The sequence below is a fragment of the Martes martes genome (assembly GCF_963455335.1).
Source record: "Martes martes genome assembly, chromosome: 11".
Classification (NCBI taxonomy): Eukaryota; Metazoa; Chordata; class Mammalia; order Carnivora; family Mustelidae; genus Martes; species Martes martes.
In genome coordinates, this window is record NC_137899.1 from 107,554,657 (window position 1) to 107,697,770 (window position 143,114).

Genomic DNA, 143,114 nt, shown 5'->3' on the forward strand with positions numbered 1-143,114 from the left:
ATCAATGGGGGGAACTGTGGAGCTTCCTCAAAACTCTAATGATGCCACCTCCTCCCAGAGAAGACCGGCTCCTGCTTGCGTCTGGTGGCTTGAGATCCAAAGGCCCCGACAGCCTTGTCCAAGCAGACACTAAGGTGATTCCTGGCCGGGTCTCTATTCCCACGGGACAGCTGTCCTGTCTCTGCTGAAGCTCTTCTCCCAGCGTGCGGCCCCCCGGGTCCCAACTCTCCTGGGAAGCACCCCAGGCCCCCCGGCAGCCCCTCCCCAGAACGGGCGGACACCCTTGGGTCTCAAACCACACGTCTTCACTCTGGCCCTCTTGCGTTTCCTGCTTTTTGTCCGGGCTCTCTTGTGTCCTCAGGGGCTTAATCAAACCACTCGGTCCCCCACTCCTGGACACAAACACTTATCCGGGATCTTTGGCACTGATATGGCTTTAGAATTTGTCCTTCAGCAAAGCTGAAGCGGACACCGAAATGGCAGTTTCTAAGGGAGAGTGAGAACGTGGTGTGTGTTCTTCCGCCCCCGGCCGCGGCCGCCAAGGGAAGCAAGTACGAATTTCTGTATTTTCTGAATGATGTACGTTTTAGTCCGACCCAGTAAGTAAATCTCACCCCGACACTGTCTAGGCTGAAGAACTGTCATTAACTCATTTGGAAACATTCTTAGATGGAGAATCTGAACTTTAAAGGGTTGTTCTAGAGGTTAGACTGATGCTCGATGAACAGAGGCAAGAAAATCTGAGGTTTATGGCACAGAAATGCACTTCCTGCCGTCACCTTACTTCTATAAAAACACACGACAGGAACGAACAACTGTCCTTGGTACAGATACCTCCACTGCTCGTCAACATTCCTTTGTACTTTATTAACGTCTTGTGCTGACAACCAGAGAAATGGGCTAGGGGATGAGACGGGGAATCTGTGCTCTAGAAATGCAGAAAACAGCAGCTTTCAGGAGCCTGAGTGGCTCAGTGGGTTAAGCACCTGACCTCAACTCAAGTCCTGATCTCTGGGTCCCGGGATCGAGCCTGTGTCAGGGCCCCACGCTCAGCAGGGAGCCTGCCTGTCCCTCTCCCTCTCCCCCTCCCACTCATGCACTCACTCTCAAATAAATAAATAAAATCTTTTTTAAAAAAGAAAGAAAAAAAATCAGCTTTTACTTCTCATGAGGGCAGATCCAGTTAAGAGATTTTCGGGATGAGACCACGTTACTTACGATTACAGTCAAGTTTCAGATTCACTTTTGAAAACAGTCTAGCCCTAAAGTAAACAGAAGGGACTGGAAGAATAAGCGGCCGCCCCCGACTCTAAGAAGGGCTCGCCGCACTCTCATGTCCACTCTTCCCTTGAGGACTTTCAGACCGAGGCACTGCCCGCCCCACAGCCCTCCTCGGGTTGCCTGTCGGGGTCCTTCTGGGAGGCTGTGCAACCTCGACATCGAAGATCCGAACCTCCTCACCGAATATTTATAAATTGCTGCAACCAGACCGGGGAAACTCTTCCAGCTCTGTAAGTCTGTGACTGGTTTATTTATTCAGCAAAAATCACGGAGTGTGTGTGTTGGGATACACCCCCACGTCCACTCACGACAAACCCTATCTGATACACGGGTCCTAAGCTGCCCAGACACCCCTACGGAGGAGTTTTCATACCTGCAACTATATCTTAATGACTAGTCAATAATTACTTCAATGATTATTAATCTCTCATTCTTTTAGGGTTGTTTTTTAACTTGACTTACAATAAGCATTAGTTCAACACAGCACACGCATAACTTGTGAATAAGCGTGTGTGTGTGGACACAGACAGACCGGGTTGGAGGGCATCCCTGCAGCCCCCCTGGGGAGAGCTTGTGCCCGGGGGACGGGTGTGAAGTGGAGGGCGTGGCCTCCTCCGCGGCGTCTGGGGAGGTTTCCGATGGAAGCACCACGGGGTCAGATCTTCGTGGTGGTCACCGCCTGAACCGGAGAAGGGCTTGGGGGAGGCGAGACGTGTTCTACATTTCGTCCTGCCACATTTTAGCCAAGCTCTCCCTCGGCCACCCAGGAGCACGGGGCCAGCAGCTGCGTCCTCTCTGCCTTCACATCAGGTCTTCGGGCGTGGCGTGGCCGCCAGCAGCTCTGTGGGGTGGGGGCGTCTCAGCGGCCTCCCTGCGTCCGCGCTGGGGGGAAGGCCCAGGAGCATACCTCCCACCCCCGCTGGGTGAACCAGAAGACCGTGGAGACCACAGTGGGAGCCACTGGGTTCCAGGAAGGACCCGACCCCCTGCTTCTCCAGGCCGCACGTTCCAACAACCGTCTGTCTTTCCTGCGAGACTGCGTTCTTCCTTCCGCTGCTCGTGTATCCCACACGGCAAAGCGGCATCTTTCGATATTCTGGAGGAAATACTACAGTAGGACACAGACCCGGTAGAATCTTTCAAAACAAGGTTTTGATTTTAGTTAGTACCCACTTAATTACCATCTTCGTGAGATGTGTTATTTTATGTAAGATCACCTCTACAGTCTGGAACATTCTTTTTTCCATATTGCTTGACTAAATTTACCCTGGATATCTGGTGTTTTCCAGAATCCCTGTGAAAAACATTTAATCATTAAACAAATACTATATGTTCTTCAACAGCATTTAGACCAAATATATCAACTTTTTAGCATCACTAATAGGTTTCTTCATTAATGAACTGACATGGTCCTAAAGTGGGTTTAACATCTATATTTCAATCCCTCGAAACCTTTGAAAAATAAGAACAGGCATATCTATATAAATATCCAAATTTTCAGCTTGATTGCACATTTTTATCTTCTCAGAATAGCACTAAATCAAGATGCTCTTTCAGAACTACATCTTACTTCCCCGAGAGACAAAATACATACGACCAAGCAAAATCGCGTTTCGTCGCTAACATTCGGTCTTTTTGTGCCTCATGAACTGCTCCTGCTTTTCTTTTTTTTTTTTTTTAGATTTATTTATTTATTTATTTGACAGATCACAAGTCGGCAGAGAGGCAGGCGGGGTGGGGTGGGGAAGCAGGCTCCCTGCTGAGCAGAGAGCCCTATGCGGGGCTCGATCCCAGGACCTCCAGACCATGACCCGAGCCGAAGGGAGAGGTTTAACCCACTGAGCCCCCCAGGCGCCCCAATGCTTTTCTCTAGTAATTCCTCATCCCCGGACTATTCTGACGTTGCCTTGGCCCTCCCGGACACTGGCTTTCCCTGCGTGAGTCCCACAAGATGGTTTTAGCAACCAGCACCGCAGTTTACACCTGTCCGGCTACCTGACCCGCACGGACGCGCCCATCCTCTGGGACCACAGTAAATTAAAACCAAGGCTCAGGGTACGTAAGGAAGAAGCGATTATGAGAAATTGTCATGGGGGGGGCGCCTGGATGGCTCCGTGGGTTAAGCCTCTGCCTTCAGCTCGGGTCATGATCTCGGGGTCTTGGGATCGAGCCCCGCATCGGACTCTCTGCTCAGCGGGGAGCCTGCTTCCCCCTCTCTCGGCCTGCCTCTCTGCCTGCTTGTGATCTCTGTCTGTAAATAAATAAAATCTTTAAAAAAAATTTTTTTAAATAAATGAATAAAAAGGTTTCTTGGCATGCCTGGGTGGCACAGTCAGGGGAGGGCCTGACTCGGTCAGGGCTGAGGTCTGATCTCCGGCTTGTGAGAGCGAGCCAGGCCCTACACTCAGGGCAAATCAGCTGAGGCTCTTCCTCTCCCTCTGCTCCTCCCGCTCACGCGCACGCGATCTCTCTCTTTCTCTCTCTCTAAAATAAATAAATAAATCTTTTAAAAAAAATGAAAAGGTTTCTTTATTCAACCGTCAAAATGCTTAGGCTCCCAGCAATTAAAAATTCATGTGCGTTTTCTCTGGGTCTGGAACGCCCACACCTAACACGGCCTCTCGAAGCACTCGCTTCTCGCCGCAGACGACGCGAAGGCGAACGGGAGCCCCACGGCCCGGTGCGGCCACGCCCAAGGAGACCGGCTCTGGGACCGGGTGGAGAACCGGCGGGCGGGGCACCGCCTGGGCACAGCGCCACGGTGCCCGAGCACGCGGCCAGGCTCCTGCCGGAAGAGGCCCTTCGCCCAGACCCAGCTCGGCAAGAAATGACCGTCGGCCCAGTCGCTTCTGACGTCGGAGTCTCTGTTCCAGCTGGCTGCGGCCACAGGGCCTCTGGGCAGGCGCATCCCAGGCCGCAGGAACAGGAAGGGATCCTGACAGTCACGGGGGCTCGGAACGGGGGGCTCCTTCCCGGGCACGCCCCACGCGCGCCCCCCACGCGCAAGGGCTTCAAGTGGGGACGCCCCGCCCCCGCCTGCCACCCCACATGGCACCCACCAGCACCTCTGCCCACTTCACCCCACGGGCATCTCCGCGGGGTTTTCTCGGGGGAGTCGGGTGCTGCGGACGCGGCCGCACACGACGGAAGTTCGCCACCAGGCACCAAACACAAGGGCACCATCCCTGACACGCGGGCGTAGAAGCCGACCGTCGTGACAGACACAGGGTCGGGCCAAGGTGGAAGGCGCACGGGGCTCAGCTCCTACCCCTCCCGCCACCCCAGAAACAGTCCGGGCGCCTGCAGAACCAGGGAGCCCCACGGCCTCCGGAAGAGCACCGGGCCCGCAAGAACCCCCCGGCCAGCTGCAGCTCAGACGCAGGCCACAGAGCACGGGACCAGGCTTCGGCAGAGCGCACGAGCGGCCCACAGACAAGCAGAAAGGGACAAAGAGTGGACTGCTGGACACCAACAAGGCAGGGTCTAGAGCTCAGGGCCCCCCCTCAGAGCGGCACACAACGTGGTGGACTTAGGGGCCGGAGACTCGCTCAGCCCTCACTCTGCTCACATAGAGGCCTCAGGGTGCAGGGAGGCTGCCTGTGTCACGCCCTCACTGTGGTGTGCTGTCCCCGCGTGAGGCTGTGGAAGGCGGGCGGGCAGGGCTCCGTGGGACCCTCGGTGCAGCCCTCGCTCTGTGGGACCCTCGCTGCTCTCACAAGAGTCTGTCCATCCTCCGGGCTCCAGCATCGGACAGCTGTCATGCCTCAGTGACAAGAGAGGACAGCAGACACCTGAGAACAGTGCAGCCTAGACTTGTCAAATGTACTAAAAAAGGTTCTGATTTTTGCATTCATCAAACATTATATAATATTTTAAAAGAAAACGTTTAGAGTACCTGAAAAGAGTATGTATCTTTCTTATACTTTCACTCAAACACGTAAGAAACATATATGACTATGACTTAAGCCCAATTTCACTTACTCAAGGGCTTTACGCTCTTTGAAGGGATGATGTGAAATAGATTCCAGATGATGCTTATCAGCACGAGTCATTCTCGCTACGACATAATTAGGTTTCCATCCTAACTGTGTGTAACTATTTTTTTAAATATGTTTATCAAAAAACGTAAGTGACGTTACTATTTAAAATGCCACGGTGGGACGCCCGGGGGCTCAGTCGGTTAAGCGTCCCACTCTCGACTTCTGCGCAGGTGGCGTGAGATCGAGCCCCGAGTCCGGAGCGGGGGGCCTGCTCCAGATTCTGTCCCTCTCCCTCTGCCTCTCCCCGCCCTTCGCCCCATGTGCACACGCACACACATTCTCTGTCTCTAAAATAAAGAAATAAATCTTTTTTAAAAGATAAAACGTGGGGCGCCTGGGTGGCTCAGTGGGTTGAGCGTCTGCCTTCGGCTCAGGTCATGATCTCAGGGTCCTGGGATCGAGCCCCGCATCGGGCTCTCTGCTCAGTGGGGAGCCTGTTTCCTCCTCTCTCTCTGCCTGCCTCTCTGCCTACTTGTGATCTGTCTGTCAAATAAATAAATAAAATTTTAAAAAAAAGATAAAACGTACTGGTAATGCTTTAAAAACCTCAGTAGTCAGTCAGCTGAAACCTGGACTCACCAAAGAACTAGTATTTTCGACGATAACAAGATCCCGCCCTGTCTGGCCACCAAACTCCAACATGAACTGGAATAAAATGGAGTTTCCAGGAACTGCAACATCTAGGACGGCCGGTACCAAGCACTCTGCACCCCCTCATATAATCCTCTCAAAAAAAGGAAGAATTTGGTACTTTGCTCGTGGTATGAGTTCAGAGAAACTACACGAAGTCCTCTCACGGCCTCTGACTCCCCCTTGACTTCTAATGTAAGTGCGAACCGCGAAGGGTTCCAGATGGGGGAGACCGGCGACGTCTCAGCGTGCCGACGTGCTACGCGCAAACACCGCATTCTGTCGTTTAACTTGTGTTCTGGACCCATACCCACCCATCCCCCACCACGTTTTCAGAACGCCCTCGGAGCATTGGTTTCTTTTCGTGTTGTTTATTTCGTGGACTCAAGGACCAGAACGCGTCGGTGAAGCAGGCTGAGAACCCGGGCAGACTTGGTCACAAGGACGGGCCGCCGTCCCTCGGGACGGACGCTGCCGTCCGCACGTGGGCTCATGATCACATCTGTGCGCTGCTCCCGGAACACTTCCGTCAGGGGCGGGACTAGGGACCGAACCGAGACCTCGACTCGGGCAGGAGCAGAGGAAGAGATTGAAGAAGTCCTGAGCGGTATTTTGGTAAAAGCAGATGTGCCTTTGCGGACAGAACACGCCTCGAGGCGACAAGGCGGGCGGACGGACGGTGGCCCGAGCCGCTTCCTCACCCGCTTCCCATTCCCCGCCCGCCGCTGAGAAGTGAGCGCTCGCCGGTCTGCCTCGCCTGCCGCCATTAGAACAGCAGCCAGTTCGGAGGACGTGCGAATCACCGGATTGGCTTCAAGCCCGACCACAGGTTAATGACTGCTTTAAACTGGATTAAAGCCACGGGCCCAAACGGAAAAAACATCCGCCTCCCACGGCCCGTGTTATTGGCTGCTCTGTCCGTTTACAAGTTGACCATATTTCACTGCTGGAATCAGAACTGACTTGCACCATTAATACAAAGTCCTTTGCCTGGGATGCCTGGGGGCTCAGTCGGTTAAGGGTCTGCCTTAGGGTCAAGTCCTGATCTCAGGGTCCAGGATCGAGCCCAAGGTCAGGCTCCCCGCTCAGCAGGGCATCTGATTCTCCCTCTCCCTCTGTCCCTCTGTTTGTTCATGCTCTCTCTCTCTCTCTCTCAAATAAATAAATAAAACCTTTAAATTAATTAATTCATTCATTAAAGTCCTTTTCCCTTTGGAAACCAGGTCAGCTTTTCTCCTGAAAATTCCTCCCACCAAAGCAACCATTCCCAAATATCTTTTGTACTGTATGTAGGACCCTGAATCAGACCCCAAACCGCACCTTCAGAACACGCAGCCACACAGACCGCCCCTGTCACGGGAGGGAAAGTTTCATTCTTTCCTCAACCAGACGCCTCGGGAAACAGTGAGAGAGTAAAAGAGCCAACCCTTTGCCCGTTCGCCGTTCGAAACGTCAACTCTAGACGGGATCTCCTCTTAAGATCTGCTCAGGAGAAGAGCCCTCCTTCGCCCTCCCTGACCCTGGAGCAGTGTTCCCGGCACGGCTGCCGCGAGCGCTGGTCCTCGAGGTCTGCAGCCCCGCATTCCAGGAGCCGGAGGGAGGCACCGGGCATTCTGGACCGTGGTGAGCGGCACAGTAAGCCGTGAACCCTACGGTGTCACTTGCACCTGCCATGAGGAAAGGCTCGAAGTGTCCAAAAACACGTCATCCATTTCCAAACATGAAGATTCACTCAGTGAGGCTAACCAGATCACTGACTCCGACACCGAGAACAAAACCCAGGGCAGAAAACCAACACCCCCCGCCCCCCCCAGACAAAGGGCATTTTCCAATTCTCTCCCAAACAGGCCCTGCGAGCCTAGTGGTTCGGTTCGGAAGCTCCTTAGGGAAAGGCAATCAGACAAGTGAAAATCCCCTCTGTCCCTGTCATAGTAAGAGGCAGATACCCCTGTTCTTGAGAATTCCAGAGACAAGATCTAAGACTGCAGATACCTTCTGCTGGGACCTGCGTCCTAAGGAGCTACCCCCGGGCCTCATCCTAGGGTCGCCCGCTGGAGAGAAAAGGAAACCTGAAGGTCAGAGAACTAGGACCCAATCCCAGCACCAAGTATCTTACTGTACTCTTCCTAACCCCTCTAAGCCTCAGTCTTTCCATCTGTGAGATGGGAGCTGCACAGGCTCGCCTACCAAGGAGTAGGCGAGTTTCTGGGGAGTACATGTAACTGCACGTAGCGGGTGCCCGAGGTTGCCAGGGGCTCAAAGTAGGCTGTCGGTACAAAGGGGCAGCACAGGGCAGTGTTGGGGGGAAGGAACTGTTCTGTGGGCTGTCATCAGAATCCATACCTAGAATGATACAGCAAAACAAAAACCCCATTTCACTGTATGATCTTTTTTTTTTTAAAGATTTTTATTTATTTGACAGATAGAGATCACAAGTAGGCAGAGAGAGAGAGAGGAGGAAGCAGGCTCCCCGCTGAGCAGAGAGCCCCATGCGGGGCTCGATCCCAGGACCCTGAGATCATGACCTGAGCCGAAGGCAGAGGTTTTAACCCACTGAGCCACCCAGGCGCCCCTTGCTGTATGATCATTTTTAATTAAATTAGAAAAGAGAAAGTGCCCCAATCTGTTTTATAAACATTCCCCTCCTGCCCGTTCAGCTACCCGCGCGGAAACCAATACTAGTCCCATGCGGAGAGGGAGAACCCTTGCATTTTCTGAACCATAATCATAGGACCGAGGGAACAGATGAAAATGAGAGAAATAAAACGCCCAGTTAACATGTGCCCCCGCACTGGAGAGCCAGCCCCAAGTGAACGTCACGAGACCGTGACCACACACACGGAGACCACTCGAAAGACAGACCGACCGTGACCTTTCACACACCCGCACCTCTGTCCACCGTGCAGGGCCTCACACCTACAGGGGAGTCACCCGCTACCAGCTGCAGAAGCCAGGGAACAAACAAAGGAGTCATTTAACATGGGAACAGGGGTGTTTCCACGAGAACCGCACCCCTTTTCACTTCCTGCCTCAAATATTTAAATAGTGCTTGTGGCAGACTTGTTGGAGATAATGCGAATTAAAAGAAAAACTTCCTTCTTCCTTCAACAAACTGTTTCCAGCCAGCAGAAAAGTGCACTGATTATTTTCTGCTTCTTGGGTTTTCTGTCCTCCTACCAACCAAGACTAAAAAGTAAGTCCAGCTGGGTCCATATTCATGAAGGTCAGTTTAGACTAATGTGGAAACAGCTGCCGGGTGCTTTTCTGTGGAGCCGAGAGGTACCTGCCGCGGATTCAGCTGTTTGCTTTCTCAGGAAATGGAACATGTTGTCAGTGGAGATAAGACAGGCTCTTGGTTAACTGAGCCTCCCTGGGCCTGCGTCTACGGGGACACGTCTGGATTCAAATGCTTTCTGCCCAATTCTTAAGGTTTTTTGTTCTGTTTTCTGCCTCTCCACAGATAGACTCTTAAAGCAGCAGCAGTTACACAAACCCAGGCATATCTCAAATATATGCCACCCAAAGCCAAAAGCTTTTTTTTTTTTAAGATTTTATTTATTTATTTGACAGACAGATCACAAGTAGGCAGAGAGGCAGGCAGAGAGAAAGGGGGAAGCAGGCTCCCCGCTGAGAAGAGAGCCGGATGCGGGGCTCGATCCCAGGACCCTGGGACCAGGACCTGAGCCGAAGGCAGAGGCTTTAACCCACTGAGCCACCCAGGCGCCCGGCCAAAGGCTTATTTTTAGTGTGAGTCACACTGAGTTACGTTTAGTTACAAACACCATTTCATAGGGAATCTTTAAGTTCTAAAGTAAGTCTCCAAGAGATCACGGTGACAGAAACCTTTCTGAGTAACAGCACGGACGAGGACGGCTCAGCTACTGCCAGGCCTCTTTCAAACTTCTCCTCTTCAGCCCTGTTCCTAACTTTTAAAAATAAAAAGGGTGAGTAACTGCATTCACAAATTGGGTAATATTGCCTGCCTGGGGCAGGGGGCCGAGAACATGACAAACTCAGGGTGCAGCCGTTATTATCACGTAAAAGGGGAAACAGCTGCTCTAGGGCTCACCAGAACGTCACCCCGGGTGACCACCTGGCCCCGCGTCTCCACTTAACTGCGGATGTCCCGCTCTGCTCGCGCCCTTCTGCGGGGAAAGCCAGGGACTCCGCAAGTCTGCACACTTCGTGGCCCACAGAAATGCCTGCACGCGGGCCACGATGGGACCCAGCACCGCCACGGAGCAAAGCAGAAGCCGACTGCGGAAAACCGAGCGCCTCCCACACCGACGCGGTGGGCGCTACCCAGGACGATCTTGGTAACCAGGTACAAAACCAGATCGGCTTTCCAGAGAAGAGCCGCGAGTCGCAGAGACGCACCGCGAAGCTTAGCGCTGAGAGGAAGCCGCCTCAAAACCTCTTTCGCTCCGCACACGTTCCTGCCGCGTCTGACACATTTAACCGCCGTCTCTGGCCACGGGAGACGGCAGCATCCCGGTTCCACCCGGCGCACCTGGTTCCGCGGGTGAGCCCGCTGTGTGCCACCGCCCTTCCGCAGAAGCCCCGGGGCCTCCACGCGGCCAGTCGGTCTGCACGGGGCCACGGGCGCCCGGCGCTGGGAGGGCCGGAGCGGAGGGAGGAGGCAGCAAAGCCTCAGGCTGAGAGAAAGGCGGGAGCAGGCTTTGTGCTGTAGGGGAGAAGCGCGCTGCTCCTCACCGCACATCCCGCAAAACCAACGGCTCCGGACACCAAGAAGCGAAGAAGGATGTGCGCTTCTGTGGCGGAAAGGATGTTTTGATTAAAAATAAACAATCGGGCTATTGAGGTGACGAAGCAGGCCGGCTCCCGCCCCCGGCTGCTCTCTCCTCGGCTCCGAGCGGGCTCCCTGGTGAACGAAGGGTACGTGTAGGCAAAGCAGAAGATGAAAACAAGGGAGAAGGAGAGACACTCACCCATCTCAAAGCTAGAGGCAGAGCCTAGCTTTGACTCTGGATTCTCCCAGGAACATTTTCATGAGAGGTTGACTGTGTGCTTTGGAAAATGAGATTTTTATTTCTTTAGCAAGAGAAGGTCCTTTTACAGGATTGCTCTTAAATGTGGGGGCTGTTCGAGCAGGTTCACAAGCTGGCTTCCCTATAACTACAAAATGGCTTAAAGACAAACGCCTTTCATTCACACCAGACCTCGGTGGCGTCACCTGAACAAAAGGGGGTCCCGAAATCACAGAGAAAGGCAGAGGGAGGAAGCAAAGGGACACCCAAAGGTGGAACCACATGGAAGAGAGCCAGATCGCTCAACTACCAGGGACAAGGCTGCCCGATGCACCAACGGTACTTTGACTCGACGCAAAGCTGAATCGTATCATGGGTGGCGGTGCCATTATTCCCACCCTGCTCGGCTCTGATAATAGTGTCAAAGAGAATGGAAAACTATGTGTCATGAAAAAGCTTTTTGCGACAAAAAGACACGGACACAAAGGTGGTGCCAGGGCACGAAGCGCAAGTGATCAAGTGGGAAGGGGTGCCGGTGAAGAAAGGGAAAAGGTGAGACACCCACTGCCACTGGGATCCCGCCAAGAGCTGTTGTGGAAATACGGTAGCATCATAGAATGTGGCTCAGAACCAGGAGAATAAATGCAGATTTTAGTACTTTTGTTGACTCTGGTTTTCATTAAGCACTCCCTCACTGTCTCAATCTGAAGAGAACTGTGGCTCAAATCACGGCAGCCTGTAAAGAAAGACCTGGTCTTGGGTCTTAACTGGGAAAAAGGAGACTCCTCATTCTACCCGACAATTTTATGATGCCAGCAAGGAGCAAAGTCTCGGATTTCCTTGAGCTGTGTGTGTCCTTTAGGTGTCAACCTGAGCTAAACAAATAAAAAGAGAACAAGTGACAAGGCTGGGCCACAACTAAGGTCTCCAGGGGACCTTCGCTGTGCGTTGCATCATTATTTGGAACAAGGTACTTAGTTGACCAAGCCCAAACAGGATCCGGACGACGGAGAAAGAGAAACATGGTAGCATACACCTTTCAGAGGTGACTGTGGTTCTCCCCGAGCTTTCTCAAGACTGGGGATATGAATTTTGAGAACCTGGCAGCAGCATTTTCGGTGAGGACGTCGGGGATAGAAGGTGAGTGGACACGACAGAGGGACCTCGCACAGGCAGACAAAGCTACGTGTTACCCAAAATGAGAAGACCACACTTACATTTCATTATCTGTGCACACCGCCACGCAATTTCCAATCCCGTGGGGAATGGTGCAGGTTAACCCTCCCACCTGGAGTCCTTGAGACAGTGTGAATGATGTCTGGACCCCCAATGTCCCACATAAAGATGGTCCCCAGGAGACTCCACGGAAGCACACAGGAAGCAAAGGAAAAATAAGGCACCTTTTTTTAATACGATTCCACTTTGCCTGCAGCCAAAATACCACTGCTTTGTCAGACAATGTTGTCCACGACAGTGTAGCGATTCTCTTCTCTTCCTATCTTCCCAGTTTCGGGTTTTCCTTCCCCCCCTCCCTCGACCACCCCCCTTCCCTTCTCTGTGATTGAAGCAGGATGCTATGAACTGGGAATTCTAACGGAAAAAGAGTAGCCAAGGACCAATGTCGGTAGAAACTGCCTTCCCTAGAACACCGCCCCGGAGCCGGGTCTCCCTGACGGGGGGGGGGGGGGGGGGGGGGGGGCTCGGGCCGGCGGAGCCAACGGCTGTCACTGAGGCGTCGACGACAGATGCACAGTCGGCTCTCGGAGGCCCTGGAGACCCAAGCACAGGGAGCCGGGCCCCCGACCTCGCTGAGCCAGGCTCCCCTGACCAAGACGCTCTGCGCGTGGCCCTCAGCCCCCGGAATGTGGGGGGTGGGACACAGCCCTCCACCCCAGCGGGCCTCCCACCAGCTCTCCCCCTAACTGGGCCGCGCTGCCCACCAGGCCGCAGGCGCATGCGAGGAAGAAATTCGGGGCCACTGGTCTGCGTGAGCCAGGAATCCGGGGGTCGCAGCTCTCCTCGCGGTCTCTTTGTTTGGGACCACGGAGCCCCGGGGGGGGGGCAGCCCGGGCTGGGAGGAGGCCGGGGCCCCGCGCCGCCCCTCTCCACGACCCGGGCCGCCCGCGGCCCTCACTGTCCACCCCGGGTCACCACCGTTGTTCCAACGCATCTGCTCCGCAATTCCGGCCTCCGAGCGAGGCGCCGCAGAGAGCCCGGCCCTGCCCGCGGCCCGGCGCAAACGGCCTGCAAGGGGCGGGTTCCGGGCTCGGCCCCGCGTCCCTCCACCTCAGTCGCGGAAGGAAAATGTCCGTCTGCGGGCGAGGCCGGGGGTGGCGGAGGCCACGGGCGGGAGCGAGGGGGGAGCCACGGCCGCCGCGTCCCTCCAGTCGCCGCCGACCAGGTCGGGCGCCCCCGGGACCCTGCCCCGCGGCCACACGCACGCGCGGGCCGCGCCCTCCCGGGCCGCCGGGCCGACCCGGGCGGAAGTCCTCGCGGGGAGGGGCGCCGGGGAGGAAACTGAGGCAGGGCGCGGCGGTGAGGTCGCGGCGGCGCCCGGGGCAGGGCAGAGACCCCGCGAAGCCCCCCGCTGCCCCAGCGAGCGCCTCCCACCGCGCCCCGACCCCCGCCCCCTCACGCACCCGGGCGCCCCACCCCCCCGCGCGCCCAGGACCCTCCTCCCCGCCCCCGCCCGCCTCTTCCCCTCCCCCAATGAGAAGCCCCCTCCCCCCCGCCGAGGGAGCCCCCCTCCCTCCCCCGCTAAGAAGCCCCCACCCGGCCCCTCACTCACCAGAAAGCCTCCTCCCCCACCCCCTCATTCGCCAAGAAGCCCCCTCCCCCCGCCCCTCGCTCGCCGAGCAGCCCCCTCCCCCGCCTCCTCGCCCACCAGGCCCCCTCCCCAGACACCCCCAGTCGCCGGCAAGCCCCTTTCCCCGGAACCCCACCGCGAGGAGCCCCTCCCCCGCCCCCCCCGGGACAAGCCCCCTCCCCCCGCCCCGTGACTCGCCGAGCAGCCCCCACCCTCGCCCCCACCTCAGGCGCCTCCTCCCCCACTCCCCACCCCCTCCCTCGCCGAGACGCCCCTTCCCCCGCCCTCGCAGCTCCCCCCGACGCCCCGCGCCCCCTCCCCCCCGGCCCCCCCACTCACCGAGAAGCCCCGGAAGCGGCCGGGCGCGGGGCGCGGGCGCGGCGCGCGGCGGCAGCAGCAGCAGCAGCAGCAGGAGCGCGGGCAGCGGCCCCATGTCGGCGGCCGGGCGGGCGGGCGGCCGGGGGACGGCCGGGCGGGGGGCGGGCGGGCGGCGCTCAGTCCATGGCGGCGCGGCGGGGGCGGCGGGACCGACTCGCGAGCACCGCTCCTCCCCGCGCAGCCCGCGCCGCCGCCGCTTCAGCACCGGACAGCGCCGCCGGCCCCGCCCCCGCCAGGCCCCGCCCCCGCCAGGCCCCGCCCCGGCCCCGCCCCGCCCCGCCGAGCGCCCGCCGGCCCCGCCCCCGGCGCCCCGCCCCCGGCTCGGCGCGCCCCGCCCGCGGCCGCGCCGGCCTCCCCCGCGCACCCCGCGCCCTCCACCTCCACCCCTGCGGGACGCGAGGCGGAGGGGCCGGCGGGACGCGCCGCGTGAAGCCGCACGCGCGGCCGGGGAAGGGCAGGCCCAGCCCCGCTCAGCTCGGGCCGTGGGCGGGTGCCCGCCCGCGCGTCCCCCGCGGCGTCGCGAGCGCGCGGGGCCTGGACGTGGGGCCGCGCCGCGGGGCCGGACGCCGCTTCTCGGGCGGCCGGAGGGGCTGTCGCGCGCCGCAGGCCGTGCCGCGGGCCCAGGGAAAAGCGGCCCGGAGCGGGGTCTGGGGGTGTGGGGTCCCCACCCTCAGGAGGGGACGGTGGGGCTCGGGCCAGGGGGTCCGTCCCTCCCGAGCTCTGGGCTCCGCTCGGCGAGATCCGGGTCCACAGCAGGGCCGCGGCCCCGGGGGTCCGCATGGAGCCCCTCCCTGGCACGTCCGGGGGCCCTCGAGGGGCGCTGGGGACCTTGCGGACCTCGGGGGGACCTCTGCTCCCCAGAGACCCGGCAGGCTCCAGGGGTCCTGGGAGGGGGCGCTTGAGGCACCAGAGGGGCTGCGCGCGGAGCGAGACCGCGAGTGCCCGGTGCTGAGTGTGTCCGAGAAGCGGGGTGTGAGCGACGCGTGCGGTGAGTGTGGCCGCCCTGTGCCCGCGTGGTTTGCGCGCGGATCGCCTCCCTCACCACCGGCCTCCCGTGCGCCCCTGCCCGGAGGCCGCAGTCCCCACCTGCTTTCTTCAGCACTGGGCAGTGGCCTGGACCCCCATCCCCGCCCCTATGGGTCCACTGGCCTAGGTCAGCTCTCCTTCCTGCTGCGTGCGCCTCGGAGGCTTCTCTCTGCTGCCCTCATCAGCCGGCCTTCCCATGTCCTCTCCCTCCTTGCCCGTCCTCATCCCCGTAAGGCGGGCCTGTGCAGACTTTGGGGTGGGGTGGCTGGTGAGGGGCTTCCGCTCAACCCAGGCCATCTACAGTTGGGACTAAATATTGGCCCTGAGGCCTCAGCGTCCACCTCCTTGCGGACGCCTGTCCTCCCCACCAGGTCCCTCCCTCGTCCCATCCTGCTCATCGTTCTGTCCCTGTGCCCAGGAAAGCGGTTCCTCCTTCTCTGTCTCTGTCTGCTGTGGCTCAAAGGCCCAGGGACCTGTCCGGCCTGTGGGGACAGAGCAGGAGCAACCATCATCCTCCTGCTCCGTGTCTGCCACAGACCTGCGGATCTGTGGGGACCCTGTTGGGGACAACGATGGTGAGCGGGCTTTTCAGTGGACTGGGGTGGCTTTGCTCTTGGTGTATGCGGAGCACTTAGGACTTGAGGACTCTGGGCTGGCACAGTGCTCCCACCTCAGAGCAAGCGAGCCTCCTCCAGTAGAATTCACCAGTGAGTTCACTCATCCACCGACTCTCTGGGGAAGGCTAGAAGACACTCGTCCCTCAGCTCCGTCGCAGCACCCTGCTAACCCCGGGGTGCACGCAGGGCGTACCTCGAACCTGGGCTCCCAGGTGTGAGCGGTCCCGACACTCCCAGAGGGAGACTGCTCCGGGGGTGTGCTCCCAGGGGGGCGGCCCTGCACCAGGAAGAGAGGGCTGGCGATAAAACGAGGAAATGGGATCTAGTTGGGCTACGAGATAAAGCTTGTTCACGACAGGCCCACAAGGTGGCCCAGAAGCGGGAGGGCATCACAGGTAATTGGTCAGGGACGACCCTGTGGGACGCCCAGGACCTGTCACCAGACGTCTAACTCCATTTCTGCGTTGTAGATGAGGGTCACTGCACTCTGGACGCCGAGGGAGCCGGCTGCCTGAGGACAGGACGTGCAGGTCACTGGGACACTCCCTGTGGGCAAGGTCCCTCGGGAAGGACCTGCAGGAGTTTTGAACCCCTCCTGACCGGCATCCCGGAGGACTGTTTCGTTTGGGGTTGTGAGACAGGGGTCCCAGGAAGGGCGTGGGTTGTTCTTGTTCTGTGGCTCCTGGCTGCGGGGTCCTGAGCCCTGGGCCTGCTTCACCCCAAGGGCTCTAGCCTCAGGGCTCTGGCAGAGGCACAGGGAAACTGGAGGTAAAATGCCCCAAGAAAGGGGAGTGGAAAACTGCCCTGAGAAAAGGGAAACGGAAATTCCCATGCCAGAAATACTGAGGGGTGCCTGGGTGGCTTAGTGTCTGACTTCTGATTTTGGCTCAGCTCGTGACCTCGGGGCCAGAAGATCCAGCCGCAAGGCGGGCTCCACGGTCCGTGGAGAGACCTTCCAGATTCTGTCTCCCCATCCCTCCAGCCCTCCCCCACACTGGCACGCACCCAAGCTCTCTATATAAAATGCTGGGAAGAAGCGCAAAACCCACAAGGATGCAGACGGCGTCACCATGCCGGACTCCGGTCCTACGCCGTGAGACCTCGGCTCTGCTGGAGCGACAGGAGCCTCTAGAGGCAGAGGAGAGGGACACACGGAAGGGACGGAGGAGAGGGACACACGGAAGGGACGGAGGAAGGCAGCAAGGTTTGGTTTAGGAAGAGCAGGGCCAGGTTCCAGGGCTCAGTGTGAGGTGACCCAGCTTCCTGATCTCCAAGAAGGCTGCGCGTGGCTCTGTCTGGCGCTCGGGCCAGGCAGCCAGGAATCCCCAGGGCATGACCCAGACGCACAAGGAGGCATGCACGTGTGTGTCCTTGTGTTTGTCCGGGTGCGACTGCACGTGTGTGGACGCGTGCACTTGTGTATGCTGTGTGTGCGTGAGCCTGTGTGTGGGGGCGGGGGTACGTCTGAATGCTGTGCGCGGCACCTGTATGCACCCGTCTGCCGCGGGTACAGCATCTAACATTCCAACGTGCGCTTTTTCCCTGAGTCCTTTAGACGGTGGGTGTCCCTCTGTGGCTTTGCTGTGAAATCACTTAAGTTGTTGCCGTCACACTTCTCAACGGCATGCGCCCCTCGCGTGCTCAGGCGGGCTCTGTACGCGATGCAGCCTTACAGTTCACGTAAGAACATGTTTGCCTTCATAGGTCAAGCTCATCCAGGGAGACTTTCAAGGTCAGATGCAGCCCTCCATCCTCGTCTTCCTCCAAGAACGTCCCATCAGGCTGAGGAGGGGAGTGGGGTGCAGGTCCCGGGGAGGACGCGGGGCTCAGTTCCGACGCAGCACGTGCCACTCCATGGCCTTGAATGTCGCCGAGCAGTGACAGATCAAACTATCGACCGACCTGATAGTTCCGACGCACTGGCCAGTGCTCTGGGAAATGTCAGAGTTGACACGGCAGAAGAGCTGTGACACCTGACTAGGACGGGGAAGTACCACAGGGAGGTGGCCTGCCGCGGGGGAGTCGGGATGGCGAGCGCCAGAGGACGCGGCTCGGTCACCAGTCCCCAGGGCCTGCAAGTCCCTTGCCCAGCCTGGCCCCGTCCTTCAGGGGAAGCCCGGTGTTCAGTGGGCCAGGCTGGGAATGCCCACGGGTGCCCACTTGATGAGGGATCGCTTTCTCAGGGAGGAGAGATGTGCGGTGAGATTCAGGGTGAGCACAGACAGCTTTTGCACATTCTTTGTGAACAGAGGCACATGGCTGTGTCACGAGCGTCCTCAAGTGACTAGACAAGCAGTGTGGCCCCCGCTGAGTGTCGTGGTAGTGTGGTAGGCTGCGATGGAATTGGAAGTATCGACTCGAACGCCAAAACTGCCAGGTCGGCCACTTTCAACTGGCCCGTCGTCGTCCTTTAAACACAGCTCACTGCCTGGGTGTCTATTCGGGTGTGAGTCGTCCGCTGGTCCGGTCGCCCCCGAAGGGGAGAGCCGCTGCCAGGCCCCCGAGCGGAGGCTCTGTGGGCCGGCAGTGAGCCATGGCCACCCCCACTGCAGATGAGGCACCCGCAGCCTTCAGTCACCAAGAAGCCACCTGCCCCTGCTGAGGTCCTGTCCCGAGGACACCTGCGTCCTCTCATGTCCGCAGCACGGCTCTCTGGCCCCAAACAGGGACAGCCCCAGGGCAGGAAGAGGGACGCTGCATCCCCCGTGTTGCTCCTAGACCCCCGAACGGGGAAGAATTAGGCTGAGCCTGCTGGGCGCCGTGCTGTTGGCCTTTCGCCAGTCAGCAGAGACCAAGGGCTCGGGCGGTACAGCGGACCCCGCGTGGGGGGGGCCGGGGGTGTCCGCAGGCTCCGCTTCCCTGTGGCCAGCAGCCCTCCCGTCCGTCTTCGTGGCCTTCTCCCAGCAAACACGTGTCTGTCAAGATGGGCCACCAGTGTGTCCTCGGCTTGAACGAGCCCAGGCAAGTGCTCTGTCCTGGACTGCGGGCCGTCGGAGTGCCGTAGGCCGGACGTGGTCAGCGCTGGCCCCTGGAGACTGCGTGGTGTTCCTCAAGGCCCAGGCCACCCCTGGCCTGCATCTGTCTTCCCGGCTCCGCAGGTCCCGGCCTCCCGTGCGGCTCTCGGGTCCTCTGCTTACAGGCTTGCAACTGTGGCCTCAGGTTCTTTATCACTCAGAAGCAGTCACGAGTGTTAATAACGAGAGAAACGTCCAACTTTATAAGGCTCCGGCAAGGGCGGGGGCCGCTGGGGTCGCCCCCATTGTAGGGACCAAGCTGAGGGGATTCGAATCATCTTCCCAAGATCCTACAGCCAGCTCGAGCGGCACGATCGGAGTTAAAAGCCACGGCATCTCGTGTAGTCCAACACCCCGCCTCAGCCCTTCCTGGTTCGCCATCGGACGGTTTGCTGGGGAAGGTCTGGAAGCCGGCCCTTGCGACAGCACCCCGGCCTCTCCGGAGCAAGGCTCAGCCTGCCCCACGGGACACTGACTGGGCACCGCGTAGGGCGGTGGTGCGGAGACACTCGGCATCACGAGGGGCTCCATGTTTAAGTCAGTGTTGTTTCTTCCACTTTGAGTCAGAAGGAAAGACGTGCCTTCAGCCAACTTGACCAAAAGTTAAGCTTTGTAGAAAGTCACATTCTCCCCACAGGCTGGCTCATCCGTCCACTTCTGGAAGACACCCATAGCCTATGGTGCTTTCCCAGAGTGTCCCAGAGGGACAAGTGACACAAGGACCCGGCCGGAAGTCTCCTAGTAAAGCAGCAGAAGATGAAGCTGGCCTTGGGCACCGCCTCACCTCTGGGAGACCTTCTCCCACCACCTGCTTTCCCCAGGTTACCAGCCAGCGCTCAGGGCCCTGGACCCACAGGGACCACTGCGCCAAAGAGAAGGTCTAGCCTGCCCAGAACCAAGTCCTTCAGACCAGGGCCACAGGCAGCCTGGGCGTCCTGTCAGTTCTCCGGCCAGCTCCGCTCCGGGCCGGGCTGGAAGCCAAGCGTCTGCAATGCGCTATGTCTTCAATGTGCCCACTCGAGGGTCGTCGGGCCACTTTCAATTAGAGTGACTCTGAGTGGTGCCCTTTGGATTTCAGAACTCGGGTTCCCACAAAGCAAGATCCCATTGGTTCATCTGCAACGAGAGAGCCTCCTCATTTACACTGTGTGTTTCGGTCTGAAGATGATAGAAGACGCTCCGCGCCTCGGCTAATGAGTCTGCAGTCTCTGACGGGGATGAGGTTGGACCGCATGGGCTGACGGGTCAGTCCCAAACCAGAATTCAAATGACGTTCACTGGCAGAGCCAAACCGACACAGCCTTCCGTCGGATTCAGACTCTGGGTCCCAACAGGTAACATCTGAAGACCATGTAGCTCTGGGGACGAGGTAGACAGGAAACCCAGTGAACGCCATGCCCTCACGCAACACTTGAGGACGTTAACAGTGCCCTCCAGAGCACCGCCGTAGTGGCCTCACCATGTGTAAATCTCAGTGGGTTAGCCTCATTACCAGCTACAAACTGTGCAGCACGGAGGATTGTCAAGAAACGTACTCTGAAAGAAGAAAAGGGGACATATTTCCGAAACGTTTCACTGATGTGAGGTGAGCGTTACCGTCCATATCGTAGAGATAAAGTGAGGCTCAGAGAGTTTCGTAACTTACCCAAGCCTCACAAATATTAAGAGGCTAACCCACAATGTAAAGCCAGATTTAATCTCAAAGCCACATCAGAATGGCCCGAAGGGTGTCTCACGGAAGTCCAGAACTGAGATGCTACTGTGTGGAAACTTGTAAAGGAGGCCGAGCCTTGTCAAAAGGGCACAAAAACAAGCTAGTAAAGAGCTCCTACTGGCCAAATTCAGCAGACTTACAGGAATGCGCTGTTGATAAGGATACCAAGAATGTGTTAATAACCTTCAGGAGCTGCCAGGTTACCAATTCATTCTTCTAAAAATTGGAAAATAAAGAAACCAAAGCATTTGGCCTGATTTCTCTGCATGAATAACATTTCAGGGTAGCTAAATGATTTTTGGAGTAAAATTTTGGAGTAAAATTCTTAAATATATATATATATATATTTTTTTTTTTTGAGAGAGAGTATGAGTGAGGAGAAGGTCAGAGAGAGAAGCAGACTCCCCGTGGAGCTGGGAGCCTGATGCGGGACTCGATCCTGGGACTCCAGGATCATGACCTGAGCTGAAGGCAGTCGCTTAACCAACTGAGCCACCCAGGCGCCCTGGAGTAAAATTCTTTTCAGAAAAACAAGGTGACCAGTACAAAAGAATGACATATTTAGAAAATCACCATTTGCAACTCCTAGTGAAATAATGGATGAAGATAACAATAACCAGATGTTGGTAACTAAAAGCGGGGCACGACAGGACGGGTCTGACAGATCCGTTCACAGACGTCCATCCTAAAACACAGAACACACATTCTTTCCAAGTGCACACGGACCCCCTCTAGAACAGACCACATATTAGGCCACAAAACAAGTGTCAACAAATCCAAAGAGACCAAATTCCTACCACACATCTTTTCTGACCAGACCACCATGAAAGTGAAATCAACCACAAGACAAAATCTGGAAAGACCACAAGTCCATGGAGGTTAAATAATACCTACTAAAGAGGGAACGGGCCAACCAAGAAATCAAGTAGAAAATGAAAATATACATGGAGACGAATGAAAACACAACGGTCCAAAATCTCCGCGATGCAGCACAGGTCGTTCTGAGAGGAAAGTGTAGAGCAACGCAGGCCCGCCTCAAGAAGCAAGAAAAATTTCAAGTAAACAACCTAACTTTACACCCAAAGGAGCTACAGGAAGAATAAACGAAAACCAAACCCAGCAGAAGGAAAGAAATAGTGAAGATGAAGTAAAACATGAAACTACAAAACAGTAGAACACATCAATGGAACCAAGAACTGGTCCTTTGAGAAGATCAAGAAAATTAATAAACCCCTAGCCAGACTCAGAGAGAGAGAGAGAGGGAACTCAAGTACACAAAATCACAAATGGAAAAGGGGAACTAACAACCAACACCACAGAGAAACAAACCACGGTAAGATTATCGTGAAAACCACACGCCGACATACTGCACCACCTAGGAGAAATGGATGAATCCCTAGAAACACAACCTGCCAAAATTGAAGCAGGAAGAAATAAAAACTGGGACAGACAGGATTACCAGCAATGAAATTCAATCAGCAAGCAAAAAACTCCCAGCAAGTACAGGTCCAAGACCAGATGGTTTCACGGGCAAATTCTATCAGACATTTGTTTTTATTTTTTCAGATTTTTTGTGCATTCCTTGTCTGAGAGAGAGACGGAACACAAGCAGGGGAGTCCAGGGAGAGGGATAGGCAGACTTGCCACTGAGTGGAACCCTAACATGGGGGTCAATCAAGGACCCCAGGATCGTGACCCACACTGAAGTCAGATGCCCGACTGACTGAGCCACCCAGGTGCCCCAGAATTCTACCCAACGTTTAAAGAATGAGTATGTATTCTTCTCAGACTATTCCAAAAGTTATAAGAGGAATGAAAACTTAAAAAAATCATTCTATGAGATGAGCATTATCCTGACAACAAAACCAGATAAAAACACCACAGAAAAAGAGACCAGTATCTCTGATGAACATAGATGCAAAAATCTTTAACAAAATACTAGCGAACCAAATCCAGCAATAAGTTAAAAAAAAAAATCATTCACCAAAATCAACTGGAGTTTATTCTCTGGAGGCGAGGAAGACTCGACGCTCGTTAATCAGTCGGTGTGGCAACACCACCGCAACGAGAGGAAGGACAAAAGTCACGTGATCATTTTTTAAAAAATTGTATTTATTTGTCAGAGAGAGAAAGAGAAAGCACACGAGCAGGGGGCGGCAGGTGGAGGGAGACCCGGGCTCCCCACGGAGCAGGGGGCCCGTCATAGGACTCGACCCCCGGACCCCGGTATCATGACCTGAGCCGAAGGCAGACACTCAGTCGACTGAGCCCCCCAAGTGTCCCCATATGATCATTAAAATAGATGCAGAACAAGCATTTGACAAAGTACATCTATTCATCATTAAAAACAAACAAACAAACAAAACCCTTAATGACGCAGGTCCAGAGGGAACACACCTCAGCATCACACAGGCCATCCGTGACAAACCCAGAGCCAACGTCAGCCTCGATGGGGAAAACTGAGAACTTTCCCCCTGCGGTCAGGAACAAGACGAGGGTGTCCACTCTCCCCTGTTTTATTCAACACAGCGCTGGACCTCCTGGCCACAGCAATCACACAACAAAAAGAAACAAAAGGCATCCAAACTGGCAAGGAAGAAGTAAAGCTTTCACTATTTGCAGATGACGTGGTCCTATACTAGAAAACCCTAAAGAGGGGCGTCTGGGGGGCTCAGTCATGAAGCATCTGCCTCCAGCTCAGGTCATGATGCCGGGGTCCTGGGATCGAGTCCCTCACCCGCTGAGCAGGAAGCCTGCTTCTCCCCCTGCCTGCCACTCTCCCTGCTTGCGCGCACGCTCTCTCTCTCTCTCTGACAAATAAATAAATCAAATCTTAAAAAAAAGAAAAGAAGAAAGGAAACCCTAAAGATTCTACCAAGAAAACCTACTAGGAGTGATAAGTGAATTCTGAAAGTCACAAGATACAAAATCAACACACAGAAATCTGTTGCATTTCCAACCACTAATAATACAACAGAAGAAAGATTAATTTAAAAACAACCCCATCTACAATTGCATCAAAAATAATAAAAATATCCAGAAATAAACTTGAACAAGGAGGGGAAAGACCTGTACCCTGAAAACCAGAGAACACGGATGAGAGAAACCGAAGGTGACACGAACGGAAAGACATCCCATGCTCGCGGGTTGGAAGAACAAATGTTAACGTGTCTCAACCACCCAGAACGGTCTACGGATGTAATGCAACCACCATCAAACCCCAACATCATTCTCACAGAACTGGAACAATCCTAAGATGTGCAGGGACCACAAGAGACCGTGCATAGCTAAAGCAATCTTGAAAAAGAAAAAACTGAAGGGAGGTATCATAATTCCGACTTCAAGTTACGTTACAAAGTGTAGTGAGGGGTGCCTGGGGGGCTCCGTGGGTTAAAGCGTCTGCCTTCGGCTCAGGTCATGATCCCAGAGTCCTGGGATCGAGCCCCGCATCGGGCTCTCTGCTCAGCGGGGAGCCTGCTTCCCCCTCTCTCTCTGCCTGCCTCTCTGCCTGCTTGTGATAATACAAAGCTGTAGTGATAAAAAACAATATGGTACTGGCACAAAAACAGATACATAGATCAAAGGAACAGAATTGAAAAGCTGGAAATAAACCCCCAATCACACGGTCAATTAATCTTTGACAAAGGAGGCAAGAAAATAAATGGGAAAAAGACCATCTCTTCAAAAATGGTGTTGGGAAAACTGGACAGCTACGTGCAGGAGAATGAAACTGGCCCACCTTCTCTCACCCTGCACGAGAATAACCTCAAAATGGATTCCAGACCTGAATGTAGGCCTGAAACCATAAACGTCCTAGAAGAGAGCACCAGCAGTGATTTCTCTGACATCCGCTGGAGCAACGCTCTCCTAGAGAGGTCTCCTGCGGCGAGGGAAACAAAAGCAAAAATAAACTACTGGGACGTCATCAAGAAAAAGAGCTTCTGCACGGTGTAGAAAATAGTGCACAGAACTGAAAGGCAACCTACAGAATTAGAGAAGGTATTTGTAAACGACGTGTCTGATAAAGGGTTAATATCCAAAATATATAAATCTGATACAGCTTGGGGCACCCGGGTGGCTCAGTGGGTTAGGCAACTGCCTTTGGCTTAGGATGTGATCCCAGGGTCCTGGATCAAGCCCTGCATTGGGCCCTCTGCTCAGTGGGGAGCCTGCCTCTCCCCCTCCTTCTGCCACTCCCCCTGCTTGTGCTCTCTCTCTCTGTCAAATAAATAAAATCTTTTTTTAAAAATCTGATACAACTCAACACCCAAAAAACAAATAATCCAATTTAAAAATGGGCAGAAGACATGAACAGACATTTCTCTAAAGAATAAGACATCCAGGGGCGCCTGGGTGGCTCCGTCATTAAGGGTCTGCCTTCGGCTCGGGTCATGATCTCAGGGTTCTGGGATCGAGCCCCGCATCGGGCTCTCTGCTCGGCAGGGAGCCTGCTTCCCCCTCTCTCTCTGCCCGCCTCTCTGCCTGCTTGTGATCTCTAAATAAATAAAATCTTTAAAAAAAAAAAAAAAGAATAAGACATCCAGATGGCCAAGAGACCCATGAAAAGATGCTCAACGTCACATCATCAGCGAAACGCAGATCAAAACCACAGCGCGGCCCCCCTCACACCCGTGGGAACGGCTAAAATCGACACCACGAGACAGCAGGTGTCGGGAGGACGAGGGAGAAACGCTCTGTCGCGTGCCGCTGGCGGGACGAGCTGGCGGACACCGTGGAAAACAGCGCGGAGGGTCTCGGAAAGGGAGACGTCGAGCCGCCCTAAGAGCCAGGGACCGCGCCACGGGCCGTTCACCCGGAACGCGGCCGAAGCGGGACCGAGGACGCGCCCCCCGGTGCTCGCTGCGGCGGTTTGCGGTGCTCAGATGACGGCAGCGGCTCGAGTGCCCGTCGGGAGCGGATGGGTCGAGACGACGGGGTCGTCCGCACCGTGGGATGTTCCTCAGCCATAAAAAGGATGAGATCTTGCCGTTTGCGGCCCGTGGATGGAGCTGGAGAGTGTCGCGCGGAGCGAGGTCGGTCAGACAGACAGAGGCCGTGTGAGCTCACTCGCATGTGGCGTTTCAGAAGCAAAACAAAGGAACAAAGGGAAAAAGAGAGGGGGCAGACCAGAAACGGACCCTTACCTAGGAGCACGCCGATGGTGACGGGGGGGGGGGGGGTGACACAGGGGCCAGGACTAAAACGCGCGCCCTTGAGAATGAGCACGAGGTAAAGGGTACAATTGTCGAGTCAGTCCCTGGGCCTCACTGGAAACCAAGCCACCGGCAGTATGTCGACCACCCTGCAGTTAAAGTAAAACACCTCAGAACCGCGGGACGGGACTCATCAACACGGCGGAAGAAGAGTCTTCTAGGACCCAACCCTGGAGAAACCCGGCTTTGAGCATCGGCCACAGGAGCGACAGCCTTTATGGAAGTCCGGGGTCCCCGGAGAAGTCAGCGCGTCGTCGGAGCGCGAGGCGAGAGCACCAGCGAGGACCTTCCCACCCGCGGTCGGATGCGCGGCGGAGAAGACGGTTTTGTGTCCGCCTCCCCCAAGGCAGCACCTCTCAGGGCAAGAGAGTCCTTCTGGGCCCCTCACTTCTCCTGCAGGGTCGGGGCAGAGAGAGCGTGAGCCTCGGGCTTCCGCAGGGGTGCGGAATGCCACCGAAGGAACACACTCCCCTCTCGCCGCCGTAGAAGTCTGCGAAAAGCTGCGTGGCCTGGGGCAGGTGGGGAGGACAGAGGAGCCCCTGGAGGCCTGCCAGTGCCTGGGAACCCCCCCCATGGCCCACAGGCACCCCACGGGCCCCAAGTGTCCCCCACACACTGCCCGACCCCGTGACCAGCTCCCTGTGCGCGCCTCGCGGGAGGGCGTGAGCTGCAGACGGGACCGCGGGACCAGGGGGACCCACACACACTTGAGAGAACGCGACAGGCAGGCTGTCGGCGCTCGGCCTCGCTTGGCCACGCAACGCTCCGGTGTCTTCTCCGGAGAGCGCCCGCGCGGCCACATGCGCAGGGACGACCTGCGGAAGCCGGACGCCCTCGCAGGCCTTGTGGCTCCCAGCCGGCCCCAGGGAAGCTAGAACCAAACTAGACAGGCGGCTTACCGCATTCTTACTTGGTTTATTTAAGCAAAATACCTCTAAGTCCAGCAAAAGAAGGTGACTCGGAACTTCGCAATGTCGTCAAGGCCTCTCCCCCAGGCCCAGGGCATCACCAGACTCTCAGAGCCTGGAGCTGTGGGCTCGCGTTCCGAACTTTCCCTCCTCCTTCCCAGAACCGTGGCTGTCACCGGTCCTGGGCCGGGGACCACAGGGCAGTGGCGGTGGGCTGACGCACACCCTTGACAAGCCGGGATGTCGCTCTGGCCTGCCCCGTGGGCCCCCCAACACACCCCGTGCCATTCCCCTGGGACTGAGCGTCGCCCCGGGGTGTCAGCCTCAGCCGCGGGAGCTACGGGGTACCCCCGGCCGTGGAACGAGGAGGTGCCGACGTGCGGGAGCGCAGAGCGGGTCTGAGCACCCCGCGGGGTGTTCACACCAGCGCCACGGACGCGCCACGTGGCACACTGGTAAGACTGACACCACCACCACCGAGGCATGAACCACAGGGACACGCGAGCGTGGGAGGCGCCCGGCACAGACGAGCATTTCACGAAGCTCGACAGCTGGCCACACCCCCCGGGGGATCGGAGCAGAGGCTGCTTCTCGGGGGTGAGGGCAGGAGGGAGCTTTCTGGGGGATAGGAATGTCCTCGTCTTGACTGGCACACGGGTTATGTGCTTGAATATACTTTTTACGACTCATCAAACTGTAAACTTACGACGGGTGAGGTTTACATGGAAGTTTTCAGTTTTTAAAAAAGTAATGGCAATTTCTCCAGAAGGCCCGAGATCTGTACTCGGGTCAAAGGTTTGAACGATGCCAGGTGGTGGCCCTCATCACACGACTTTCGCCCCAGCACGGCCTGCGTGGGAAGGCAGAAGCATCTCAGAATCTCGGAGAACGTCCTCGTGACCACGGCACAAACGCGAGAGGACGCCAGGCCTGGGCTTGAACTCAGCAACTCCCGCCTCATACGGCAGGTGGCGCACAGCACGGGGCCAGCCAAGGAAGCAGGCGAGCGTGACCCCAACGTGGGAGGGCCCTGTGTGTGCGCGCTAAGCTCTGTGGGCACAGGGGAGCTGGCACAGTCCCACCACTAAGGAAGAACCGGCCTCGAGAACTCTCCAGACTGATAGGTGCACATTCTTACCGTTTCCTGGATACACCTAAAAGCTGCCAATTTTGCGAAACCCCAGTCGAAAGGTTTTCCAACAGCCGGCCAAACTGCTTTGCCATTTGCCTTAAACCAAGCGGAAGGTTTCCGTGCAGATGGGGCCCATGTGCTGCCACAGAGCAGGGTGGCACGAGGACGGCAGTGCGAGCTCCTGGGCTTCGTAGCGCCAGCAGGCACTCGAGTCATTATTTTCCTCTGGAGGGAAAGGTCTTGGCTTGCTGTGGGCCCTCAGAAATGAATAGTTGGGTTACCCAGCAGGAGACCCTCACCAAACCTTCAGGAGAATGTGGAATGGGTGGCAAGACGGGGTGTCACAGAGCCCCAGCCCCCAAAGAATAGCAGTCCCAGGCCTCTTCCCCTCACGTGCCTTTCCTGTCTCTGTCGTGTGCATTTTACCTTCCTCATTCTGTCACCTGCTACTGAACACGGGTTATGCTATTTAATGACATGAGAGCCCCTGGGCCTGCGGGTCGCTGATGGCATCCAGGCAGGCCTAGCGGAGGACCAGAAACTCCCTCCAGAAGCGTCTGCCCGCTGGGAATGGCAGCTCGGGTGCAGGACCGCCTCCCCGTGTTGGCCAGGAGGCCCTCCTAGGTTCCAGGTGTGCCGAACAGAAAAGGCAAGAACTCGGAGCACCAGGACGGACGTGGGATCCTTTGGGGATAAGTTGCCCAACATCTGAATTTCCTACCTGCGTGTGAGTTTCGGTGGGAGGTGGGGTCAGTGTGAGTTTCCTGTGGCTGCTTTGACAAATTTCGACAAACTCTGGGGCTTGCAACAACGCAAATGCCTTCTCTCGCAGTCCCAGAGGCCGGCAGTGCACGGTCTCGCCGGCCCGCATCGAGGTCTCGTGGGGCCGCGCTGCCTCGGAAGCCCTGGTGGGAGGCTCCATGTGCCTTTGCCAGCTTCTGGCGGCTCCCTGCCACCCTTGGCTTGTGGCCACATTCCTCCAGTCCCCACCTCTGTGGTCACTGTACCATCTGTGCATGGGACAAGTCTGCCCGGGCTCCCCCGTAAGGACCTCCAGGAGGTCAGGGCCCACCGGGTAAACCAGGATAGCCTCCCCCAACTCAAGACCCTAAACTTCATCACATCTGCAAAACCTACTTTGCCGTGTAAGGTAACACGGACAGGTTGTGGGATTATAATCAATATTTGGGGAGCCATTGCGCAGACCCCACCACAGGGCCGCTCAGTGAGCGTGAATCCACATGCTGCGTGTATCCCAGAAATCCACTTGCATTTTGTAAAACGGTCTGCCCTACAGACTTACCAACAACGGTCTTCCAGCAAGACAGAGGAGATGCGCCTGCACGGGAGCTTTTCCTCCTGAAAACTCTTCTGTTCTACAAGGAAAGCAAGACCCACCACTTACGGAGGGTTAGCCCACACGGAGGTGGTCAGCGCGGGCCGTGGTGCAGGTAAGTGGGTTTGGTGCACGATCATCAACCTGCAGCCAGATGAGACCAGACCCCGTCTGCCAGATTCAGGACGGGGCCAAACTGGCGTTGCCACAACAGACCACGGAACTAGAGGACACTCCTCACGCTGTGGGTTCCATCCAAGGAGTGGGAGGGCTGGCTGAGGGGAGAGTTACGGAGGTTCTTTCTGGCGGCCGTCACACATGGGGTCAGCACGCCGTGGGGTCTCTGATACTCAGTAGGGGCGACCGTGGAGCTGGGGTACAGACTGCCTTAGCTGAGCACGGGGAGGTCACGGTGCAAGAGCCCATTCTACTGTGCGAGCTGAGGTACCAGCCTGACTCGCGTCTGCCCTTGGTACACGCTTTCCCCGTCTGTGTGCGAGGCAGGAGATCCACAGCCCTTGTGAGACTGGTCACCGTGAGCATCTCAGACACACTCGGGCTGCCGATTCCCGTTTGCTCTGTTCGCTATCACCAGTGGGAGGAGCTTCTTGTGCCGTGAGTGACAGAGGCTGAACAGATGTCCCCGAGGGGCACGGGACTCCCTGCTGGGTGCTGCTGCCAGGAATCTAGAGAAATGTGAATCAGGAAATTTCCCCTTCCGGGAAAAAAAAACACCAAAAAACCGCTGCCATATAAGACACCTCTGCTGAAATGAACCCTCCAGAAAAGTCCTTTATTTTAGAAAAAGTGTGGTTCAGTCATGAGTTAGCTACGAAAGACGCCAGCACGTCCATGAGAACGTGGACCTGAGTGGGACGGCCACGGAGCCGCCGGCAAGCGTGTGCTCCCGGACACTTCCTTGAACACACCCTCCATGTCCAGTACAGAGTCCAGCGTGAGGCTTGAACTCGCAGCCCTGAGATCGAGATCTGAGCTGAGATCAACATTCGTACGCTCCGCCGACCGAGCCGCCGGGCGCCCTGCCCCTGGACACCCGTGCCGGCGTGCTCAGCCCAGCCCTCCCAGCGCTCTGCTCCAGGAGCACGGGGAATGAGGCCTTCCCCGGCTGACACCCAGCGCGACCCACTGTCCAGGTCTGGGCCATGCGCACGGTCACCAGCTCTTTTTCAAAGGACAAAGACTCGACAGGTAGACATCAGTGGTCCTAAGAGTGGCATCGCCATATTTTACGTAGAATAATTTCGAAACAAGCGAGGTGCTACAGCTCCGTCTTCCTAGTCTGCGCGCTCTCCCGTTCTGAGGGTCACCTCGAGAAACCGTTCTCACCTCGGGAACGGCTGGCAGTGGAAACGTTGCGTCTGGGCAGTTTTTAGAGAACAGTCACCTTTCCTCGTGGATCTGCATCAGCAAAGGCCTGACTAGTCTGCCGAGAGCCAGTCCCACAACCAGGGACCCTAACAAGGGCCGCTGGGCGGCGCGGCACAGGCCTCGCGGAGGGGGAGCCCCCGCCCCGCCCTGCAGCTGGTTTGCGCGCCACCAAGCGAGTCCTGGGTGTCTGATGGGGGCGGGCCCCCCGCCCGTGTTGGTCAGGACCGTCGTTTGCTGCCTCACTCTGGAGGCTGCTTTGCTCCTGCGCTGTGGTGCGCAGCCTTCCCGCTGTGTGTGGAGGGCGGCACAGGGCTTCTGCCGGCGGCCAACACGTGGCACTGCCACTTCCGCCCCCTCCTGCTGCCTCTGCTGCCAGGCGCCTCTCCGTGCGTTTCTTAATATAAAGTAAACACCAGCAAGGACAAAAAAAGAAAAATTACATTTGCCAACACCGAATACATCTCAGCAGAGATGTCTAAAAGGTCCTGTTCAAAATTAGCTAAAAGAACAACCCCCACCTCCCATTTCTGAGATGGCTCAGAAAAACTTGAGCCTAACTGCGCCTGTGGTAAACAGTCCATTTCGGTACCTTCTTAGAGAAACAGTGAAACTGGTGTTTCTTTACCGCTTTGCTGGGTCCGAGGTCAGAATGAGCGTGTCCCATCGGTCACAGGCGGCCGCTCTGCCACGACGCAGGGCCTGTGGCTGACAGGGACACGCAGACCTGGTCACCTACAGCAGACAGGCCGGGGTCTTGGACGACGCAGCGAGGAAGCCCGGGGCTGGCCCTCCACTGGCACCGGGTCAGCTCTCAGAAAGAAAAGATGAAATCGCAGAGACTCACCTTCCGGCTGAAGGACTCAGCTCTGCCACTCATACTTAGAGCCACCAGACCCATCTTGACACCCAGTCAAGCAGCAGCAAGACCAGGAGAGGAGGCCACGAGAGCACCCCGCACACCGCTCCCCTCCCTGCACCTGGCACGGCCCCTCCCTCTGCCTTAGCACCTTCCACTCGGCAGAGTTCAACCCTTGTCTCTAGAGGGGAGGACTCACACAAACATGCTGTCATCGCTTTTATTACTCAGAGTTTAAGCAACATTTTATACATATACATACATATATATAAAGTCATTTTTAAAACAACCACGTTTGCTAGAAAAGTGTCTTTTTTCCCTTTGCACCACTGATACCTAGAGTCCTTTACAGTAAATATGCAGGCACCAGGCAAAAGCTTAAGAACCTTTGAGTTCCCTACTTGTAACTCCCCAAATAAATCCCACCCCTATGACACCGGTTATTAACATTAAAAACACTAGGAAAATACACATTCATTTCACTTTCACTGAGTCCTTTTCCTCTGTTTTCACGTGACCGAAGACGCTGGCTTGGTTATGAATTCAAAAGTGCTCCCAGAGTCCTCGATGATGATTCATAGAGAAACCTGAGACGTAAAGAAAGATGATTAAAACAGAAATCAGCGACCAAAACACCCAGGTGTCCATTTTCACAAAATAACCCTAGGCCAGTTGTGCAGCTGAACACACCCTCGGAAAGCTGACGTCAGCCGTAACCACTCCCACCGCTGGGCGACCGCACCTGCACCGGCCGGTCGTGACGGCCCCGCGGCCAGCGGCGGTTCGCGGAGTCCCCAGCGCGCTCCCCACACAGGCAGAACAGCAGGCCAGGTTTCCTACGGGTGCGCTCGTATTTACTCAGAAGGACCCTCCTTTGTGAGCATCTGAACCAGGGCTCGGACACAGGTCAGACTCATAAACATGACAAGTAGATTTCACAGTCATGGGCTTCATTTCTCTCCCCAAAAACCTCAGATAAATGAAAACTATTTACCCCAAGACACACTATTACGACGACACTTACTTCAGTCACTTCCGGACTCACCTCACCTCCCTCGGTCCTCCTCTACGCACCTGTCCGGGGACAGCCTGGATCCTCCCTGCCCCACGGAGTCAGGTTCGGGCTGAGCCGCTCCAGACGCGCCCCCAAACCTCCTCACACGTGCACCTACGAGCGTGCGCCCCCTTCCTCTTTCCCCGCCTGCACACCCCAGCACCGCCCCCGAGGGCTGTGGGCCCCAGACTCAAACACCAGTCTCCGTCCCGGTGACGGCCAGTGAGTGTCGGGCCGCACCCCGCTCCTCGGGGAGACTCAGCCGCCTTGCGGCCTCTGACAGCCCCGTCTCGTATCAGGACAGACGGGCACGGAAGTAAACTCCCCACCAGCCTCATTAAAGGAGACGACAAGAATACGAGGAGGTTCTCCCCATACATTCTATTCCACTCGGTACCCCCAAACCGCGGCCGACGTGGCCGGCGTTGAGGGGCCCCGGCGCGCCCCGCAGACTCTCTTCCGCACTTCCCTTCCGCGTGGTCTTGCAGACCCGGCGCACGCCTAGCGCTGAGCCGCAGCTCGGCCGGACTCACCACGCTTCACGGGCTCAGTGTCCACATGTGACAAAGCGGCCACTGAAGCGGCAGGAAAGAGCCAGAAAGATTTTGAGATTTTTCTCTTTACCCCTGGAATTCCATAATTTTATCCACAAACTTACTTAGGTGTGATTTCTTTGCGATTAATTCCACCCAGAATTTAGTGAAAGAGACAAAGAATCTTTAGAAGTGCGCATTTCTTCAGTTCTGGGAAGTTTTCTCCTCTTACGTGTTAGGCGACGGCTTCTCTCGGGCCCATTTCCCATCTGTCCGTACCCGGTGAGCCCTCGTCACACAGCCTCTGAGGTCCTCCCCCAACGTGACCTCTCAGACCACCTGGAACCTGACGCTCAAGACTGACATCTCTCCAGTGCCTCACGGACATTTTAACTTAGAGTTTCTCATTCTACATCACCTTTTGGGGGGCATAACTGATTTTTCTTTGAAGACACTTACTACTGGTTGTCTGACCGGCCCACCACTGTTACTCGAGCAACGGCTGTTCTGCGCTAGCTGCCAGGCTCCTGGCACGTATGGCTCTTGTGTCTGCGCCCGACAGGCCCCTCAGACAGAGGTGGGACGGTGAGTGGTGGGAGACACAGGCCTGTTGGGGCCACCACCACGGCAGGGAGCTGGAAGAGACGTGGCAGACCTCAGCCCGGTTACCTCCCTGGGCCAGGGTTCTTGAGTGTGGCTTGGTTTGAACCAAGTGAGGTGCTCACCCACCGGAGCTCTCAAAGCCTTTAAATAACAGTCAGAAGCTGAGTCTTCATCCCGTCCACCACCAGGCCCCGCTGCCTGCAGCAGGCTGTGTCCACGTGCTGAAGACCGTGCCACATGCCCACAGCCACGGGAGGGGCAGACAAAATCAATTTTCCAGGGAAAACATTAATAAGATAAACAATGCCTGTTTTTATTTACATCTAGTTTTAATTCATCTACACCAAGGTCCACTGGCATTGATGATGATAGAAGCAAGCTTCCAAATGAGCTATAAAAATCATCCAGTCCCAAAATCATTTTAAAAAGACGATTAAAATTTCATGCAGCAGAATAAAATGGTATTATTCGTCCATGCTTGATAACCAAAAAGAGGTGATTCTGTCAGGGAGAAGTCCTTTCCTTCAAGGTCTAATAGCAAGGTTAATCCTGGGGGCTGCATAGGACACCATCAAAGTTGCCTACACGTAGGCATAATTAGTATTGGCAAGTAATTTGCTTATGATTAGAATCCATTTACTCAGTGGGAAAAATTCATGATATAACCTGAACCATGAGAAATATTTACACTGCTAAAATTTCTCATTATGAATTTATTGCTATTTTCATACTGTTTATGAAAGTTAACAAATATAACATATTTGGCATTTTAATGCACCAGGGCGCCGGCAAATGTATGCCATCCCCCCTGGGAAAACAGCTCCAATCTACGGCGCGCTGTCCCGGGGAGGCGGGGAAAGAGCAGTGAGAAGCATTTTTATTTCGCACCCAACAGACCAGCTAACGGAATACTAACACCGCTGGACAGAGAAGTAGAGTGTTCGCTAAGAAAACGTTCACTTCTGAATTAATGCCCCACTGCCTAAATGTTAACTGGATTAAAAGGTTCCCAGAGTCTTAAAGATACTAACTTGTCTTAATGTCTCTACCCCAACGTCAAATCAGTAATATTTTCGAATTTAGTCTTAAATCTCGTCTACTTTCCATTAGGCTGATTTTGTTTTAGATGCTGGTTTTCTTGCACATTTAGGGAGCGTGAGTTTCATGATCCAGTCCTAGGCTCTTAAGATGTTTCCTCCTTAAACGGAAGAACTCTTTGTGCCGTCTGTGTATCAGCTATTAATACCGCACGGAGCCAGACACGGGGCTTGATCCCACAACCCTGAGACTGTGACCTGAGCCAAAATCAAGAGTCGAACGCTTAACCTACCTCGCCACCCAAGGGCCCCTGATTTTGAACTCCTAAGGCCTTTTCTCCCTCTCAATATAACTAACACGATTCACGTACTCACCTTAAAACTCTGTGCAAATGGGAATAAAAGAAATTTCTAAGAAGGAGCAAACGTCCCCATTCCCTTACAACTTCACATTAGTACATGCATAGCATTCTACGCCCAAAAAACTTATCCTTGCAAATGTTCTTTCTAAGAACAAAGAAATCCTGTTAAAATGCTTGGACTTCTGGGGCACCTGGCTGGCTCCGTCCAACTCCTGACAGCTCGGGTCATGGTCTCAGGGTCACGGGATCAAGCCCCACCTTGGGTCCCTGGCTGGGCATGCAGTCTGCTCAGGATTCTCCGTCGGCCTCTGCCCCTCCCCCAGCTCACCCTCTCTAAACAAACAAAAAAATAAATAAATACAATTTTTAAAAAATGCCGGGACTTCTGAGGCTGTTACATCTTGTGAAATAACGTATTACTCGTACAGGTGGTAACTCGGACGTGCCTGGTGGAAATACGCGCACCGCCCTGTGCCTTCTGAACTGCAAACACTCATTTCCTCCAACTCAGACGATCCCCGCTCTCTTCCCCACAAGCATCTAGACACGAACGAGCTCATACAGCCCAAGAGTCTGCCGGTCGCTCCGTCACACGCACAGCTGCAAAACCAGCTTCATTAAAGCCGCCCGGTAAGCGCTCCACCGTTCCTCGGCTGAGGCGTGTAACCGAGCGCACTCCCTTGGCCGAGGTCACGCAAACCCCGACCTACTCCAGCGCCCGAGTCGATGCCCTGGTCCGTGGGGGCTCTCCCCTCCCGCTTCTGACCGCTGCAGAGACCGCAGGCTTTGTGGGGCAGGTTCCCACCAGCCCAGCCTTCCCCGGGAGCCGCCGACAGTAAAAGCAGCAGCTCAGGCCACAGTCCCCACCGAGCCCCCCGGGGCGGCCGTCCAGCCGGCAGCTCCCTGACCGGAACAGCACGCGGAAGCTCACAGGAATGGCGGGGGGCTCCGGCAGCTCCCCCCGCACCTCCCCTGCCTCCTGGACACCGGATAGCCAGCGACGCCCGTCAGAAGGCCTCAGGACCGCTCTGTCCGCGGAACGGTCTCAGCCCGGGGGCGCGCGTTCTCCCGAGGGGCAGGGCTGTTCCTCGCATCTGCCTGGCGGCTCTCCTGGAGTCCGCTGTAACCCTCACAGGCCGACACTCGTTACCCCAGCGCCCGGATGAGAACGTTCTGACACTGTGATTTTCCTGTCCTGGTCACTGCGTGGTTTCTGCCTTCTGACCGGAATGCCAAGCACACCCAGGAAACACCTGCTGAAGGAGGCCGTACAGTTGTCTTAATACCGACGAACGGACTTACAAGAGTTAGAGAGAGATCCTTTGTAAAAATAAAAGGGTCAATGCACCCAGAAGATAGAGGAACCCTAAATTCAGACGCACCTGATACCAAGGCCACAAAAGACGCAGCCAGACCCTCTTATCAGACATGCACACACCCAGCAGGCAGAGGATCATTAAGAACACAGCTGGACCCAACAGCACCATCCGCGGGCTGCCCGCAATTACTAACAGCGCACGAAATGTCTACCACGAGCGGCTGGGTTTCTTCAGGTATGTGAAGTGTAACCCATCCCACCAACAGACTGGACAGGAAACAGCATATGATCACATCAGTAGATGCAGAAAAACCCTTCGACGGAATCCAACATCCATTCATGATAAAAAGTCTCGGCGAACGAGGAATAGAAGGGGACTCCTCCAACTTGACCGAGAACCTGCACAAGATACAGGCAGCTCACGTCATAGTTAGCGGTGAGAAACCAGAATTTTCCCACTAAGATCGGGAACAAGGCAAGGATGTCGGTGCGGCACCGGCAGCCCCAGCCAGAGCAGTGACAAAAGGAAAAGAAAAGGTAAACAGGGACAAGAGAAAACAGTCTTTGTTTGTTAATTAGCAACTTGGGGTTTTCAAGGCCTTTCTGCAAAGGAGAAAGTAGCTAAGGAAAGCGGCTACTTTCCCAGGCGTACACGAAACTGTCACTAGTTCAGAGCTCTGTAACACTCGGCCTTATGAAGTTCACAAAACAGCAAGAGAAACAGGTTTTGCTCTTGACCTGAGAATCGAACAGCGGACAACGGAGTCTGCCGGAAGCGGCACAGCGTGTGACACGCGAAACCTAACCACGGAGGCGCTCGGTCGGAGCCCGGCAAACGCCCTCCTCAGAGCAGTCCCAGTGGGGGCGACTGGCCGCCAGGAAGCCAGACATGACCGGCGTTTCTCCCGAAGTCTGGAGGAACGTCTCCCATCCTCGTTGTGGACGCCTGGGGACTGGGCAATTATGTCTTAGAAATTTGAAGCCTATGGTTTCAAAAACAGCAAACCACTCAAAATAATCTGCCTAGTTTTAAAACCATATAAGTAAGTTTGTATGCCTTTACTTTTCTGGTGTAGAACTTACCAGATGACAATCTTGTTTTTGTTTTTGAAGACAAATTAGGGAGTAAATTAAACATAAGCTCGAGGTGTTTTCCACCAGAGACGTCTCTGTGCTCACCGCCTGGCTGCGCGTGGCGGCGGCGGGAACGGGCTCCAACGGGCACCTTCGGAGCAGGGAAGCCCAAGCAGAGCACGTCCAGCGCTTACCTCTCTGTGCTGTCCTCTTCCAGGGTGATCTCCATGAACGTCTTCAGTTTTCTCTGAACGCTGGCCGCGACATCCTTCACTTTTGAGCTCCTCTGTTTGCCTGCGGGGAATCAGAGTGAAGAGGAGGAAAGATTTCACCACGACTGCGGCCCTCAGGCAAGCATACTCTGTTCTCAGCGCGGGTTCAAGTTCAGGAAGGCCGAGCCTCCTCATCCTGCCAGTCAACCTACCCACTGACCTGTGCCGCCATAAGCGGGCCCTGACCAGGTGGGACAAGATGAAGCAGACGTTTTCGGAGGCACCTCATGAGCCCTAAGGGACGGCTCTGGACAGGATCCCAGCTGAGTCTGTGTAAGAGACCCGCTCCTCAGCTGTCCCTCCGTCACAGACAACAACGACCACGTCTCGGCGGCATCGCCACGTGGCACAAGCTGAGGTCCCTGGTAAGTGCCAGGAGCTCGTCAGCTCCCGACCTCTCACCCTCACCCCTCATTCTCCACACCTCCGCTCAGGGGACAATCCCTTAGAGAAGTCTTTTCCGATGTCCGACCTAACACCAGTCACAAAGTGTTACCCTAAACCTGCAGACACGCCACGCGTCAGGGCGTACGGGGAGAGCTTGTCTCACTGGGCGCACTCTTGGTCTATAATACGTTACATCTTAGAAAACAATTTCAACGTTTGCAAAACTGAGTAAAAAACATAGAAACTTAACAGTAATACACAGGGGAATGACTGCATTTTATACGGAGGTGAGCATTTTATAGATATCTCCAACTATTTTCCCAGTACTATTTCAACTGGGTGGGATAGTCAAAACACGCAAGTAGAAGGCTGAAGTGGAAAAGCAGATACATTAAGTATTAACACCAAAAGCATATCATCATTAGCAAAAATAAATTCAGATTTTTAAGCACAAGTAACACATGACAAATCAACAGAAATTCAGTTCTGAGGCCCAGACAGGGACACGTAATGGGTCCAGTGGGGGAAGGCAACAGGTGGACAGGACTGGTTTCCAGGCCAGTGCAGGGTCCGTGGAGCAGAGGGCGCCCAGCAGACGGCGTGCGCTCAGAGAACGGGACAGCGGCTATGAGAGCTAGGGGAGTCGCAGTGTGGAACTGGGTTCCCGAACATCCCATAACAGTTCTGCGTGAGATCACACCCAGCAAGGTCCCAGACCGTAGAAGAGAAAGTTCAACCAACCTTTATTAATAACCAAAATAATATGCGTAACAGCTGTGAGACACACAATGCCTTCGATATCATCAGATGTAACACACGCCTTTAGTTCATCTAAAAATGACCTGCAAGAAAGAGTAACCAACATCCGGCATTATTCTACAGTGCACGTCCTGAGACTTTACAGAAAGACTAAGGAACCAAGATCACCCACCGCCGTGAATTCTAGCTTTCGGGTAACGGGAAACAGATTAAACTCTTCTCACGTTTCACTGTAAGCCTAATCACATACTAACGTCGGTGAGATATTAGCACCAGACGCCGCTGCTAGAAGGGCAGGGACGTTCTGGTAATTGAGAACAGCTACTCTGCATACCCACAATGCACATAAAAAAGGTTTCATGTAACTGAAAGATAACTCGTGGCTGCCAAATATGATGGTTTTAACGCCTTCATCAACTGTACCTGCTACCGCGGTTCCTCAGGTTATCAGACAACTGCGAAATCTCTCCCTCTCTACTCCACCAGTCCTCGTGTGCCACGACCAACCCCGGGCTTCAGCCAAGGATAAGGGACGGCAGCATGCCCCAAAAAACCACACTGGCATTGAACCCAGGCAGGTGTTGGGAGTAGACCTCGTGAAAAGTGTCCCACTACACAGTGACATTTTAAATGTTTCCCTCTAGCTCTATTTTAGTTATGAGCTGTATAACCAGGGACTTTTCAGATGGATGTATTTGACAGAAAGTCAGAATTTCTCTTTGTAGAAGTATAACGCAAAATTTTAAAGTCATGCAACTATTTTTAATTGCTAATGAGAGCAAATTCTGTGAAACATTTTTCTCATGGAAAAAAAGGCACTTTTGAGAAATTTCGAGAGCTGAACACAGGAAAATCTACCATGAGCTTCCAGCCACAAGGAGAAGGTCAGGACAGTCAGGAGAACACGGTTACCTGGTCACATCCGGAGACTTCATTATTATTCCTACTAAACACCTTGAAAACGGTGGGAGGTCTGCAAGAACCTCGGGGGGAGTGAGCTCTTCCGTATTAGAAACCTAAAAAGAAGTTCCAAATCAGTATTTTCTAAAGGGAGACTGAGCTAGGGCTAATAACTTGTTTTATACTGCTGTGGGTTTTCAACCACAAACTCAAAAGAACAGTTCCTATTAGCTGCTGAAATGTCTACAACGATTATGATTATTACTGAAGACAGAAGTGAAAAGACACACACACTCAACAAACCTCTGTCAGATCGCCTTTACCGCGGTAGCACTTTCTGTAAACAGCGTGTTTTTATGCCCGTCCAACCGCCTGTTCCTAGTCATCCAGGACTGGGCTCTCAGTCTCAGCAGGACCAACGTCCCGGACTGAGTAACTCCTTGCTACGGGCCATCCTCGGCACTGCGGGGTGGCGAGCAGCACCCTTGGCCTCCACCCAGCGGATCCCAGGAGCGCCCCCTCCCCAGCGCTGCCAGTGTCCTCTGGAGAACCACCCACAGTGCAGTAACACTGGTCGGCACTCACATAAGGGGCTCCGCCTGGATTTACGCCCTCATCACCGACCTTACAGCGCTACAGTCAGCCATTCGAGGCGAAGAACTCCACAGGCAAATGGCTCCTTGGAAAATCTAAATTCAGAACCCGGCTCTGGAAGGGGTGGGGCCTGGGGGCGGGGCCGGTTATGCCTTTCTGTCCTGATCCCACCGCCCATCTCCTCCCCACCCCATCCCACCTTCATACACCCCACACCGTCTGGCCAACTTCTAGGCCGTCAGGGGACTCGACTCAGGTCCTACGGCACAGTACTCCCAGACGGCCGTTCCTCATGCCCTCTGGAGGATTCATAATACTAATGTGGATATTAAAGTCCAGTTGTCATTATGTTTGAAATAGCTCTGTTTCTCATTAAAGTGCTTTACCTCTTGAATGTTATGAATGCATTTCTGCTATAGACAAATGATTATTGACTGGTTAAAATAAAAATGTATCTTGGGGTGCCTGGGTGGCTCCATCAGTTAAGTGTCTGACTGTTGGCTTCATCTCAGGTCCTGATCTCACGGTCGTCGATCCAGCCCCACGTTAGCTCTGAGCTCAGGAGGAGACTGCTTCAGATTCTCTCTCTCCCTCCTGCTTATTCTCTCTCAAATGAATACAAAATCTTTTAAAAAATGCATCTTGAGATTTTCAGCATGTGCCGCAGTGAAGATACAGAGCAGCAGGGAGTAGGGGAATGTGAATCAGAAGAGTGTTGTCTGAAGGCTCTTCGGATGCACAGGCACATGGCGATTTCTTAGGGAGACTGATGAGCTAAATACACACACTAAAATCTCCAGAGAAACCACTAAATGATCACACAGGGGACAATATGAAGTTAATGGAGAAGATAAAATGCAACAGTACAAACACCTGATTCATCAAGAAATGGCAGGAGAAGAAAAATAGGGGGTCTAATAGAAAACAAACATCAATACGGTCAAATTAAACCCAAACATATCAATGATTTCATTAAAATCCAATAGGTTAAACACCCTGGGTAAAAGGCAGAGACTCTAAGACTAGACTCTCCCCCACCAAAAAAGGCCTGCCCACGTGGTGATTATAAAAAACACTTTGAACACGTAGAAAAACATGTTGAAAGTAAAAGCCGTCTCTTGGACGATCGGACAGCCAATGCCTCAGAAAGACAGAGCAGTCCTGAGTGCACGACCTAACAACAGAAGTCACACGCACACGAACCAACAGAGAGAGACAAGCCCCCCGTGGCGCTCAGCTCTCATTAAAGGAACAAGCAGACAAATCAGTAAGGAGACAGAAGAGAGGTCAGCAAACGTGTTCTATAAAGTAGTAAAATATATCAACTCTAGGGGCAAAACAGTCTCTGTGAGGTCAACTCAACTCTGCAGCCGCAGAGAGCGTGTGAACCGTCAGTGTGCCTGTGCCCAACAGAAGTTCCTTTACAAAAACAGACCGTGAGTCAGGTTTGCCCCGCAGGCCGCTAACTGACTATTTATAGTTCTTAGCTACAAAGCTCACTGGAGTAAATTCTAGGTCTTATTCTATGTACAATCTAGTTGCTAGTTTCCTAACCCAAGCTTAAGCTTTAAGGAGGGCCTTAAATTCTGTTAGGGTTTTAGGAGTTTAGTTGGCTGTTGTCTATATTCCTGGTCTTACAGTACAGAGTCGATGTGACGCAATGCCACTGACTGTCAGACTCCGAGTTCTCGTCCCAAGAGAACCAGTCAGCACCTTTCTATCCTCTGAGTCACCGCTCCAGACTGCATCCTCCCCCCATGCCTCAAGGACCTCACTGCAGAAACAGATTTCTGTTCAGACCTGAATCACCGCCCTGGTTATGTCCATCCTTACCCAGGTAGGCTAACTGTAAAAACTGTGCATTGGGGCACCTGGGGGGCTCAGTGGGTTAAAGCCTCTGCCTTCAGCTCAGGTCATGATACCAGGGTCCTGGGATTGAGCTCTGCATCGGGCTCTCTGCTCAGCCGGGAGCCTGCTTCCTCCTCCCTCTCTGCCTACTTGTGATGGCTGTCAAATAAATAAATAAAAATATTAAAAAAAAAAAACAAACTATGCATGTCCTTTACAGAGTAGGAGTGAACACGCTGTTTAAACTGTATCTGAAGGTCAAATTCCTTATGCTTAGACCTACAAGAGAAACACGAGGCCTCCAGCAAGGCCGTCAGATGCCAGTAGCCCCAGGTGCACAGCCTGCCCCACCTGCGCCCTGTTCCCCGCTGACCACGGCTACTTTCGCCTCGTCAGAAGAGGAAAAATATCAACTCATGCAGATATCTACGACGCAAGAAGGAAAAAAAAGTTCACGATGGAAGGACTTGCTGGGCCTTAATCAAAATGGCAACACCCTTAACGAAATCCGCCCGTGGTCAGGACTCGAGTCACAGCCACCTACAAACTCTGAGGGGCAACGGCTGGAGAAGCAGATACCTACTAAACTGAGTCCTTAAAAAATACTTAGGACAACATGACAACGAGCTACTAGTGGAGAAGAGTGTGTTGGACTGTCAAAAGCAGACACAGTGGTTTCAGGAGGGACACACTTCACCTTCCGTAGCTGGTGACCGATCTCCACCACAGACGCAGCGATGACGGTGGAGAGCACGCCCCGGTGCACAGGTGTGTCCAGGTGCCAAGACTGAACCGTCATTAGCAGTTCGTGGAGAGAACTCTGGACAGAATACAGAAGCTACAAGAAAACACAGTCATTTTTTAGTGGTTATAAAAAGACACGTTTCGGGAGAAGGATTCCTACTGTCCTCCCCAGGGTTTCAGGAATCCCAGTCTTATCTGCCCTTTATCAAAGCCCAATCCTTCCCTTCCCACTGCTGACTCCAATCTCTCAGGTACCACAGCTACAAAAGGACAGACAGGACCGAAGCCCACTGGAACTACTTTCACGACAGTCTCGATACTATAAATAAAGAAAAGACAAAGAAATACCACTGATAGTAAAAGACCAAGAGGTCGTGTGTTTTGAAAGAATTCACACAGGGGCGCCTGGGTGGCTCAGTGGGTTAAGCCTCTGCCTTCGGCTCAGGTCATGATCTCAGGGTCCTGGGATCGAGCCCCGCATGGGGCTCTCTGCTCAGCAGGGAGCCTGCTTCCCCCTCTCTCTCTGCCTGCCTCTCTGCCTACTTGTGATCTCTGTCAAATAAATAAATAAAATCTTTAAAAAAGAAAGAAAGAAAGAAAGTCACACAGCCAATGGTAAAAGATTTGGTGAGAAAATAGAAGATTCTGGCACAAACTGAACTATATAAACGGATCACACACTGGAACCAATTCATCAAAAACAGAAACATTTCAGATGAACCCTGAGATGAACCGGTGAGCTAGGGAAAGCACAGCCAACAGCCTTCGATCGCCTTCTATCAACTAAGAACAGGAAAAAACAAGTCTTCAGGGTTTCATAAACATCTCCCACTTAAGCATTTTTTCAAGCTTTATTTTAAAAAAATAGCTAATCTGTATTTTTTAAACCACTACCTAGGAAAAAAAAGAGCGGCCCCCTCTGATGACAGTAGGATTCTCGGAGCGGAGCCCGTGCGGCCCATGGGTTCTTCGCACACGAACCGGCTACGCCGGGTCCCGCTTCACAAGAGCTTTTGCCAAACGGGGAACCACAGCCCCTCCAGCTCCGCGACTCTCACTCCCAGCGAGGGGGACGCTGACATGTGCCAAGAGGGTAGCCTCGGGTGGAAATTATTACCTCCCCTTATCATCTAGAAATCATCAGAACCCGCACTCTCAGAAGTGTGCTCCAGGAGGAAAGGCTGCCACACAACCACCGGGCACCACCAGCCAGCCGCGTCGGTTACGCGCTCCCGGGCCTGCTGCGGCCGGCTGACCCGGGCTCCTTAGAACCCGCTCCAAGGCTAAGTGCCAAGGGGGGGCTCTCGGGCCCCCCGTGCCAGGTGCAGACAGCACCACCTCTCTGACCGCCCACGCTCTGAAGGTCAGCGCAGGACGTGTAGGACGGCACGTGGCAACTGTCTCCCACACAGAGGTGCACCCACCCAGGGGCACAAGCGAGCACGAGCGGAGCCCGCGCGGGAGGCGATGCCGCCCCCAGAACCCCTGTCTGCGGGACCCACCGCCCGTCCTGGGGAGGTGTGAGTACCTGCAGGCCGCCTTCAGGCTGCTTCCCAAAGCTCCGGGCCATACATTCCAACAGTTTCTGAAATACTTTCTGGACCATATCAAACAGCGTTGCAACGTCTTCGTCTGAGTCTGGTCTCTGCATCAAGGAATTTCCGGTCACCTCTTTCAGAATGCCCAGAAGTAATGACACGTAAAAGAAGCCCTTCACTGGAAAGAACATTAGAAAAAGTTATCTAACCACAAAATTTGGCTGAAATTATTACATTTTTCACACAACACATGTATATTATGGGAACTGGGAAGAAACTGTTACTGGCAAGCCAATACCAGGTTGATGAGATTAATCTGAATTTTAACACACATAAGTTTTAAAATAAATAAGATTGAAAAACTTGCTCCTTTTAAATGTAACACAAGGAGCTTCAACAGTAACAGTGTATTTAACTTGGTCACTGAGAACTGGGCTCACTACACACGCCAACAGGGTGACCCCTTGAATATGCCTATCAGAGAACACGTATCATTTTCTCGTGTGATGGCAACATTAGCACCAGCTCTACTGTCACAAGTCTGAGAAGGATGGCCCAAAAGCTTTCAAAATGTGATTTACAAATGTCACAGGCCAACTCTGCTAAATTTCCAACATTTTATAGTGTACCACTGTCTTTCTCTTCTGAATCACTCCCTTTACAGTGTTGCACCAATTTGGTGAGTGTTGGGGCGCCTGGGGGGCTCGGATGGTTAAGCATCCGCCTTCGGCTCAGGTCATGATTTCCAGGTCCTGGGACCGAGCCTCATGCTGGGCTCCCGGCCCTGCAAGAAGCCTGCCTCTCCCTCTGCCTGCCTCTCCCCTGTTCAGGCTCTGTGTATCTTTCTGTCTCAAACGAATAAATAAAATCTTTTAAAAAACAATAATTTGTTAAAGCATTTTCTACATGTGAGCCTAACCCTACAGTTTATTCTAGAGATCTTGAATTTTCATTTCAGTTTTTATCCTATCTGGATTTTAAGTTGAGTTGTAAGAATAGACCCGGGGAGGGGTGAGTATGTGCGGGGCACCTGGGTGGCTCAGTCGGGTAGCATCTGACTTTTAATTTAGGCTCAGGTCATGATCTCAGTGTCATGACATCAAGTCCCACGTCAGGCTCCATGCTGGGGGTGTGAAGCCTGCTTGGGATTCCCTCTCTGTGCCCCCTCCTCTTCCCCTCTGCTCACACACTCTCTCCCTCAAATAAATACATAACTCTTAAAACAAAAACAAACCAAAACCCCAGAGCCAGGGGTCTCACCCCCTGGGAAGCTTCTCAAGCGTCCTGTCTCTCACTTCTCTCTGGACCTCATGACGCCTGACACTCACTGCCTGGCCTTTCTGAGGTCTGTGTGCGTGAGCACCTCCCCATTTAGACCACACGCTCTCCCGGGGCAGGAGTCATGCTGCACGACTCTTTCTTGTCTACGTAACAAGTATATGCTACATAAACATACAAACTACATACTACATACGTAAACATGTATATAAACTACATAAACTGTGCACCTGTATTTTTAAAACTTGTCATGAAAGCACAGAAATAATGTTTCTCATTAACAGACTACTATCCAGGTGACAAAGAGGTCTGACCTCTTTGACTTACATAGGAATCATGACTTCCCACAGGAAATGGACCTGGGCATAGCCTGCAAGGAACCTCCGTTTAGAAAACAAATTAATAAGATACAGTAAGCTCAGCTTGAGACAGAGATAAGAAACTAAGCCCAAACCCAAATTTACCTGCTAGCGTAAGCAGAATCACTGGTCATGCGCCAGTCGCGTTGACCCCTCAAAAGGCCTATGGTACTACAGAACCAACAGTTTCTAAAATCACTGCAAACATAATAGAAACTTTCAACAAACGAGTCTCTCTTATTTAAAAGGCAGAGGGACACACGCTCTCCACACATGTGAGTCACTTCCGTAAACGGGCAGTAAAGAAAGCTGGGCTCTGAGACCAAGTACAGACAGCTGAGGGGAGGCCGATGTTCCGAAGGGCAAATGCCCAGCAAACGAGGGAGCCGCCCTTTTTCATCCATCCTCAAGGTCACAGGGGCATGGGGGGGGTCACACATTTAAATGGTATCTTTAATTCTGACAAAAATCAGAAAAGCTATAAAAACTAATTCAAAGCTATTTCATTATATTCAAGCAGTATGTGTCTTATAACCAAATACATAGACAGTGGTTAAGTAAAATACAACACATTATTAAAGGTAAGTCAGAATTCACAGCTACACGGAACAGATGACCCCGACTCTGGAAGTCCTTGCTTCTCTGGAGGAAACTGGTCCAAAGCGACTGCTGGGAGTGACGTCAGTCCGCCACTGCAGGCGTCGTCGAAGAAGCAGAAGCTCACTACCCACCCCGTGGCAGCAGACGCAGCATGGCGGTCCGTGGACCCCGTCCTCCCCTGGCTCTGGCTCAGCCTGGCATGTGTTCCTCCCCAGAAGCCCCTCTGGCCCAGCCCCCCAGGCTCTGTGAATGTGGCCATCCACCTTTCAACTCTGACAAATCCCTAGGGTTAACAGTACTTATTTCTTTATTTTTTTTTTAATTTATTTTTAAAGATTTTATTTATTTAGTTGACAGGCAGAGATCACAAGTAGGCAGTGGCAGGCAGAGAGAGAGGGGGAAGCAGGCTCCCCGCTGAGCAGAGAGCCCGATGCGGGGCTCGATCCCAGGACCCCGAGATCACGACCCGAGCCGAAGGCAGAGGCCTAACCTGAGCCACCTGGGTGCCCTTGTACTTACACTTTCTTTACTAGAAATGTTAATCCCCCTTTCTAAATGGGCTGATTACTTTCTGGAGGATCACCATCTCCTTAGTGGCCCAGCACACAGCACTATCTTAATCACCTGCCCCAGACTGTCTTTTCCCACAGGCCCTGTTACTTTTTGTCCCAGATTTTGCAGAACACGTGGTCTTTTTTCAAAACGTACACACGGCACTATAGCTGAAACACCTGCACTTGTGTGAGCTTAGATTTTTATATTTGGGGTTTTTTTTAAGTAATTAAAAAAAAAAAAATTTTTATTTATTTATTTATTTAACAGAGATCACAAGTAGGCAGAGGCAGGCAGAGAGAGAGGAGGAAGCAGGCTCCCTGTGGATCAGAGAGCCCGATGCGGGGCTCGACCCCAGGCCCCTGAGATCATGACCTGAGCCGAAGGCAAAGGCTTTAACCCACGGAGCCACCCAGGCGCCCCTATATTAGTATAGGGCCTAGTAAAGAAAGTGTAAGTTACGTGTGGGGACTCAGCTCTACTAAGGAGACCTCCTCTAGCATGTGCACCTCAGCATGGAGAAAGCCATATTATAACATTAGTAACATAAATGTGATTGCGTTTATAATTAGAAAGTTTTATTAGAACTCTTTCAAGTAGAGCAAAAAGCCCCGTGAACAAAAGACTCTGGGTATACCTTGCTAACTTGCTAAGCACAATCCTATTTGTGACAGGATTATAAAGGATGGCCACAGTTGATTCTCCCCTGTGAGCCTCTAATTGTTGGAATATATAAATGCAAAGATCATTTCAGTTTGGTTCAGGTAAAGTCAGCAGCTTAAGGCCTTATTTTTGGAGAACAGATACCTCCGTGTCATGAAACTAGGGACATCAGAGATCTAAAATTCCAGTTAACTCCTTGGAAATGGAAATTTCATAAATACTAAAAGTAGAGATGGTCCTTAGGAGAAAAAATTCCTAAATGATAAATGAAGTTTTAAAAAATACAAATCATTTTTCCTTGTTTCAATCATTAAACTTAAGTTAAGAATGTTTTCACACCAGAAAGTAAAAGTGATAAACAATTTAACAAAGAAAAGCCAGATTCTGAAATAAATTGTATTTGTTCGAGTCAACGTTCAGTCGTTACTGTGGGTATTTAAAACAGCTCCCACACAACCTAACGGATAGCACAGGTTACTTTCAAGAAGCACACACTGGAAAGGCAGAGCAGGGTGGCTGGCCCTGAGCCCTGACCTCTGACCCCGCAGGCGGACCCGAGTCGGCCCGCGCGACAACATTCAGTGCCACCAGGGACCAATGGCAAACTGAACTAGGGACTCCCTGACTCTATGTCCAAATCTTAACATTGAATCTACAAATGATAAAGTCATTTTCAATGTCTTCTGGCAGATATATAGGCTTAAAGAAATTTAAATACTGAATTTTCAAGTTTCTAATATAGATCGGGGAAACAACCAGATGTAGCGTCAGGATACACAGCGGGAGCAGTTCAGAAACAGTTCTGCACCCAGTGGGTGGTGGGCGAGGGGGGAGGGGGTCAGAGGCCAGCAGCACCTGCCATGAGAGGCAGCAGAGAAAGCCTGGATCACTCCCCCACTCCTCACGCCGTCTCGGCTGTGAGAATCTGGCCCTGGGGCCCCCGGTCAGGCCACTCCAGGTAATCGCACAGCCCAGCTCTCCCCAGACCACCTGGAAGGAGGCCGACCTCGCGCTCACTCACTAAACACACTCAACACAGTACCCAGTACGCAGCAAGCACAGACCCCACGGTCTTAGTTACTGCGGGTTCCACGGTCACCCTGTCCTCGGGGTAAAAGCAACTTCCCAGCGGTCCTGAGGGGAGTTTAAACAACCCTCCTTGCACTTCCCATGCGGTGAGCAGACAGGCCCGGGGCTGCCACGACACGAGCCCACCACACGGCAAAGTCACCTGACAACCAGGCAAACCACTGGGAGAATCCGCAAAAGAAACTGTGGGCTCAGGCACGTTGGACACCAGAACCACCTCTGAGCGGCCCAGTTGCACAGCCCCTGAATCCCTGTTTCGGTGTGAGCCAGGCTGTGTTACACATCTGTCCCCTGAAAGCAAGAGTCCCAATCAGCAACGCGAGAGAGGGTGAGAGGGACTGGTTTGGTCATCCATTGCTCTAAACGAGTCCTTTCATAGATGCGGCGTACCTGTTTGCATGATTCGGAGACTCCACTGTAGAAGCTGTATCTGAAACTTATCATCACCAAGGCCAACCATCACGACGTCCTTACAGACTGTCAGGTAGGTCTGCAAGAGACAGAGACGCGCTGGTGTGACTTACCAAGAAACTGAGAGCCACAAAAGGGGAATAAATCCAGCCTGGTAAAGCGTCTAACATCTGGCTGGACTACGAGTTATCTCCTACAGCAAGTATTTATAAAGGTGTTTTACAAGGGAATTTTCATAAAGTTACATTGGTTCTCATTTCTATTTCATAAGAAATCCGGAAACCCGTTTTACGTCATTCCACAAACGTTAACGAAAACCTATTACATGCTGTAGAACTCCGTGAGAATTACGTGGTGTACGTGCTGGGAAAGGACAGACTCTGGACGCTGAACTGACACCACACCGCGGAAGAGCGACACCACGTCCAAAGTCACAGCTTTGAAACAGAGAATATGGAAGCACACACTTGGGGAAGAGAAGGTTTCCATGTTGTAGGACTTCTGACCTGGATGATCTGCTGATAAACGACCCTGTGAAGCTTGAGATATTCTTCTTCTTGATCTTGGATAAAAGACAGAACTTTGTTTTCTAACCAAAACCCAGTGTCTTCCAAAACGGACAGGTAAACCTTCCCTTCGGAGCAGAACTGTCCAACAACAGAAAGACAAATCAGTAACGGGACCGGCTTTGCCAGCGGGCTCCGCGATCGTCGCGCAGCCGGGGCCAGACTCACCTGGTGCTGCAGGTGGACGCTGAGCCGGCAGTACAGGCTGAAAGCCCGCAGGGCCACCGCTTCGCTGAGGCCGGGAGGCTTCCCACCCGGCAACTGTAAAATGGATTCCAGATCCGCCTGCAAAGTACAAGAGTCTGTGGCCGTGTGCCAGCTTCTCAGTCACCACCCACGTGTGGCCGCCACACCGTGAGCACAACCTGTAGAGGCTGCCGTACAGCGACCGCTGGAAGGTAACACTGGGACGGTGGAGGGGCTTTAGTGACACCACACAACCGTCCGAGAGACATAGTTCTCCCCTACTCTCCCCCACAGATGCTCCGTTCTATGCTATTCACGCAATTTACTATTTTTAGTTTTTAATTTTATTTAATTTTAATTTTCATTTTCATTTAAATTCTAGTTAGCTAACATATAGCGTAATATTTGTTCAGGAGCAGATCCTCCCTTCTGAAGGACAAGATAAAAACTCCCCACAGTTACTGCTCAAGGAACTATCAGATCAAGAACGCAAAGCATTTGCCCCTGGAGCAAACTGTGACCTGCTCCCAGCCGGGGGCTATGAGCACAGACGGTCCCAGGAAGGAGCAAGGCGGGGCCGTTCCACCCAGTAACAAGGCTCTCACCGCCCGGGCAGGGCAGGGCAGAGCCCCAGCCTGCCCACAGTTCCCTAACCCCGTACCCTAAAAGGAGTCCCTTTGTGTTGGGAAACGGCTGGGAGCCTGTGTCCGGCCGTCACGTGGAGAGGGAGGAGGTCCCATCAGCATTAGTCGGTGGGGCTATCATCTGTGCCCCTACTAGGAAAGTCCGAAGGGGAAGGCACCCGCCCATCTTTCCCAGAGCCCACAGGTAGCCCTACGTGGGACAGCAGCACAGCCAGTGCCCCGCGCTAGTTAGTCCAGCGGCAAAATCCCGGCACCTCCTATCCAGGCCGGGCCCGCTTCCTCCCCTGGACAGCTGGCGCCTCCTCCTCCTCCTTCAGACCTCTCCCTCCCCTTCCCGATCTGACCCGGCAGCGAAGCGCTGGCAGCTCTGGCCCTGGCGTGACCCACCCCAGCGACGGTCACCGAGGCGGTCTCTTGAGGGCTGGCCCTGGAGAGAGCCAGAGAGCCAGGAAGGAAAAAGGAAATACCGAATTCACAGGGACACCCTCCAAAGATTCCTAGAAACGCCTGCCAAGGACTGTGAGGGGAAGCCCGTGTTCCCCTCTCCACGTGAGAGAAGTGTGGGGAGAAGTCGTCCTACAGACGGGTGCGCTCTGAGAAGGAGGGCTGCCCACGGGCCCGGAAGCCGCAACCGGCGCCCCTCCCGCCCCGCCAGTGAGCCACCTGCGTGTCCTGTCCTGGTCTGCAAAGAGGAAGTGTGTTAGATGGCTCTCAACGCCTTTCCAGCGGGAAAGACTTTATACTCCGAGTATGAAAAACCGAAATCTTCCTTTGTCTCTCGCACAAGTTACTTACACGGACTCACGTGCATGGTGTCCGTGTCTGCTCTTAAGTTACCTTGGACAGTGCGAGCGCTCTCAGAAGGTGGTTGAGCTTCTTCTGGGGAGCAGAGAGCAGGCACTGTCGGTTCTTCGGGTGCGTCAGCAAGTACTCTAGGTAAACCAGGGCCAGCTCCGGTTTTACCGGGCGTGTGTCATGGATTTGCACTTTCCGTTTAGATGCTGAGTTACTCTGAAAGAACAGAGCCATAAACTGACAATTGAAACACATGCTCTGGGCGCCCGGGTGGCTCAGTCGTTAAGCGTCTGCCTTCGGCTCAGGCCGAGATCCCAGTGTCCCAGGATCGAGCCCTACATCGGGCTCCCTGCTCAGCGGGGAGCCTGCTTCTCCCTCTGCCCTTCACCCCACTTACTCTCTCTCGGTCTCGCAAATGAATAAATAAAATCTTAACAACAACAACAACGTGTTCTCAGGAAAGCATACCATCTCTCACACACACATATCATCATTCAGCAATTTTAAAGAAACGTGACAGAAATACACCTTGCTCTGGGGCTGTTCCTCCGGCAGCCAGTCACAGATGAGTTCCAGAATGTGTCCCACGTGTCCCCAGGAGCAGAGACAGTCCAGCAAAGTATTATAGCGCTTGTCCGCTTCTCCTTCCTCTTGGTTTCTTAATGTGGAAATCACACCACAACTGAAAATGTCAAATACATAAAATGAGATCTATCATTTCAGTAACAGCGTCCCATTCCTCAAAAAGTTGAAAAAAATAAGGAAGCTAAACACTGAGGGTACATAAGGCCTTCTTATCGTAGGAACTCTTGGACACTCCCCAGCGCAGGAACACACATTTTCCCGCGATGACCACACAGGGTAAGTTCCAACACAAAGCACTGAGCCTGCCCGCAGCCTGAGAACACGGAAGTCACGGCAGCCTGATGCGAGTTATTAAGTTACCAAGGACACGCCAGGTCCGTAAACCCCCTGGCTTTTCTGTTCTCTGTCATCGCCATCGGACTCTAGAGCAAAGATGCCTAGCTTTTTGGAAATAATTTTTGCTCAGCCTCAAAACATTAATTTTTTTCATAAATATGAATAAAAACGAGTCTTCTTTACTGAGATAATAACCAACACTCTAGAACACCACCATGCAGTGAAAAATACAACATGAGCACAAAAGCAAGCTACTTAGGTCATTTAAAATTTTCTAGTAGTTACCTTTAAAAAGGGAAAGGAAAACAGGTACAATTTATTTCAATATTATGTCTTATTCAACCGTTGTCCCCACAGTGTTGTCTGCAGGTAGCACGGCAGAAAACCACCAGCTCTTCACGCGCCTCCCTCCATGCCGGGCTCGCGCCCACTCTGCACCCTCCAAGGGCACCCTGCACCCTCAGCACGTCTCAGCCCAGGAGGCCCCGTGCCAGGCACGCGTGGGCAGCATGACTCCGAAGTCCCTTCACGCTGGCCTGGACAAACACCCCAGATTTTAAAGGGGCAAATTTTAGCTCACGTAGGCTCTTCCTATATTCCTTAGCACCTCCGGCGCCCACTGGGAACCGCATCCTGCCGCATCCCCGCCACCACCGCCACTTCTTAAAGCGGAAGCGTGACAGTCTGCCGAAAGTCACGTTAGTAACTGAGCACGACGGGCGGGTTCCCACTCACGACCCCTCTGAGAGAGAGAGGATACCTGAATGCGGGCACAGCGGAGGCTGGCATAAAGGACATGAGCATGAACAAAGGGACCTTGCAGCGATCATCCTAAAAGCACAAAAAGAGGGAAAAAGGGGTATTTAAACGCAATGACATTTTGAAAGGCTGTCCACACAGCTTCCTAATAACCCATCTTCAGAGCTGCTCAGTGGGAACTAGAGCACTCCTTTCAGTGTTCAATGGGAACCTTAAACCTACCGGTGAGCCTCATATTTGAGAAGCAGTTTCAAAGTTTTAAATGACATTTTACCACTTTGTGCGATGCATTAATTTGTGCAAATATTTATTAAGCACCTACTGTGTATGAATTGCCAAGCTAGATCCTGGGGGGTGCATCAGTATGCAGAGTGGACAGTAAATCCTCGGCTTTCAAGGCACTGACTTCTATTTTACAAACAATACTGAGGGGCACCTGGGGGACTCAGTGGTCCCGGGGTCCTGGAATCGAGTCCCACATCGGGCTCCTTACTGAGCACGGAACCTGCATCTCTCTCTCCCTCTGCCTGCCACTCCTCCGGCTTGTGCGCTCACTCTCTCTCTGACAAATAAATAAATATTTTTTAAATTAAAAAATATATATACTGATTAAAGGAGAAAAAAGTTAACTCTGTACACTTGGTATCCTAAACAAATGTCAAGAGAATGAACTAGTCAAAGAAAAATTTTTCCATAAATAATAAGAAAATCTTTGGAAAGACAATAGAGTTTATGGAAAATGTACAGGCTTAGGAGCCACCAAGCCAAATCTAGGTCCAACCAGACTCCACAGTTTTACCAGCTGGGTCAGCAGAGAGCAAGGAGGCAGGACAGAGGTCCGTTTCCTCCTCTGCAGGAGGGGAGGGCACCGTTGGAAGGACCGCATGAGGCACGCGACAGCACCCCGTCCGCGGTAGCACTGAAGGAGCCAGAGCCACACCACAACACAAAAAGTAGACCAGGCTCAACCAAAAACACTTAGTAGAAAATATCCTTGGTTGCCTGGGAGAATAAGAGATGGTGGACTCTAACAGAAAAAAATTAACAATTTCCCCCAAAACATACATGAGACAGAACCAGGGACAACATCGAAATTTGATCTGTACTTACTCCGCGTTCAGTCGGAGTGGGCCCACCCCTCCCCCAACTCCCAACACAAAAATTGTGCTCTTAATGTTACAAAAGTAGACTGATAATTACCACTAATTCCGCCCTATCTGGATTACAGACTGTTCATTCATTTATAGAGAAGACCACAATGTTCTCAGAGCAACTGAGTACAGAGAAGCTCTCTTGCCAGATCGTTTGAAATTAACTGAATTAATTAACTGCCTTCCTTGGGTCCCCAGACACCTGCAGGCCACACTGCTCATCTCTCTTCTCATCCAGTATTCCATGGGCTTCTGTGTTGTTGTCTGAGAATTTTGAGATAACGCTGGCTTCTCAGTCCAGTGTAACTATTTGAGCTTTGAAATGCACTAATGACTTTGGCAAGTTAGATTATTTACCTTCCTGAACAGGTCACAGTTGCATTTCAGGAACACAGTGAAGCTCAGAGACTTGACAGTCACGGAAATGTGGCTCAAACAGCTCAGGGATCAAGGTCATACAAGCAGGTTTGGAAGAGCCCAGAAGTACAATTCATTGAGAAGGACGGTTCACGAAACCTAAGACCAATCTGTATTCAAACCACGCTTTGCTTCCTCTGTAATTGGGAGTACATTTTCATCTCTAGCTCAGTCTTACTTCTACTTGCTTTGGAAAAATGAACTTCCCTCTGAAGTAAAAAGTCAAGAAACAGGTTTCCTTCACCCAGTTAGAAGTTCTATGCATGGTTCTGCCCGCAGACACACCTCACACCCTTCAGAAACCCATGTGCGTGCGGTGCGCCGTCAAATGACTCAGAGCGTCCACAACACCCAGCCGCTGTGGTGGTGTGTTCGCTCACTCTTCCTTCTCAATTCCCAGCTGATCGAACTAAATTCTCAAATGGTGTCACAGACCACGAAGACAGAAAAACCGAGCACTTACCCGCACATTTCCCTGAGTGCTGGCGATATGAGGCGGGAAGACATGGTCTCCACCCTCTGGAAAGGCTGGAGGCTACTCCCTCTGCCAGGTGAGCACTGGCTTAGCACCCCCCGCCCCGGCCTTACGGAGGACCAAGCAGGTCCTGCCAGACGAGCATGTGGGGCACCTCGGCTAATTTTGCACAAAAGCAATCTTACGCGGCGTGCAATGGCGAGCATCTCACCGTGAAGACTTTCAGGTACTCAGGGAGCGCGGAAGCAAACTTGTTGACGGTGTAGACTCTGGCCTCCTTATTGTTCTCCATGCTTCTGTGAATACTCTTCCAGAGAATCACGACGATCTCTAACAAACCCGCCATAGACGCAACGTCACTTACAGAGAGGGTTTTGTCCAGAACCTGAGAGATGAACAATTGTGAAAGAATCAAGTCACAACAACTACTGTAACAACCCTAACTTTAAAAGAAGTGCATTTCAGAATTCCCAATCTGCAGCAGAAACGTAAAGCGTATCAAGTCTATTTTCATTTCGTGAAAATGATTTTATCTTCTATTTGAAAGTCTCTAGTAGAGGTAAATGCCTTTAAAAGCCCACTCCAGAAATAAATGCTAAATGAGCCCTATATGCTTTCAATCAACACTTTATATGAATTAAAAACCATCTAAAAATCAAAATGTATAAACTATTGTCTTTAGGGACATAATATGCAAGTAAAGAGTATATTTCTACTCTACCTTCTGAATTGTTGCAAGATGTCACTTTTTTAATTATTTTTATTAACATATAATGTATTATTAGTCCCAGGGGTACAGGTCTGTGAATCATCAGGCTTACACATTTCACAGCATTCACCATAGCACATACCCTCCCCAATGTGATAACCCAGCCACCCTATCCCTCCCCCCACAGCTCCCAGCAACCCTCAGTTTGTTTCAGGAGATTAAGAGTTTCATGTTTGTCTCCCTCCCGATCCCATCTTGTTTCATTTTTTCCTTCCCTACCCCCGAAACCCCGCACTCTGCCTCTCAAATTCCTCACATCAGGGAGATTGTATGATAATTATCTTTCACCAATAGACTTATTTCACTCAGCGTAATACTCTCTAGTTCCATCCACATCATTGCAAATGGCAAGATTTGGGAGGGTTTTGATGGCTGCATAGTATTCCATTGTATATATATACCACATCTTCTTTATCCATTCATCTGTTGATGGACATCTAGGTTCTTTCCATAGTTTGGCTATTGTGGACGTTGCTGCTATGAACATTCGGGTGCACGTGCCCCTTTGGATCACTACGTTTGTATCTTTAGGGTAAATACCCAGTAGTGCGATTGCTGGGCCGTAGGGTAGCTCCATTTTCAACTTTTTGAGGAACCTCCTGCTGTTTTCCAGAGTAGTTGCACCAGCTTGCATTCCCACCAACAGTGCAGGAGGGTTCCCCTTTCTCCACATCCTTGCCAAGCAAGATGTCACTTCTTGCCATAAACTCTGATGTAAACAGACTGGGGGCGAGGAGGGAGGGATTTACCTAGATGCGATCGCTACTGAAACTCAGCTACAAACTCAGCCCATCAGACCACCCCAGGCTGTCCGCCAGCCTCTCCACCTGCAGGCCTGGTAAGGGCCGACGATGACCGACTCCCACTCAATCACTGGCTTCCTTAGTTTGTTCTAAAATAACACATCGTGCACATCTTCTGAGCTTCTGCTGGCCGTGAGCAATGTTTGCTGCTGTGTTCTGAGTGCTCCACCGAAGCCACAAATGCCCTCCGGCAAGTCTTCTGCACAGAACACAACCAGCTCACGCCCACAATGATGGCGTCTGCTAGCCAGCCCTACGACGGGACTGTACCAAAGGCAGTCTGAACCTGCAAAGAGCCACTACAGACAATTTCCTGAAAAGCGACTTCGTTGAGATGCAAAAGATTCATTTCGGGCACCGGTACTGTTACGCTATCTACTCAAACACAATGGAAAAAGATAGTTTAAAAGAAAACAAACTTGGGGCTCCCAGATGGCTGTCAGTAAAGCATGTGAGTAGTGATCTCGGGGTTGTGAGTCCAAGCCCCACGTTGGCTACAGAGTTTACCTAAATAAATAAATAAACTTTTAAAAAAAATAAAAGAAATTTAAGGAATACACAGAAAAGCAAAGGTACTTTCTACATAAAGCTAGATTTTTCTTTTCTTTTTAAGATTTTATTTATTTATTTGACAGAGAGAGATCATAAGTAGGCAGAGAGGCAGGCAGAGAGAGAGGGGGAACCAGGTTCCCCGCCAAGCAGAGAGCCCGATGCGGGGCTCGATCCCAGGACCCTGAGATCATGACCTGAGCCGAAGGCAGAGGCTTTAACCCACTGAGCCCCCCAGGCGCCCCAAAGCTAGATTTTTCATTATGCACTTAATACTCTGAATGAGCTATGGACACATTTAAAAAGAAATAAAACTACTAAAGGCTTAGAAACTACTGAAAGAATGATACAAGTAACAGATTGACAAAATTCCATTCTGCAATTAATTTTACTTTTTCCCATTCCAATGTTTAGCAGAGCAGCCTTATCATTAAAGTCTCATGAAAAAGCTACCACTACTTCCTTACAAAAATGTGCTAAGTTTCTAAGCTGGAAGCCAACTTTTTACTTTAGCAGAGAACATCTTTGATTTCTAATAGTTAGCAATTAGAAAAAGTAAAAGAACAACTTTAAAAATTTTGCTTTTAGCCATATAAACATTCTTGGAATGAGAATATCCACATGACAAAGTGTATTTCTTATCTGGCAGAAACTATAATGGACCTACATATTTCTAAACTCTTGTGTTTTCAAGTGGTACAGAAACTAACCCAAGGTGTTATAAGATGCAAGCGTTCTCAATAATACCTAAGTTTTTAATAATAGGGGTGGAGGATTCCTTCAAAATTTACAAAATGTAACAGCCTCTCAACGAGTACCTCACAAACTATGTCTCTGCTCTTCTGCAAAACCGTTCTCACCGTCACTCTGAGTTCACAGTGGTGGCCCTGAGAGAAGCTGTGCTCACTCCTGCGTTTCACTCCCACCATCTCCCACACCGAGACCGCACACTCCAGAACCATGGAGTGAGGCCGCCATGCCGGCGTCTCCATCGGAGGTTTCTGAAGATATAGGGCACTGCGGTCACCTTCCTGAAAAACTCTGCCCATATAATCTGCATACTGAGGGGAAAACCCTGAAAAGAGGAACTTAAATTCCACCCAAAATAAAAGCAGAACCAACTCCAAATGCCCTGGGTGGAAGGCTTTCCAAATCCAGGCCAAGGTCTGTGAGTGGTTGCAACTACTAGCCGCGGTCCACGGTCAGGATGAAACCCAGTTCCACTCTTTCTGTGCATTTTTCTCCTTAATTCCACACCTGTGTCGCTGACTGGGATAGAGACGAGGACTTGTTTTAACAGGGTCTAGGCTGGTGGAGTGGTGGCCTTCCAGCTGTGAGCCCACGGGCACAGGTGTCCCTGGGATGTGTGCAGGAGCCGTGAGGCCAGCGTGAGACCTGTGAGCCAACCAGGCAGTCTCTCCTAGAAAAAGCCTGTGTCAGAGGCGGTGGGACGCAGGCTGGGACTGAGGCAGGGTCAGACTGATGAAAGGACCTCACCTTGGGGCCCACGTGCAGGACTAGGTCGCAGCAAAAGGACAGACTGCCTCTTGCACCTTCTTTTAAAGGCTGGTTACCTAATCTATTTGTGTACTACAAAACTACCCCCAAGTTTTAGTTTAGATGTACATGAGCATGAGAGCTTGTTTAAAAGCTTAAGATACCGCTTATAAATAATGTGTCTGAGTCTTCAATTTCTTGTAAGTGGTCCCTCTGGATTCTGAAGAAATAACAGCTAACCAGTCCCTTTAACTCCTTTTTAAAAAATTTTCAATTTTTTTTTAAAGACTTACCTATTTGAGAGAGAGTGTATGTGCATGCACACACCCAGGCAGGAGAAGGGGCAGTAGGAGAGGGAGAGAGAGAATCTCAAACAGACCTCCCAGCTGAGAGCAGAGCGGACTCACGTTCAGCCCCACGACCAAGGTCATCACCTGAGCCGGAATCAGAAGTCAGAGGCTCAACCAGACTGAGCCACCCAGGTGCCCCAATTTAATTACTTTTTAAGAGATAATTCTAGGTGCCCTTGGGTGGCTCAGTTGGTTAAGTGCCTTTTGCTCAGGTCATGATCCTGGGGTCCTGGGATCGAGCCCCACATCGGGCTCCCTGCTCTTCAGGGAGTCTGCTTCTGCCTCCCCCTGCCTCCCCCCGCCACTCCCCCTGCCTCTCCTCCTGCTTGTGCTCTCTCTTTCTGAAAGAAAAGGAAGACAAGGAAGGACGGAGGGAAGGACGGAGGTAGGGAGGGAGAAAAGACAATTCTAAATAAACCTCATTCCTAGAAATTCAACCCCCAGATGTTTCTAGTAGAATCTCACAGCAGTGGCTATGAGTAAATCCTTAACACTAACACCCATTAATTACAAAATATGGTAACATCCAGAATCCAATCCAGGTGTACGCGACACCCAGGCCGAACTGAAACATAGAGAGAAGCCTAAGGCCGAGAAAATTCGGGACAGGGTGTTACCAACAATAAATTTTCCTCTGTATGAAATCCTACCCAAACTCCACAATGAACTACAAAGGATATAGAGCAATTCTTTCAAAAACATTATTTATGATCCCCTACAATAATCCACTGAATTATCTATCAATACTGAAGAAATAAACGGGAAATCAAAATATTGCCAATGTAACAGTCTATGGAAATGCCAGTGCTCTGCCCTTCTCTAGCCACGGGGCACGGGGGCCTTTCTGCCTCGAGGTAACAGGGCCGCAGGCGCAGCTCAGCCAGGGCAAGCCTGACCACACTCACGTTCTCCTTCTCCCTCTCCTCGTGGCCCTCGTGGCCCTCACGCACAGCCCTCCGGATGCAGGCATTTAAGCAATGGCGAATCACATGAATCAGCTTTGCTAAAACGTTAAAACAAATCGGTAATTAATATACATGTTTCTTTAACAGAAATATCTAATAGTAAAATCATAGTCCCAAACAATTAAAAGTATTATTTTAAAGGAAATCATTAAGAAATGCACTAAAAGCGTGAAGCTTATTAATACGAGCCACACTGAGGACACGTGACATTAATTATGCGTTGGGGAGACGACATGACGAGCTCTGAGCCGCAGGCGTCCCGCACCTATGTTCGTGCAGGCGGTGTGCTCGTGGGCGTGCTGGTAGAACTTCCTGGCCGCCGCGTGGTTCATCTGCACCAGCGCGACGCAGCGCTCACACCACACCTCCTCGGGCTGGTTCACAGGCAGGAAAGAGTTGAAGATGAGGCTCACCAGGCGCCGAGACACAGGCCGGGAATCTGATTCCAGACGAACCAAAATGTGCTCCATGGGGCATATTTTCCAAAACTGTGTACAGCATACACACAGGAAATAGTCAATTGTCTCTATAATCTTGAAAATACTTTAAGCAAAATTTCCTGAGAAAAATCAAAAAGGAACTCATCTTTATATTCAAGAAAACTCATTTTAAATGACTGTACCAGAAACCGTGACTCTTCTGTAGAGAAATTAGAATAAATCCATATTTTAAAAAGCACTGACATTATAAGGAAACAAAGTATAACACTGTTGGGAGGGTTAATTACAACTAATTAGTATCATGCTTAGTGTAAACTCTCAAATGATAACTATGATTACCAGTCTCATAATTTAAAAACTTCCTAAAACACTATAAATTTTGGTGCATTCATGTGAAAAGTGAAGAGAAAAATTTACAACAGTTTTGACCCAGAAAGCTAACGTGGATACGCCATTCCCTATGTCGGAGACACAGAGACATCACTCCTGAACCCCGGGAGCACCTGACCTGGCCCACGGCCCATAGCAGGCAGCCCCCTCGGGCGCATCGCTGCCTCCCCTCCCCGGGGCCAGCTTGCCTAGACGACCACGCCGGCCTCCTCCTGCCCACCTCACAGCTGCTGTGCGACCACAGCTGTCCCAGAGTCCCTCTGCTCAAGAGCCTCAAAGCTGTCTACCGCCTGCAGGAGAGGGCCGGGCTTCCAAGCAAGACATTCCAGACAAGAGAATCGTGGTAGCAGAAAGAAAGCTGATTCCAGGGGTGAAGCGTTCCAGTCCTGTCCTAGTCCCTTCTCCGCTGGCGATCCTGTGCAAACACCTACACGCGGCAGTCCCCTGCTCTGCACAATGAGGGAAATACCACCGCGTTCTCCTCAAGGACCTGGCTCTAACAATCTGCCCCCTTCCCGGTATTTTCAACGGCATGTTTGTCATCAGCACTTAAGTATTTTCAAGTCTTTCCAACTCGTAAAACAAAAGCCTCCCCCACAAAACTCTGCTTGAGTTTTCTGTCTCCTTGCACCCTCCCGCCTGCCCGGACCTGTCTCTGCCCCCACCTCCACTTCCTCACCCCACAGCAGCACGGCTTCCACTCCCACTGAAATGGTTCATGCCAAGGTCATAACGACCTTCTATTGAAAATCCCGAAGAACACGTCCACACCTCCCCTTGCAGGAAATCCCTGAGCATCTGGCGCGACGGATCACTTCCCCAGAAACCTCCTGGGACACTTCCACTTAGACACCTCTTGGTATTTCTGAAAAAGTCACAGGAACAAAGACACCAAACACTTCTACTCACAGTGGTACTGGGGAGGCAAAGGACACCCCGTGCTGCCAGCCGAGAGTCAGGCAGACAGGACGGTATGGTGGCCCAGCTCTCAGCTCTTGCCCCACCAGAGGCGGGTGGCTTCAGCGGAGAGAGCCCACCGCCAGCTAAGTACAAACTAAGTGAGCTGGCAGGGAGGCGACGGGAGACCCCTACTCAGGGGTGAGAGGCGGTACTTGCAAGGTTCAGGAGAAGGCAGTGTTGAGGGTGATCCGTCCGGCGGCTCTAACGACGTCCCTCTTCCCTCACCTCCCCTGCTCCCTTCCTGTCAGCTCTGATGGGCTACTGGTTGTGTGGCTGTGGATGTGGGTGCCCTAAGGTATAATCCTGAACACCACACCTGTGGCTAACGACAAAGCCAGCAGATAACACTTGCCAAAACACTCAAGCACACCTAGCTTCGCCGTGAGATTTCACAACCACTGCAAAAACAGATTCAACCCAAGATCAAAGTGGCCAACGAATGGGCTCGCCATTCACCTGCTGCACTGTGCTGCCTGCAACATCACAGAAAGATGGGTGACAACGGTGTGCGGCCGTGCGCTGACGCGGAACGGAGGCAGACAGCTCCACAGCGTTGAGCCCCTCTGGCCGACAGCGCTCTCGACAGGAGCATCACACCGTCTCCACGCGAGGACTCAGGGGTCAGTTCTGCCGTTAGTAAATGCCAACTTCAGAACACGCACAGCAAAGGAAGGAAAAATCCCAGAGAAAAGGGAAAGCCTCCACTTGAGAACTCAGGGAAGCAAGTGTCTTCAAGACTCAAGACCTCAGAGCTCCAACCTGGCTGCAGGAGAGAACCAAGAAACATCCCAGGTCCCAGCACGACAGCCCCAGCCACAGAGCCAGCCTGAGAGGCTCTCCACGGTCTGTCCCCAGTCACAGTGAGCCTTCATGGAGACTACACCATCTCGAATGCGAACTAGCCATCGGCACTATTACCAAATGCCAAGGTTCCGGGGTGATTCTTACAACTAACATTTCCTGCACATCTTCCTTTCCAGAAACTCCCCATATTAGCTTGTTTTTCTTTGATTCACTTTTCTTAAACAACGCAGAACAATTCTATTGGCGCGGGATTCTGTCATTTGTTTCAATTACCCGAGGTTTTACTTCACCCAAACATATCACCAGCAGGTTGGTTTCTCCGACAGACAAGACCACAGCAAATCGGTAACTGGTCTTTGGCTCCAATGTTAAGTGTGTGCATTACTAACACAAACAGGAGCGGCGTCTGACGGTGCAGCGGGGGACCCCAGTCATCCCGACACGGGGGACGATCAGCCGCCCCCACTTCTGGTGAGCCGCCTCTCAACCTTCCCCGAGATCTCACAGCTAAATCACTCTGGGCCTGGCTTTTAAACAGGTGAGACTGAAGCGGAAAGAAGCGCCCCAGTAAAACATTGTGCTTTCTTTCTTGCTACTCTCCTACAATCCAAACTTCCTGGTCAAAGAACTTCTGTCCTCATCTTACCTGGCCTCCCCCAATTGTCTTGAGTAGACCCACAAGTAAAGAGAAAACGCTCCTCTCTCCGTTCATCAGTCATCGCAACAGTCCTCTGCAAACAAACCTGCACTGCAAACACCACACTAAGCCAAAAGTTCCGTCTCAGATTCAGAACAACTCAGTTTTCATTAGGTGTGAACAGCAAATGGGAAAAAAATTGCAGCTGGCTTTTTTTGTAAAATGGACACGCTGATTCTAAAATATGTAAGGAGATGCAGAAGACCTAGAGCAGCCCAACAGCTCTGCAGGAAGAATGAAGCTGGAGCACGCGCGCTCCGGGACTTCATGGGGGCCTGAGGACCCGCAAACACGCGGATCGGCCACAGCGGAGCCCAGAGACAGACCGCACGCGGTCCAACGACTGCCAACAAAGTGACCACGGACGGGCACTTGGATGTGACTTGGGGCATGTGTGCTGTGGAGGTCATGTAACACAGTCTCTGGTTTGTAGTTTTTAATAAAAACTCACAGTTCAAAATTCATAAAAACCATAAAAAAACAAAAAATATGTATCCTGGACTCCCCAGTCCCCCATCCCTAGACATCCAGTCCCCCTCACCTCAAGCAACTGTTACTAATTTCTCATTTCCTTCTAGGAGTATTTTACACCATCCGAGCAAATGTATACATATGTAGTGGTGGCCCACTATACACACATTTACCCCCGCTTTTACTCTTATCCCCGTGGAATTTCCGCACGAGCTCCTTCCTTTTCACAGCCACACGGCATTCTTCCGTTGCATGAACACACCTCAGGTCTGTGTGGCTAACCCTACACGAACGGATATGTCAGGTCGCTCCCAAATTCTATGCTGGGACAAACCAGCGTTTTAAAGTAAATTTCAGAAAATTACAGCACGGAAGAAGACAAGACAGTGTTATCAAGTGAAGTTAAAAACCTCCTACTAACATGCTTTGCCCAAAACTGATAGGACTCAAGCTAAAAGAGTAGACCCTCACTTTAACACCACGTTAAAATGTCCATCATAACACAATTATCTCCTTGCTTTCTTCTGTAAAAGGTGAAGGGTGTTCTCCCAGTAATATTTAAGTAGTTACTGAGTGCCAAGTATTACAATATTTGAATAAAAGCTTTCACAGACATGATAAAAATATAATTTAAGGTGGGGGCTGCTTACATTGTCTTTCAAAAAGAAAACACACATTGATGAGATTTCTAGAAACTTCAATGAAAATCACAAAATAAAATTTTATGATACAATAAATTGGCAGAATATACCAGACAACGACTAGTTTAAGTGTGATTACTAAGACTCTTGAATTAAAATTACTTTGTCTTCTTCAGTGATAAAGTCCTGCCTGCCCTACCTTAGCAGCCCGCACGGCCTTGACTTTCAGCAGCATGTCAACAAAAGCCACTCTCACTTTCTCCGAGTTGTCGTGGAGACTGTATTTCAGCGCGGGCAGAAGCTGCTCTAGTAATGGGTGGCTTAATTTGTTATCCAAAATTATTGGCAGACACTACCAAAAAGGAGAAATATAAACAATTCAAATTTAGAACATAAACAATAAATTCCGTTTCATCCTTATTAGTGAACTATTAGTGAAACAAATAAATATACCTACAGAAAGTAACACTTTTCTAAAAGGTTCACATAAAAAGCCTACTTTTAATGAATTAGTAAAGTTTCAACACTGATAATCAGTTCATCCATTGTTCTGTCCAAACAAAATTAAAGCAGTTATAAAATAATCCTGCAATGCTTTCTCTTAGCCAAATTTTAAACGATTTTTAGAGATGAAAGACAGAACAACTACTGGTGGAGAGAGCTCCAAAGCCAATTTGTGTCGGATCCAACAATCCCTTCACGTCTTTTCGGTAGCCCATGAATTCTCTCATTTCTTGACTCCATCCTGCATGAAAGTCAGAGGGCACAGAGCCTCCCTATCGTGGGGACACAGCCACACGCACCTCAGACAGGTGGTCGTGTGACCGGCCCGTGCTCAGACCAGTCACCAGCTGGAAGATCTGATACACTCCACCTTTGCTTTCCATTTATTAGGAAAAAGCGTTTTTTAAAGAGACCCCTTTTTTATAGGAATTACAGTGGACTCATAATGTGGCACTCATTTCAGATGCACAGCAGGGCGGCTCAACAATTCTGTACGTCATGCTGTGTTCATGATGGTAAGTGTCGTCACCACCTGCCACCACACAACATTACTATGATATTATTATCATTAAATAGGACAAGACCTTATATTTTAACCATCATACTGAATTATTTATAGACGAGCTGATACAGTTCTGAAGTAATCAATAGTGGGAGACCATGGACTGGCTAAAGATGAAGCCAGACCAGATGTGTCCCTGATAACCGCTGACACTGGATGATGGGAGAAAGGACAGTTCCGTAGGTTCTTGTTAAAAGTACGTATGGTATACCAAAACAGTCAATTTTACTGTATGACTTTAAAAATTTTAAGTACTACACACAACAAAACACTGTGCACCACCCACCCAGGCCATACACCAAAAACTGGTATGATTCAAGTAGGCCTTTTTCGTAGCCCACACTTTCAGTTTGGTTTCTAAAACTGTTACTTTGGATGTACAACAAAAATGTCCATAGTAGCGTACCTATAGAGTAGAATCACAGGTAATTTAAAAATTGCTCTTTCTCTGTATTTTCTAATTATTCTACGATAAATAAATACTGCTTATGTAATTTTAAACACTACCTTAAAGACAGAACAGCGCACGTCAGCTGAGCTTGTGTCAAATGCCAGTTCCCCAGTTACTTTCTTGAGGAGATCAATAAGAATGGTTGGAGGCATCATTTCCCAGTATTTGGAAGTTATTTTACAAACACCAAGGATCCCTGTAGAACGGACCATTGGATAAGGATCTTCTAACAGGCTCTGTAAGTTGGAGGGGGAAAAGACTTAAAAATCTTAAATCAGCTCCCTTTATATCAGTATTTGCTCTACACGTTAGTACTCTATGCATTTACAATGTAGCAGACATTTCAAGTCATAGGAACACGGGTCCTAGTCAGACTCACATTTCTCTTATTATTGACCATCTCTATAGCTGAGCACTTAAAGAGGAGAATCCGGACACATGTGGGACCTTATCTGTCAATTCCATCTACGGGACTTTGCCAACAGCAGAGTCTCAAATACCATCCCCACGTTCAGTGAGGTATGCAGACGACGATCCTACAGACACAGCCTATGTAAACCACTTTCATGAATTTCTAAAATGCTGTAATGCACTAAGCCCAGAATAAGGTAATTCTACTTAACGAATTAAACCAGGAAATGGTGATCAGTGGTTGCTAACAATACAAAAAGATGGGACGCCTCGGGGGCTCAGTGGGTTAGGGCTCTGCCTTCGGCTCAGGTCATGATCTCATCAGCTCTCTGCTCGGCGGGGAGCCTGCTTCCCTTCCTCTCTCTGCCTACTTGTGATCTCTCCCTCTCTCTGTCAAATAAATAAATAAAGTCTTAAAAAAATTATTAAAAAAGAAAAAGAGAGAGAGGGCACCTGGGTAGCTCGGTCGATTAAGTGTCTGTTTCTTATTTCAGCTCAGGTCATGATCTCAGGGTTGTGAGATCAAGCCCCATGTCAGGCTCCACACTGGGTGCGGAGCCAGCTTAAGATTCTCTCTCTGCCCACCCTCCCCTCCCGCCCTTTCCTCCTCCTCCCTTCCACCCTCTTTAAAAATACAACAAGAAACAAGATATTGTAGATCTCGGGGCGCCTGGGGGGCTCCGTGGGTTAAAGCCTCTGCCTTTGGCTCAGGTCGTGGTCCCGGGGTCCTGGGATCGAGCCCCACATCGGGCTCTCTGCTCAGCAGGGAGCCTGCTTCCCCCTCTCTCTGCCTGCCTCTCTGCCTACTTGGGATCTCTGTCTGTCAAATAAATAAAATATTTTAAAAAAAGAAAGACAGTGTATCTCTCTGGATGGAAGTACACAACAGCTCCATGAAGAATCTGACACAACAAACAAAATCCCCACAAAAATAACTGATCAACTCTACAGCTACTGATATTCAGGAAAAGACAAAAGGCAGAAGACCGTCATAACAACACCACAGGGATATGCTCCAGAATGCGGGGTGCCTGGGGGGTTCAGTCAGGTGAGCCTCTGCCTTTGGCTCAGGTCATGATCCTGGAGTCCTGGGATCGAGTCCCACATTGGGCTCCCTGGTCAGCAAGGAGCTGCTTCTCCCTCTGCCTCCCTGCCCCCTGCTCTCTCGCTCACATTCATGCTCTCTCTTAAGTAAATAAATAATTTTTAAAAATGCAAGAAACGGGGCGCCTGGGTGGCTCAGTGGGTTAAGCCTCTGCCTTCGGCTCAGGTCATGATCTCAGGGTTCTGGGATCGAGCCCCGCATCGGGCTCCCTGCTCAGCGGGGAGCCTGCTTCCCCCTCTCTCTCTGCCTGCTTGTGATCTCTGTCTGTCAAGTAAATAAATAAAATCTTAAAAGAAAACAAATTTTTTTAAAAAATGCAAGAAACAAAATAATAATTTGGCTTCTTCAACAACAAAAATAGTAAGCCAAAGAGAGAGAGAGAGATTGAGGCTACTGGACTTTCCAGTACTGGGTCTTATCAATATACTGACTGATCACCTGCACGGTTCTTACTTAGACACAGACTCAAACAAGACGGGGAGAAGTGTCATTGAAGTATCACTCAAAAGCAATGACACAGGGATGCCTGGCTGGCTCAGCCAGGGGACCATGGACTCTTGATCTCAGGGTCATGAGTTCAAACCCCATGTGGTGTAGAATTTACTTAAAGTAAGAATTAAAATTTTTTGTGTTTAAAAAAAAAATAAACGTCCAATATTTGACAGCATTAAGGAATTCTTTTTCATCTTTCTTTAGTTGTAATGATGGTACGATTATGCTTTTTTAAAAAGCCCCATGTTGGGGCACCTAAGTGGCTGAGTGGGTTAAGCCTCCGCCTTCGGCTCAGGTCATGATCTCAGGGTCCTGGGATCGAGCCCCGCATCGGGCTCTCTCCTCAGTGGGGAGTCTGCTTCCCCCCTCCCCCGCCTGCCTCTCTGCTGCCTGTGATCTCTGTCTGTCAAATAAATAAATAAACTCTTTAAAAAAATAAAAAATAAAAAGCCACATGTTTTAGCGACTCCTATGAAGCATTTAGAGTTAAAATGATGACACCTCAGATCTGCTTCGAAATAAGAATAGGTAAGGCTCGGGTCAGTAAACACGGACACTGAAACAGTCAATACTGAAACTGCACGTGGGTACACAGGGATTCATTACACTAGACTATTATCACGTGCACACTTTTCTATTACAAAAGTTTAAAAGCACAAATAATTCTTACTCTGTAATGAGGGGGAAATAAAGTCTTCAAGTTAGGATAAGCACTTACTTCCTCTCCCCCAAATCTGACCAAAATGACAAGGTTGTAGAAATAGCAACACTGGAAATGAGGGATTGTTTTTTAATATTTTGTTCATTTATTTAAAAGAGAGAGAGAGCAGAGAGGGAGAGCGCGAGGCAGACTCCCCGCTGAGCAGAGAGCTTGACACGGGGCACCATCCCAGGACCGAGATCATGACCTGCGACGAAGACAGAGGCTCAACCCACTGAGCCACCCAGACGCCCCTACAATGAGGGATTTCTACAAGGAGGAAAGTAAAACCAGATTTCACGGAAGGAAGAGCAGAAACGGTTGAGACCCAGGCATTCCTACGCTCTTCCAAAGCTCAGACTTGCCCAAACCTGGTGTCCTAAACACAGACGGTGCAGGGGCTCCCGAGAGCAAGCTCACTGCATTTGCTCCCACCGTAAACCACCTCCCAGGGAAGAGCTCTCAAAAAAGGCCTTAGGGAAACAGAGGAGCTCAGAAAAGCCAGCAATAACTCAAATATCTCCACAGAGGAAAGAAGAAAGGAGAGAAAGCCACCAGGAGGGGAGTCCCCTCCCTATCCGGTCACCTTGGGGCCACCGGCCTGCCTGTCCCTCAGCCACAGAACCCGAGGGGAACCCCATCTGCTGAGAAGCCCTGTCCCCCTGTGCAGAACCACAACCCACTTACCAGTCCTAACATGGTCTATTCCTTAGACTCTGACAAAGACTCAGCACCTCTTTTAGGTGTTTTCTCTAAGAAGGATTTTCCACTCCTAGGTACGTTTTATTTTCACAGTAAAACATTTAATAGGTCCTGCCTCTTAAACTTATTAACATGCACATATTACACATTTGCTAAAATTACATCAGCCTTCGTAACACGGAAACATTTTTACTCGTACAATACTTTTACCAACTATGATGTCCTGATAGTAAGATTTCTACAATTTACGATACCAGTGATTTTTAATGGAATAGAAAGAAACACAGTTGCACCATTCATTAGCCAATATTCTAATATCCAAGCCGCCAAGCATTTGACAGTATCTACATCTCGAAGAGACCACCAGCTCCCTACACACCTTTCGTCTACCACATCAGATCAGACTCATCTCTAGAACTTCATCTCCAGAACTTGGTTTCTAGTAAAAGAGACACAGGATTCACCAATATGTTCCTCATGTTCTATTACATAATCACATCACTTTACATATTTTTAATGTTCCTATGGACAGTAATAACCATTGTCATTTTTTTTACATAATATTTTTTATTTTAATTCCAGTGTAGTTAACATAGTGTTGCATTTACTTCAGGAGTACGATATAGTGATTCAACAATTCTACGTATTACTCATTACTTATTTTTTTTCTTTTTAAGATTTTATGTATTTGACAGAGAGAGACACAGCGAAAGAGGAACACAAGCAGGGGGAGCGGAACAGGGAGAAGCAGGCCTCCCGTGGAGCAGGAAGCCTGATGTGGGACTTGATCCCAGGGTCCTGGGATCATGACCTGAGCCAAAGTTAGACACTCAACCGACTGAGACACCCACGTGCCCCATTAGTCAGTACTTACGAAGACAAGTGCACTCGTAATCCCCTTCACCTATAACCACTGTCATCTTAATGTTAGGGACTGAGCTAAATGTTTTATATATAACTTTTCATTGAGACCTTATCACAATCCAACAGAATATTATTTCCAGGTTTAAAGAAGAAACTGTGGGGGCACCTGGGGGGCTCAGTGGGTTAAGCCTCTGCCTTCAGCTCAGGTCATGATCCCAGGGTGCTGGGATCGAGCCCCACATCGGGCTCTCTGCTCAGCGGGGAGCCTGCTTCCTCCTCTCTCTCTGCCCCTCTGCCTACTTGTGATCTCTGTCAAGTAAATAAATAAAATCTTTAAAAATAATAATAATAAAAAAAATAAAGAAGAAACTGTGGGGAGCGGGCTACAAAACAAGATGTGCGACCCTATGCTCTCAGTCACTCTGTGTGCTGCTGCCCAGCACAAGGGCTCAGGAGCCCCGGCTGGACGCCCACGGAGGACTGCTCGTGTGCTCCACTCAGAGGCAGGAGGGCCTCCGCACACACCCTGTGAGTCTGAGAAACGGCAGGTCCGACGTAGGACCCACGCGCCGGCTGGACAGGCGGCACACACTCTGTCACCACACCCCAGGCAGACACTTAGACCTTTGAAAACATCAGCGTCATGGATTTGGACACCTGGGTTAAAAAGAGCAAACACTGGGGCACCTGGGTGGCTCAGTCGGTGAAGTGTCTGACTTTGGATCAGGTCGTGCGCGATCTAAGGGTCCTGGGATCAAACCCCAAGTCAGGCTTCCTGCTCAGCAGGGGGTCTGCTTCTCCTTCTCCCTCTGCCCCTCCCCCAGCTCATGCTCTCTCTCTCTCTCTCAAATAAATAAATAAAATCTTTATTTTAAAAGAAAAGAGAGAAAAAGAAAATAGAGGAAACGTTTTTCATCGTTTTTTGGCTAAAAACTATCAAAATTTAGTTTTGATTTGCCCACCAACATTAGCCCCACAAAATTAATGATTCTCAAGGGGAATTCTAAGTAAATATGCATGCAGCTAAGGCACTTATAGCAAAACACTAATGACTGTCATTCGAGGTGCACATGCATCTATAGGCAGGTGTGTGGGTATGTACGTGCACTGTGTGCATGTGCGTGCACATATGTATGTACGTGCGAAGGGCTCAGTCTACACATACTAGTTACGCTATTACTTCAACTTGCTGCGTGCATGAGATTTTTCATTCAACAAACAAACAAACAAACAGGGGCACTGGGGTGGCTCAGTCCGTAAAGTGTCTGACTTTGGCTTGGATCGTGATCTCAGGGTCCTAGAGCTGAGCCCTGCACTGGGCTCCGCACTCAGCAGGGAGTCTGCTTCTCTGCGCTTTCTCTCAAAAAAAAAATCTGAAACTTAAAACAAACAAACAAACAAACAAGCAAAAGGAAGTGCTATAGGAATGTCATGGATAACCAACTTTATCATGGCATTTTTGTTACCACTTCCTAAAATTTTATTCTACTAATTACAACAATAGATAGTATATTTTAGCTTACGTTGGGAAGCCCCAAAAATGTAAGGGAACGTAGGAAAACAAGCAGAGGCTAGCACTTTCCAGCTGGGGGGAGCCCCCACAGCACCCTTGGGAGCAACTGCGGCACCCTAACGTTCTCACGTCTCATTTGACGAGTTACTGCGACAGGCGCTCGCAGGCTTGCCTGAAGACACCACAGTGTGTTTACCCACACTGCTCCACGGGCAACACCAACGTCACCGAAGCGCAGAGAGAGACCCAGAAAAGTGAGCGACTTGCCCAAAGTTACACAACTATCAAGAAGTGGAATCGAACCTGCGTGGGACCTACCGTAACCACAGGTCACACTGCCGACCTGTGCCGGGAGGTAAGAATACGCGTAAACATTTAAAACCGTACAGAGTAATAAATAATGAGATGTTCCAAGGGGACAAAGAGAAAAAGAATAAAACACTGTTGGGTCCACGCTCTCACAGGAGGCGCCGGGAGGACGTGGATTTCTGTGAAGAACGTCACGATCCAGAAAGCCTGCCGTCCGACAGCAGCACACAGGTAGTTACGGGGGAAGCCAGCATCCACACCAGGCCCAGAGGGAGGGGACATCACAGCGGATCAGCCACATGCAATACGTACATAGAGCTCTTCGAACTGTTTCTGAATTTCACTGTCCATTTCGACAGCACTGAAATTTGGATCTCTAACAGGAAACGCTTCAACGAACAGCAGAGCAGCATTCGCCCGGACTTCCGAGTTTCGGGCCTGGAACAAGGAAGGAGTGTTTCAGGGTCGAAGGAGCAAATATTCAGAGGCTTCCAGGCACATTTTCTAAATAATGCTTCTAAAGTATCTCAATACAGACTTACAAATTAAAGACAACCACAATCTTTTAACTGACCAACTTTAAGGTCCAACTTAGACCTTCCATGAACTAAACCAAACTCTTGGCTCGGTAATGACAGATATTCCAAGACCCAGGGGCACCCGAGTGGCTCAGCTGGTTAGCATGTGACTCTTGATCTCAGCTCAGGCCTGGATCTCAGGGTCTTTAGTTCAAGCCCCACACTGGGCTCCATACGTGAAGCCTACTTAAAATAGAGAGAGAGAGAGAGTACAAACCATGGGTTTTGGGGGCACCTGCGGGCACAGCTGGTGAAGCTTCCGACTCCTGCTTTCAGCTGAGGCCATGAGCTCATGGGTCATGAGAAGGAGCCCACACCGGGCTCCCCAGTCAGTGGGGTGTCCGCTTGAGATTCTCTCCCCTGCCCCTTCCCCCACATATTCTCTCTCTAAAACACATAAATCTTTAAAAAAAAAAAAAAAAAAAGACCTAATTCCTCGCCTCAAAGTCCACCTTCTGTCACTAAGAAATAGTGACTCTCTCTCCCAACACTAGATTTACCATGGTGAAAATGACTCATGTTCACTCCAGCACCCCCTGGAAGGCTGTCATCCTGTGTGCCAGTCGTCAGCAGAAGGTCCTGAGGGCCAGGATGGCCCACCCCAACTGCGCAGACCCCCAACGTTTCCACCGCTTTGCGTGGCATGACAGACCCCCTTCCCACCGTTGAGGCCGTGGAGTCAGCCAAAACCAGTTCAGAGGCCCAGTCTAACAGGCCTAAAAATGTTTTTTAAAGAAAAGACATTTATCCCCAAATTTCACAAAGCCCCCAGCTTCCAGTCTTATTTATACTGCCTTATCACAATTCTGAATTAGAGCACAATAAATCCAAAACCATAGTCAGCACGCTCTTAACACGGATGGATTTCGAATAGCTGTACCTTTAGTCCTCTCCAGAGGATGGGTTTGTACAATCTGTAAAGCATCTCTTCCACTCCCTGACGAACTTTCTTTTGATGATGAAAATAACTCAGCACCTAAGAGCAAAGAGAAGAAAAGAAAGGTAATGTTGTTTTGGGGCACGTGGGGGGCTCAGCCGTTAAGCGTCTGCCTTCCGCTCAGGTCGCGGTGCCAGGGTCCTGGGGTCGAGCCCCGCGTCGGGCTCTCTGCTCGGCGGGGGGCCTGCTTCTCCCTCTGCCCACTGCTTCCCCTGCTTGTGTTCCTTCTCTCGCTGTGTCTCTCTCTGTCAAATAAATAAATAAAATTTTAAAGAAAAAAAAGGAAAAAAGAAAGGGAATGTTGTTAAAGACAGCATTTAAGATCCAAGATCAATGACCTTGGGTTATAAAAGGTTTGGGTTGTAGTTTCTACTCTTCTACCAACAAATAACCTCAAAACAAGCTCACTGAGACTTCTAGCGCTCAGGGTGAAGTAGAGGAGGAGTGTGTGTAAAGGACACACCCTGAATGGTCTCTATGGCCCCTTCTGGCTCCAAAATGAGCAGCTCTAAGTCTCTTCGGCTCCAAGAACCTACGACGAGCACGTGAGGCAGGCCTATGTCTCCGATGGGGTGTCACTGCTCAGTGGCCCCTCACGGCACCAGCTTCACCCCAACCTTGTGAGTAACTGGAGAACAGGCTGTGCGCTCAGCCTCCAGCCCTCCGCCTGCCCCAGCCGGAATCTTCCCGCAACTCGTCCGACTCTCGTCATCGGCAACAGTCAGTTTTGCCTTACTTCCTTAATTCACCACTCCTGAACTAAAATTCCGTGAGTGAAAAGTGGAAAATAAAAACGAAACAGGTTATCCAACAATACTCTAAGTGAACCTGAACCAACTTTACCCTAAAAGGACTACAGTCTGGGGATTATTTCTTCTGATTGAGAATTCTTTATTGGGGAGTTTTTACTGATGGTGATAAGTGACATTAGACTAGTACTTCTGTGTGTTACATTATCAGGATTTAGTATCGGTGGTACACTCGCTTTACAGAAAGGTTTTTTTTTTTAAGATTTTATTTATTTGAGTGAAAGCAAGACAGCACAAGCAGGGGGAGCGGCAGACGGAGGAGAAGCAGGCTCCCCGTCGAGCAGGGAGCCCAGTGCGGGCTTCATTCCAGATTCCTGGAATCACGACCTGAGCCGAAGGCAGACGCTTAACCGACTGAGTCTCCCAAGTACCCCAGGAAGATTTTATTTTTATTTACTTATTTATTTATAAGTAGGCTCCACACCCAACATGGTGCTTGAACCCACGACCCTGAGATCAAGAGTTAAGACCAAGTCAGACTGAGCCATGGAGGCGCTTCTTCACAGAAAGACTTTCAAACTGCTTTATCGAGTTATAAATCCCGTACCATAAAAGCCGGCTTTTTGAAGTGTACAACTCAGTGGGCTTCACTATATTCACAGGGTTGGGCAAGCATTACGAGTACCTGATATTAGTAGATTTTCATCGATAGTATAGGGATCTTTCCTTTCAAATTAACATGTGAAGTGTTTCATAAAGCTTCCTTCAACAGATCAGTAATTTATCATAGAAATTTGATGTTTACCAAAAAAAGGGATTTGAGGAAGAAGTTACAGTGTGTTATAATTAATGATAAGAATTAGAGTCCAGGAATATAATGCATTCAAAAACTGAAATTTAGGGGCACCTGGGTGGCTCGGTGGGTTAAAGCCTCTGCCTTCGGCTCAGGTCATGATCTCAGGGTCCTGGGATCGAGCCCCGCAACGGGCTCTCTGCTCAGCGGGGAGCCTGCTTCCCTCTCTGTCTCTGCCTGCCTCTCTGCCTACTTGTGACCTCTGTCTCTGTCAAATATATCTTAAAAAAAAAACAAAAAAAAACAACAACTGAAATTCAATATTCTTTCTTTTAATTCTTTGTATTTCTCATAGTTTTACCAAACAGTGATAATCTACACTTACAATATTTTATAATATTTTCACTACTACCAGAGCAGAAAACCAAATGTGAAAAAAAAGTCTTGGGGGAAAAAGAAGTCTTCACTTATTTGGTAACAAGAAGGAAGCAATTGGGGCAGCTGGGTGGCTCAGTGGGTTAAAGCCTCTGCCTTCGGCTCAGGTCATGATCCCAGGGTCCTGGGATCGAGCCCCGCATTGGGCTCTCTGCTCAGCAGGGAGCCTGCTTCCTTCTCTCTCTCTGTCTGCCTCTCTGCCTACTTGTGATCTCCTTCTCTCTCAAATAAATAAATAAAATCTTAAAAAAAAAAAAAGAAGGAAGCAATTATGTCACAAATTTATCCAGTTGAATATGCTGCCATTCTTTACAACTAAATAGAATCTGAAACAACAAATAAGTGACCCAAGCTGACCTACAACTTAATGAAGCCACACTAGGATTTTGTGGTGTTGTGGGTGGGGGGCAGGCAGCAACTGGATGTATTAATCTCTGTGTTTCTTCTATTTGGATGACTCAAACTAAAGTACCAATAATGTAAAGAAATGTTTTCTTATCTGTTCAAGCTTAATATAATTAGTATATTTACATTCTACAAATAATAATTTTACTATATAAGAAAGTAAAGAGGGTGCCTGGGTGGCTCAGTGGGTTAAGCCTCTGCCTTCGGCTCAGGTCATGATCCCGGGGTCCTGGGATCGAGCCCTGCATCGGGCTCTCTGCTCAGCGGGGAGGCTGCTTCCCCCTCACTCTCTCTGCCTACTTGTGATCTCTCTCTCTCTCTCAAATTTAAAAAAAAAAAAAAAAAAAGTCTTTAAAAAATTAAAAAAAAAAAAGTAAAGAGACAGTCTTTGTTCATTTAGCTTCTTAAAATACAGTTGCCAAAATCAACAGCCAACACACAAGGCACCACTCCTGGTTTAGGACACTGATCTTGTGTCCTGAACAGACCATATTTTCCAATTCCTACTGCCAAGGTCATTACGATTATCAAACACCTAACAGCGTCTTTATGACACGGATAGTAAAGCCTTATTTAGTCAGATCATTTACAACAGAAGTATAAAATTCATATCTAAATTTTGAGAGTAACTTTTAAAAAATTTTTAATTTAAGTAAATTCTGTGCCGCATGTGCGGCTCAGTCTCAGTTCCCTGCCATCAAGAGTCACGCGCTCTACTGACTGGTATCCCTGAGATTAGCTTTATTAAAAGAAACTACCCAAACATTTATTCCATTTGGTTTATAGAATATCAAAATGAAAATCTGATTATGAAAGCAAGTAATAAAAATAATCTCAATATTCTTTTTTGAAAAACTGGTAGTGGCAGTTAGTAATGATTCTGGCCATTTTTATGTCAAAGAATTTAAAGATTATTTGAATAAAGTTCTGACTCTCTTAACAACACACTTTTCTTCTAGTTAAAACTGCCAGCCACCAAATATCAAGATTCTGAGAAATACCTTTTAAGCTGATGCCTGTGGGGGGTTAAATTAATTTTTAAAATTAACATAAACAATAATCTAAAAACAGAGAAGATGAGACATTATCTAAAAAACGCAAGACCGGTGGGGCAAGTGCTTGGCTCACCTCGCGCACTCGGGAGTGCACCGGAGACCGGCGTGGAAGGTGGACGCCGTGGTGCATGAAGTCCTGGATGCAGCTGCTCTCGATGGTCTGCAAGGGCAGGCACAGCGTTAGCTCCAACAGATGACAGGACGGGGGCGCAGCCACTGAGTCGGCTCTGCTCATCCTTGATTCCAGGAGGAAAGCGCCAGAATCCGCTGCTCAGAGCTCTCCTGTTTTAAATCTATCCCTCTTAGAACCCCTTTACCTTTGATACTCCTTTAGCTTCCTCTACCTTTGACGAAACATCCAGTCTGTGCTAGAGAGCAGGCAAGCTTCCCCCTACCCCTTGAGGCTCATTCAAGCCAGACGGCCTAGGGACTCAGTGTGGCCTGAGGGCCTCTCCTGGAACTCATGCTGACCTAGAAGACCTCAGAGACTGGATCTGTCCAAGAGCCTCCCCAGGGCTGATGCTGAACTACCTTTTAGGTGGGGGCCAGGACTTCAAGTGACTGAAACAAGCTCTTTCAGGGCCTCCTTGGGGAGGGGCAGGGCTGAGGGGTGGGTGTGGGTCGCTCTTCGGTTAGACCACAACACCTACATACTTCCAGAGCTGGGCAAGGAGGCAGAGCCAACTGCTGGGAGCAGCCCAGTGGACCTTCTGGTCTGTTACCGTACACTCTGCCCCACTCCTGGGGTCCCATGGCTTTAGGGGAGGACGCAAGGAAAGCCTGCTACTACTACCAGCCTCCTTCATTATCTCTGAAATAGTCCCTTCACCCGAAGATAATAATAAACCTCAGCATCACCACACACGGGGAACCACGCTGACTTGTGACAAAGCGGGGTGTGCGGCACGACCTGTTGAGTGTTTGTGCCACAGAAGTTGAACCTTTAGAGTTACCTCCCAGAATACAGACGTTCTACAGGACAACTGACCCAGTTACTTCAACATACCCATGAATGGCACAAGTTTTGTTTTTTTTTTTCTTTTTTTAAATTTTTTTTTAAAGATTTGTATTTATTTATTTGACAGAGAGAGATCACAAGTAGGCAGAGAGGCAGACAGAGAGAGGAGGAAGCAGGGTCCCTGCTGAGCAGAGAGCCCGATGTGGGGCTCGATCCCAGGACCCTGAGATCATGACCCGAGCGGAAGGCAGAGGCATTAACCCACTGAGCCACCCAGGCGCCCCTGGCACAAGTTTTAAAAACAGAACACAAGGGGGGAGGAATGCTCTGAGAGAGTTAAACGACATAACAAGCAAATGCCATAGGAGACTTATGGGATCCTCATGCCCAAAAAAAAAAACAAAAAAAAGACACCTTTGAAACAAAGCAGAAAAATTTAAATATTTTCAAAAATACCCAGAAATTATTAATTTTAAGTATGTTAACGGCATTGTATAACCATATTCCTTAGAGATGCAGACTGAAGTACACAGATATGCAATTTCATATTTGGAACTTCCTTTAAAAATCTGAAGGGAGGGAGGAAGAGAGAGAGAGCCTGAGAAGTACAAAGAGCTGGCACTAATTTGGTACAGACTCAAACAGTTGTTTTTAACGACTAACACCCATTATTTTTAAAAATTGAGCTTTATTTATTTTTAGTGATTTCTATACCCTAAGTGGAGTTCAAACCCCAGACATCACAAGTTGCACACACCACCGACAGAGCCAGCCAGGCACCCCTACAAATATCTATTTTTAAAACCACTATTGGAGGGCGCCTGGGTGGCTCAGTGGGCTAAGCCGCTGCCTTTGGCTCAGGTCATGATCTCAGGGTCCTGGGATCGAGTCCTGCATCAGACTCTCTGCCTGCAAAAGCAGGCAGGGAGCCTGCTTCCCCCCTCTCTCTGCCTGACTCTCTGCCTACTTGTGATCTCTGTCAAGTAAATAAATAAAATCTTAAAAATAAATAAATAAATAAAACCACTATTGGAGAAAAGGGGGACAAATATTCTTTCCCATAAACAAGTATCATGCAATAATAAAACAATGAAGAAACGTACAGCAATGTCCTGGTTTTGCCCTTTCCTCTAAAATATTTCACACTGCAAAATGATCGTAGATATTGTCAGCAGGGATACGAGCGATCAAGTTTTATCTTTAGAAGTGGAAGTCATAAACCAAGTGATAAACCAAGCTTGAGCTGCACAGGAGCAGAATGGACAGAAGGGAACCCCCGACAGCAGGCAAGCCCTCTCCGGCCCACCAGGTCAGCACCTGCTCCCTGACGAGCAAAGACTCCTCTCTGACTTAGAGTAAAAATTTTACTCTTGGAGAGAAAATACGTTTGAGAATGTAGTATGAGAAAAACAGAAAGGTTATTAGACAAAAACACTTTCTTCTGATATTTTTCCAAAAGGGCCTTTGAGTCTTACTGCGACTGTGAATTACACAGCCACATCTTCATAACGCAGATACTACAGGCCGTTCAACATCAGCCATATTCAAGACGAATGTCTTTATAGTCTCAAAAACAATGTAACTAAAACATAAGGGGTAGTTTGAGGTTCCAGAGCAGCGCAGCCCAACAGAAACAGAATCCTAACCGCAAACGCAATTTTAAATTTTCTAATAGCAACATTAAGAAAAATAAGAAACAGGTAAAATTATTTTAGTAATATATCGTGTTCAGCCCAATATAGCCAAAACATTATCATTTCAACATGCAAGTGATATTTTAAAAACACATTCATAGATATTTTACATTCTTCTCTCTCCACTGCATCTTCATAATCTGGTGTATTTCTCATACAGCACATCTCAGCGCACACTGGACACATTCCCAGGGCACAGCCGGACAGCACAGGTCTAATAAAGCTACCAAAATGACAAGGGACATCTCAAGGAGTGGCAGGAATCCTGGGTCTGTGACTGAGCATGAAAATATATGGGAATGACAGTGAAATCTCAGTCCCCTGGAGCCTCATTATCTGGCTTTATTTTCACAAAAAGCATCAACACAGATTTTTAAATTTTTTTTAAGGTTTTCTTTTTTCCTTTAAGTAATCTCTGTACCCACCGTGGGGCCCAAACTCACAACCCTGAGATCGAGAGTCGCACGCTCTTTCCACTGAGCCCGCCAGGCGCCCCTCAACACAGATTTTAAATGACAATCCGTGATGACTTATTTAGTAACTAGAATACAACAAAAATAAACGTTAACATTTAATAGAATGAAAAGAAAATACCTCCAATATTTTCCCTGAGGCCTTTTTCCAAGCTCTGAAATAAACTTCGGCGATGTGTACCATCAAAGATCTATGGGGGGAGAAAAAGTTAATGCAAGTTCAAACCATTAGACTTTTAAAGTTTATATATTTTTAGTAATCTCTGCACCCAAGATGGGACTCAGACTCATGATCCCAAGATCAGGAGGGCACACTCTTCCAAGTGAGCCAGCCAGGGACCGCGAACGATCATACTCTTAATGTATGTCAGTCCAGGCTCCCTCCTTCCCCAAAGAAGGAGAAATGCCGCTACAGACTCGTGGTCTGCCAAGTACCTACAGAGGCAGGTTATCTACCTGTAGCAGGAAGGGAAGAGGGAAGAAATTGTGAGAAACTGAAGTATCAAACGATCTTCTCCCTTCTCAGCCAAGGCTTCCCCCGAACTTTACTATTCTCTGTGAAATTCTGAGAACATTATGAGAGCCAAATTCTTCAGTCAAAAAAATGTTTAATTTTATAAATACAATTTTGACTTGGGAGTCAATTTTTGACTTCCCAGACGACTGATTCCCTAAAATACCAGAGTTGATTTTTCAATCAGTTTAGAAATCAACTGTTTCAACCCAAATACTTTGCCGGTGAGGAAGTGGGAGGAAGCGCTCCAGCGAACAGGGCAGCTGTGCCGCGGGGATTGGGAACCGCGCTCGGCTCTGCGGGACGCACAGCCCCACCGGCCTCCCGACGGAGAAACCCCGCGACCAAGCGCACCTCCAGAGCAGAGGGCTCCCCCGCAAACCTGCACTGAGCGCTGCACCCGCCGAGCAGCACTCACTGGCCCTGCCGGCTCCGGCCGTGGGGGCTTCCCGAGGCTGGGGGCTCAGGCCGGCGAGCGCACCCCTAGACTCCTGCCCTGTGGGACTCTTCCCGCCACCCCACAGCGCTCCGTCCACGGGGCACTGGAAAGTGTACGTTATCATTCACATGGTATCGGAAGTGCTGGTGACGCGGAATTTACAGCGACCGAGGCTAAGGTTTGACTGGTGAATAATTTGACTATTTAAAGAATGGTCACAGGGGCGCCTGGGGGGCTCCGTGGGTTAAGGCCTCTGTGTTCGGCTCGCGTCATGATCCTGGGGTCCTGGGATCGAGCCCCGCGTCGGGCTCTCTGCTCAGCGGGGAGCCTGCTTCTCCCCCCGCCACCTGCCTCTCTGCCTGTGATCTCTGTCTGTCAAATAAATAAATAAATAAAGTCTTTAAAAAAAAAAAATAAAGAATGATCACAAATTAACAATCTCAATTTCAGTGTCATTACTGAGAAAGAATGATTTCTGAAAGCAGGGAAAAACGCTCTCCCGCGACATAACAGTACATGATAAATACATAGTAAAAACGACAGCACACAATAAACAGTACATAACAAATAATATAATCTTAAGAGATAATTTTTAAAGCTTCCAACACATTAATATAGTTTTAAAAAGTCAGGTCAAATAGAATATTTCATAATCAGATTTAGACAGCACAAAATATTTAATTGCCTTTAATACTTACTTTTGTAACCCCTGTAACTGGTTTTTAATGGTCTCATGGATCATTTTAATAAAATTTATATTCCAATTGAAGAGAGAACTAAGAAATCTTCTTCCCTATAAATTAAAAAAAATGAAAGATATAATGTTGAAATTGCAACCAAATAAAAAGTTCCTGATAACTAAAAAACAAACAATTCTTTGGATGTTCAATAACACGAAAGTCTGTTATTCCCAGTGAACGGAGCACACATAATTGTAACTCGGGACGGCCATCTGGGCCTTGGAGTGACAGAGGGGGGCAGCAGGGCGATGGCAAGAAGACCCCCCCCCGGGGAGGCCCAGCAGCAGACACCCCTGACCTCCTCCCGTGCCCGACCGCAGGGATACACAGACATGCACCGGGCTGCCCAGCAGCTCAATTAAACAGTCCACGAACATTTCATTCCGGCTCTATCTACATAACCTAAAATCAAAGAATGCTTAAAACTTAGCATTTTGGGGTGGAACGGAACCGAACGTCCCTTGACTTCCTCTTTCATAGATGAGAAAACAGGATTTGTGAAGAGGCTCAGCGTCTGCCAAACCAGAACGTTCAAGTAAACACACTCCCCATGTTAGTCCACATGCGTGCCGGCAGATGGCACGTGACCGAGAAGCAGTACCACCTGCCGACACTCCCAACAGCACATAAAACACGTCTACCAAGAAGTGGCTCGCCGGCAACCCCATCACGTGCTCACTGCTCACCCGTCCAGCGCTACTGTCCGCGATCTACAGAAGCGGAGCACACTCTGGTACAGACAGCAGGGCACCCAGGCCTGCAACAGGCCAGTTCAAAGCAAGTATTTATTGCAAGAAACTCGCCGTTACGGCACAAGGTGTTTGTCCTTTACCAGAATAACAGGAAACCACATCAACGACCGTAAAGCCTCATTAGGAAACTCAGTTTAAATGCCGTAAATTCAAAAGACACCAATCCAAAAAAAGGGCAGGGGGTGCTAACACAGATATACATTTACACCTTTACGATGAATCGCGCTTACACAGTGATGTGCAGGTCACCATGCACTATGGACAAGTCACTATAGACAGCTAACTTGTCTGAACTCCCTTTCGGCTACTTTGCTCTCCTTATACTCAACCACAGTCCTGGAGACGCCGAGGGCACAGGCCTCAGGTGCGGCCTCTTTTCCAACAACGACGATGCAGTTAGAGCACCTCCCACATGCCCAGTCCCTGCCAGCCACTGTGCTAAACATTCTACACATGTCACCTCGTGTGCTCCTCGGGAGTCCTAAGAAAGATGCACCGTGGTTCCTATCTTACAGAAGGAAACATGAGGCTCAAAGTAGTCTGATCAAAGCTACCAGTAAGTGAACAAACAGAGATCTAAAAACAGCCTTTCTGGCCTGGGAGCTGAAGGCTTTGGTCACCATGGTCAGTACCCATATTCGGCTGGAGACGGTGCACGGGAGTGGGAAAAGCATGACGTCTTCGCCCCTGACCAGCCACAGGACCCTGAACAAATTTCATTTATGGGCCTCCAAACCAGTACTCCTCCTCCTCCTCTGAGAAGTCTTTCCCCACCTACTTCGGGGAGGAGTGACGACTTCCTCCTTTGGCCTCATATGTATCTGTGATGCCACAAACAATCAGAAAGAAAGGCTCTTTTCTGTAATACAAACAATGACCTTCTCTGCATCCCTAGCATGGGAATACAGTCCGTGTTCAGTAAAGGACCGCGTAAGAATCCCACGAGAACAATTCAGTGTCCAAGAGAACTATGCAAGCTACTCTGTATTTTGTTTTCTAAAAACCACGTTAATAGAAGTAAAAAAGATTAAGTCAATCTTAATAATACATTTATGTAAGACAACGTATCTAAAATATCACTGAAATATGTATTAAGGATATAAGAATTGGTAGTGAATATTTTACATTCTCTTTTCACAGTGAGTTTTGAATCCATGTACTTTAGGTGAAGGCCACAACTCGACTGGCCATAGTCCACGTGCTCAGTAGCTACACGTGGGAACGACCACCCCAATGGACAGTGCAGCAGTACCCAGAAGCTTCTCTCTGGATTGACGAGATCGCAGGCACAGAAGTCAAGAATGCTGTGTGATGATGGTTCTGAGTAAATGCCACTTAGCCTCGAATTAGGGCAGAGGGTCAGGTCTGATCTACTGGGAAATGCTTTCTCAACCTTATTTTTAATTATTCTTTTTTTTTCTTTCATTGAAGAAATGAATTTTTTTTTTAAATTTTGTTAGTGAACATAGAGTGTAATGTTGGTTTCTGGAGGAGAGTTTAGTGATCCATCACTTACCTATGACACCCCGTGCTCATTACACCATGTGCCCTCCTTAATGTCCAGCCCCCAGGTAGCCCACCCCCCACCCAATTATTCTCAAAGTGCAATCACAGGTCCCCCGGATTCACAGCCACTCCTTATCATCTGATTTAATGATGAAATACGTTTGCAAATTCACTATTTGTAAAATGTGTGAATACCGCTAAGTGGCAAAAATGTGCAATAAATGTAACAACTCTTGACAGCGAGGCTGCCTCACTGAAACGCTGCGCGCGGCACAAGAGCAACTACAGTAACTCGGGAAAAACGTCCATTAAAAAGCAGCACACAAAAATACCAAAACAGAAAAACCAGTTACCTCTTCTTTCTTTATGTATTTCACACTCATGAAACACTCAAGTAGCATATCTTTAATGTCTTTACTCTCCTCTAAGTCATAATCAAAGCAATATAAAGCCTGGTGGATACGCCAGAGCCGACATACGTCTGCGCCCTAGAAATGACACAAAAAGGGAAGATGTTAGTTGTTTAATAAATAATTAAGGTCACATTTCAAATTTACGATCAGAATGCTTTATATAGTAAATAATTACAACTCTGGATCATTCATCAAAAAGGAAGAAACCACGCAAAGGCACACAGAAGCACCCACAGGCAGCACAGTCTGGTTTCCGCATGGGGAGCCCGAGTCTGCACCGCCCAGTGCGGCAGCCACCAGCCCGTCAGGCTACAGAGCACGGAAGTGTGACCGGTGCACGAGGAACCCCGCACTCAGCAGTCTTCACTAGAAGTGAAACGCAGGGGTGCCTGGGTGGCTCAGTGGGTTAAAGCCTCTGCTTTCGGCCCGGGTCGTGATCCCAGGGTCCTGGGATCGAGCCCCACGTCGGACTCTCTGCTCAGCAGGGAGCCTGCTTCCTCCTCTCTCTGCGCCTGCCTCTCTGCCTGCTTGTGATCTCTGTCAAATAAATAAAGAAATAAGTCTTTAAAAAAAAAAAAGAAGTGAAACGTAAATAGCCCCATGCTGCTAGGGGTGCCTGTACACCGACGGCACAGGTGTAAAACACTAGAGACATTGAATAAAGTCTGGATTTAAAAGTTAAACAAAAAGGCAGAGAAAATGGATTTTTTTTTTTAAACAGAGTTTAAAAAGATAAACCAACAATGGCTTCAGGATAAATCCTGACAATCCCAGGGCGAGTGAGGAAGTAGCAGTCTTTTCTGTCATCAAACCGCCGGTTCCTTGGAGGCTACGGTGAGGCAGACCCAGACGGTTGGGGGCGTGCTGAAGGCCAAGCCTGCTAGAAAGTTCTGGCAATGTGTATCAGGAGCTCCAAATGCGCACCAAGCTCAAACCCACTGGCCTAAGAAGTTCACTGCTAGGAATCTGTCCTAAGGAAGTTAGGGTATGAGGGGAGAAGACAAAGAGAAGCTCCGAAACATCCCTAAGTTAGGAATGGTCACCTTGGGTAGTGGAGTTACAGAGAGTTTCTATCTTCCTCGTTTTCCCTTTTCTTCATTTGCCCAATTTTCTTTTCTTTTTTTTTTTTTAAGATTTTATTTATTTATTTGACAGAGATCACAAGTAGGCGGAGAGAGAGAGAGGAAGGGAAGCAGGCTCCCTGCTGAGCAGAGAGCCCGATGCGGGGCTCGATCTCAGGAGCCTGGGATCATGACCTGAGCCGAAGGCAGAGGCCTTAACCCACTGAGCCACCCAGCACCCCATCATTTGCCCAATTTTCTAAGATGAACCTAAGTATCTGTTGTTCTCTTCATCAGAGGATAAAACTGTTCTTTTTTTGGAATTTTTTCTTTTTAAAGATTTTATTTGTTTATTTGACAGAGAGACACAGTGAGAGCAGGAACACAAGCAGGGGGAGTGGGAGAGGGAAAGCAGGCCTCCCGCTGAGCAGGGAGCCTGATGGGGGGCACGCTCCCAGGACACTGGGATCACGACCTGAGCCGAAGGCAGACACTTAATGACTGAGCCCTCCAGGCGCCCCCTTTTTCTGAAATTCTTAACTAGACACCAAAGATGAAAGGCTGAGAAACAGACCAAGTTAAATCCAATCCTCAAATCTGCTCTCCAAAACTTCATTAGGCCCAGACTGCCGTCTGACACAACCCCACCTCCTACAGGTGTAGCCCCTGCACGTGGACCTGAGGCCTTCCCTACACTCCTGCCCCCTTTCACCCTCGACCGCACATGTCCACTCCCGTGCAGTCCAAGGTGGGGTCTGCCTCTCAGAGGACCACTCTAACACAGGCAGCGACTCCCACTTACCTGCCTCAGTGAGCCCAGCCCTTCTTCGCCACTAATACCCACTTTTGCTAACAGTGGCAATGTGTCCCTTTAAAAACCGCATCTGCAGCAAACAGATGGGGCCATGCAACCCGGTTCTGGATGATGGACACATGTTGAGAATGTCTGAGGTCTGGCACCTGCTGGAACTCCGCACAAGGGAAGGTGGAGCGGCTCCCCGTACGGGAAGTGACAAGAGGGAGGACAAGGACCACACACCCCAGAAGACAGAGGAGAAAACCCGCATCAGACTGCAATGTGGACGGGACGCTAGGGGGCTCAGTCGGTTAAGTGTCTCCCTTTGGCTCAGGTCATGATCCCAGGGTCCTGGGATTTGGTCCCGCTTCGGGCTCCCTGCTCAGCAGGGAGTTTGTTTCTCTGTCTGCCCTCCTTGTATCCCTCTCTCTGACAAATAAATAAAATCTTAAAAAAAAAATTAAAAAGACCGCAATGTGGAGTCAGCACCCACTGTCCACCCCTGGAAATCTTGGGTTAAAAAGACCCTAACTGGGGAAGCCGCTGCAGTCAGGCCACTTATGAGCGAACATAATTCCTAACTGGTGTGAACAGGTGCGCTATCAAAGGAAGGTATGTATTTTAAAGAGTAAACATACTGTTTTAGTCTCTAGACTCTTCCTTAATAGCATGATAAAAGCAGTCTTTCCCATATCTTCCTTGGCAGGCAGGCCTTTCTCCCACCACAGGACACATAAATCCTGAATGGAACTCTGCAGCTTTCTCTCGGACTCCGGTAATGCATATAAAATACCTGAAACAGAGCACAGTAATTGTCCTGTTAGTAAAGTAAACCAATATTTAATGGTGTAAAGTACTACGACTCATAAAGGTTTGCTAAGCAAACATCAGTTTATGTTTAACTTGCCAGAAAGTTATATACATTATTTATAGAATATAAACGATGTCCCTAGAAAAAAAAAAAAAACCGTTAACTACTGTTATAAAAGCAGACCCAGCAGAATACAGAATTTTAGGACTAGAAGACTCAGAGGGGTCACACTGCCCCGACCCCTCATTTAAGAGAGGCAGGGATTCAAACTATCCAGACATAAGTACACCAACAGGTATCACTGAACCCCCACCCAGGACAGGTGTGGCAAGCACTAATCCCCTGCACCTGTCCTTCCCAGGCTGGCCTCAAATCCCAGCGCACCAGGGACAAACAGTAAAAGCAGTAATTATAATGAATACAAAAACTACAGTGCTTTTATTAACAGAAAAGTTCAAGAAATGAAATGAAAATACTGGTAAGATGCTCATAACTGTAATCCATAGACTTCCGTATGCCACTACATGCACGTTAAGTTCCTGAGTCGATGGGAAATAAGGAACGACTACAAGGCTGGCACTAATCGTTTTACAAAACGGTGTTTGGAGACTGTGAGACCAAACTGCGGTGACGTTCACAAAGCATTGGGAACTATTTATATACTTCTTAATAAGACATAACTTCTTAGTAAGACATGGTATTTCAATACACGAACTCTGAATAAAACAGATACATAAATCCAAGTGGCACCAAGAATGAGGAGTCTGACAGGAGAGCTTGTCACACGGAACTAATTAGTTCATAGGGTGAAGGTGAGGACACCTAGATGATTTTTCTTAAAACTCATTAATGGGGCGCCTGGGTGGCTCAGTGGGTTAAAGCCTCTGCCTTCGGCTCAGGTCATGATCTCAGGGTCCTGGGATCGAACCCCGAATCGGACTCTCTGCTCAGCAGGGAGCCTTCTTCCCTTCCTTTCTCTCTGCCTGCCTCTCTGCCTACTTGTGATCTCTGTCTGTCAAATAAATAAAATCTTAAAAAAAAAACAAAAAAACCTCATTAAAACTTCTTTTGCATCTTTTTTACCTATAAAATAGTTTTATGTAAACATTTTGTAATCAGAGATTCTCACTAATTCATAGTGTTCCTCCTCAATTAATAACTACAGTTTCACAACTCAGTTAAAACCTGAAAAGCACCATGAGATAAGTTTCAATAGTAAAGCTCCCCTAAGAGTCAATAATTATTCCTCAGGTCATGTTCATAACACATTTCAAGAAAAAAAAATGCAATGTCACAAATGCTTGGTTGAGCCGAAACTTTCTGGCAGTAATCACCAGTTGAGGAATTCATAGTCAGACCATTTTCCCTTAATAAGCTCTTTTTTTTTTTTTTAAGATTTTTGTTTATTTATTTATTTGACAGACAGAGATCACAAGTAGGCAGAGAGGCAGGCAGAGAGAGAGAGAGAGGAGGAAGCAGGCTCCCTGCTGAGCAGAGAGCCCAACGCGGGGCTCGATCCCAGGACCTTGGGATCATGACCTGAGCCGAAAGCAGAGGCTTTAACCCACTGAGCCACCCAGGCGCCCCTTCCCTTAATAAGCTCTTACCACTTAAGAGCTACAGGGTCCTACAGGTCAAATGAGACATTCTGGAAAATCTGAAAACAACGAGCAGTCGTTATTCAGTAATGCACAATTTTCAGCACCTGAAACAGTTCTACATGGCTTAAATTAAACGAGTTCATCAGGACTGTTCCTAAAAGACTGTTTCTTTGCTCCTTTTCTAGTTGAAGTAAAAGAGCTTATATGCACAGTCATGCCTTACTCCTTCCACTTCTACGTGACGACTGTTTCCTTGACAGAGAATCGCCGGCTGCCCGCTTCTGAACTTGTCACGTCATCACAAACTCAACTCACCATTCAACATGACCGCACATTCCAGTAAGTCTTCATAGTTCTCACTCTCATTTATTACGGGTACAGAAGCAAGAACCACAGATGTAACTGCATGAATTATTTCTATGTTTTCTTTCTACAAATGAAAAAAAAATCAAAGTTCAAGTGATTTAAGATCAACTTAAAAGACAATTTTTAAAAGAAATGTGAACGTTACTAAATTTATTAAATCAACCCACACTTCTAGCTTATTCTAAAAAGTGAATTAAAATTTGAATACAGGTCATTTGTGCACAAAGAACAGCAACACTGAACAGAAGACTAATCACGGCAGGATTGGGAAAAGTAAAACTATAATAGATTTCTGATATTCTTAACTTCCAGCTTTAAGTTTCTTCTTAACTTAAAATTCAATTATATACCTTAACTAATCTTTAACACAGAAAAGGTAACAAGTTTTACATCTGAAGGACTACTCCTACCATTTTTGCATCATGCTCTGTTTCCATATCGTCTTCATCCTGGACTTCCACCCTCTGCCACCCAGCCACCGGGCTTTCTAACAACACATCTGTTAACAAATTCTTGAGCCTCTGCCATAGCTCTTCTTTCTGTTTCCTTGATAATTCATCCAGTAATTCATTTAGGCTGAAAGGGTCAGAAGCATCTTTCTGCAAAGTATATAGCAATTGTTACATTTTATTTTATTTTTTTTTAAAGATTTTATTTATTTATTTGACAGAGAGAGATCACAAGTAGGCAGAGAGGCAGGCAGAGAAAGAGGGGGAAGCAGGTTCCCTGCTGAGCAGAGAGCCCGATGCGGGGCTCGATCCCAGGACCCTGGGATCATGACCTGAGCCGAAGGCAGAGACTCAACCCACTGAGCCACCCAGGCGCCCAGCAATTGTTATATTTTAGATACAAAAATTAGTTCTACCCCTTTTTTAATGGCATCAAAAGTCTAAGTGCTAAGTTAATTATCATCTCAAGAGCTGAATTGTAGTTTTGAAATACTTTTCCTACAGGGAAAAGTACAGGAATTACAAGACAGAAAGCAGATCCCAGGACGCCTGCGTGGCTACATTGGTTACATGTCCACCTTCGGCTCAGGTCGTGATCCCGGGGCGCTGAGATCCAGCCCACACTGGGCTCCCTGCTTAGCAGGGAGTCTGTTTCTCCCTCTCCCTCTGACCCCTCTGCCAGCTTGTGTGCTCTCTCTCAAATAAATAAATTTTAAAAATAAGATTAGGATAAAATAATAAAACAGAGAGTAGCAGCTCCCTCCTCTACCGAGTCAGCAATAGTAACCTGGTCTTTGGAGTTTAAAATTTCACCCGCTTAAAAAGACACTCTCTACAATCAGTCCATCCAGACGTCTACCATCTCCACGCCTGTAATGAGGGCACGAAGGTGTGCTGGAGCTACACAACTGGCACTGTATAGCTCCAGCTCCCAACACAGCAAAGCCAACTGAGTATTTGCAGTTTTTGATCTCCTGCCCAAAGTGGGCCCTCAATACCCACCTCTCCCTCGTCGTCCCTAGACATCATTCTCTCCCATTAGCCAACGAGACCACATCAGACCCTCTCAACTACCCTTACAACCCCTGAGATAAGCATTTCCTCTCACTCTGAGCGGATGACCTCACTTATTCTGACACAGCAAACAGAAACCGTTATCGAAAGGGTAGAGGGTCCATTACAAAGGGAACACCAGCAGCTAATGTGAGCACCAAAACAGTATCATGACCCAGCAAGTAAAGTAAGAACCAGTGAAACTATACTGATAGTAAGTAAATAACAAATAACAGACAGCATCGCCATGCTACAGAACACCGATGAGTAAACATGGAAGGAACATGCGGTTGGAAAATCACAATTTCAGAGCCATTATGGTAATAACTGATTCAGGCAAGAATCATCAGGTGATATGAAAACTCGTGGGTAGAAGCTGGATGAGGAGCAGGGTGCTTACCTGATCTCAACGTGCTTCCCCAGTGAAGACTACGCCTTCCTTATGGAAGTGGAAACGAGTAGCTTCACAGGGAAGAACTCTGCTGGACCGCCACCCTAAGGTGACGGATTAAAACTAACCTCACCAGTAACGGGACAAACGGACATCATTGTCTCCACTGAGGAAAACAAAACACCACTTACGCAGCTCCTGCCAAAGTGCATAAAATAAATTTAATCAAATCATAAGTAGGTGCAAACTGAAGGGCGTGCCACAGACCGCTGCCTATACCCTTCACACGTGTCCCTGTAATGAAAAATGAAGCAGGGCCGAGAAACGCTCTGGGCTAGAGAAGATAACAAGTCAGACAACACAAGGCGACGCGCGATACCGAGCGGGGCCCTGGACCAGGGAAAAACATGACCAAGTATGCAGACGGTAGTACCCTTGTGCCAATGTCAACTTCCCTGACTTTCAGAATTTTTATTGTGATTACGTAAGAGAAAATCTCTGTTTAGGCAACTACACACCGAAACGTTTGGGGATCAGACAAATGCCTGCAAGAGACCTTCCAAATGACTCAGAAAGAACAAGTAAACGCAGGGAATGAACAAGAAAACACGGCAGACGGTAACGGGCACATCTGAGTGCAGGGGATTCAGAACCCTTCTGCAACTTTCCTTTAACTCTGCAGTTCTTCCAGTAGCAAAGGGGAGGGCAGGTAGCGTCTCCAGGGCCCTCCAAGGCTACCTCCCCACCCTCACTCCTACCATCTGCCCTCCTCTCCCAGGGAGCCCCACCTGAGCTGTCCGGGTGTGCACCTGCCTTGGGGTCTTCCCCTCCCCATCCCTCTCGTCCAGAATTCTCCTCCCTCAGTCTCCAGAGGGCCCGTTCACATCTCTGACAAAACCACACTGTGCTCCCATCCTGTGCCTCTCGAACCTCTCCCCTGCCCTCTAGAACCTAAGCTCTCTCTGGGCAGAAACTTGGTATATGCTGTACCCCAAGCCCCAGAGCAGAGCCTGGCATCCAGACAGCACTCAGGACAAGCTCCTTAAAAGGCACTTATCCTGGGTCCTGATCCTCCTACTCTCAACACGAATCCTTGATTCTCAGAGAACCACTGAGGACAAAGTCAGTGCTGCTCTACAAAACTTGTTCTGAAATGTAAATTTGTTTTAATGAGAACAACACATAAGGGAACAATTTCAGCAAAAGGCAATTTCTGGTTTACTTTGGTGGGATTTCACCAGTAGGTGAATGCAGAAAACTACATGCACTGAGCGGAGCCTCGGAGGCACAAAAAACACACACCCCAGACACCTGCCAGCTCCTGGGACCCCACATGTGCTGCAGGCCACACCATCCACACCTCGGGTCCATCCTACCTTCAAGACCCACCTTGAGGCAACCCTCTGACCAGTACTATCTCTTCAATGCTCCCTGTCCCCCCAGCCTGGTCTTTTTCTTCTCTTCTCTTCCTGTCACACAAAGGTTTGGCAGGCTAGCCCCTGGGAGCCCGGGCACCCACTTCCAACTGCAAACTTAGGATCTTTTTCAAGATAAATGTCATGTTTACAGGGCGCCTGGGTGGCTCAGTGGGTTAAAGCCTCTGCCTTTGGCTCGGGTCATGGTCTCAGGGTCCTGGGATTGAGCCCCGCATCGGGCTCTCTGCTCAGCAGGGAGCCTGCTTCCCCCCCCCCACCGCCTGCCTCTGCCTACCTATGATCTCTGTCAAATAAATAAATAAAATATTTTTTTTAAAAAAAGTCATGTTTACTATGGTATTTATGTACTTCTTAGAGAGTTAACTTGTATAAAACTACTTCTCATTAGGTCACCATCTTTTTTTAATGTGTCACTGGGGAGGTTTTTGAGTGTCATGCCCTTAAACCCTTGTCCCATAAACCTCCTGGTTTTCATTGCTGTTCTGCAGAGTATAGTGATTTTTGGCAATTTCCGGCATTGCCTATGTTGCCTTGTAGCAGAACCGACTGCATGTAGGCAGGCCCACTTAGTAGGCCTTAAACTGACTTCGTTATCTGGCTGACCACGTAAAACTGCCATTATTCAACTACCTGACCTACAGAATGGCATTTCATATCTTCCAACTCAAGGAAAACAAGTGCTGCACAATTCTACATCTTCTCGTTTTCGTGTTAATTAAGAGCTACACAGTGATTGAGATACTAAATTACCAAGTGTTAATAAGGCTTGGCACTCATGAACTAAAACGAATGCCCATGAATACGAGGACGAGCTCAGCATCCTCCCCAGACGTCCGTTGCCGAGCAACCATCCGAGGCTCTGGAGCGTGTGACCCGGGAAGTCCGCGGCAAGCACCTCACAGGGCGCTCCGTCACCACAGCAGCAGTGTGATCTTGCCAGGACTGTGCCAACCAAACGCTGCTACTTTGGCCTTCTGATTTTAAACTAATATTACCTCCGCTTCACCACCATCAGTTCAGCCTGTGGTACTGATGCTGTGACACCGGTCTGCAACGGCAAGCTTACAGGCTCCAAACCACATGTGCATCGCACATCTAATACAATGCGAATCAGAGACACTCCTCCTCCAACAGGCGTCAGGTAGCATCTAGACAGTCCGCTCCGACAGACACTTCTGCGATGTGCTGATGTGCATTCATGCCGGTCATTTTCAAGTTTACAGAAAACGAATTTACAACACAAAATCGTACTAGAAGCTCATTTCCTCTTAAAAAGAAAAATGACTTCATAAATGTTGCTAGCAACAAATTTCCTATTAGGATACCCTCTACCTCTTAATTACTACTAACTTAATTTCCAGTGCATGAGCAGAACAAGTGAGGTGTGCGTCTCCTGCCCCAAAGTCGCAGTGCTTTAGAGCTGGCTCCTTAGGGTCAGGGCTCCTCAGAGTTCTGTCCTAGGCTTCGCTTCTCTTATTGCACTACAGTTGATCCCGTGTGTTCCCATGACTGGAGCTCCCCAGTGCTCCTGAGGACACCCAAATCTGTCTCTCCCCAGGCCTCTTTCCTGGGCCTCAGATACAGCTACCCACGCACCCAGTGGACATCACCTTGCGCACGTCCCCTGGCAATCATCCAGAACACCCCACACTGAGCCTGCCTTGCCCCCACGTCCATGATCTCACTGAAAGGCACAAATCAGACCCTAGAATCTGCCTCAGCCCTGTCCCTGGCCTGAGTCCAGTCAACAGCACCACCACCTCACCACCGGGCAGCTCACAAAGGCACCCACATCTCCCAGGCCCATCCGCTAATGTGGCCACCATCACGCAGGGCACGGCCAGCTCACGCCTCTCCGGGTTCTCGTGTTGCCCTCTTCAGTGTGTGCACGTACAACCCCCACAGCTCTCAGGATTAAGTCTCAGCTCACTCAAGTGGCAGGAAGGACAGACGTCATCTGAATCTCAGCCCCTGCCTCTTTCTGACCTGGCATTTCTACACCCAACCCCACCGAATGTCCTCAAGTTCAAACAGCATCTGCCTTCTCTGGTCTTCAAAGCCATCCCCTCTACTTAGAGGTCCTTCCCTACACCCATCTTTGACTGGCTGACTTGTCTCCTCTTTGTATCAAAGCTTCCACACCCTTCCCACGGGGACAGGGCACAGTCTGTGGCTGGATTTGGGTCCCTCCCATACCCTTGCCCTAGCTTAGTCTTTTTACCCTGGTGGATTTTCACACCTGCATCTACCACAGCGCTGTGAACGACCTGAGGACCAAAAGAGCACATCTTCCTCACTATGCCTCGCACAAACAAGGGATCGGTGACTATTTAAGTAACTAGAAGCACACGGTGTGACATCGCTTGGCACTCTTACACTCCCGTAAAAGGAAGCAGGAAATGCAATTTGTGAATCGTTGCTCATTAGCAGGTGTATTTGAGAATAGTTTTGTGTGTTTTTTTTTTTAAATAAACCCTAGTCTCTGAAGATTCACTCAGATAAGTGTGTTTCATTTGTGGATGTAATTAACAGTCAAATCTTAACAAAGCTAAATATAAAACTTACATCAAGTTGAACAAACTGCAAAAATTCTCCAGTCAGCTCCTTAGACACGGCCTGTACGAATGTCTCTCGTTTCTCCATGACCGATGAAACTGTTCTGCACACGGCATTTATTCTGTAACCCCAGCAGAAAACACAGTCCTCCTGAAACTTGAATTTGCAAATATATCTTTTCCTACAAGATATAATTTGGTACTAACATCTGGAGTTGCAGCAAACAAAAAACCAAAAAACCAGACATTTTTTAACACTGTTCTGATATTCAACAAGCTATAACATCTAAAAAATAATTCTCTCACTTTCTTTACCAAGGTCAGTCGCAACACAACATGACGTTCCGATCGACTGTTGCTGAAGTCAGCACCACGGAAGAAAGAGAAATCCAGACGGTTGCGGGAGGCTCACCTCTAGGCAGGTCAGCGCGGGTCAACAGAAGCCGGCCGGTTCCACCACAAACCGGGCGGAGGGGTCTCGGCGGCGCCCGGAGAAAGCGCTGAAAGAAAAGAGCAAACGGAGGGAGAGCAGGCTGCCGGCAGCGGCCAAGTCCCGCAGACCGCCCTTCTCCGGGCCGCTCCGCTACCACAGCAGCGGAGACGGGGCCTGCGGTGCAGCGCGCCCGGGCCACCCGGGAGCTCGTTAGCGGGCGCAGGTGCGGGAGGCGCGCGCGGCCACGGCTGCTACAGTCCCGCGGGAGCCGGAGCTCGGGGACCGCGCGCGACGCCCCCGCCCGGCCTGGGCCTCCCACTCCGCACCCGGGGCTGGCGGGGCTCAGACGTCCAGCCCCCGACGGAGGCACAGCCGGAGGGCGGAGCGGACGCGCGGCCAGGCCGCTCCCGCCAAGCCCCGCGAAGCCCCCCGCGCCGTCCCCGTCAGAGGGAGCCGAGCGGAACCTCCCCGGCCCCGGCGGGAACACACAGCCCCAGGCCGTCTGCGGGGCTACGGACGCGCGACCCGCGGCCGGCCGGGCGGCAGGGAGGGGCCAGCCGCAAGCGCGATGACTAATTCCGGCCGCTGTCCGCGCCCGGAGCCCTCGGCACCCCGCGCCTCCGACGCGCGTCCGGAACTCTCCCCCGGGGCCGCCCGCGCCGGGCCCCCGCCCGCAGGCTCGGTCGGAGCACGGCCTCCCCGCCCTCGGACCGGGCCACCAGCTCTCGGCCTCGCGCCCTGGCCGTGTCCCCGCGGCCCGTCTGCGGACTACGGGCGCCCCGGCCCTCGGCGTGCAGCCCGACGCGGGGCTCCGGCTGGGGCGTCGTGTCAGCTCGCAGGGACCGGCCGCGGGGCGCACGGGGTCCCGCACGGCGGGGACGCGAGCGCGGGCCGGGGACGCCCGGCGCCGGGCAGCTCCTGTGGACGGGGCGGCAGCGCCCCCGGAGCCGGCCGTGCTCGGGACGACGACCGCCGCGAGGGGCGGGGGCCCGGGCGGCGGGGGGGGCCCAGCGCGGGGGCTGCGGAGGGGGCGCGTCCCCTCGGGGGCCGGGGCCGCGGTCCCCCCGGGCTCAGCCGCGGGCGCCGGCGCGCCAGGCCCCGGGGCCGCCCCCAGCCGCCGGCGTCGCTGCGGGACGGCGGGCCCTCCCCGCCCGACCCCCGCCGCGTCCCGACCCTCGCCCCCGCCCGGAGCCCCGCCCGCCGCCCCGCACCGCGGCGCTCACCTCGTCCCGCAAGCCCGCCGCTTCCCGCGCTGGGACCAGATTCAAACCCGCCCGCGCGCGCGACGCGACGCGCCCCGCCGCCCGGGCGTCATCACGCGCCGCTCTCGCGAGAGCCGAGCGCGCCTGGGCGGGGTCCGCCGGAGGGCGCGCTCCAGGCCCCGCCCCGCGCCTCGGCCGCGCTCTGCGCCCCGGCCCCGCCCCGCCAGGCCCCGCCCCGCCAGGCCCCGCCCCGCCAGGCCCCGCCCCGCCAGGCCCCGCCCCGGCCCCGCCCCGCGGCCCCGCCGGCCACGCCTCTCCCGCGCCGCGCAGAGACGCCGTGGGGTCGTGCGGGGCGTTTCGGCGGCCTGCGCGGGGCGACCCCGGCGTGACTGTGGAGACGGACTGTGGAAGCCGCCGGCCGCTGCGGGCCTCGGGCGCGACCCGGCTGCGGGCGGCTGCGGGCGGCTGCGGGGCGGCTGCGGGCGGCTGGGGGCGGCCGGCGAGCGGTCGGGTCCCCCTCGCCCCCCGGTCCGGGCCCCCGCACACGGCCCCCGCCGCGCCGGTTCCGCACGCCGTGTCGCGCGAGACGGGCTCGTGGGGCGTCGTCGCCGCCGGGACGCGGGGCCGCCGGTCGGGGTGGACGGGCGCGCGGTGCTGCGGCCGCGCCTGTCCTCGGAGTCGGCGCCCGCGGGAGGGAACGAAGACGCGCGCCCTGCGGACCCCCCCCGACGGGCCCGCCTCCGCCGCGCTGACGGCCGGTCCCTGCGGAAGGACGCGGCGGCCGCCCCCGGGGCGCAGGTCCCCGTGGAGGCGCCGGGGACCCCGGGGGGCCACGCCCTTCCTCGCCCGGTGGCCGACGCGCGTCCGCGTCCGCTGCCGTCCCGGAGCCGCCCCGGGGTCCGCGCCACGCGCAGTCGGCCGCCGCCCTCCCGTCCACCCGCGCCCTCCTGTCCACCCGCGCCCTCCTGTCCACCCGCGCCCTCCTGTCCACCCGCGCCCTCCTGTCCACCCGCGCCCTCCTGTCCACCGCCGCCCTCCCGTCCACCCGCGCCCTCCTGTCCACCCGCGCCCTCCTGTTCACCCGCGCCCTCCTGTCCACCCGCGCCCTCCTGTCCACCGCCGCCCTCCTGTCCACCCGCGCCCTCCTGGCCGCCGCCGCCCTCTTGTCCACCCGCGCCCTCCTGTCCGCCGCCGCCCTCCTGTCCACCCGCGCCCTCCTGTCCACCCAGGCCCTCCTGTCCACCGCCACCCTCTTGTCCACCGCCACCCTCTTGTCCACCCGCGCCACGCTCAGTCGGCCGCCGCCCTCCTGTCCGCCGCCGCCCTCCTGTCCACCGCCGCCCGCCGGCCCCACGGCCCACTCTCCCACAGCTCTGATCTGCCCTGCGCGGACCGGAGCCCGCCATCCGTTCTTTTCATGTAATCTGTGTCCACTGACAACCGCACTGACTTTCCACAAGTTGGAAACGCCCCGAGTTTCACAAGGTGTTTTATCCCGTGGCTTGGGCTCGTTCGCTGTCTCAGCTCCTCGGACCTTTACCGAAACCCTCTGCCCAGAGGCGCTGGATTACTATGAACTACTGTACACTGTTTCCTCTTTCATTTAAGGCACTTTCGTCGATGCCATTTTTTAATAAAATAAAAGTTTGGGGGAGCTTGATGGCCTGGTGGGTGAAGCGTTGGCCTTGGCTCAGGTCGTGATCTCCGAGTCCTGGGGTGGAGCCGCGGCCGCTCCCAGCTCAGCGAGGACCCTGCTCTCCCTCCCTCCCTTGCTTGTGCTCTTTCTCTCTCTCTGAAATAAATAAATATTTTTTTAAAAATGAAAAAATGGTAAAAGCTTCTGTCTCTGCATTTGCATGTGCTTTTCCCACACCTTGGGGTGCTGTAGGTTCTACTCCGTGAATACATGGCGAGCGTCTTCCCCACAGTCCAAACGGTAAGGCAGGCCTCCCTGCCTGAACCGTCGGGGCGTCTGGAGGAGCCTGTAGTGCACAGCTCGCCTGAGATCTGGGCCCGCGGGCCGCTCAGAACAAAAGCCCTGTCCGGGCTCCTCCGTCCCCGCTGCTGGAGTCAGGCTCTGGAAAGGCTGTCGCACAGGAGTCCCGCAGGAACCAGCGCACCAGGCTGTGGGCCCGTCTCATCACACGAGGGCTTTCTTCACGCGGGGGATGGGCAGCCCCAGAAACCCGCATCCCTGTCTGTCTCGGCAGCGCGCCCGTGCCCTGTCCGTGCGGGCAGCGTACGCCGCTCATCCCTGTACTCTAGACCCCACCGGGCTCTGCCACATCCCCTTTCTCCCCTTCTCCCAGGCCCCTGCTCTCTGGAAACCCTCCCACCGTGCTCAGGAAACCACAGGTCCCGGCAGCCACCCCTGCTGTCCACTCAACGGGCCTCCCTGCGTGAGGACACGGCCCCTGCAGCCAGAGGCCCTCGTGCGGGAATGTCCAGAGTGGACTCTGCTCTCCCGACGGCTCCCAAGCCGACTGGAAGTCGCTTGGAGGCAGAGCGTCGCTGCCGTCCTGACCCGGTGCTGTCTGGCGGAAACCCCACATGAGCCACACGGACCTCTAGTTTCCACACTAGAAAGAATAAACATAGTGAAGCGGATTTTAATCGTGTGCTTTTTTAAACCCAATAAATCAAAAACATTATCACTGCAGCAAGCAATATAAAATTATAGCCTATGGGGGGCAGGGTACGGATGTGTTGTTAGGAAGTAGTGGCTACAAGAGGCGAGCCGAGGGGGCCCCATGACAGCTTGGGAAAGTTCCATAGACCCTCCTCCCCGTGTCATCCTGGGGCCCCAACTCCTCTGCCCGCTGCTCCCGCTGCATGACACCACCCCACTTGGCCTCCGTCGCTCTGGACTCCTTCCTGAGTGCTGTGACCCCATCCCCGGCCCTCTCCCAGCTCTGGGCACATGCCGCGGCTACCCGCCCACACTTCCAGAGCTGAAACCCAGCTGCCCCTCCCGTCCTCCAAACGCTATCCTGTCCTTACTCTGTCCCCGTTACCGTTCTGTGTCACCTGACACAACAGGGTGGGTCTGGATCCACGCCGTCTGGGCGCTGGGCTCTGCCACTCGCCAGCCATCTGTATGACATGGGACAGGCCAGGCAGTGACTGCGTCTCAGCTTCCTCATCCCAGCCCCGAGGGGCAGGACCTCTCCCAGCCACTGAAGCCAGCCCCTCCAGGCTCGAACAAGGCTTCCCTCAAGAACGACCCCCAGGCCTCCTCAAAATCCTGCATAAGTGCAGTGTGTCTTCAACCCTGCCCTGTGACGCAGCCTCTGAGCACATCCCTCCTCAGCCCTACCTGTGCCTCCGTGTCAACACTGTGCCCTACCCAGCCCCACAGCCTCCCTGTAAGTCTGGCCCATTTCCCTCCCTCCCTCCCTCCCTCCCTCCCTCCCTCCCTTCCTTCCTTACCCAAAAAGTAAGCTCCATGCCCAACGTGGGGATTGAACTCACGACCCCAAGACTAGGCGTCTCACGATCTGCTGGACCCAGCCAGACTCCCCCCCGCCAACGTGTTAGATGCTTGAAGAAAGTGTTTTCTGAAGAGATGAATGAATGAGGTTTGAGGTGATCTCTCTTCTTAGAACCTTACCATGGGGTAATGAGAAAAGGTTGATAGAATTAAAAGTGGACCCCATGGCAGGCGGTATTAAGGCAGAGGGGTGCGGGACAGCTAAAACAAAAGACGCTAAAATAGTGTCTTTGAAAAAGGACCAACTGTAAAACTCGGGTTTTTAAAAAAATGTATTTTGTGTTGGGCAAATAACACAAATCACATTGCTCAAATTCAAAGGAAAACACTGTTCCCAGTTTCCTGACACAAAACTGTCATTTCATCTTAATATTTATAACTGGGAAAATTAGTTAAAGAAGAGGAGCTCACCGGCTGGGAAATTTAACATGGTGCTGAGGGCTGGGAGCATTTGCAGGAGGACAGGGTGGGCAGAGCACAGGGCTGGGGGTCGGCAGGGACCAGGACGCCACCCAGCGCCTGAGTCACCAGTTCCGAGAAAGAGGGAGGGCCGGTGACTCATCGAGAGGCTGCGGCGGAAACTCTCCTTCCTTCTTGTGGTTTTTATTGTAGCATCTCTAAAAGGAAAAGTGGAACTTGGGAAACGTGGATGTGGATGTATTCGAACAATTAAAGGAAAAGCAGAACTAATTGGAAGCTCAAGGCCCACCCTTGCCCTCTGCCCTCTGGGAACCGGGCCCACAGGCCACGCAGGACACCTGCCAGTGCCAGACTGAGTGAGGCCTTGGGAAGCACAGGGTGTGGAGAGGGGAAGTGGCAGCGGGGGCGGGGAGCTGGTGCGCTGTGCTTTGTCTGCCCACATCTCAGCTGCTGTGCGCACCTGCTGAGATCTCCTGGGTGCACATACGGAAAAAAAGCAGGAACCCCTACCTCACGCCATTCAGAAAAATTAACTCAAAGTGGATCAGAGACCATCATTAAATCTAAAACCATAAAAAGTCTATAAATGTCTTCTCTCTTCCTTCTCCTTTTCAACGATGTCCCTGGAAGGGTTTGCTCCTCCAGAGAACCTGACCGTCACCCAACTTTGCTTAGCTTTTGGAGCTCTCTCCTTGCCTTAGGATGAATACCAGGGTGCCCAGCCCTGTCTAGCTCCGCAGGCTCGGCTGCACCCCTCCCAAGCTCCCTCCCTCTGTGCCTTCACTCCACCTACCTGAACCCTCTCCTCCTGCCTCAGCACGTACACCTCCCCCACCCTCCGGAGCTCAGCTCCAGTATAAGTCCCTTCTAGGTGCTGGATCCCCAGACGCAGAGCTCCTGCCCCCCACCCCACCCCCGCCAAGAGCGCCCTGGATCCCGTCAAGCACTTTGACTAGATTCCTGATGATTGATGAGTCTGTGGTCCTGTTTGATTGTTGAGCATCTCCTCCCGGGGCTGGCGCCTGCACAAGCGGTCCCCGCGGTCCCCACGGCATGCAGCGCACACAAGGCTCTCACTGCATCAAGAATGAGTGTGCCCTGGGCTTGGCTATGATCCTAGTGAGTGTCCCCGTGGGGCTGAAGGAGGAAGCAGACAGGCAGGGTGTGTGGCTCGCAGGAGGAAAGGTGCTGCCGGGAGCACCCTTCCGAGCGGCCCCGGGTTGCCATGTACACTTGTCTGATCTCCCAGCGACGTCTGTTAAACATGCGTGCCCTGGCCCCTCGGTCGGGAGTCAATGCCTTTCCAGACGTGCAGCTTACACAGAAGTGAGACTTGCCTTTCCTCACCTTTCCGGGAGCACGAATTTTCCGAGCACTTATATGAGGCTCAGAGATTAATCTGGTTTTATCCAAATAAATGCGAGCTTGTTAAATCAGTTGATGTCATATTTTCTGTCCTAGATTCTTTTGGAAAATTTCCTGTAAGTCCGTCTGTGAGCTAGAAAAGAAACTGTAATCTTACTGGCTGTTCCTGAATAATTAAATTCAAAGGATGGTCCGAAGATTCCCGTGATAGTAGGACGGTTTAGTAAAATAGTAACAGAAGGAAAGGGCTGTCAGCATGTTTCATCTTAGTAAGAATGATTTATTTATTTCTTTGAAAGACTTATTTGTCCATTATTTCAGAGAGAGAGAGTGCGCTCATGGGGGGAGGGGCAGACTCTGCCCCTCCCCCACCCAAACGCAGAGCCTGACCAGGGCTTGATCCCAGGACCCTGAGGTCATGACCTGAGCTGAAGCCAGACGCGGAAGGGACGCCACCCAGGGCCCCTTAAGAAGAATGATTTAAAAGCAATTATTCTGCTGTGCTTAGATGTAGCCGTGCGGGTAGAAACGTCCTGCGTGATTTCGTCGTCCTGCATCGGCATCTGTGAGCACGCGGGGGCTTGCCTGTACTCTGGCCACATTGGCCTCATGGCCAGCCCTGAGACCTCGGGCACATCCCTGATTCAAGGGCTGGAGCTCTTCTCACGGGCACGAGAAGCAGAGCTCATATGGCTGGCAGGTCCCACCGACCCTAAAATTTGTAAGATGAATGAAACGGTGTGACATCAAACCTTTAAAGCCTCTTGGAAGTGTGTGGCAGTGACCACAGTGCCGCCTGGTGGGCCGAGGCCCCAGAGGGGGGACAAGGCATCAGCCCACCTGCTGTCTCACATGCAGACACACACGGAAAGGCCACTTTACGTTACGGTGTGTAGGGAGCGCATGGTTCCACTCCCTTCCTCTGCCCCAAACAGCTGTAAAAGGTGAGACGGAAGGGAAGAAAACAAAAATGCGGGCTGTGCCCCCACGGAACAGGAACACGGAGCGCAGGTCCTGAGGTCAGTGGTTTGCTGGCAGCGGACGGGCAGGTGAGTGAGTCCTGAATGCAGAAGGGCTGCACGGGCGCCATCCAGAACAGAAACCAGGTCCGCGCTCACTGCTTGCCGCCAAGGGTCGGAGGGACTGTGTGCCCAGGGAAAGAAGCTGAAAACTCGTGAACCCAGTGCCCACGGCCCAGTTCATAGGGAGCCACAGGCCAAGACATAACCTGAAGTCCTTTCTCACCTGGATGTAGGAGCTGTTGTCTCAAAAACCTCCAATATCACCGAGGAATGGGGGCTCAGGTGTCCTTAAGACCTCTTCTTGGCGCCTCGGTGGCTCTGTTGGTTAACCGTCCAACTCTTGATCTCAGCTCGGGTCTTGATCTCAGGGTCTCGAGTTCAGGCTCCGTGCTGGGCTCCACGCTGGGCTCCACGCTGGGCATGGAGCCTGCTTTAAGAAAGACCTGCTCTGGAGGATGGAGAGGCAGGTGCTCGGAGGACAGAGACTGGGGAGGAAGTAGGATGAGCTCAATTTCCCCCACGAGAAACAATGTTCTGTAGACCATCCTCTCTGACCTCAGGGCATTTAAATCAGTGACCAACATAGGAAATGTAGGGGAAAACAGTCTTTGACACTGAAAAATGTCCTGAGTAACCCATGGAGTAAAGAGTACGGCCCAAGGGGGATTTGGACATACTTAGGTCTGGACGGCAGTGAAAGTACTTACCCAAACCTGCGAGGTGAGGCCAACACAGAGTGTAGCATAAAATGTGTAGCCATGAATAAATTTAATTTCGTTTAAAGATTTTATTTACTTGAGAGAGAGACCAAGAGAGGAGATACAGAGAGCGAGAGTGAGAGAGAGAGTGGGAGAGAGAGCTCAAGCCAGGGGAAGAGGCAGAGGGAGAGGGAGAAGCAGGCTCTCCACTGAGCAAGAAGCCCAATGTGGGTCCGTCCCAGGACCTTGGGGTTATGACTGAGCTAAGGGCAGACCCTTAACCAACTGAGACACACTGGTGCCCCAGTAATTTTAGTTTTTTTAAAAGAAATAGTGGGAACGCCTGGGGGGCTCCGTGGGTTAAGCCTCTGCCTTCTGCTCGGGTCATGATCTCAGGGTCCTGGGATCGAGCCCCGCGTTGGGCTCTCTGCTCAGTGGGGAGCCTGCTTCTCCCTCTCTGTCTGCCCCTCTGCCTACTGGTGATCTCTGTCTGTCAAATAAATTAAAAAAAAAAAAATAGAGGTGCCTGCGTGGCTCAGTTGTTAAGGGTCTGCCTTTGGGTCAGGTCATGATCCCAGGGTCCTGGGATTGAGTCCCACGCTGGGTACCCCGCTCCTTGGGAAGCCTGCTTCTCCCTCTCCCACTCCCTCTGCTTGTGTTCCCTCTCTCGCTGTGTCTCTCTCTGTCAAGTTAATAAATAAAATCTTTTAAAAAATCTTAAAAAATAAAATAAAATAAAAAGTCAAAGTTTTTACAAAGTCAATGAAACAAACTTCTAGGAGAATTCCATAGTCAAGAAAAAGAATACAGGATAAAAATAACCAATATTAGGAAATTAAACAAAGATGCAACTATAAATGTAATAGGAATACTAAATTCATAAGAAATATTTTTCCAGGGACACCTGGGTGTCTCAGTGGGTTAAGCCTCTGCCTTCGGCCCAGGTCATGATCTCAGGGTCCTGGGATCGAGCCCTATATCGGGCTCTCTGCTGGGCAGGGAGCCTGCCTCCCCCCCCCGCCTGCCTCTCTGTCTACTTGTGATCTCTCCCTGTCAAATAAATAAACAAAATCTTAAAAAAAATTTTTTTTCCAATAAATTTGAAAGCATAAAATGGATAATCTTCAAAGTTGATGAGAAATTGAAGACACATAAATTAATACAAAATTTTAATAAAACAAACGGGTTATTGAGATCTCCCTATTCAAAAGATAATGGCTCAGTAAACTTTATAGGCAAGTTCCACCAGATTTTCAAGAAACAGATGATCATCTTATACAAATTGTTTCAGAGAATGAAAGAGGAAAAACACTCCCCTCTTAGGACCGTATTCCCAAATAAACCACATGCACGTAATCCTTGCCTCAGACTCTGCTCTCAGTGGAACCTGAGCTCAGACTCACCTTGAGAAGATGATCCTGGAAGAGCCGAACGTGTGCACACACGCATATCCACACACGGGTGCAAACACATGTACACACAGGCACACAGCAAGCACATACAAACATCCATGTCGGCACCGCACGTGCATGCACACACACATATCCACTCACAATCACACACATACAGGTACAGCCACTCGTGTGCATAAGTGTGTACACAACACACACACATATACACTCATGCATCTGCACACATGTGGATGCACACACATGTTGTCATACCTGTGTGCACTCACACGCACAAGTACTATACACACTTGCATACACAACACACATGCATGCACCCACATGCCCATGCGTTCACAACGCACAGCTGCGTCACACACTTTGCCTATGCACACACACACTAGCGCACACACGTGCACACGCGCACACACATACATACACGTTTGGTCCCTGGAGACAGATGCTGCCCACCCCCCCTGCACACTACCTTGTACATAGCGCGTGTGTGGTTTGAACGTCACTGAACGGGCGGCACTCCCAGGCTTTGGTTTTCAGTTTGTAGTTTGAGAAAGTCAACGAGATGCTTCATAGGTTTACGTTTCCAAAGAAGAGGAATATGTGAGTGTGTAACGAACCTTCCCCAAAGCCACGTCGTACCCTTGACCAGGAAGAATGGACAGGCTTCCTCGCTGTTCTGCCCCGAAAGCTGCTTTGCCAGGCCAGACCCTCATGCTCAGGGTGTAGAACCACACTAAGATGGGGTCACTCACGTCAGGGACGAAGTGGAGATGGTCAACACACCCACAGAAAGGAAACTTGCCCTTACAGCACTTTGCAGCTCTTAGAAATCAGCAGAAGGCACCAGCCGGTTCTCACCGTGTCTGGGCTTCCTCGCCCCCCGGCTCAGCTTCCCCGATACACGTAAAAACGAAGACCACTAGGCTACGGGGCTGCTGAAAAAGCCGCCTCTTGCGCGCGTTCACCTGGTGAAAACCCCGCGGTCTGAGCAGCGCTGAACCCACCGCTCCCGCAGCCGCGGGGGCTCCGGCCCGCAGCCCGAAAGCCCGGCAGGAGCGCTTCTTCCCGCTCGTTCTCCCCCGTGCGCGGAGCTGGGTGTTGACGGCAGCACCGACGCGCAGGGGGCGCGAGACGGAGGCTCTCGCCACCCTCTCTGGGCGAGGTGCTGGAAGGACTGTTGCGTTAAAAAAAGACCCAAGAAACTTCCGGCGTTGTGTTTCATGGACGTGGGAGCTTGGGCTCTCAGCTGCGAGAGGCGGCGGCTTGCAAACCGTGGGCAGGTAACAGGGACTCTTGGCCAAGACAGAGAGGGGATTTGATATTAAGTATTAGTAAGAAAGGGAAAAGAGAATTCAACGAGAGGACCGAGTCTCTATCAAATGGAGATGAGGTCACACAAGGAACGGGGCGCTGCAGCTTTAGAACCGTTTTAGTGAGAAAACCGCCGAAAACAGCCTTTCACGATGGAGATGAATCCAACTTGGGCAGGTCGAGGCAGTGAAGTGACCCAAAACACGAGAGGCTCGACCTTCCCTATTTTATCCAGTCGGCTGTGGGTTCTAGGAAAGTGTGTGCTGCCTGTCGTGACCTCACAAGACTGGAAACTGAGGCCAGCCCGCGGTCTGCCCCCGCCCCCGTCACCGCGTCGGAGGAGAACGTCGCCTGGGCGGGCCACGGCGTCCCCTGGCCGGTCTGCGTGTCTTCACACAGTCCTTTCCCGCACAACCTGGCAGGCTCTGGGGGCGAGCGCGGCGGCTCTCGGAAGGAGGGCTCTTTGGTCCTAGGAGCGCCTCCCTCCGTGCTGCAGGCCTGGACCCTCAGGACGCCCCTGTGGCAGGCTGTGGCCCGGCTCCCTGCTGACCACGGGTTAGCGCCCCGTGTGTGTGGGGCTCTCGGGTCCCCAAGGCTCCCCCAGACCATCCCTCGCAAACAGAAGCCCGAGGGGAAGAAGCCAGACACCAGCTCGCACCCGCGGAACGACTCGGCTTGGCCCAGCTCGGGGTCCGCCGGGCCGGTCACCGCCGGGCCGGTCACCGCCGGGCTTCGGGCTGGGAGCGGCCCCGTACGAGGCCGGCCCGAGGGGCGCACGCACTCTTCGCGCGAGTGCTGGTCACACGCGGCGCTCGGGAATGTTTGGGAACGTTCTGGGCGGAACAGCTAGGCTCTGTCCACATTTCTGTGTGTTTCATACCCCAGCGGACAAAGCTGGCGGCAAACCCAGCGCACCGTGGAGGAGAAAGGAGGCCGCGCCTCCTCGCCACGGCCGGGAGGAGCCCGCTGGAAGCCGCCCGCACAGGAAGGCCTGACAGACACGGGAGTGCGGAGGCCACGGCCAAGGCGTGTGGGGAAGGTGTGGGCTCCTGCTCTTGGACGGAGACACGGCGCGCCGGAAACCGAAGGCCGGGGAGGACGGGGCAGGGGGCGGCGGGGCCCCGGAAGGCGGGCGGTAGGTGTCCTGCGCGCCGGAGCCGCACAAGGCTGGGGCGGGCCTGACCTGGGGGCGACGCCCGGAGGGGCCGCCCCGTCCTGGCTGGAAGGGGGTAAGGGTAAGGCTCGGGGCAGCATGTCAGGCGGCCTGCCAGGCGCTGGCCTGCGCGCTCGGCGCGTGCGCTCTCACGCTCTCCTCTGGACCGCCTCGCACCCGAGTCCTAAGACGCCCACGGGAGGCCGGAGGCTCAGAGACGGTCTGCGACTTGCTCTCGGTCACACGGCCCCGGGGTGGGGTCTGAACACGGCAGGCGGACTCAGAGCCGTGCTCTTAATCCCTGGCCACACTCCCTCCCAGACTCCAGCACCCCAGGTACCGAGAGATACGTGAGATTGCAGAGAAATCGTGAGGAAACGTAAGCAAACACCAAACAGTGACGTTAACTCCTTTAGTGTTCCTTGGAGGCAGGTGGGCTTGTGAGGTGTTTTTTTTTTTTTTTAATCTGGGAATGGCTGTTTCTCCACCATTTTTGTTGGACACAGGACGTTTGGCTGACAGTCTTTCTTCCAGCGTCTGAACCGGTCACCCTCCGGCTTCGGGGGAGAGGCAGCGGCTGCCTTACCCAGGAGCCCAGGGTGAGACGGTCTCGCTTGCGGCTTTCGGACGGTCCTTGACTCCCACCGGCTCAAGCACGATGTGCCTGGGGCAGACTCCCGGTGTGGTCCCTCCCTGGCATGCGCTGGGCTGTCCCCTGTCCTTTCGGGCCCTGCGCCCGCCTCCCTCCAGGGCTCCGTCCGTGAGCGTGGCCGTCGCGCTCTGTTCCCGACGCCGCGCGGACCTGCCCCAGGCTGCTCTTTCTTCCGGCGGCTCAGATCTGTCGCCGCCGGGAGGTCTTGCATTTCGCGCACCGCGGACTCCACAAGTGCTAGTTCCTCCTTCCGGCCGTGTCTCCTCACGGATGCCGTCACTCTCACACTCGCCGTGAGCTCTTCACGTGTGTGAACGTGGCGCAACGGCGGGCTCGAGGCCTCTGCGCGCGCGCCCAGCACCCGGGGCTTCTCAGGGACACGTTCCGCCGCGGAGCCCCTTCACTGCTGCTTTGCACGTCTTACGGCTTTTTGTTGAGAACCGGACACCGACAGTAATAGACGGCGACTGCGAGTCCTTGCCCCTGGATTTTGCTGTTTCTGGCTTAGCGACTCTCTCGGGCTCGTTCTCTAAGAGCTGCCCGCTTTGTCCCGTGCTCCCTCTGAAGCCTCCGCTCGGCCGGCTGCTCCGGCCAGCCAAGGGCTGGACAGGTTTCCTCGCACGAGGACGGCCAGCGGCCGGTCGTCAGCACCCAGCCTGCTCCAGCCACGCAGGCTCTGCCCTGCGACCCCCGTCCTAAAGCTCCGGAACGCCAGCCTCAACGGGCATCTGTTTCCCAGACTTCCCTTCGAGCCGTTTCGGGCAGCCTCGTTTGCCCCGGCCGGTCTCACTGCCCGAGCAGCCGCCATGTGGCACATGGCACCCGGAGCCAGACGGGTCACACGGTGACGGCTCCCTGATGACGGGGCCTCTGCGGGAGCTCTACAGCCATTCTGCACGCTCTCCTGCTCGGCTGCCGTCACTGCTATCAGAGTCGCAAGGCTACTGCATGACTTCCCCGGTATATTTTCTTTTTCCTAATCTCTACACCCAACGTGGGGCTCGAACTCACACCCCCAGATCAGGAGTCGCACACTCTACCAACTAAGCGAGGCAGGTGCCCCCCCCATTATATTTTCTAATAGCTAGTAACAGTATATGAGACACAGAGATTTGTACGTTTTTATAACTGGCCCCTTGTTAAACACTTGTTAGTAAGTTTTCAGATTACTTTCTTAGTTTTTTTTTAGGATTTTATTCGAGGAAAGAGCGAGTAAGCACACACACAAGCAGGGGGAGGGGCCGAGGGAGAGAGGGAAGCGGGCCTGCCCTGAGCAGAGCCCAATGCGGCACTCGATCCCAGGAGCCCAGGATCATGACCCGAGCCGAAGGCGGATGTTTCACCGACGGAGCCCCCCAGGCGCCCCACTGTCTTAGGTTTTACAGGTAGACAATCTCACATCTTAAAACTGATGTCTCCCATACAAAACTTACCATCGTTTTTCTTTTCATATCGTATTGCCCAGGGTTTCCAGAATAACACCAAATAAAGGCAGACTTCCTGCCTCCTTTCCCACATTTGTGCTCCGTTTCTCAGATAATTACACTGTTGGCTTTTCGTTGCAATGGCGTCGTTAGGTCCATTAGCACCTTTCTCTTTTAGACTTTACGGAGAATGGTCGATAGGTGTCTTTCTTCCGACAGAAACTTGAGTAACGTTAGGGTCTGCCCCGCTGGAGACGTAACTCAGCCAGCACTTACCCGCTCACCGCGTGCCCAGAGCAGGAGAGGAGCCCAGAGCCGCGGGAAGGAGATCTGAACAGCTGCGTGGTCTCTACCCTTGGGAGTGTCCAGCGCAGCTGGGAGGCGACGGGGAGTGCTGGTCCGGGGCGGCTGAGGAAATGCACTCGGTGGAGAAGCCAAGGGCGGTGGGGTAGCCAGCCCAGTGTCAGCGGAAGAGCAGGTTGGGGCACTGAGGTGGGAAGGAGCGGTGGGGAAGTTTCCCGAACGGATGAGCGGCACCGCGGAAGGAAATTCGCTTGCAAGGGTCTCCCAGCTTAATGTGCTCTTGGTTTCTCTTCCAAGAGCACGGACAGCAGGAGAGTTAGAGGTGGTTTTCCAAGACCCCTTGGGCCGTTTCAGAGAAGGCAGGTGCAGGAGGCCAAGGCACCAACAGGTTGCTGACAGGCAGCGGCTTGGCCTTGAGACAACAGCCCAGCAGATGTATTCCGGGGTAGAACTAAGGGACCTGTACCTGCACGGGAGGGGGGCGAGGCAGACGGAAGCAGAGGGACCGCCGAGGTCTCCATCTCAAGTTCCTTGGCAGACGGGCAGAAGCCTGTCAGGAGGGCTAACGAGGAGGCACTGGGTTACCGGGCCTTCAGCCCAGCAGCAGTCTGTACTGCAGATACAGACTGGGAAACTATGGCGAGTCACTGGTATCGAGCAGAAGGCAGAGTAAATATTACAACAGGCACTGGCCCTAAGACCCGTGCCCGTCCCCATTCTCAGTCTTCGGTAAAGGTGCCTGATGAGTGGCCGGCAGCACGGAAGGGCCGGGTGTCAGGAGCGGCCACGGGCACTGGCAGGGCCCGGCCTAGAGCTTCCCCACCTGGTCCAGCCAGCCTCTGCGTCATCGCTTCTCAAGGGCTCCGAGAAGACCCTCAAAGACTATTTTTCCTACTTGTGACTGTCCTTCGTAAGAGCTGTTGTTAAAACCCTAAGTCTAAGGCAGGCAGAGGAGAGTCAAATTAAGATGGGAACAAGAGAGGGGCGCCTGGCCGGCCCGGCTGGTGGGGCATCTGACTTTCGATCTCAGCGTCGTGGGTTTGAGCCCCACCTTGGTCATGAAGATGGAACAAGAGGCCCAGTATCAGTGACCTGTTCTTCTGGAAATGAAGGAATTCAAACACAGAACGTATACATAATGTACTGTGTCTACTTTTCAAAATATTTGATCCCACACTGAAAACTTCACTTCAAAAGACAAAAGAAAAACAAATCACAAGTAACATAAAAGTTTATTGAATAAATACATGCATTGTCACGTAAAATTAGTTGATCAAAAAGGACATTGTATAATAATAATTAAAAAACACCCTCTGTTTCCCACTTGCAACGGGCAGCGACCAGAGTATAAACACACACACGCTGGTCCGCACGGTTCCTGAAGGGCTGACCTCCTGCTGAAGCGTATCAGCGACGCGAACTCCCCGAGGGCAGAACGTATTTTCCGGCGAGTACAGCTGTGATCTGAAACCTGAAAGCGCCACTGCCACACTTCCGTATTTTAAGGCACTGGATAAGCAACTCACAGGGACAAACTAACAGAATTCAAAGCCACTTAATTTTCCTCCCATTGGTTTGGCTCAATATAGAAAAGATAACGTTCCCTTTTCCTGCACGAACCGATTATTAAGGAGCAGTGATGAACATCTGGAGGACTCAAGTGTTCTCCATCGCCAGGACCCTGGAGTGCCGAGGCTGGCCTCATGGGTCATTCTCACCCCTCCCCACGGGACAGCAGAGCTTCTCAGTAAATGCTCACGTTGCCACAGGACGGAATCACCTCGGGAAGCGTTTTACGTCTTTAGAGTTGTCCCTTTCCTTTCTTCCTTTCCTTTCAAGCAGAACAGAACAAAGTCCACTGCCAGAGGCCTCCGGACCTGCAGAAGGTCTGTCTCCAGGCTCCCCGGTCCCTGGGTCACAAGGCCCGTGTCATGCTGCTAACTGGCTTTCTACCTTTCCTTGTATTTATTTTGTCTCATTTGTTAAATAAAGCATTCCATAAGGTAAATATGTACCAAACAGGTGAGCACATGACTGCAAAACCCCCATGGTTAGGGTGTTGGTAAAAATGATTGGTATGAAGCGTTTCAGTGAGCAGTTCTCTTTTTATAGATTATGCCAGAAGCCCTTCAACAGACTGAATTGAAGAAAACAAATCTAATACATGGGCAGGCAACGAGATTTAGTAAGTAGTTCCCTGCCTGCACCAGGCTACTAAACCACCACAGCTTATTTGTGTGCACCTAGTTTGTGTGTGCATCGAAACATTAATAAACTCCCTCCTGTACATGAACACTGGACACGGCTGACAGTGAGGTTTCACTAACTAGGAAACGGTGGGGTTATGCAGTCTTTACGGTGACGTGAAGAGTGTCGTGAACTACAGACTCCATTATGAACAAACCCACGGTTCCACGTGTCAGTTAAAACCCACGTGAAATCGCGGGAAGGCAGGAGTGTGCAGAAGTCACACCAGCGCCCACCACAGGCACTTCGGTATTTTGGTCACACGAGCAGTCCGTGAGTCCACGAGCTCTCCAGGTCCGGTCACCGAGCTCCACTCCCTCGGTCTCTGAATACACGACTCTAGAATGTTCTCGCGGCGAAGGAAGTCCTTTGCATCACACGCTTCTCAGAGACGCGCTCAGGAAATGACGTGGCTGCAGAGCCTCGGGTCTATGAACATGCTATACTAACCCAAAAAGAAAACAAATATCCCAAAACAAAAGCTGTACAACAATATCCCAGTACTGAGGTCAGTCATGGCATAAAGTGAGGAAATGGTTATTTACAGTCACCAACCGCGGAGCCAGAGCCCTCGGCCCAGCAGCCGGCGGCCTCACGCAGGGGGTCCGGCGGACGGCGTCGCACCGACGGCTGGATGGATGAGCTGTCGGTTTTCAAAACGACTTCCCGCCTACTTAAGACCCACCCCACACACTTCGTGGTGACTACGTGAGCCTGTCTTCACAGGCTGGGAAAACACTGAAAATTTGTGTTCTATTTTAGGAAGTGTAACTGTGTATCTGTGTACTATTTCATGAATAACTTGTATCAAGCAATTAAAAATAAACTTAAGACATTTCATTTTACGTAAGAAATTTCAAATTAGTGCCCCATGATTTATGGATCATGGCAATGCTCTTAGTATTCTGTATTACTCAGTTACACTCTTCCTTATAAGCACTTCAACTAACTCTCAACAATACATCCTTATGAAACTGGTAGTATTTTGAATACTTTCATCATTCATGATGGGCAGAAGTATACTAATATTTAAACTTTCGGCCTTTTTAATAAGAAACACCATAAAACTGGTCACTGAGAACTTTACCCTGTGAAGACAAAGTGATTATCTGTCATAAGAATTTAATACATTATAGAAGAAAAAAATATATTTCCTTAATCCATTTTCTTCAGAATTCAAACCAGCATGTAGAGATTATAAAAAATAGTCTATTTACATGGCATAGTGTACCTCAGTGTGTACAAAACAAGGCAACAGTAAAGCACATATATACATCCGGTTCCTGGCAGAGAAAACTGACAAACCCCTTTACGTGACACAGTAACTAACTGCTACCCTATTACACACTATTATAACAGGTGAAATACTACAGAAAATTAAACATATAAAATCTAACGATAATATTGGCCAAATATGCCTAAAATGTCAACATGGTTTATAAAACTATGAAGATTTATATAACTAAATACACTGAAATTATAAAACCAGTATTGGTACATGTGCGGGAGGGTGTGCTCTGAGCACACGGGGTGGGTGGGGACACCAGGGCGGGCTCCTCGCGCCAGATGGACTACGTCACCACGTGTGGTCTCGTGCCATCTTCTGTGAGGTCGTACCTAGGGGTGCACAGGGAGAGGAGGACAGACCTGAGGTCAGCTGGGGACAGTGCTGTGAAGGAAACACACAGGGCTCATCTGTGGTGGGACACTCACCACTGGGTCCAACCCCTGGCTAGTTCTTCAGACGCCAGACCGACCAACACCTGTGGGCGGAACAACATTGGTCACAGCGGGTGGAGCGGCCCCTGCGCACGCGCCCCCCAAATCCCCCCAGCCTCCCCAACCTCCTCCTGCCTCAGCATGGAAATCCCACTCTCTGCTCTCTTAAGTCTTTCCCTGTCAGCGTTCTGAGCGCTAGGACCCCCGTGAATGATATGGTGGGTCGCAAGAGCCCCACCCTGTACCCAGCAGTCTCAAAATTCTGTTAAGAAGACTCAGTACGACGATTCACAGAAACACTGGTGCACGTGCCACTAACGGCAGCACGGCTGGTATGGATCACCGTCACTGCGATCTCTAACTGAAAACTCCCTCTTCCCTAACCTGACCTCTGTGTACATTTAATGTTAAAGAACATACAATCTTACGCAAGAGTTACATGTGAATTTAGACAAAGACTAGAATAAATTCAGAGAAATAAAGCCACTAATTTGTTAGATGAGTAATATGCTAACTATATGAATACGTAAAAATAATCTTCAGAATGTACTCAGGTTTTAGACAGCACGGTCTTTCACAGTCTACTATTTTATAAATAAGCATAATTACAAAGGAAGTTCACCCTTTTCCACTTATTTAAATATGGTCTAAAAAATGCATTTTGGGTAAGAGTTTAATGTTCATAAGATATAGGAACTGACCAAGGCTATTTTTTAAGCTTACTTTGCCAAGAAGCCCTTTATCTTTGGACAGGAAGCCGCCACTGTTCTTCACTGCTACATCCAATGTTCTCCTCTGCACTTCTGGTAATGAAACACTGAAATCAAAGCTGACATGGAAAAAAGAGGACCTTCCTTAAATTTCCCCAATAACTTTACTGTATTTTATTATAACTAAAAAATGACATTTCTGCTGATGAGACAGTTCCAAATGTTATGTTGATTTTTTATTACATAATTGAACTCTGTTCAGTGTTTGAATCTGGCATTTCCTAAAGACTCAAAAACAAATTTTTCCCATTATTTTCCAAACATACGTGGGGACTCTTGCACCGTAAGTATGGGAAAGGCCCTACTGCCTGTGGCTCCCTCATGTGCGGGAGGGGTGCTGTGTTTATAATAGTTATAGCAACGTGGTGGGGGGGTGGGGCGCACTGGGGATGTTTATAGGACACATCAGGGGGTCCAGACAAGTTCATCATCCAGGCCTAAAGACTACAGAGCACAAATTACCACCTCTGGGTGAGCGAACTAAGTGACGTGCAACCTCATGGAAGGGAACAGATCTGCAGTGCACTTTTTAACGGCTGGTCAGGTGCCACAAACTAAAATGCCTCCAGGGCACCAAGTCTTCAAAGCTGGCTGGGGCCGGGCTGTTGTGAGGCAGCGTCTCTGGTAAAGCAGAGGACAGAGAGCCTGCAGGGCCGTGACTGGAATGCAGCTGGCCTTTCCATGGGGCAGGAGCAGCCAGAAACCCAGGCTTGCAGGTGGAGAATCCTTACATGCTGCGGGCTAAGCGAGAGCACCGTCAAAACACGCCCACACCATGATTTGGCGCACCTGCCCGTTTACGACCGTGGTTTAAACAGAGTTGTTGGCGTGAAGTTACGACCAGTGCCTTTAAAGATAAATGTAAACAAAAGTGACAGATACTTTGACACCATCTGACTTTACTTCCCCAAATGCTAGTGGATTTTTAGCTACAGAGCTGTAGCGTGTGACACCCAGTCTGCACAGACTGAGGTTTATGTAAAGGTGGCCTGAGGAGAGGCCCCCTCCACAGACCCTCTCTGGAGATGAGCACATCAGACTGACAGCAGAAGCAGTAGGACATTTATTAAGACAAACCTTTAAAGAGATCTGCAAAAATGTTAAATAATGACATTTATTTATATACAAATTTTTTATTGCCTTGGAAACTAGTTGTTTTTCAGAAAACGATTTTAAGATGTTATAGGTTTACTATTGTTTTTTAAAATAAAATTTAAAATCAAGCATTAGGTCTTGTAGATAAGTGATGAACCACTCAATTCTACTCCTGAAACCGTAATTACACTGTATGTTCACTAACTAGAATTTAAATAAAAATGTAAAGGAAAAAATTTTTAATTCTCAGTTTTTATTTATAACTCAAAAACCAAAAGATACAACCCCACAAAATCAAGTTCTTTAAGGTCCTCAATCACGAGTCTCTCTTCCACAGTGTTCACAACTTGGACTTACTAGGTATGTTGCTTCTAGATGAAGTTCAACATGTTTGTTTATGCTGGCAAGTCTGTGGGTGCTAATGTGGAGTTCTTCACAGACACTTTGCAACACGGTGCTGGTCTGAATGCATCAGTCATTCAAAGGTATTGATCAAGCCTTCCGTATCTGATGATTCAAGAGGCTGCCCCCCACCCCATCCTGAGTAAACCTCATACCTCTGGTCAAACACGGGGTTCAGTGTTTTCTTTGACACGTGTGTTTTTCTCCTTCCTGATCTCCTCTTGTCTGGTAACAAATACATGCGGACATAGGGGTCAGAGCCATCTTCAGAGAAGGCAATGAGATTTCTTATGACACAAACCAGAGAACACTAGATATTAGAATCCAGGAAAATGACAGCAAGCGTCACGCTCAAATTCACTGTTCTGATTTCCCATTTATTTTAAACCACGGAGAAGCGCGAAGGAGCAACGTGCGCTTCTGTCTTCAGCCTGGGCTCACTCGCTGGCGGAGGCGACTTCTGCCTCCATTTCTCGAGCCCAGTATTTGGGGGACATTCTGGTACCCCGCTCTGCTTTAAAGTACTCTAACGTACTTACACTGTGCGTCTTCTCCCAGGGAGGGAGAAGCCTTCCTTCCAGCAGGGGAAGCAGGCTTCGGCAGACCCCAGCGAGGCGAGGCCACCACCCTCCTCGGGGCCGGCTCAGCGGCTCGCTCCACTCCCCGCCCTTCAATCACCTAAACCTTTCACCTCCTTTGTGCAGCCCGTGCTGCTCTGCTCTTAGGACAACTGGTCTGAGCCAGACACAGTCTAGCATTTAATTACGTGCGACCACTTCATATTATTTGCTTACTGATCAACTTGAAAATCTAGTTAGGGGATTATTTGGTGAGACAGTAATTCTCTCACAGCAAGAGCACATAAGGTGCTCGAGAAACAGGTGCGAAACTGAACCCTCTATTTACACAGTTTTTCTAAATGTCACTAATTTCAACTTCCTATGTTTCTAAAAGTCTTTTGTAAGATCCAAATATTTATGTCATACATTTATATCATAACTTCTACTGAGATGGGCGAGTTACCTAAAAAGGAAATAATTAGTTGGCTGCATACTGTCATCACTAATCAAATACAAATTATAGCAACACTGGCATCTCATGTTACACTTACTACATTAGCGTACTGTACGATACACTGTTCCCGACTGGGGGTTGGGGGGGGAGGCACACCTGTACCCTCAGGTGCCAGTGTGAACTGGTAAGCCACAGAAACAGTCCTGAGAGACTACTGGCAATGCCATCACGATCCCATAAACTTTTCTGGATCTTTCGAATTGATATAAGCTTACTCCTGGAAATTTAATCCCAAAGAGACACTTGAAGAAAAAATATTTTCGTTACCATGTTACATGTAAAACTAAATATCCAGGATGGCAACTGAAGAGTCTATTACGAAGCAACCAAAATGGCTCTGAATAGAAGATACTCACCTGCGAAATAATGTCGAGACCAAAGCAAGGACACAACACTGAATACTGGGGTTATGGTACAATCTCATGACTTTGGTGAGGCCAGAACTCAGTGCTCTGCTCCCTGTGTAACGGCTGCCCCGGGGGCCCAGCTCACCTGCAGGAGTGCACGACCACCACGAGCTTGTTCCGCTGGGAGCTGTGCCGGATGGTTAGCTGGATCTGCCCCAGAGGCGACTGGCCCAGGGTCGTCCCACTGGGGAAGCAAAGCAGAAGGTTAATGCTCTCCTAAGAACTGAAGGCCGTGCGTCACTGGCACGGGAAGGAACCACACTGCCCGTGGACGTGAACAAAGTCTGAACTTTGGACTCTCAATCAACCAGCTGAACTCATAATTCAAGTAAGGGTTCAACATAACGTAGCTTGTTCAGTTAGGACGCATGGTAAAAATGAGACTCCCCCAAACGACAGACGCTTGCTCAAAGCCCCACACACGTTGCGTGCTCTGTCCAGCAGCCTCTCTGACAAAACAGGACCCCTTGGCTTTCTCTCTCAGGGCCGAGGCACAGACTCCCAAGACCGCCGACGGCTGCTCTGGCGCGATGCACCCAAGACCATGCCGGCTACTCCCAGATTTGGTTCCTGAGAGAAGGTGCTTTCTTATTTACAATTCTAGTTGCTTTTAAAGCAAGAGAGGAAGGGACTGGTTTCTTTTTTCCAAAATAGTGGAAATGAGAAAGGACGAAGGAGAGAAGTGTGCCGTGGGGGTCACAGACCAGCATCCTTCCTCTCCCCCCAGGAGCACTCATTTCAGCTCTGCCTCCACTTCCGATTCCTCAACACACCCCTGAGAACGACGGACAGGAAGAACGGCTTCAAAGGGCAAGTTTATTCCTTCCGCTGAGAGGAAAAGGCTAACGTCTGAAGCCTGTGGTAACTGTAAGCTGTCTGCCTCCTCTCAAGAGCGCAGGGACACATCTATGAATCCAAGCACTAGACAACAACGGCCAGAGGTCAGAACACTAAGCACACAGGACCTGTTCTTATAGCACAGACACAGTTGCTGTGCTTAGAGCACACATCAGCTCTAGATCCTGTCTTCCTGGTCTGAGGACAGGCACACCACAGCTTCAGACCCTTTTCTATTCATGGAACCTGTTACCCCACTGCTTCCTGATCCTTAAACGAGCCAAATATTAGGTCCAAGAAAACAGGAGGTTTATTTTCAAAGTCAAGGACTCAGTGAGCCAAAGGCCAAAGCCACCTCAAGCTCTTCTAACTAACTTAAGATGATGTCCCCCCCACCTGCAGCAGGAAAGAACAAAGGAGGTGTCTAGTTACTTTTCCAGCTGCCGTAGTCTCTGCCGAAGCTCCTGGGTGGCGATGGGCAGTGATATGTCGGAGGCTATGCTTGGGGTGGGCTCCTTAACGGAGACATGGCTGGGGGAGCAGGTGGTACTGGTCTGGAGGCTGGAGGAGCTCCTGCCCAGGTCTCGCGGCCCCTGGGGGCTGGCCTCCACAGGCTGGGCTCTCTCTTCCATGCCAGGCTTACTGCTGCTCCCGATGACTGGAGTGCACGGGGCTGTGCTGCTGTCACCAGAGCCTGGTGACGCGGACTTCTGAGATCTCACAGATATCTTCCTCCCTTCTTTAGAAACAGAGGGTCGCTTTACTTGAGCTGAGTGTTGGTGGTCTGGAGACCTTTCTTGCTTTTCGAGGTGGAGTACCTAGAAGTGAAAACAAACATAAAATTAAAGTCAGTGACACTAGGGGCGCCTGGGTGGCTCAGACGCTGAGTATCTGCCTTCGGCTCGGGTCATGATCTCAGGGTCCTGGGATGGAGCCCTGCATCGGGCTCCCTGCTCAGCGGGAAGCCTGCTTCTCTGTCTCCCACCCCCCCTCTCGCTGTGTCTCTCTTTCCGTCAAATAAAAAAAAAAAATAAATAAAAACTTAAAAAGCAAAAAAAGTCAGTGACACTAGAACAGCCTGATACCTGAATGGCTTCAGATATAGTCATTTGCAAATGTTTCTTTAAAAGCTGGCACAAAACATTCTGAACAGTCTAGTCTGTATGTTCACTCACTCCGCTATTAGAGTAATGCCATGTGACAGCTTAGAAAAAGTGAAGTCTGACGAATCAGAGTATCACTTCTGTGACGTAAATGTCCCCTCTGGGTGTTTCTCTTCAGCCTCTCCCATCTGCGCGCGTTCCCGCGCGGGGGACGTCACTGCTGGGTGGGCATGGGCCGCGCGCCCCCAAGACCGGATGAGCGGCAAGGACACCCTGCCCAGCGGGCCACTACACACAGCAGCCTCGATGCGGGGCAGGCCTTGCGCTCCTCAGCTCGCGTGCGCGCGTGGACCCTGTGCTTTGCTGGCGTTCGTCTGTAGTGTCCGGGTGTGCAACACTCTGTGAGCAGAGCCTGTGCTCACAACCCTGCACCTGCGGTCACTGGGACGGCGCCGCCTCTCCCTGCCTCTGTATACAAAGCTGCAGCGAACATCTTTCTGTTCATGGTCTCTCTGCATTCTGTCCTCTCACTGAAAGTCAGATTTGCAGAGAAAGGGTTCCTGGTTGAAGGGGCTCTATCGTTCATGGCCAGGAGACACTGCAGGCCTTCCTGCAGAACCCGTACCCATCCCCAGAGTCAGGACCAAGCGCCAAGAGACCAGGTACGCTGCATCCTCCACTAAGTTTGCTTTAATTTTTTAAAAAAGTGGGTTCTTTTTAATTTGCATTTTAAAAATTAGTGAGTTTTAGCATTTTTCATTTGTTTGCCAACTTTATTAATTTTGAACATTTCCTTAGGCACTCATAAGGATCACTATTTTAGACAAAAACTTTTTTGTTTATAATGTCTACCACCTTGTAGAATTTTATTAATTTTTCCCTCTTGAATGACTTCTGAAAATTTAACTTGGGGCGCCTGGGTGGCTCAGTGGGTTAAAGCCTCTGCCTTCGGCTCAGGTCATGATCCCAGGGTCCTGGGATCGAGCCCTGCATTGGGCTCTCTGCTCAGCAGGGAGCCTGCTTCCTCCCTTCTCTCTCTGCCTGCCTCTCTGCCGACTTGTGATCTCTCTCTGTCAAATAAATAAATAAAAAAAAAGAAAAAAGAAAAAAAGAAAATTTAACTTGGCCTGCTTCGAGCAATCAAAAACACCAACTTGGGCAAATGTCTGAGTCCAGGCCTCAGTTCTCTCTCCCTTGGGCATCTGGAAACCGTCAGCAGTAGTCTCTGCTCCGCACACAAGTGCCCCAGGCCCTCTGCCCTGCTCTGGAGCAGGGCCCAGGAGTGCCAGCAGTGCTGCCCGTTGCCCCGTGCACTCTCCCACGTGCCGCAGAAGACCGCAGTACCCTGAGGGCGATCTTCATCTTCAGAGTGCTGTTGGGCCCTGAATCACTGAGCTGGAACCGCTGGTTCATGGTCATGTCATCACTGGTGAGCAGCTGACTGAGAGGGATCTTCAGATGTCCCAGAGAACACTGATGCTGTTCATCTTTGACCTGAGGGACACATGACAGAACACACTCAGCTGCGAAGGTAAAGACAGAAAGCATATAAATGTCCACAATCCAGTCTTTAAAAAACACTTCTGACATCTCTAGGTAGGGTTCTCATAAATGACTCACACAGTGGATGCCCTCAGAATGCTGTGATGAGTGAGGTTACATTGTGTCCAAGCCCCACGTGCAGGTCACTTCCTCATCACAGTTTTAACGAGCACAGACGGAGCACTGTGTTTCAAGAATCCATAAGAACTGTGAGTTAAGAGGCAGCAGTCTACACAAATCCGAAGATTAGGAAGAAATGTCTTAAATTCTGTGAAAATGGTGACAATACACATTCATGGTGATGTGTCTATCAAGTTTCTACTGGTGATCCTTGTTTACAGAGAAAAACATTTCTAAGTGCCTTGTATTTTTTATTTTTTCAAAAGATTTTATTTGACCGAGAAAAAGCACAAGTAGGGGGAGCAGCAGAGAGAGAAGGAGAAGCAGGCTCCCCGCTGAGCAGGGAGCCCGATGCGGGACTCGCTCCTAGGCCCCTGGGATCATGACCTGAGCCGAAGGCAAATCAGTAACTGACAGAGCCCCCCAGGTGCCCCTTCTAAGTGCCTTTTAAACATTCCCTATTTAAAATCTACCTGGTTGTTCTGAAAATCCGCAGTGTACGCTTTAAGGGCAGTTTCTGTCTCCTGGATAAGAGCCTCTACCACGACTTCTGCAGCCAGTGTCAGTCCCATTAGAGTGTTGGAATACAGTATAGCTTTGTTTTAAAAATATATTCTTTTTTTAAAGTAGGCCCCACGCCCAAAGTGGGGCTTGAACTCATGACCCTGAGATCAAGATCGCCACGCTCTACCTACAGAACCATCCAGGTGTCCCAGTAACACAGAATAGCTGAACGAGAGCGAGAATGCTGGAGATTTCATGGGCTATGTGAAAGTAAGGGCTCAAAGACGACTAAACGGGAACATTTAAAAGCCTGATTGCTTATTTCTTTTTAAACTGTAATCATAAAAGCATTTTTTAAAAGATTTTTTTGTTTGAGAGAGAGTGTGTGTGCACATGCACAAGCGGGGGGACGGACAGAAGAACAAGCAGACTCCCTGCTGAGCAGGGGCGCCTGCCACGGGGCTCGATCCCAGGACCCTGAGATCAGGACCTGAGCTGAAGGCAGACACTTAACCAACGGAGCCACCCAGGCATCCCTTAAATAAATAAAATTAAAAAAAAAATTAAAGATCCTGTAAGTATAGATTATTTGAAAAACAGTACAATTTATGAAGAAAAAATTAGCTAGACAAACACAAAATAAACAATTAGCTAAACATACACATTTTGTATAAAACAGAAAGCAGGAATATAAAAGAGCAAACACAGAAAAATGGACCAGGCTGGGCATGACTGACAGTCCAGGAGCTACGATAACCCAGTGCAAGACACCCCCTCTCAGACCTCACTATCTCAAGGGGCTGAGGACCAAAGTCAGAGCTGTACAAGCCAAACGGAAAAGGGAGGCCCTCAAACTTCTCAAAGACTGAATGCTGGGAAATAGGACATACCAAAAAAAAAGAGGGAGCCAGGATTCTTTAGACTGGCATGTTTAGCACGTCAGCAATGGGAATGCGACACGGGCTGTGTGATCCACTTGGCACTTTCCTGGAGGCCAAGCGACTCGGAGCGAAGGGCAGAACACACGACCACGGAGAGGAACAGGTGTACACTCAGGAAGCTCGGACCCTCCGAAGTCTATTCTTTATATACATTATGTACGTTCAAACACGCGGAGGACTTGTACTTCTGGCCACGACGGAGTAGCCAGACCTAAACTTAGCGTCCCATGTTAGCTTAAGAACCAGACAAAACGAGATGATGGGTTCTGGGCTGGACAACATGAAACACTGGACACAGCAGCGCCCTGAGAGCATGGACACCAAGTGATGTGAGCCTGACAACTAGGCCCTGCCTAGACAGTGTCCAGGCCCTGATTACGGCACGAGGACCCGAGAGATGTGAGTCGTTGCCCGGAAGGAGGAAGGGTGAGGAAATCAGGGAGCAGGAGGTTCCAAGAGAGCTCGAGGCCTATGAAGATCCCTCATCTTCAGCCAATCAGCACATGAGCTAGCAAACTACCTGAGGCCAGGAACAATGCCCCAGGAGGAGCAGGGGACAATTCCCAGAGCACAGAGGCCTGCGGACAGTATCCATTCCAAACAGAGACGAGAAATCTCAACACCAGGGCATCCGATTAGCGAGACCACATGATCCCAAGATTAAAAGGCTGTTGGGCCTGCCTAACAAAACTAATCAAACCTTGAAAGGCTTAGTGTCCAAGTTACTTACTTGCAAATGAGAACAAAACTCCAAAATATTTAAAGGAATACAAAAACTCAGCACTCAAGAATGTAAAATTCACAACGAGAAACGACCAGGCAACCAAACCGGCAGGAACATACGAGCCGTAATGAAGGAAAATCACCCCCAGCAGCAGACCCAGCAACCACACCGACGACAGAATGAGTAACAAGGCATCGGAAACTCTCACACTAAACACAAGAACGTACAAGAAAGACATGGAAGAGAAAAAGACCCAAATGTTCACTTCTAAGATGGAAAATATGTCTGAGATGAACAAAAGAGGAGGGGACCGACGACACAAGAGACACCCGGGGCAGGGGAATGTGAAGTCCTGGTCAGAAATTTTCTAAACTTTAACAGCAGCAGATTTTTTACCTAGAAACAGTGCAAGATGGTCCTTTGAGAAAATAAAACTATAAACCTCTTGCCAAACTGATCAGGGAAAAGAGAGGGAACAAGAAAATTACCAATATCAGGAACAAGAAAGGGAACATCTTTCTAGGATACTAAAAGGACATTAAAGGGATATTCTGAATAATGTTGTGCCAAGAAATTCAACAATTTAGATGAAATGGATGAATTCCTTGAAAGGCATAAATATAAAAAATCATCAAGAAAAAAATAGATAACCTAGAAAGATCCATATCTATAATGGAAACTAGTTTGTGTTTAAGCTCCTTCTTACAAAACTACAGGTCAAGACGGCTTCACTGGTGGAATTCTCCAAGCATGTAGGAAAAAACCCGATTCTACCTAAACTCTTCTAGAAAAATGCCAGAAAGAACACTCCCCAGCACATTCTAGGAGGACAGCAGCATTACCCTGATACAAAAACTAGCACCATAAGAACACAAACTTATAGATCAGTATCCTTCATGACTAAGATACAAAAATTCGTCACCAAATTTTAGTAAGTTAGATTGAATACATAAAAAGGATACTGCGTCATGACCAAGTGGCGTTTATCCCCAAATAAAGGTCTGCAAGGTTTAACATCTGAAAATCAACAATGTATTTTACCACATTTACGAACATAAAAGGAAAAACCGTATGACCATCTCAATAGCTGTAGAAAAGCCTCTGAGAAAATTCAATATCCATTCATGAAAAAAACGCTGAGCAAACTAGTTAGCAGCCGGAGTAGAAGGAAACTTCTGAAAAAGTAACAGACTTAACGGTGAAACCCCAAGGCTCTCTCCCCTAGAGATCGGGAAGGAGGCAGAGATGTCTACTTGGTCCAGAAGTGGGAGGGCCACGGCAGGGTAACAAGGCAAGAAAAGGAAGTAAAAGGCGCCCAGACTGTAAACCCAGAAGTAGAAGTGACATCATTAACAGAAAACGGGACTGCCATATAGAAGGCAATCCTAAAATAGCCATGAACGGCTGAGAGTAACCAAGTAAAATAATATATCAATATACAAAAGTCAGTCGCATTTCTAGATACTAGAAACAAGCACCCAAAGTTGAAAATTGAAAAAAAATTACAGATCAAAAAGTGTGACGTATTAAGTCTGACAAAAATATACCGATTATGACAATGGGTCCCATAAACTGTACTCTTCAAATCCGTGCAGTGCTTCGTATGTTGGTTATATTTCTACAATTCTACTAAAAAATGCAAATAAAATACCTCGACTTCGAGGTCCTGGCGCTTGGGATTGTGAATGAAGAAGGTGAAGTTCTCCTCCCACACGGGTTCATTGGTTTTGTACCGAATCTGAAAGAAATCACCAAATATCAGCTCTGTGCTATTTTCTGAGGAAAAAGGCTACCGAGACTGTGGGTTCATTCATTCATTCACTGTGTTTGGAAGCTCAGGGTGACTTTAATTAAATTCCAGGGCACTGATTCACCAAGCAAGTGCTGTTATGTATTAATTGTGAAAAGTGTTCAAAGACACAGACGGTCCAAAGCTCTCGGAGTGGGAAGTTAACTGTTAGGGAACCCAGCTGTGTGCCCGTCCCAAAGACAAGACGTCGGCTGCTGTGTTCTACCTCTTCTACAGAACGCCGGTAACTCAGGAAGCTTCCGAAACTGTGAACATTTATTTTTTTTTTTAAGATTTTATTTGCTGTGAACATTTTAAAAGTGAACAATGGCCTACAGCTCTAAATAATCCCTGAAATGCTTTTCTTCCATTAAGAAAGTGGAAGACGTTACAGCAACAGCATTGCCCTTGACTCTTTTTTCTTTTTTTAAAAGATTTTATTTATTTATTTTATTTATTTGACAGACAGAGGTGACAAGTAGGCAGAGAGGCAGGCAGAGAGAGAGGGGGAAGCAGGCTCCCCGCTGAGAAGAGAGCCCATTGTGGGGCTCGATCCCAGGGCCCTGAGATCATGACCTGAGCCGAAGGCAAAGGCTTTAACCCACTGAGCCACCCAGATGCCCCTGCCCTTGACTCTTGGATAGAATTGTGTTTGTTGAATTTTAAGGACTGTTGGCTATCTTTCTAACAAAGTATTTACAGAGCATTCAAAGAAAACTTAGAACTTTATCCCGTGTCATTCACCCATGAAATCAAGCAAAGGCTACTACAATTTTTTAATGTCATTTTAAAAACCAACAATATATTTGTTACCCAATAAAGAAGTACGGTTATCTATATGAGTTGACTGATTTGAGAAAATAAGAGAAAGATATGGAAATCAATGATCTCATGCCTACACCATTCACCGGCTGACAGTCCTCCTCTAAGAGCAGCAACAGTGACATCATAGGGACTAGTCAGAATCTTACCTTGCTCTCCTGGGCCTTGTGTCCAACTGACATCTGGACAAGAGGGTTTGGATTGCTGTTTATTTTCTTCCCTGACTATCCAAAAACAAAAAACAGACAAAATAAGCAAGCATACGTCTTGAAATGGGGCTTATTAAAAATGAGATTATTGGCTCTTATTAATAGTCATTTCTATTTATTTCTGATACTTCAGTTACAAGGAATCTCTGGGAAAATTTTAATTGGAAAAATAACTGCTGAGCACATCCCAAAGCAAACTGTATCTGCCATGAGATAAATGAAGAAAATTCCTGTTTGCTTATGCTTTTTAAATGCTAAGGTCTTTTATTTTTAAAGCAAGTTACTTTGGAAAGATGGAATCTTCCAAAAATCTTTAACACTAATTCCAGCTCTTAAAACTTATCTTACTGGTATAAGAAGATGAGTTAAGTGCAGCGAATGGAAACAGAAAAGCACAAAGAAGGGCAAAGGCAGGAGTGTACAATTCAAAAAACAGTCCCCTGGCTGAAATAATAAAAATACTACAAAGTATCAGAGTCTTCACATTTTTAACTTAGTACCTTCTGTGCAAACATATAGCTATCAGGTAACAAATCTTGCTTACCAGCTCCTAAGTAATTCTGACTGGAAGAACAAACATCAATCTAGAATTGCATTAAATTAAGCAGATATAAATATGAGATAAATTCAGGAGTAAGAAAAAAAATGGTAAGCATACTTTAGCAGACGGGTGATAGAACATAGTAAAACACAACATATATGGGACATGAGGTGTATTTATAACTTAGCCCCACAAGAAGATGCAGTTAAATATCTGTTAGTGGGAATTAATTAGAAGGTCACAAAAGTGTTTTTTAGTTAAACAATTTCAGAGTCAATCCTCAACACCGTAGCAATGACAGAAACAGGCATCAAATTTATGATTATCGGAATAAATATTACTAGCCCAAACATACTGTGATAATTTATTTTCTGGTTCATCTTTTTGATGAGAATAAATTCTGAAAAGTGAAATAAATATTGTTAAAAAAAATATCCAAGGCTACAGACTACTGTGGCAGAGAATACTAACTTTTCCCCAAAATCCTTCCTTTCACTCTGGAAGCCCGGAGGTCCAGCTGAGCGCAAGTCCTTTGTATGTACGTGAAAATTCTATTTCTGAACTTCCCATGCAGTTGGGTGTGGCTGGGTAACAGTCTGGCCTTCAAGGAGGGGCATCCTCCCTCACAGTGCCACCCAGTGCCACGGGCCAAGACTCCGTTACATTTCAGGGAAATAAAGTCATCTTCAGCTACAGCGGCTGCTGATACAGCAACTGCGTTGATACAAAAGCTGCTTCTGGGCTTCCTGCATCTCAGAAAAGTAGCCTTTCATTCCTACAGTTACTGTAGACCTTATCAATTCTGAGACACACTTTTTTTTTTTTTTTTAACTTTCTAACATCTCTTGGAAACAGAATGAAACTTACAGTTGGTAACTATGTACCTGTTTCTAGGCAGGTCCTAACTGTAAGATAGTTGTTCTTTATTTAACTGATTTATTTTGCTTCCATTTTCCTTTTGTTGTGTGTGATGTAATAAAAATCTGTATTTATCCTAAGCCTAAAAATCCTTCCAATAAACACAAACACTATCAAGCCCAAACTGGAACTTTTTTTATTTCTTTCTTAGTATATAAAATAATGGTCTATTTTTAAATAAATGATGTTTGAGATTTCATGAAATAAGATAAAATCACTAAGTCTTCTACCGTGATGCAATATTCAAAATGCATGAGCACAAGTCAGATATACAGGTATAATGAAAATAATGAGTTTAAAATTTTTTTAACATTTAGTTTTCTATATTTTAAGTAGGCTCCATGCCCAACGTGGGGCTTGAACTCACGATCCTGTGATTAAGTCACATGCTCTACTGACTGAGCCAGCCAGGCACCCCCAAAATAGGAGTTTTTAAGTTAGACGGTCTTGAATTAAATTTCAGCTGTTTGCAACTGATTACTGAGACCTACAAATTTAATCTATTTGAACCTTGGTTTTCATGTTTAAAAGATGGACACAATACCAAAAAGCCTTGTTGTTAGGGTTAAATTAAATGTCATAATAATTAATCTCTACACTGAGCTCTTTTACGCACATGATCTTATTAAGTCGATACTCCAAAAAAGATCCTGTCGCTTCCAGTCTGTAAGTAACAGAGGACTGAGCATCTCGCTCTAGGTCACACTGGTGAGTGGACCAGGCTGCAGTTCAAACCCAGACAGTCTGGCTTAGCGCCTTCCCTCCAGCCATAATGTCTTGCTGGTCAATGACCCTTAGATACCACAGAAACAGTGAGGAGAGACTGCTGATCTAGTTCCTTCCAGTGTTCTGGGAGTAGTTACTTCAACTTCTGTGCTAACTAGTACTGCAAAGGAGTAATTCTCTGCTAGGCCACACTTCGTCTCAGGGTAGGTAAGGGCTAAATAAATACTATGTCAGAAAGCAGACACGGTTTGTCCTCCTCGCTTGTAAAGCTGAACTTATTTTCCTACATGAAGCTGATTAAAACCATTCCTGATTCCTTCGGATAGAGTTTTCTTAAAACAATGACATTTAATCCACCACCCCCCCAAATATTTAAGCCTAAATGTTCAAAGAAATCAGAGGAAAAATAACAGAACACTGTAAGTCATCGAAAAGTTCACAATTTAGCCAGAAAATACACATTCATGTTGTTTTAGGGAGTGGAGCTTAGTTTTCAATATACCTCATTTGATGAAATTTAAAGCTTCTCGAAAGATCTGTCACCCAAACCCAGCAGCACCAGAAGCCATGAGGTCACCGACTCAGAAACGGCCCTAACTCAGCATATTGGAAGAGGTGATTTCCAAATGGATAGTCACAGTGCACAAGGGAAGAATATCTACAAATCATAATCTCGAAACTGGTTAAGTTTTTAAACAGATCTTCTATTTCACCATGTTCACAAATTCAAATCCAATTAAAACGCAGATGATTTAAAACCATCTTAGATACTGGTGCCTAAGGCCAACAGGACAGACGGCTTAATGTATCATGTTGGTACTTCATAAATTTTATCTTCAAAGTTAACAAATTCTTCTAACTACTAATTCTTGGGTAACAAAAAAAGCTCTAACTAGACAACTAATTACTACATTAGTAGGGAGGCAATTTGTCAACAGACTCATGAGAGTTAAAAAGCATCATCTCTTTCAATATGTTTCAATTAACTTTTCAAAGGGAAGCTATTAGTTTACCTTTAAAGCTTTCTGAACTGCAGACTTCTTCAAGACATCAGGGTTAAATTCTAATGGGTTACTCTTTCAAGTCAGAAGAAAATGAATATACCAAGGGTTAATAAAACATGCAATGAGGAGTTTATGTAAGGTTAATGACACAAAAATTTATGAGAAAAAAAAAATCTTTAAATGAAAACCACCAACAAGAATGACACAAAAAACCAGTAAAACTCATTTTTAGCACATAAAATTCCTTATGTCCAAGATCCTACCTTAGAATAAGCCTTTATAAATATCCAAACACATCTCTTCTATGACTACTACGATCCTTTAGGGTTACTGTTCTTTTTATACTCCCAGCCCTCTTGTCTTTGGGATTTGGAAAACCCAGGAGTGACACCTTAAGTATTTGCTATCTTTTACTTGAATAAACCCCTCAAATATCAACCATAAATACACTACAGGTTTTATCTAAACTACAAAGGAACAGGCTGTACATGCCCAAATTGCTCTCAAATCAGATCATATCCTAGCCTAGCAGATGCTACTTTGCTTTCTTCTGGAATTTACCTTCTCTGTGCAAAACCACAGCAGGGGTGGGCCTTTTCCACTGTACTCCCACTCTCTCAAGCACCAAATGCAGACGTGGTCACATCATTTCAAGAGTCTGTCCTGGCTTTAAAGTTCTATTATTATGGGTTTTATGTCCTACTTTTATTGATTTTTTTTAAAAAAATCATTACTTTCTTGCCTTCAAGAGGGCAAGACTGAGTTGTTTCACAAGCTCCTTCAAGGACTAACATTTCAGAGTAAAGATTTTATCATGTTAGTTGTAATTACCTTTGTATGACAAACTGCTTTTTATTATGTTTTCATTAAACAGCAGATTTCATAATGAAGAAAGATGGACAGCTAGCTTCCCTGCCTCCCGTGGCCATGCAGGGTGGGCCACGTGAGAAGATGAAAATGTTTGGCCACAAGGAATTCATGTTACCTAAAGGCCAGATCACTGAGGCAGCCCGTGGAGCTTTACAAACATGGGACCCACCAGATCTGCCTCTAGTAGGAGCCTGGACAGGTGAGGCTGGGAACCACCGCCCTGAGGTGTGAGGCCTGACAATCTCCAGGTGTCGTAAGAAGCCTTCCCGAAGCTCCCTTTGGATAGATGTGATCTGGGCGAAGTGCACATATTACTCCAGCATGCCGTCAGTGAAAGCAGAACGAGGAGAGAGGCTGTGCTGAGGGTCAGGGTGCCGGACGAGCACTGTGGGAATGCGGGAAGCTGCACAGGCTTGGAGGAGACACAGGCCAGGTCACACGGTGCACCAGGAGGAGCCCACCGCGAGCCCTGGGTGTGTACAGCACCTTCCACCCGCGGGCTGTTCACCGTAACTGGAAGCCGTGACAGCTACCTGTACTTTTTTAAGATTCTATTTTTCAGTAGTCTCCACACCCAGTGTTGGACTTTAACTCACAGCCCTGAGACGAACACTCAAATGCGCTCCCAACTAAGCCAGCCGGGTGCCCCTGCCTTGTTTTTAAAGATTTTTAAGCGATGCCACCTGTACTTTTTAAAAGTGAGATGGCACCTTGCAGCATCAAACCCAATGGTCTTCACATTCTATAATTAGCATTTTTACCTATAAGGCAGATGACAGTGTGAACACTCATCTCCGATAAACTCCACGGAGAGATCTATGAACTTATCAACTTGAAGTGATAACGAATTCACTTTATACTGAGATGGACTAGACAGCTGAGTCCAAATTCCAGCTCTGCTACTGACCAGCTGCGGTCTTGGGTCTCTAACCTCTGTCCCTCACAGTCTTAGTGTTGTCTCAGTCTCCTTTCCTGACGAGTGGTCCTGACGGCCTGAGACTGAAATGAGGCACCCAGGTAGAGCCCTTGGAAGGTACTCTGCACATGGATGCTGTTGTGCAAGCCTCAGGCTGTAAAGCTAGCCACTGGGGGCCAGAGAACACCTTCAGTGTTCCAGTTTCAAATTCAGCCCAAAATCTGATCAAGAGAAGGCAGGCAAAGTGCTCACAGTCTGTACTGTCAAGGGGCTGTTTCCAGTACGGGAGAAAGTCCCGCAATGCTAAGGTTTGCAGATGGCCTCACTGGTGGTCATGCACGCACAGGGTTGGAAATTCAGTGTTCTGAGTAGGTAGAAGCCAGGAGTCCGTGGCGACTGGCATTTATCAGAAATACCAGTGGTCTCAGGCCTCGAGGAAAACTGAAAACACATTTAACTTCATATTGAAAACCAACGGGTTTAAAAAAGAAAACAGGCAATCAAATCTGTTCACACTTATTTTACAAAACATTCTGTTGATGCCTGTATTTGAATCATTAAGCAGTACTAGTATGTGATTTTGATAATGCGGGAAGAAGCTGGTTTTGAAAACCCAGCAATGTCTTAGCTAAATATTATAAAGCAATTTAAAAATCCTGGCATGTGCCACTCTGTCTGCTTGTGCTCACTCTCGCTCCTCTCTCTCTCTCTCTCTGACAAATGAATAAATAAATAAATCTTTAAAAAAAAAAATCCTGGCATGAGGTCAGAAATATTTCCTTTAAAAAGCAGTTACAGAATGAGAAAAAGTAACTCAGGGAGGCTACTGTACACTAACAGGGTTAAGCAGCAGCAGCACACTGCCGTCTACAGACAGCCGCTTACAGTACAGCCTACCACTACGAAATGCCGCAAACAGAAGATCGTTGTGTGAAAAAGTGACAGAGAATGGTTGCTAATAGGCACCAGAGACCTCATTTTGACTTTTAGAATGCCTTTAACGGGAACACCACGGTTCCCCTTCCTCACTACGTGACCCCCAACAGCTCACCCAACCCTTCAGGGGCTTGATTTCCCTCAGCTATAAAATGGGACAAAATACCTATTTTTCAAGTTTTGCCCCACTCTTCTTGTTTAAATAAGAATAATCTGAAAATGTACGTGGAAATAGAAAGGGAAACTCTTCAAAAATGCAAATCACTACCATTAGATTGAAAGGCCAAAGAACTTTAAGGATCTCACTAGTGATTGAATTAAATCAGTCTAGAAAGAGTAACTTTCTAGACTAATGACTAAGCCACTGGTGACCTTCTCTGACCTCAAAGCAGGTAAAAATCACTACCTGCTAAAAACACCAAGAACAGTACCGGGAATCAAGGCCCCAGAGCGAGACCCTGGGAAATAGACATAATGAGATCAGAATCAACTTCCCAAATACGGGTTAGAAATGCTCAATTACCCATGCCTGGAAATTCTTTAAGTTCCTTAACAGAAGCCGAATCACAAAATCAATCTGTTTTTTCCTCCCTTAGGAGCTCTGGTGAAAATGTGAGGGCAAAGTAAGATTCCGGGGTTACAGGTGGACTTGTCTTCACTGACCATCCCTACGGGCACAGCTGGCACTGCCAGGAAAGCCATGTTCTAACACTTCTGTGTTTTGTCAGGAGGAAAAAGTAGATTTAAGGAAGTTTTCTGAAAGCTTGCAAGGAAGTATTTACATCTCACACTGAGATGAACTGCAAGAAAATCTGTTCTAGTCATTATGGCTTCATCTTCTCCTTGAAGAATGTCTGTCTTTATTTTTTTACGGACTGGTCACGGCTTAGGAACGTAAGGCTTCTTCATGACTCACCAGGTCTGTTCATCTCATCATCAGATGTAGTCACCAAAGTTGGTTACAGCAGTGTGACTTTTACAAAACAAGCACAAAAGAAACACACACACAGTAACTGAAATCATGCAAGAAAGTTAAAAACGCATGCCACACCATGCCACCCAGTCGATGGCATTAGAAGTTCAGCCCACATTCTAGCAGTCTCCATTAAAACAGAAGAAGAAAGAACACCGGAGAACTCACAAATAGTGCTCTATAGACTGAGGTAGTATTTTCACAAAACACTAGTCCCGACGCTCGCCTCTCTTTTAAGTATCCACACCCAAAGTTTCCCTCGTAGATACTCTTGGGAAAGTGGAAACAGGAGGAGAAAGCAGAGAAGGGTGGGTTGCAGTCAATGAGCGCACAGGCAGCACTAGTACACAGGGCACAGAGGCAGAGTCACAGCGCCCCTCAGAGCCACGGGGGGACAGGCAAACGCTCCCGTCTCCAATAAACCCCAACCGGCAGCGGTTCTGCAAAGACCCTTTGCCTCTGACAGCCAGAGCACACTTCGTGCACAAAGTGCCGTCTTAACAGAGTGAGACATTCACTTCTGCTTTTGTTTGGCTTATGTGGTGTCATCTAAATTTCAGTTTAACAGGACAAAATACACAGTGCGAAAGAGGCCCGATTCTTTCTTGCCAATTCACTAATGCTATTCTTTGATCCTAAAATATACAACAAATTCACTTCCATCGGGGATGATATAAGGCTTGTTATAAAACAAACATTACTGTGATTAAAAACAAAAAATTCTACTGTATGAGAAATTCTGTAGGAAGGTTAAATAACAAAACAACTTTCCCCAAATTGAAATTATATCAGAAAAAGTCACGGAATTCTTACTGGAAGACTGGCCAAAAGGTTAAGGTAACACTTTAAGAAAACATAAGAATTTACGAAGTTAAAGTCAGTCAAGAAACCTTCACTGAAAGAAAGAGTACAATTATATGTAATTAAACACAGTATTCAACTTTATCTACCCAGCATTAAAAAAATGATCAATTCCCTTTTGTTAAAGGCTTTAAATAAAAGAGATGCACAAAGTACCTTTATTTGCTTTTGTGCTAAGTGCAAATAAAGCAGCATTATAAAACCTTGAAAGGCACTAGGCAAACTAGGGTGTGTATTTCATGGGATAAAGGAAACAGTCTCGCTGTGGTGAGGCGCGGCTAGGCACAGTCCAACGGGAGACACTCAGATGCAAACTATGAAGGGCAGGGAACACTTGGCTTCCTTGTCGGCTTCCAACAGGCAGATGCCAACAAGGGGGGGACACAGGGAGACGACACGCAAATGCACTCGGATGGATGAGCATTTATTGTAATTCTGGGAGGAAAACAGCCTGTATCTATAGTCTTTCTTCCCCCAAATGAAATAAAGAATGGCCATCTTGTGGGTAAGTGAGCTGGCACTAAAAAAAAAAAGAGAAGGAAAAAAAGAGATCAAAACAATCTGTGTGTCTATAATGATCACATTACAGTGGGTTTAAAGTACGGTGGTGAAGGGTCACATCAGGCTTCATGTGGATGGAAATAGCACGATTTCTCCTCCCCACAGTTAGGGTCGTTACCTATAAAAGCTGTCCTTCCATTTTTTCTCCAGGAGCAAGCCTGTGGAGAAGCCCTGGGCTTGGGCTGTCGGAGCCGATGTGACTGATCACCACGGGCAGGGGCACCAGAGGCTCCGCTCAGTGGCGCTGCTCTCCCAGGCTGCCCTTCTGTCCTGCCGTGCTACAGCCAGGAAGGACACTGGGCTTGTAGGGGGAGCTGCTTCGTTTTATTCCATGCCAAACAGAGATAATTTCCATCTTAGGTAACTCCATTTTAATAATCAGTGATTTTCTACCGAATATCTCCTTCTCTAACTACCAGGCACATTCTTTTCCTATGTAATGGAGACTTCATAAAACACGTCAGAGTAAAAGTAATTCTGAACATCCTGGATAAACCCGTAAGATGTATAAACACAAACTATAGTCATGAAGCAAATACACACTGGTCCCTCCCTCCCCTGTGCTGCTCTCCCGCGTGCAAGTGAAGTGAAAACAGAGGAACAGTAACAGGTGACAGTGTGGCCGAATGCAGCAAGATCTGTTACCAGAAAGGAGCACCTAAGGGAGCACCCATGGCATTACCTACCGGAAGGTTCCTCGCTGAATCCAAATACAAGATCAGCAACGAGGAGGAAAGACCATCATTGGCTTGGTCTTTGTCAGCCCTGATGTCTGTTAGCACCTGTGAGGAGAGGACAAAATGCCTCAGCAGGTGTATTTCCACAAGAGTTCAGACTATTTCTACCTGATTAGGTCTGTGATGCTCACGAAAAGAAGGAAGGTGGGGAAATAATCCACCCAACACGTGCAACACAGAGAGAACGAAGACAGTAAATGTATTTTAATGACAGGAATCGGTATGAGTCAATTAAATAAAGCACAGGTGATCGGTGGCTCCCCAAAGCCCTGTACTGTATCGAACACAAAATATGAAGAGCTCATAAAACAGGTGGGAATGACCTGTAAATCTTTCTTTTAAAAAAATTCCATTACCTTTAATTTACCCCTGACGTGACTGCATTGACTTACAGCACAAGAATGAAAATTACTGCTGTCATTTTTCTAAGCTAAGTAGCAACGCAACCTGAGGACATTAATCTCGGTTAGTTACGAGGGGTGGCTGTCGTCCCGGGAAACACTTCACAGCACCTTGTCGAGGTTTGAAGCGTTTGGCATTAACGTGAGCCACTCCAGTTTCAAGTGCAGCTTTCCTCTGGGGACCTCGTCCAGGGTGAACCACTGAAGAGAGAATGTGAATGTTCACAAAAGTTCTCCTGAGCCAACCTTTCCAGTCAAGCAGTTTCCCCAAATGTCACAAGTTGCTCCCTGTGAGGCACCAACAGTTCCTGATTAATGCTGAAGGACCGAGTCCTGCCATATTTCACTTTGCCCTTCGAATGAACCGACAGCCCCAGAGCATGACGAGAGCCGGGGCTGGAACCCGCCCAGCACCTACTGCTGGCCGGGGGCCGGCTGAGTGCTTCGCTCATGCGGACCCGGCCACGGTGGAGTCAATACCATCCTCACACACAAGGATTCAAATGTCTTCCAGAACTGTCCAGTACTGTCAGGGTTCTATGTGTGGACTTTAACAGAACTTACGGGCCAGGAGATGATATAACATTGATCTTAAATACTGAATTTCATTATCAAAAAAGTTAACATGCTTGCCTTTATTCACCACTATGTACTAGTTAAGCAAATAGCATACAGGTGTTTCAGCTCGAAAACCACAAAGCGATTCATCGAAGATAATCCCCAAACAGTGTTAAGAGACTGCCCTGAGGAGTGCGTGAGAAGGAAAATGTGCTACTTTGAAAGCAGGGGATCTCAACACTTCCTTGGTTACTTCTGACCTACTTATCCCAATTATACCCTCTTTTTAGAGGCCATTTCAAAATCTTTTCTTAATACTTTCTATTCCGATCGCAGTACCCTGCTCGAAGTGGCGCCTGCTTGCTGTCAATTCTCACTGCACGCATAGGCAGCTTTCACGTGACAACTTCTCAACGACCGCACTGTGCCAGCTCCGGTGCTAACTTCGTCTATCTTTAAAAAGTCCACTTTGAGGGAGCTTCTCACAGGCCTGTGCCTGGACTGCCGAAGGAGAGCACATGCCCGCCTGAAATCATGGGTTTGTGCTCGTACTCTTAGGAATTTCTAGCATGCGGCGGGCAAATAATACACACTATCTGATCGGGCTGTTAAACTTATTTCTTTTCACTTTGCTATTACTAAAAGGCCTAAGTTTTTGGAACATCATGTGGGGGGACCAGCAGGTGTGTCAGTGCTCATGAAATAGAATAATACTCAAAGAAAACTTACTTCATCTAAAAGGCGCTCCTTTTCAACTTCAATAAGATCAATCATAAGACTATAGAAATAACAACACAACAACTTTAGAACATAGAAACACACTTCTTACAACTGAAATAACCTTAAACATTTGTCTACAAAAAAGTACTCTGGAAATGTATCAAAATGCTACAGTTTATCAAGAAACAGACTTCTTTCAGAACATTCCTCAGGCTTATCCCAAAACTATGAAAAGAAGTAAGGAAACAAGCAGGAGTGAGTCTCTGGGAGGTCAGGAGCTCTGTTTGGCAAAGCCGGGATCAAAGCTGTAAAAAATGTGGTTTTCCCCACAATGTAGCTATTTATATGTGCTGAAAACGTCTGAAAATATTCAGCCCTCTTGTCTGACATGCTCTCCCTCAGAGCTGCCGTCCCAGCACCACAGCTCAGTCATTCTTGTGCCCTTCCCGTCCTCACTCCACAGCTCTGGACCATCCCCACAGATGTTTCTGGTTTGGCTATCTGGCAGCCCCTTCCATTTCCCCCTAAAAATCCTGCCCTACGGCAAAGCACAGAATTCCCTCCCGCAGAAGCCAGGGATGACGAGGATGGATGGCCGCACTCCCGTTTCCTCTCGCCGCTGCCCCTGCACCAGGTGAGGCCCTCACAGCTCTTTCCTGGTCTACCACCACAGTCCCCAGTTTCAGTCCCTGCTACTCTGAGCCACACAGTGGCTTTACTGGAAGCAAATTCGATCCATCACTGCCCTGCTTGCAATACTTCGGTCGCTCCTTGTTAATAAACCATCTCATGATGGATTCTGAAGTCACAGCGTAATACGCAAGCTGTTCTTGATGAGGCCAAATCTGTCCAACATCATCTACCCCTGTATCTTTTTTGCCACAAGAAATTCAGTTAAATAATAAAGATTAGGGTTAGATGTATTTTTTAAAAGCTCATGTTTTTTGGCTGTAGTGGTTGTTCAATTTAAGTTCAATTTAATATTTGTTTTCCCAATGTGTAGGCACAATGTAAATTACTATCCCCCTCTGCTCCCTAAATAACGCAACAAACAGAAAAAGCTTAAAAACTCCTTTTTCCAATCTAGAGCAGAGCCTGCCTGGCGTGAAAGCAGCCTGCGGCACCGGCATCTGCGGCCACACTCCACATGGAGCTTACAAGCACTTAAATGGGGGCAGGTACAACTATCAAAGTGAATTTAAAACTGTTTAGTTTTAATCAATTAATTTAAATAGCTACATGTGGCCAGTGGCTGTTGGGACAGACACAGGTCCAGAAGTTTTCCTTCTTGTACTTAAATGTGAAACTTTGTAGGAATAAAACATACTTTTAACAAGTCTAAGGTGAAATAAACGTTGTATCTAAGAGCCACTTAAAAATACACGTAACACATACACAGCCCATTTCTTGAAGGTACATTAGTTCTAAGTGTCACTACTCCAAAGAAAGAGAGCACCCAGTGCTCTCCTTTCCCAGAGGTTTACCTTCCTAGGAAGTCATCCTTGTCTGGGTCTTCATCGAAGAGCTCAATCTCTAATTCCTGTCCAGGATGTTCATAGACTAGAGCCTGAAAAAACAACGAGTGGTTATCTGACACCGCTACCGAACGCGGCTGGAATGAACAGCACCCCGCTCCCCCACGGCAAGGAGCCAGAACGCACATTTTATTATTAATCTCATGTCTGTAAGTACTCACCTATGTTAACAACCACAGAAATCACTTTTGTCAATTATTTACTGTGATAGTTTCATGTAATTAAAGTTTAACATTTATGTGTTCTGTATGTGTTGGCGTGACAGGAAGTTGTGAGGTACGGACAGAAGGTACAATACTTTTAAAGATGGGAAATGAAAGAGAAATGACTCACATGGCCCTCTAACCCAACCAGCACCTGTGTAGCAGGAGTGGAACAGAATCTGGGGAGAAGCGAACTGACGCCACCGGACACAGCTTACCTCGTACACCTCGTTCCACTTCGGACTCAGGCTCTCTTTGATGACCTTGCTTTGGAAGATCTGGTTGCCGACTCGAATAACTCCATAGGGGTCTGATTTTCCCTTGACGAGTCCCTTAAGGTAAGTATCTTTCCCCTGAAGATCCTGAGCTTCGATAAAATGTATCCTCAGAACACCCTGGAAAGGAGGAGCACGCATGGACTGTTCACTGGCTCCTCCGACACACGGGGAACAACGGCGGTGCGCTCACTGTCCTAAGAACAGGGCGGACACGCAACTACCTCAAGAGGGACGGAAGATCCTCTTCTTGTGCAGCAAGAAAGTACACATGGACTGTGGGCAGCAGTGCAGAGGGAAAACCAAAGCAGGGCAGGACGACAGTGTCCAAGCACCACACTCTTCCTCAGGAGACCACACCAGGGAGGAGAGTGAGGGGTGAGGCCCCAGAGTGACAGTGTGCTCCAGGACCCTAAGGAGACTCGGTTCCGTAGGACAGTACCTGAGACCACCACTACAGAATGGTCCAGACGTGTCACTAACAAGCCCTTGACAGGCACTCATGACTCCAATTTCTAGAATAATCCTATGAAATACAGGTGACCTCGGAACAAAACAGGTTTGAACTGCATGGATCCACTTACATACAGATTTTTTTCGATACAGAACAGTACTGTAAATGTATTTTCTCTTTCTTGTAATTTTCTCAGTAACATTTTTTTCTAACTTAAAGAATACAAAATATAGTACATAACATATAAAATATATGTTACTGGTTTATGTCACTGGTGTGGCATCTGGTCAACAGTAGGCTGTCAGTACTGAAGTTCTGGGGGAATCAAAAGTTAATATGCAGATTTTCTATTGTCCAAGGGTCGGTGGCCCAACGCATGTGGTCAACTGCAGTGTCATTAAATTTACTTTACCGACAGGAAACCGAAACTTCGCAATACCTTCTACTCAGAGACTTTAAACATAGTTTCCTTCTCCTAAAATATTGCTTAACTGAAAAATAAAAAAAGTTCACTCACACTTCTTTCAAGGCGAACAATGGCGGTCAAGTTAGCCCTGGGCAGCATTCTCTACAAATCCTTTAAAAATCACTGGGCAATAGTCTTGACCCATTTGGCTAGGAAGACATGCATTTTTACAGATAAAAACACTTTTAAAAATTTAGAGCATTTCCTGTTTACAGGAAATGTGTCTAAAGTTTAGATCCTCTGGCAACATTTAAGCAGCGCTGGCTTTTAAAGCCCACGAGGTTAAGAAGGTTGGATTTGGGCAGGCTCAGGTGCTCACCATGCTCAGAGAATAAGAAGTGTACGTGGCAAAGGTGCACGAGGTTTTCCACATGGAAGAGAATTCTTCGTGTTTTCAGAGATGAAAATCGTTAAGTTCAGGAACAAAGACATGCCTTTCTCATACGCACCGTCCCACTAAATCTGAATGCCAACAGTGTAACTAGTTCAGGCATCAATTAGCTGGGGTGTTGGTACTTCTAAAAAAACTTAAGAAAGCTCAGCCATCTCTGATGATTTGTGCACTGAGATCTAGCTCAGCCACAGACGAGTAACAAGCATCAAGGAAAGCGGTCTACTTCCACTCAGCAAATGACCACCACCACGGCCAGTGACACGGGACCAACTCAACACCTTCTGTTTGGTAAAGGAAGCCGTCCTGCGCATGTCGGCGTCACACTCATTTGCAGATGCCACACAACAGGGGTGGCTGCTCCGCCCCCAGAGAGCACAGATTCAGTGGGAGGAAGGCCCCGGTGGGAAAAGCTCTGTGAAAACGAGCACAAGCCAGCCTCCTCTGGAACGGAGTCGGGAGGCCGGCAGGGGCAGCGCTCGGGCTCCGCCCCTCCGCCGTGCACTGCAGACCCGGCAGGAAGAGACGCGTCTCCCGGTGGATACTGGTTTACTCTCCCGGCAGGAGGAGGGACGGTTTCCTCCCGGCCTGGCAACAGCTCAGCCAGCGAGAAGCCGCTCCACTTCCCAGCTCCCAGTTCAGGCCGCAGACTCTGAGCTCACGGCAGCCCCTCCTCCCCACGCCCCCTCCTCTGTGAAGGGGCCTCCTGTCCTTGGCTCCGCAGAGTCCCCTACGGTTCTGCCCCAGCTTAACTGTCCCAGACTGCAATTCTCTGCCATTCCCGAAGAAACCCATTTCTGCTGGTAGCGTAACTGGCAGCTTTATGTTTTTATTTTACTGGGGAGGGAGTGAAGGAGTGGGGGGAAGAGAGAGAGAGGGAGGGAGGGAGGTGGGGCAGAGGGAGAGGGGGAGAATCTTAAGCAGGCTGCACACCCAGTACGGAGCCTAAAGTGGGCTTCAACCCCGCGAGCCGGAGGATCATGACCTAAGGTGAAATCGAGAGTTGAACGCTTCACGTACTGAGCCACCCAGGGACCCCTGGGGGTTTTAAGGTTAACAGCTCTCCGTAACCGTGAGGGCCCATCCGATCCAAGCACCTCTTCTCGGGCAGTTCTACGTCCTTGACCAGCAGATTCTCAGTCTTTGGTTGATGGTATATGGTTTACTCAAGTGAAGGGGACTCCAGCATCTGTGACCTGACTCTGTGTGCTAGGCATCACCCCCATTTACAGATGAAGGAACTGAGGTCCCCTAATGCCAAGTAATAGCCCCAAAGCAAAGCTGTTGGTAGACCCCAGGGCTGTGACGGAGGTCCAGGCCCGACCCTCTCCATCCTGTCCGCGGCAGGTTTAACACCAGTACTGCTCCTGCCGCGGTGCTTACGACATGACTCGAGAGGTAACCACACTCACAGCTGAGAGGAAACCTGTGCCAGTCAGGACGCAAAGTGCCCGTCACTCAGACTAAGCTGTTACACTCTGAGCGTGCAAGCAGTATGTGCCTCCTGAGAGCCCTCCGCCGTCACAGTGGTCCTTTAGGACTCGCAGTCCCAGCTGCTCTAAGCATCCTGGACGTTCACGGGTGAGCTTTAAGAACGGCCCCGAAGCCTCTGTGATGCACACTGGCCAACGGCCTAAGGAGTGTGACAGGACAAACGACCACACCAAGATCCATGTGGCAAGGTCACCGTTAAGAGAACCATGAGAAGTCACAACACCCAAGGACGCGAGACGCTTCTCCACATCTGAGTGCTGATGCGCTCAGGCGCACTTACCTTTGGTATAGGAAACCGCAACTGAGCTATCTGAACTTCACTGACAAGAGGGACGGTGATCCGATTGGGAAGCACCAGGTAGTTTGATATTATGTCCAGGATGATTGTATCCGACAGACCACTATCAGGTGGGCAGGAAAAAGAACCAACGATCAGGCCTATCAACACTCGTTACCGCTTTAACAGCAAACTTACCACAAACAGGACACAGCACCCCACTTACGAGGTCGGAAGTGTCTGTCTTCTCAAAGACAGTATTTAGAGCAGCAGTTCAATGCCTGAGCTGCAACACGGCCGCGCGGACTCTCACGTGGGATGTACAGAGAGCGCGCTGAGGTATGGAGCTGCAGACACACGGTAAGACTCCGGCTAATCTCAAAATATTCTAAATAATGTTTCCTATGTTCCTGTGTGACTTCACCGCTGACTTAGTATCAACCCAGACATGTTACATGTTCTTCTTTTAGCATATTTCAAACAGTCACAAAAGTGCAAAGAATACTAGACAAACACCACCACCCATTCCGTGTTTCTTACATTAAATTTCTCTCATTATTTTTGCACAGCTTCCAGTCGAGTAGAAGATTTTAGTTCGTTCTCTCTTCACATCGTATTTACGTACTCCATACTGTTGTAATTCTGAAATTCTATATAGCACTCACAGAGAACTCAGTAATATGAATAAAATTGTGGAGGATAAAGACACACATGTCCTCTTAATCCATTTTTGCCTGTTCTGTGAGGTAAATGTGAGAACGAGGTAACACGCATGGGACAACAGTTTTGAAGGCACAAATGAAATCCCACTGCTGTGAAGAGCAGTTTCAACCGGAACTGGGACGCCGTAAGAGAGTCTCACTTCTCAGATGTTAAAATTGTTAACAGATATACATAAAGTAACTGTACGTGTAAAGATACCCACCAGGACAGAGTGAAAAGTCACCACCACTCAGGACAGCTGAACTTTCACTCCAAGCGGGCACC

The 143,114-nt window shown here is 50.1% G+C and overlaps 3 protein-coding genes across 5 annotated transcripts in view; all 3 read right to left on the minus strand.

Annotated features, from left to right (window-relative positions):
• PTPRN2 (protein tyrosine phosphatase receptor type N2) overlaps positions 1-14,178 on the minus strand; it is a gene marked incomplete at both ends in the record, with an annotated part of 716,654 nt that extends 702,476 nt beyond the window's left edge. Inside the window, one exon of the mRNA XM_080818767.1 lies at positions 14,085-14,178. Within this exon, the coding sequence (XP_080674893.1) occupies positions 14,085-14,178 (94 nt within the window). The remainder of the gene's footprint in view (positions 1-14,084) is intronic.
• Positions 14,179-31,533: 17,355 nt separating this feature from the next.
• On the minus strand, positions 31,534-96,888 carry NCAPG2 (non-SMC condensin II complex subunit G2). Of its 2 annotated transcripts, XM_080819121.1 has the most exons (29): positions 96,783-96,888; positions 95,433-95,626; positions 95,137-95,248; positions 89,653-89,841; positions 89,192-89,306; positions 87,103-87,257; positions 84,548-84,682; positions 81,895-81,989; positions 80,365-80,434; positions 77,192-77,278; positions 73,625-73,720; positions 72,479-72,604; positions 66,127-66,306; positions 64,753-64,905; positions 60,416-60,638; positions 60,091-60,188; positions 55,429-55,602; positions 53,176-53,246; positions 52,023-52,176; positions 51,537-51,710; positions 50,038-50,154; positions 49,810-49,950; positions 49,283-49,382; positions 44,342-44,529; positions 42,767-42,907; positions 39,640-39,743; positions 38,710-38,810; positions 37,504-37,603; positions 31,534-31,915 (listed from the first exon to the last, which is right to left on the minus strand). In XM_080819121.1, exons 3-29 carry the CDS (start codon positions 95,212-95,214, stop codon positions 31,864-31,866), a joined length of 3,417 nt encoding a protein of 1,138 aa, XP_080675247.1. In that variant the 5' UTR covers positions 95,215-95,248; positions 95,433-95,626; positions 96,783-96,888; the 3' UTR covers positions 31,534-31,863. The 2 variants fall into 2 exon arrangements, with proteins under 2 accessions (XP_080675247.1, XP_080675248.1); XM_080819122.1 differs by lacking the exon at positions 89,653-89,841 and having other exon boundaries at positions 95,442-95,626; positions 96,783-96,875.
• Positions 96,889-111,218: 14,330 nt separating this feature from the next.
• The window catches only part of ESYT2 (extended synaptotagmin 2), a 78,521-nt gene continuing 46,625 nt past the window's right edge, over positions 111,219-143,114 (minus strand). The window contains exons 8-23 of one of the 2 annotated variants that reach the window (XM_080818121.1): positions 142,131-142,251; positions 138,989-139,165; positions 138,517-138,599; positions 137,042-137,090; positions 135,866-135,955; positions 135,303-135,398; positions 129,509-129,571; positions 126,251-126,325; positions 125,142-125,228; positions 121,004-121,153; positions 118,989-119,374; positions 117,805-117,903; positions 116,394-116,525; positions 114,695-114,800; positions 113,966-114,015; positions 111,219-113,869 (exon numbers count right to left, since the gene is read on the minus strand). In XM_080818121.1, coding sequence (XP_080674247.1) covers positions 113,824-113,869; positions 113,966-114,015; positions 114,695-114,800; positions 116,394-116,525; positions 117,805-117,903; positions 118,989-119,374; positions 121,004-121,153; positions 125,142-125,228; positions 126,251-126,325; positions 129,509-129,571; positions 135,303-135,398; positions 135,866-135,955; positions 137,042-137,090; positions 138,517-138,599; positions 138,989-139,165; positions 142,131-142,251 — 1,810 coding nt within the window. In that variant the 3' untranslated portion in view covers positions 111,219-113,823. The remainder of the gene's footprint in view (positions 113,870-113,965; positions 114,016-114,694; positions 114,801-116,393; positions 116,526-117,804; positions 117,904-118,988; positions 119,375-121,003; positions 121,154-125,141; positions 125,229-126,250; positions 126,326-129,508; positions 129,572-135,302; positions 135,399-135,865; positions 135,956-137,041; positions 137,091-138,516; positions 138,600-138,988; positions 139,166-142,130; positions 142,252-143,114) is intronic. The other variant, XM_080818122.1, reaches the window with a different exon arrangement.

Excerpts from the sequence above, each read along its gene's own strand:
- NCAPG2 (XM_080819121.1), bottom strand. The coding sequence starts at position 95,214 with ATGGAGAAACGAGAGACATTCGTACAGGCCGTGTCTAAGGAGCTGACT. Across the intron at positions 60,189-60,415 it reads CACCGCCTGCACGAACATAG|CAAAGCTGATTCATGTGATT; the intron begins GTGCGGGACGCC and ends TTAACGTTTTAG. Across the intron at positions 38,811-39,639 it reads AAGTCTCCGGATGTGACCAG|GTCATTTTTAGATGAACTAA; the intron begins GTAACCGTGTTC and ends TCTTTCTTGCAG.